This window comes from Aegilops tauschii, chromosome 5 (genome assembly GCF_002575655.3).
Source record: "Aegilops tauschii subsp. strangulata cultivar AL8/78 chromosome 5, Aet v6.0, whole genome shotgun sequence".
NCBI lineage: Eukaryota > Viridiplantae > Streptophyta > Magnoliopsida > Poales > Poaceae > Aegilops > Aegilops tauschii.
Window position 1 is genome coordinate 452,882,840 of NC_053039.3, and position 119,910 is coordinate 453,002,749.

General features: G+C 45.6%; 6 protein-coding genes and 3 pseudogenes across 6 annotated transcripts; 1 reads left to right on the forward strand and 8 right to left on the reverse strand.

Moving 5' to 3' along the window:
* Window positions 1–4,230: 4,230 nt before the first annotated feature.
* On the reverse strand, window positions 4,231–38,494 carry LOC141022995 (1-aminocyclopropane-1-carboxylate oxidase homolog 1-like; annotated as a pseudogene).
* LOC109754682 (receptor-like serine/threonine-protein kinase SD1-8) lies at window positions 5,108–8,897 on the reverse strand (annotated as a pseudogene).
* On the reverse strand, window positions 27,860–31,866 carry LOC109754676 (G-type lectin S-receptor-like serine/threonine-protein kinase At1g11300). The gene is made up of 7 exons (XM_073498564.1): window positions 30,264–31,866; window positions 30,010–30,111; window positions 29,164–29,357; window positions 28,867–29,074; window positions 28,551–28,788; window positions 28,318–28,468; window positions 27,860–28,201 (listed from the first exon to the last, which is right to left on the reverse strand). Exons 1-7 carry the CDS (start codon window positions 31,582–31,584, stop codon window positions 27,902–27,904), a joined length of 2,514 nt encoding a protein of 837 aa, XP_073354665.1. The 5' UTR covers window positions 31,585–31,866; the 3' UTR covers window positions 27,860–27,901.
* A 3,303-nt stretch (window positions 38,495–41,797) lies between the features above and the next one.
* Window positions 41,798–46,294, reverse strand: LOC109754669 (G-type lectin S-receptor-like serine/threonine-protein kinase At1g11300). The gene is made up of 7 exons (XM_073498563.1): window positions 44,965–46,294; window positions 44,736–44,837; window positions 43,060–43,253; window positions 42,757–42,964; window positions 42,443–42,680; window positions 42,213–42,363; window positions 41,798–42,094 (listed from the first exon to the last, which is right to left on the reverse strand). The coding sequence occupies exons 1-7, from the start codon at window positions 46,292–46,294 to the stop codon at window positions 41,798–41,800; spliced, it is 2,520 nt and encodes an 839-aa protein (XP_073354664.1).
* Window positions 46,295–52,673: 6,379 nt separating this feature from the next.
* On the reverse strand, window positions 52,674–56,735 carry LOC109754690 (G-type lectin S-receptor-like serine/threonine-protein kinase At1g11300; annotated as a pseudogene).
* Window positions 56,736–59,023: 2,288 nt separating this feature from the next.
* LOC123494205 (G-type lectin S-receptor-like serine/threonine-protein kinase B120) lies at window positions 59,024–63,133 on the reverse strand. Its single transcript, XM_045229125.2, has 7 exons — window positions 60,931–63,133; window positions 60,727–60,828; window positions 60,361–60,554; window positions 60,053–60,260; window positions 59,739–59,976; window positions 59,509–59,659; window positions 59,024–59,419 (listed from the first exon to the last, which is right to left on the reverse strand). The coding sequence occupies exons 1-7, from the start codon at window positions 62,357–62,359 to the stop codon at window positions 59,117–59,119; spliced, it is 2,625 nt and encodes an 874-aa protein (XP_045085060.1). The 5' UTR covers window positions 62,360–63,133; the 3' UTR covers window positions 59,024–59,116.
* Window positions 63,134–81,964: 18,831 nt separating this feature from the next.
* On the reverse strand, window positions 81,965–87,833 carry LOC109754695 (putative G-type lectin S-receptor-like serine/threonine-protein kinase At1g61610). Its single transcript, XM_073498565.1, has 8 exons — window positions 87,742–87,833; window positions 84,415–87,267; window positions 84,005–84,106; window positions 83,191–83,384; window positions 82,890–83,097; window positions 82,582–82,815; window positions 82,345–82,495; window positions 81,965–82,222 (listed from the first exon to the last, which is right to left on the reverse strand). The coding sequence occupies exons 2-6, from the start codon at window positions 85,763–85,765 to the stop codon at window positions 82,808–82,810; spliced, it is 1,863 nt and encodes a 620-aa protein (XP_073354666.1). The 5' UTR covers window positions 85,766–87,267; window positions 87,742–87,833; the 3' UTR covers window positions 81,965–82,222; window positions 82,345–82,495; window positions 82,582–82,807.
* A 599-nt stretch (window positions 87,834–88,432) lies between these two features.
* LOC109754647 (receptor-like protein EIX1) lies at window positions 88,433–90,418 on the forward strand. Its single transcript, XM_073499299.1, has one exon. It carries the CDS (start codon window positions 88,433–88,435, stop codon window positions 90,416–90,418), a length of 1,986 nt encoding a protein of 661 aa, XP_073355400.1.
* Window positions 90,419–97,322: 6,904 nt separating this feature from the next.
* Window positions 97,323–102,071, reverse strand: LOC109754658 (receptor-like serine/threonine-protein kinase SD1-8). The gene is made up of 7 exons (XM_073498110.1): window positions 99,817–102,071; window positions 99,578–99,679; window positions 98,740–98,933; window positions 98,441–98,648; window positions 98,126–98,363; window positions 97,894–98,044; window positions 97,323–97,778 (listed from the first exon to the last, which is right to left on the reverse strand). The coding sequence occupies exons 1-7, from the start codon at window positions 101,150–101,152 to the stop codon at window positions 97,491–97,493; spliced, it is 2,517 nt and encodes an 838-aa protein (XP_073354211.1). The 5' UTR covers window positions 101,153–102,071; the 3' UTR covers window positions 97,323–97,490.
* Window positions 102,072–119,910: the final 17,839 nt, after the last annotated feature.

Below are 119,910 nucleotides of genomic sequence, written 5' to 3' on the forward strand. Positions count from 1 at the left end.
CTGGAAGAAGAATCCACGCCAGGGGGCCCACACCCTGTCCACGAGGGTGGGGGCGCGCCTGCCCCCCTGCCTCGTGGGCCCCCTGTTGCTCCACCGACCTCAACTCCAACTCCATATATTTGTGTTCGGGGAGAAAAAAATCAGAGAGAAGGATTCATCGCGTTTTACGATACAGAGCCGCCGCCAAGCCCTAAAACCTCTCGGGAGGGCTGATCTAGAGTCCGTTCGGGGCTCCAGAGAGGGGAATCCATCGCTGTCGGTATCATCAACCATCCTCCATCACCAATTTCATGATGCTCACCGCCGTGCGTGAGTAATTCCATCGTAGGCTTGCTGGACGGTGATGGGTTGGATGAGATCTATCATGTAATCGAGTTAGTTTTGTTAGGGTTTGATTCCTAGTATCCACTATGTTCTGAGATTGATGTTGCTATGACTTTGCTATGCTTAATGCTTGTCACTAGGGCCCGAGTGCCATGATTTCAGATCTGAACCTATTATGTTTTCATGAATATATGTGAGTTCTTGATCCTATCTTGCAAGTCTATAGTCACCTACTATGTGTTATGATCCGACAACCCCGAAGTGACAATAATCGGGACCACTCCCGGTGATGACCGTAGTTTGAGGAGTTCATGTATTCACTATGTATTAATGCTTTGGTCCGGTACTCTATTAAAAGGAGGCCTTAATATCCCGTAGTTTTCGCTAGGACCCCGCTGCCACGGGAGGGTAGGACAAAAGATGTCATGCAAGTTCTTTTCCATAATCACGTATGACTATATTCGGAATACATGCCTACATTACATTGATGAATTGGAGCTAGTTCTATGTCACCCTATGTTATGACTGTTACATGATGAACCGCATCCGGCATAATTCTCCATCACCGATCAAATGCCTACGAGCTTTTCATATATTGTTCTCCGTTTATTTACTTTTCCGTTGCTATTGTTACAATCACTACAAAACCCAAAAATATTACTTTTGCTACCGTTACCGTTACTTCCATACTATTTTGCTACTAAATACTTTGCTGCACATACTAAGTTATCCAGGTGTGGTTGAATTGACAACTCAACTGCTAATACTTAAGAATATTCTTTAGCTCCCCTTGTGTCGAATCAATAAATTTGGGTTGAATACTCTACCCTCGAAAATTGTCGCGATCCCCTATACTTGTGGGTTATCAAGGGGCGTGCACCGGAGCGGGGGGAGGCCGAGGAAGAATAGCATCACCAACGAGACCAGAAGCAGAGGCAGGGCCCAGGCCGCCGGAGGAAGGGCGGCGACCCGACGCCCCAGAGGAGCGGCGGCGTCCATACCAGCCGGATCCACCACCAGGGGCCGCCGGGGCCTGGGCCAGAGCCCGCGTCGATGCCGCAGCACCGCGAGGAGGAGGGGGCCGCGAGATCGGGCCAGCAGAGCCAGCCTTACTCGCCGCGGCCACCACCTCCCAGGGGTCCGATGGGCCCGACGAAGAACCACCAAGGGGAGCAGAGGGGCCAGCCGCAACCGAGCCAGATCCAAGGGAAGGAGGACCGCCAGGCTCCACCGTAGCCCCCTCCGCCCGAGCTCGATCCGCCTGGAGCTTGGACCGAAGGGCAGCTTCGTACTCCAGATCCACCTCCCCCTTAGCAGAGCCCTCCCGCCGCCGCTTTTGGCTGGACAAGGCCTCGCTGGAGGAGCCACCCGAGCGGTCCATCGAGACGACCGACGCAAACGAGGGGGAGAGGGGTGGAGGAGGAGTAGATCTAGAGAAAACGCAGATGGGGAAGCGGTGGCGACGCAGGTCAGAGAAAGAGGCTGGGAACCCTAGAAATGGGGGGAGCGAGCCCCTCCGCACCCATAAATACCCGACCGCACCAGGCTGGGGTCGATGGGTTGGGCTAGAGGGGGAACGGGGGGTGGGCCTGGGCCACCCGAGGCCCAAGAGCCACAAGAGGTAGGGGAAATCTGACACACTGGAAAGGGAGGGGGCCCAGGCCCACCAGGAGGCGCGAAGGCCCGAAACCCAGGGTCTGGCACCACCACGGAGGGCACCACCAGATCTAGGGTTTCAGGCGACCCGGCCGCCGCCGGCGAGGGCACCGGCGAACCAGAGGACGGAGCATAGACGGAGGAGACAGCCAGGAAGGGGGAAGGGAAAGCAGGTCCGACGCCGGCGCACAACACCGCCCAGGACCAAGGATGCCACGGGCAGGAGACGGCGGAGGAACCCTACGGCGCCTACGCGAGACGCGAGTGCAGCCATCCACGGCCACCGGAGCGGGAACAGGGCGACCGCGCCCGCCGGGAGCGAACTTACGGCACCACGACGGAGCAGAGGCGACGGGCAGCACGCACGGAGGCGCAGGACGGGGAGGGGGAGGAGGGGAGTCGGGGTCAGAGTCCGAGGCCTCTGATCCGAGAGCCCATAACTTGTTGGCGGGGGCAGGGGCGCGGAGAACGGAACGAGGAGTGGACGGCGGGGAGCGGGGTGAGGGGGCGGCCGCGCGGAGGCTGCACGGAGACGCCGGAGGCGGGGAAGGGGGAGACGGGCCCGGCGCCGCCACCGCCTTGGAGGGGGAGGGAGAGAGGAGAGCCATCCCAAAATCACTCAATGTTCCTAATGGAACAAATTCTGCATCACCAGAAATTATTCGAACAGTCAACAATTCTGCACTGTGGCAGTCCATCTGCCGCCGCCCGCCGCCCCATTAACACCGAGTCCTAAAAAAAGCTCCTACCACGGTGGCACGTCTCCGGCTCCATCCTCCTCCTCTCCCTTACTGCTTCCATGGCCTTCCTCCTCCAGTCCCGCCTCCCCAAGAGCAGCTCGCCATGTCCGCCACCCCACGGCTGCGCTCTTCTTTGGTCCAAGACGGACCGAGCAGCAGATCAGAGGAAGAAGCAGCAACTCCCAGCCCTGTCCGCACATCAACATGCAGACAAACATCAAGATCGAGCAGGTAATGTATGGTTGGATTGCTCTGTTCGGCTGACCCTTGTAGCAGTTATGCGTACGGTGTGCTCGATGAATTGCCTTGCCGGCCCTGGGATTTTGAGATCCCGTACAACAGTAGTTACCAATTGTTTTCCTACGATTGCCGGGTGTGTACTGAATGATTCGGAGCATGCTTTATTCACTGGATATAGAAAATTGTTGACATTTTCTTTTGCCATGATATGCCGCGTCTCTGCACCTTTTGGCACTTATTCCTGCAATCTTTAAAGATACTGCTCCCCTTTCGAGCTGTGCTCACGGAAAATATCCTATGGAGCTTAGGCTCATGAACACCCCCTTATCTAGCCATCTATTTCTGCATCGCGATTCGTGCAAGTATTTTTCTCTTTTTTGTTTCTCTCATATAGTTTAACATATGAACTTCAAACTTTTCAGCACAACAAAACATTCTTACTAGAATGTGGGAAAAAACTTTCAGATTTTTTCGCGCATCATAAATACTAAAAATAAGATTATTTTTAATTAAAAAGTCTCATTTTCTATATTTTCTTGGAAAAAAAATCTGAAAGTTTTATGCCACATTGTTCTAAGAATGTTTTGTTGTCCTGGAAAGTTTCAAGTTCATTTGTTGTTTTGTTTTGAAGAAACAAAAAAGAGAAAGTTTTCATGTAGTAAGTTAGTTGTGTGCTACAGATCTCAAAGCAACATTAGATAATGAGGATAGAAGGTGTCCAGGAGCCCGTGCTCTAAAAATCCGTGTCCGTGCTCACACCAGCAGGACGAGAGCACCACGTAGTTCACTACATAGTACTCCTACTGTTCACTAGGTAGTTTACTTTGCCTATCCTGTGTTACCCATCTTGAGTGCACCCACCATTCGCTGTTATTGTCATGTGCAGAAAAAAGCTTTCATGATGGAAAAAGCTTTGCCGGCAGAATTTGAGCTTTCAGACAGGGCATCGGTGGAATGCCTCCATGACCGTTGATTTTGCACAAGTTGCGAAATGATGAGCTAACTTGATCGTGACACCTCCCTGTTTTGTCATACTTTTTGCTCAATTTTCGTTGTTCATCAGACCTTCCAATCAACGGTTTCCTGGCTTGATTGCATGTTCATTGCAGGTTAATTGGATTTCATTGCAGGTTCATTGCATCTTCCATTGCTTGGATGCATATATATTGGATTCAAAACAAACACAATCCAAACATCTTGCATTGCTTGGATGGATACGATTGCGTGGTGGCCAAGCGAGCAACTAGCTTGTACTTTTGATCGGATGGATTCAGAGCCTCGGGTGCTTGAGCAGAGAGCTGACATCGAGGCCCTTCGCCGCCCTGTAGTGCCGGACCAGCTCTGCTATTGTGGTGGTCCGGTGCCGCGCCTCACCGACGGCGACAATTGGCCGTAGCACTCTCGTGGATGTGGCCGCGCCCTGCCGTCGGAAGAAGCAGGCCACGGAGACATGAGGCTCGACGCTCTTGGCCACCACGCGGTGGGGTCAGAATGGGCGGTGGTGCCCATCGTTACGTGCGGCTCTAGCCAGGACGGGTTGTAGTGGCCGGCGAGCCCCTCCAGGCACGCAGCGTCCTCCTCCAGGTGCTCACTGCGGAGGCCCAGCCCCTCCGATAGTAGCTCGAGCAGGCTGCAGCCCAGCTGTGCACCAGCCTCATTTACTCCTACGCGATGGTCCTGCACACGGGCTGGATCTCCTCGGCGGCGACGGTTCTGGCGCCGTCGCCATGAACAAGGTGTTTGTGTCACCTGGACGGCGATCGGAACAGGTCGAAGTTGCTCTAGTACCTCACGCGCCGGCAAGAGTCCCGGCTGTAGTAGGGTGCATTGGCCTCCGCCGGCTCCTCATGAAACCCGTGCAACGCCGCGAGCATCTCTGACATGAACGCCTTGGGCTTGCCGTGGTTCACCACCTGGAAGAAGCCCACCGTCTCCACGGCCGCCTTCAGCGCGGTGACCAGCTCAGCTCACTCAGATGGTGTAGTAGTAGTACGAGCAGGAGATGATACATCACTAATTCACTATTTAGTATTGAAGTGTGGATTATGACCTCTAAATAAGTAAATATCCAGTACTTACACAGAACGCCACTTCAAAGATCGTGAGACTGCTATATTCATATTTTCTAAACTGAGACTGCTATTTTTTTTTAACTGAGACAGCTATATTTTGGCACAAACAGAATACAAAACACATTCAAAGATCGTGAGAACTGAACAACACAAGATACATCACTATTTTATCTTTTTTTAAATCTGACATCACTATTTTGTGAGCCAGACAATTTACAACAGTGTTAAGTACATAAAAAATACAGAATTATTATTTCATCGCCCCTCTATCTCGGTAAAAGTAAAACTGTTGACCGAAGGCTGAATATTTCTTATTTGATTCAGTTCAGCACTTCGTCGTGCAAAGTAGGCAGTGCGATTGGGGGTTGTAAGTGTGGTGCTTCCATTCTCCAGGACGAACACAACGGAAGACATGCATGGCATGTTATCTGGGTTCTCCTGGACGCATAGGAGTGTTACATGGACGCAAAGCAAAACTTCGTCTGGTGAAGTATCTATGATGGATGGGTCTGGTAGTTCGTTGGTCTTCTCTTCCTTCCACATATTCCATGCCTAAAATAACCAAAAATATTATATCAATATTCATTTAGTCACTCAAAGAAAAAATTCTTCAAAATTTTGATCCATCTTTAGAAAACAAACTTGAGAGAAGTTTTGTGTGCACTCACATAGACTGTGAGGCTAGGGTATCCCATCATTTGACTAATGGGGTTTCTCCTTATACCAGTTACAACCTCCAACAGTAACACGCCGAAGCTATAGACATCAGACTTAGTAGAGAAGATGCCTTCCATTGCATACTCAGGAGCCATATAGCCACTGCTTGATCATTTAAATTGTCTGAATTATCTAATGAGAACTGAAATTATAAAACCATTAATATGAGTTTTTTTTTCAACAGATACTCACTATGTGCCAACTACGCGTTGGGTATTTGCATTTTGCTGGTTGTCACCAAAGATCCTCGCCATACCAAAATCCACTATCTTGGGTTTCATATCGACATCCAATAAGATATTTCCAACTTTGAGGTCCCTATGAATTATGGTGAACCGTGAGTCTTCGTGAAGATATAGAAGCCCCCTTGCCACCCCTTTGATGATATTAAACCGTGTCGCCCAATCCAACGACAATTTTCTTGAGTCATCTAAAAAGAGACAAATGTAAGCAAAAAAAAGTTGAGCTATTTTAGGAAATCATGGCTTATTATTAGAATGTGTACCAAAAAGCCTAGAATCTAAGCTCTTGTTTGGTAGATACTCATATATCAAGAGCTTTTCATTTCCCTCATCACAACATCCAAGAAGTCGAACCAAGTTTCTGTGTTGCAGTTTTGCAATTAGAATTACTTCATTCCTGAATTCTTTTGTTCCTTGTTGACAGTCTGCACTTAGCCTCTTGACTGCGACTTGCTAACCACCTAACAGTCCCTAGAGAAAGATATATTTGAGATTTACATATGAGCAAAGACTTGTTCTAATTTAGAAGTAATAAGACGAATTGTGTGTTGAACAAATTACCTTGTAAACTTTTCCAAAGCCTCCTTGTCCGATCATGCATGCTTCAGAGAAATTGTGTGTTGCGAGGACAATTTCTTCTAGTCTTACGGATGGAAATTCCTGATCATGAGGAGGATTTTATTCCCCAAGTTCATGAGATGTACTCATGAAAACCAATCTTATAATCTTGTGCTTTCTCCAGTTTTTATTCTTTCCTGCTCCCACGCGGTTATTGTCATGTTCCCTCTAATAAGCATACTATAGGCATTAGAAAGAAAAGGTTATATTTAATCCCTTAAATTATAGGTGTTCACTTCCATTCCTTTATGAACTTGCATAGCAAGAGGAAATAACCCACAAGCCACGTCAAAATTCCAAGACCGGACAATATGGCTATCAGTTGACATAGAAAACACATACCGCATGTTTCAAAAATACACTTGGCCTCCCCTCTAATAGAACTCGCACACACGCGCACACACACACACATGCTTTCCTTGAGTCCATGGCATGGTGACTTGACCTTGCTTTTTATTTCCGAACCCGACTAAGCATGAAACCACTATGATCCACGTGTAGAGATTTTTAGCTCATGGACTACATCTTAGTTGATAGTAGATTTCCCATTATCCTTACAATCAATGGTACGATGGCTAAACCGCACACAAAACTGAATTTCTACATATTCAAGGGGCTTAGAGGGTATATTGTGGTAGTACACAACGAATTCCAAGTTTATATAGTGAAACTGACATTCACATAAGGTTGTCAAATACAACTTTTTTTTGCAAGGAGATTTAAGTAAACATACCTTGGCATTTTAACCATGCAAAAGAGATGCATATGAATATGAGAACAGCACTGCCTAAAACTGACAGCACAATCCTGACTGCATTAATCTTTCTCCTTTTATCTGCACCATACATAACATAGGATAAGTAACAGGAATATGACTCATAGAACTAGAAGTATGTTAGAACTGATAAAATTAACAGTAAAAATGACAAGCTAGAGTAAAAGGCGTGCAACTTTGAAATTTGTTACCACCTGTTGCAACTCGAAGATAGATTGTCTCGCCACCTACGCCTACTTTTCCTGTGTCAACCAACTCACCGGTCCATACCATGCACGCCATGTCTCCTCTGAACCTGCCGCTACTCACATTGCGGTACACGTACCCCAGACAGGAGCAATTGCGGTTGCACTTCACTGCGCACTCCTCAAACGTACTCATTCCCCCTCCGATGAGCTCAAGCTTGTCCGGTGACTTCATCCCCGGCAAGGCCAAGAAGCTAGCGCCACACCCGTGTAGCTGCTCCTTCCGTAGGCACCCCGCCATGAACCGCCCGCAGTCCACTCCTCCTTGTTTGCTGGCTCAAACCCGTCTAGGCATTTGCACGTTGGGATTGGTGCTGCTGTCTCGTCGCAGTAACCATACGGGCCACAATAACCGTAGCGGTTGCATTCCGTGGAAGGCATCTTCCAGAGGACAGCCCATGCCGACGAGCTGCTGCTCCAGCTCTCGAGGCGGTACTCACCAAAGTAAGTCAGCACCATCCTTGTGAGCGGGGCACCATCAGCGAGGCTATATGCGACGTAGAGCTCATCGCCATTGTCGACGAAGGCTATGTACATGATAAGATCACTGACGTTCATGGTTGCCGCTAGCTGTTGTTGGTCTACACTCATCACTTGGAACCCGGTCCATGGGATGCTGCGGGACACCAAGTTCTCTCATCCCACAGGAATACTTGGAAGGCCGAGTCTGGGTCGATACCATAGGAGAAGCGCCCCGGCGAGGGGTTGCCAGGGTCCTTCCACGACACCAGACGCTCGACAGTGTTGGGCGTGTTGGATTTGATTCGGAGCTTCATCCCGGGGAGGAACGAGTCTGTTTGCTGGTCAAAACTCTGCCACGGCGTGGTGCCGTTTGACAACCGGATAACAAGGTTGCCGGCGTTCAGAAGCACCGCCGTTGAGGTAGACGAGCCCACGATAGTGGTCACGTTCGGTGTCATCCAAAGGAAACGACCACCACTATTACCTTCGGAGATAACGAGACTGGAGTTGTTGGTGAGGGAGAGCACCGGTGCAAAGGAAGTGTTGTTGGTGATTGGGGTTTCACGGTTGACAACCCACACAACTGTGAGCTTGGGGATGTTGTTGTACCATATGCCAAGGTACAGCTTGGCTGATGTGGAGTTGGAGGGGTTGAAGAAGCCCAAGGCGAATGTGCCGCCATCGGAGATGCTGATGTTGTCGGGAGACAGCGGCTTGCTAGGGACAAGCCGATCGTCGGAAGCACTCAACGGCAGAAACAAAACGATCAGAACTACAGTGCAGCAGAGGAGGGCCTTCGAATCCATTGATCGATCAGGCCAAAATGTAGGTATGCAGCCGAGGGTGCAAGGAAGCGCCATGTAGTCAGGGGTGCGCCGAAAAGAAGATGTTATTGACGTGGCGCCACACCACGTTTGCCAAGCCCAGGAACATGACGTGGACAAAAGCACGCGGTTGTGTTACAACATCGGGCATGCGTAGATGGTAAGAAGTCAAGGTTGATGAGGCACTACGACCCAACGGAGTGATAGTGCGCGTGTTGGGACGACAGCAGGGAAGACCTCGGGACGCTTGTGGGGATAACGTACCGCGGCGCCATGGCCCAAAGGGTTAATGCCGCAACAACGTGTGTCACTGCATGTGACACCTGGATAATTAAGCTACAGTAATCCCAAGTTAATGGTGCTATGTCATCATTTTCACTGTTGCTAAATCCCCCTTTGATTCAATTCGGTTCAAATTCAAATTAAAGTCCAAGATTCAAATTTCTCAAACATGAAAACTAAAGTGTTCAAAGTGTGGAAAATATTCCTTCACTAATTGTGGTGGTGAACCAACATTTTTATAAATTGGTTTAATGCCCTAAAATAAATAAGACAGTGGCTAAAGTAATGTGTTAAATGTTTTTTTAATTATAAAAATCCAAACCATTTTAGAGGCTCACCAAATCATTAATGGCAGTGACTAAAATTTGCATTGTGATATGGCCAAGTATCATATTAACTAAAAGTCAAATGCTGGTGGTTTTAAAATATAACAGAAAGCTAAATAAATAAATAAAAGGGAAATGAAAGGTAAAGGAGAGAGCCCCCCTGTTCCCTGCCCTACTAGAGCCGGCCCAGCCCAACCCCCACACCCGCGGTCGATCCCCTCCCCTCACTGTGCCTCCGATCCCATCGCTACAGGGGCAAGACCCCGCCGGATCACCTCGCCGGCGATGCCCCGAGGGGATAAGACCGAGCCGTCGGCCTCGTCAGCTCCCTTCCCCCTGCAGATATTTCGCCTCCCCTCTCCTCCCTCGCCCGTCGCTCTCTCCCCCTCCACCAGATCCCCCTCCACCGAGCGCCTCCTGTCGCCGCCCACCGGCGTCCACCGCGGCGACCGCTGCCCCCATCCCTCTTCGGCGCGTCCCAGAGCTCTACGGCCGCCAGCACCGTCATCCACGCCCACGAGCAGGAGCCGGAAGCCCCTCCATCGCTGGGCCGGCCTTCTTTTTCCTCCTCGGATCACCGCCGCCTCGCCAACAACTCCGGCAGCCGCGCGTCTTCCCCGGGCCGTCTCAGCAATGTTGGTGAGCTCACACTCCTCCTCTTCCTCTAGACGAGCTCGCCTGCGCCCCGTAGCTAATCCCGCCGCCGTTGCCGAAGCTCATCGTCGCCATTCGAGTCACCGCCATGGCCATAGGCCGCAGAGCTCGCAACGGGGCTTTACCACGTGTTCCTAGGCTCTCCAGGGACGCAGCGCACCTAGCCTCACCCCCTGCCGTGCCTCTCATCGCCGTGGCCGCCTACGCCCGAGCCCCGCGCGTCGCGACCTCGACCGTCCGTGCGCGAGCGTCCGCGTACGCATATGTGCTGCTGCTACTGCCTCCTACCCCTACTCGTGGTTGTGCCCTGGGCTGCTCCTTGTTGCTGCTGCTTCTAACTGTACTGATGCGGCTGCTAGTACTCATGTCGCTGTCGCCGCTCGTTGCCAGGTACACTGCTGCTCCCGCCCACTAGTGCAGAACAGGCCTTTATCACCGGTTCGTAAGGGCCTTTAGTGCCGGTTCTGCAACCGGCACTATGGAGTGGAGACTAACACTAGTACAAAACAGGGCTTTCGTCACAGGGCAATATTCACATTAGTCCCGGTTCAGTCACGAACCGGGACTAATGTGAGCATTGGTCCCGGTTCGTGCGGCTAAGGCATTAGTCCCGGTTCACCTGGGCCCTTTAGTCCCGGTTGGTGCCACGAACGGGACTAAAGGGTGCGATGCCCATTAGTACCGGTTGGTGGCACCAACCGGGACTAAAGGTTAGTCCTTTAGTCCCGGTTGGAGCCACCAACCGATACTAATGGGCTTTGAGGCATTAGTACCGGTTCATGGCACGAACCGGTACTAAAGGGCCCATCAAACTCTACCCCCCCCCCCCCCCCCCGACCGCCTTTTCAGTTTTAGAAAAAACAAAAGAAAATGATGGAAATGTCAAAAAAATAAAATAAAATAAGTTTCCCACGTGATATGTGGTCTAGTTGTTGGGAAAATTAACAAATATGAATTTTGACTTTATTTGCAAAATCTCTCTGGAATTTCTTAAAATGGGCATAACTTTTGCATACGAACTCGGATGAAAAAGTTTTATATATGAAAAATCATCTACTCGAAAAGTTACATCCGAATTTAACTGGGGAACCCCGTTAAACATTTTCAAAATCCTCAAAAATCTAACAGAAAAAAAGATACGGGGCTTTTAAGATCTGGAGAGGCAAAAAAATTCAAATTGTGGTCAAACTATGGTCAAACTGTGGTCAAACAATGGTCAAACTAATTATTCTAGAATATTAGTGTTACTAAATAATTATTTCAGTTTTTTTGAATTTTGGTCAAATCTGGTCAAACTGTGGTCAAACAGTGGTCAAACTAATTATTCTAGAAATATTAGTGTTACTAAATAATTATTATTGTTTTTTAAAACAATAGTTTCAAACTCAAACAGTGAAATGTGTCACTTAATGCTCAAGCTAAATTCCTGAGGGTTAATAGAATTGACATCTTACTATTGTCAGGAAAACAACAAGTGTAGACTTGGAAACGAGGGAGAATAGAACCCGAAAGTTAAGCGTGCTCAGGCTGGAGTAGTGAGAGGATGGGTGACCGTCCGGGAAGTTAGATGATTTGGAATGATGAGGGGTGATTAGAGATTAGAGGATAAATTGAGCAGTGATGAGGGGTGGTAATTAGAGATTAGAGGTTAAAATAATTCAGAAATTTGAAAATCAAAAAAATTTAAAAAAAATTCGCAAAATTTTTTTCAAAACAAATTATCATAAAATTTCCTTTAGTTCCGGTTGGTAACACCAACCGGGACTAAAGGTGGAGCTCCAGACTGCGTCCACGTGGACGGCCTTTAGTCCCGGTTCGTGTAAGAACCGGGACTAAAGGGGGGAGGCATTAGTAACGACCCTTTAGTCCCGGTTCAAAAACCGGGACTAAAGGCCCTTACCAACCGGGACAAAAGCCCCCTTTTCTACTAGTGTAAAGCCCCCCTCCTTTAGTACCGGCGCTAAAGTGCCACCACGTGGCACGAGCCAGGGCCGGGTGCTGGTAGACCATTAGTACCGGTTGGTAGCACCAACCGGTACTAAATGTTTGGGGGGGTTTTGGTTTTAATTTTTATTTTTTCATTAATTTTGTGTTTTCCATTTAAATCTTTTTTGTTTGCTGGTATTTTACGATATTACATATTGTACACGTTATGCATATATATAAATAGATTTTCTCGTAGAACCGATCATATATATATAATCGAATGTCTCACAACCACCATTAATTATTCACACATACACATGTATATATATACAATTTCTCCTACATGTTGCCTTGGTGCCTTCGGAGCACGATGACAAGTGGTTCATGGGGGCGGTAGCGGGTAATAGTATTCTCCTTTGGGATCTATGACCTGGTCGAGCAAAAATCCCGCTATTTCCTCTTGAAGTGCTCGTATGCGCTCCTCTGATAGGAGCTTGTCCCGCACCTCTTTGAACTGTTAAGAATGAGATCAATATGCATGTGTATTAGTTGTGTGACTAGATATCGACAATCATGTAAGATTTGTGAATAGTGTTCTGGCAAACGTACCCAGTCCTGTCTATCAGATCTGCTCCTTTCGGACGCCATCATGCGAATGTTCTCGCAAACGTAGTATGCACACACTTCAGTCCCCGGCGCCTGCTTCAGGGCCTTTACGACAATAGAATTTAATCAGATAATAATTAATCAAGCATGTTAATTAATTAATGGTATTGAAACAAGAATTAAAGTGATGGTAGCTAGCTAGCTAGTACTACTTAATTACTTACCTTGGGTCGATACCAACTTAGCTTTTGTCGCCATTTTCCTGGAGTTACCTTGATGTACTTTGCCCAAGCCCTACCCGCCGGCAAAGAAAATTAATAAAGGAGTTATTAAAAATAGTTCATATCAGGAAATGACGAACTAAATAGGCCGAGATATAGTTAATAATGATTGAAATAACCTGTCGACTATCCCCTTCACGATGCTGTAGTCACTATTTTTTTAAGTAGTGAGTCCAGTACTTCAACTTTTCCTTCGTCAACTTTAATGTCTAACAAATCCAGTGGAAGCTGCATGCGCATGTATAAATTAAGAGGGCATGTGCATAACACTAATCAACTATAACCCTGAACCCTATACACTTATTAACATCTAGTTAGTAAGCAAAATCAGAATTTGTAGTACAAAGACAGTGTGACTCACTCGAAGTTGTAAGGAAGTAGTATATCTTCATTGCTATTGAGGCGCTTCAAGAACTCTAGCATGCATTTCTCTACATCTTGTCTACACCATTCCAATTTCTATGTGTATTCATTAACGGTATTTGGGTCAATGAACCCAATGCCATAGCGTCCAGCTTTTTTCATTTCATACATCTTCATCCTACATAATACCACAGAAAAGAATATATAGTGAGGATATATAATTACAGGTAATTAATGATCAATCAATGAGCACTAGAGCTAGCTTGAGACTTAAATTACAGAAAGAAATCACTTACAGACAATAGCAACTGACGATAGATCTGTCGAGTGCGTCTTGATTGAATAACTGAAATAGCTCTGAATACTCAACGGCCAGAGCTTTCTTATGGAAGTAATGATCTTCCTCGACTTGCACCATGAGGGACTCTCGATTGGAAATCTTGGTAATTTTTATGTACCAATCATGCAATTCATACATTCTCGTTGGGAGGTTCTTGACCTCCTCGGGCTCGACCAAAGGTTGGGCCCGGACATATTTCCGTTTTATTTCCTCCTCTCTAAGCGGAGACATGGTCTCGATCTCGAGGAGTTGTCCAACAGTGATCTTGAGCATTTCAGTCTGCATTATATGCTCCTCGGTTATTACCACATCGCCCAGCTCGGGAACGTAAACGGTTTGCCCACAATAATATTGGGCGCGCGTACTCTCATGTGTTGTTGGCACAACAAGCGGGGGGGTCGATTGCGCCGCCTGTTATCCCAGCCGGGGAACGGTTTTCCCGCATTTTTTGACAGCTGCTTGTTGGCTCGAGCTCGAGCTCGCTTCCTTCTATAGTCGTCCTCGGTGTGCCTTCCTGATTTGGCGCTCATAGTCTGAGTCAACAGGCTTGGGAGCTGGTGGTCTAGCCATATGAATGAAGTGGTCAATCTTTTCCTCAGGCACTTTCTCCCTCGGCGGCGTTGCCGGTTTTGGTCGAAAATGAGCGTCCACTTCGGCCCGCACTATTGCATCGTTTTGCTCCTCGGTCATGTCGTAAGGCCTCTGAGGAAGAGGAGCGAGGCTGCTTGGACCATATTTATATCGCTTGTCTCCGCCTGTACTTTCTGTACTACCTCGACTCGTACCGCTACGCACCATACCTGCGGCGTGTCTCTTCTGCGATTGCTTAGGCGGCAGAGACGGCTGACGTGGCTTAGTTGGAGCAGGAGGAGTGGCCTGACGCTGTGCCGGACTTGAAGCAGGAGGTGTGGCCTGACACGGTGTCGGACTTGAAGCCGGAGGTGTGGCCCGACGCTGTGCCGGATTTGAAGCAGGAGGTGTGGCCTGACACGGTGTCAGACTTGAAACAGGAGGAGTGGCCTGACGTTGTGCCGGACTTGAAGCAGGAGTCTGCTCACGCGTTCGTGGACTTGGAGGAGCGGGAGTCTGCTGACACGGTGGCGGACTTCGAGGAGGAGTCGGCAGACTAGCGTGTCGGTGGACTTCGAAAGATGATGTAATCCTTTTTCCATAGGATGAAACGATCTATGGCCTCTCCCAGTGTTTGCTCGTCGTCACCTCCAGGAATGTCAAGCTCTAGCCCCGAATATGGGCCCACCACCTCATCAACCAAGACACGAGCATAGCCCGCTGGAATCGGGGCGCAATGGAAGGTTGCTTCAGGGGTAATTGTAAAAGCAACGGCGTTCGCCACCTTCATGGATATGTTCTTCATTTTGAAGTGTAGCTCACAGTTAGTGTTCTCTATGATGTCATCCACAGGGTATGTATCCAGTAGTGCGTCGCCCGGGGCGGAATCAACGCTGCTTCTCGGCATGGATGGGACGGTACTATCCAATGTTGGATGATCATCCGCTTGTTGCTGCCGCTGCTGAGACCCCCTTTCCTGGCTAAGTGAGTCGATCTGCTGCTGCTGCTGGAATTTGAGTGCCAAGTCCGCGTGCCTTGCTTCTAGGCCTTGAAGGCATTCCGTGTCCTGCTTCCTCTGCTCCTCCTCCAGCTTCCTCTTCTTCTCCTCCTCCATCTTCTTTCTTGCACGGGTCCTGTAGTCGTCGTTCCATTCCGAAAAGCCCTCATACCAGGGAATAACGCCCTTGCCTCGTGTTCTTCCCGGGTGTTTAGGATTTCCTAGGGCGCGCGTAAGCTCGTCGTTCTCTCTGTTGGGCGTGAACACCCCCTTTCGAGCATCTTCTATTGCGTCAAGTGACTTTTGTTCTGCTCCTTTTAGACTTGCCTTCTTCGAAACCAGGCCTGTCTTCGGGTCCAACGCCCCCCATGCGCATAGAACATAGTTCTGCACCTGGGGGGCCAGCTCCTAGTAACCGGAGTGACCCCTGCATCCTCCATCTCTTGCTCAGACTTATCCCACTTAGGCATTGCCACCGCGTAGCCACCTGGCCCCAGCCTATGGAACTGCGTCTTTTTTGCGGCATTGGCCTTGTTTTTTCTTGATCGTTCATTAGATAACTCTGATTCCCTGAATTTCACAAAAGTGGGCCAATGTTCTCTTTGCTTCTCCAGTGTTCCCTTGAATTCTGGAGTCTTCCTTTCTGCAGCAACGTAGTTGGTCCATACATTTTTCTTGTGGGTGTTGAATGCAATTGCCATCTTCTTAAGAGCAGCATCCTTGACTTTCTGCACATCTGCATCAGTGAAATAATCTGGTAGGGTGAAATGTTCCATCAGAGATTCCCAAAGCTTTTGTTTTGCTCTGTCGTCGACCCAAGTAACATCTGGGTGTTTAGTTTTTGGCTCTTTCCATTCTTGAATGGAGATCGGGAGTTGGTCCTTCACAAGAACTCCGCACTGACGAACGAACTTGCTCGCAATGTTCTTAGGCGTGAGGGGTTCGCCACTAGCTTTGATGGAATCGATGTTGTACTTTACACCCTCCTTCAACTTTTTGCTCGGGCCGCGCTTTGTCCTGCTGTCTGTAGAAGCAGATTTGCTCGATCCGGAGGGCTGAAAGAAGAAAGATCGATTCGTTAATATATCTTCAAATAAAAAAACATGTGATGATCACTAGATGCCTGCTTATATAAATATACCTCGCCGGTAGTCTTTGTTATTTCAAGATCAACATTGTATTCGTCATCATAATCATTGTCTGTGTCATCATAATCAGAATCATAGTTCATGACTTCATCAGCTCGGTCGTCGAGATCGAATATCTTATCATCACCCTCCCCGGTATTGTTCAGATATTGGGAGCCGTCATTTGCTTCATTCAGATCATCTGGCCTGCTAGGGTTGCGTATGATCTCGAACAGGGCCTCTTCTCCCTCTCTGCTGGTATTGTCCGTCATAGCTTTTATTTAACTAATACAGAAGAAATGTAAAACAATTTAGTATTCAAATTACAATGCATGGATGCAATCAATAAGGAAAAACTGAATCATATAGTACATAATATGCATCGTCTCGAATAATATATAATCTCGAATACATCGTCTCGAATAATATATAATCTCGAATACATTGTCTCGAATAATATATAATCTCGAATACATCGTCTCAAATAATATATAATCTCGAATACATCACTGGCTAGATAGCTAATAAAGATCGAATACTATAGAAGAATCTAGGCCACTCGCGGTTCCTGGGGCGCGGGCGGTGGACACCCAAAGATAAGGAACCATCACAGGATCATATCTCCGGTCATCTGCCCAAAGAACCTGCCAGGTATTGGAGAACCTGACGTCCATAGCAGCCATGTAGCGATGGACGTGCTCGTCCTCCTCCCTGACACGACGACGCACCACCTCCGGCGGGGCCAGCTCCCTCTGCACCGAATGTGGCCCACGCGAACGCCACCAAAGGAGATCAGGGTCGACGACGGGACCCGAGGCCGGATTCCTCACCAAGTGTCGCGCCCCTCCAGGTAGCACCTCCCAGTGCCAGCCCGGCGGAGCCCAATCCCGGACATGGGTCCTCTGAAGCAGGACGTCGCCGCAAACGGGTTGACAGCGAGGATGCGGGCCGGGCATCGTCGACAACAAATACTATATGCCGCAAAAGTAAAGTAACATTTTTTAAATGATTGGATTGTGATTTCTTATATGCAAATTCTAAATTTTATAACTAAAAATATAATAAACTAAAAAAACATCGACCATATCTAAAACTAACATTTCTAACATTTCTATAACTAAAATTGTATAACTAATTTTTTTTTAACATTTCTATATAACAAACATTTCTATAACATTAATACAGAAAAAATAACATTTCTATATATAACTAACATTTCTATAACATTAATACAGAAAAAACTGAAAAAACTAAAAACTAATAACTAATAACAGAAAAACTAAAAACTAAAAACAGAAAAACTAAAAACTAAAAACAGAACAAAAATTGTGTATGTGTGTGTGTATGGTGTGTGTGTATGTGTTGTGTGTGCAGGCGACGGCGACGGCGAGCCAAGGCGACGGCGCCGGCGGCGCGAGCGGCGGCTTCGATTGGAGGGAGAGGAGAGGGGGGACAGAGGCTCACAGCGCGGGCGCGGGCGACGTGGGCCGGTGCGGGGACGGGTACGAGGGCCGGTGCGGGGATGGGGATGGGCCGGCGACGCGGACGGCGCGACGAGGACGGGGGCGGCGCGGAGTCGACAGGGACGGCGCGACGGCGGCGGCGACGGTGCGGGACGAGGCGGCGGCGATGAAGCAGAGAGAAGTGGGAGGAAACTGACGAAATTTCCGTAAGTGTTTCTTATATAGGATGGTCCTTTAGTACCGGTTGGAGCCACCAACCGGTACTAAAGGTCGATTTTGGCCAGGCCAAGCGGCGGGAAGCACCCACCTTTAGTACCTGGTGGTGGCACCAACCGGTACTAAAGGCCCACCCTTTAGTACCGGTTGGTGCCACCACCCGGTACTAAAGGGTGTGCGCTGCCAGGCGAGGGGCGCAGAAGTTTAGTCCCACCTCGCTAGTTGAGGAGCGCCAGGACCAGTTTATAAGCCCCGACGCGGGCACTGCATTGAGCTCCTCTCAATAGCAGGCCTTCTCGGCCTACCTCTCCTACTCTGCCTGTGGGCCTACTGGGCTTGCGGGCCTGCATCCTGGCCCAACTACAGGTTGGGTTTCTAGTCGTATGCAGGCCGCTCTGGCCCATAGGTGGGCTTTTTATTTTCTTTTTTTTTTTGCTTTATTTATTTTTGGTTTATTTATTTTTGAGTTGTTTTTTGCTGTATTTAGAGTTTCTTTGGGAATATTTTTGCTTTAGGTACAAAAAATTACAAACTTTCTGTTAGTGCCGGTAGTTTACAAATTTGAATAGTTTACATTTTGAATTATTTGAAATTTGTGTGAATCACTAGTTTGTGAATAACTTAACTTTGAAAATAGATTTTCAGTGATTCTTTTTTCTTATGTTTAATATTAGTGTGTTTTATCATTATATTCAATTTGGTAATGCTTAGGTTATTTAAAAAATGAAATCCCCTTGTAACGGATGAGTTTTCGTCCGAAACCCTGATACTTGGAAAGAGATTGTCCATTTTATACACGAAGTGCATCCAGTTTTTGCAGTAACCCTCTCTATTTTTTTGCACATGCTATGTGGGTGAAATTATGATACCATGCCAACTTTCAACCTTTTCTGAGTTCATTTGAAATGCTTTTCAATTTTAGGGTCATTTAGCTGAAAAAATCAGTAAATGCATGAAAGAATTTGTTTGCACATTAAATTTCTTAGCATTTCAAATGCCAAAACACATAACTACCCTAACTATTACAGAGATTCCCTCCTGGGTGTGAAACACGGAAGAAAGTGATGATAGTGAAGCTGATCACATCCCAGATCTTTGGGTGTGAAACTTTTTCTTCGCGTATGTCCCTTTGCGCTGTAGCCATGGAAAATCTTCATCATTTAAATGGATGCTCGGGTCAATATTCACTGTGAATGGAGCAATTTCATCAAACTTTTCATAATCTTCTAACATGTCTGTCTTGTCATCCACTCCCACGATGTTTCTCTTCCCAGAAAGAACTATGTGGCGCTTTGGCTCATCCTATGATGCATTTGCTTCCTTATCTTTTCTTTATCTCGGCTTGGTAGACATATCCTTCACATAGAAAACCTGTGCCACATGATTAGCTAGGACGAATGGTTCGTCTGCATACGCAAGATTGTTGAGATCCACAGTTGTCATTCCATACTGCGGGTCTTCCGTTATCCCATATCGTGTCATATTGCCCATTTGCACCGAAACAAAGGGACCTTCAAATCACGTCCATAGTCAAGTTCCCATATCTCCTCTATGTAACCATAATATGTTTCCTTTCCCGTCTTGGTTGTTGCATCAAAGCGGACACCACTGTTTTGGTTGGTGCTCTTCTTATCTTGGGCGATCGTGTAAAATGTATTACCATTTATCTCGTACCCTTTGAAAGTCATTATATTTGAAGATGGTAACTGGGACAGCGAGTACAGGTCATCTTTAATAGAGGCGTCATGCATGGTACGTGTCTGCAACCAGCCGGCGAAACTCCTGGTTTGTTCACGTGTAATCCAGTCATCAGACTGCTCCGGGTGTTTGGAGCGTAGAAAATTCTTGTGTTCGTCCATATACGGAGCCACCAAGTCGGAATTCTGTATAACTGTGTAGTGTGCTTCATTGAGAGAATGTCCGTCCATACATATTTTTTGATTCCCTCCTAGCGTGTCTTTTCCATCCAGTCTGCCCTTATGCCGCGATTCAGGAACACCAATCGGCTTAAGGTCAGGAATAAAGTCAATACAAAACTCAATGACCTCCTCATTTTCATGGCCCTTGGAGATGCTTCCTTCTGGCCTAGCATGGTTATGAACATATTTCTTTAAGACTCCCATGAACCTCTCAAAGGGGAACATATTGTGTAGAAATACAGGACCCAAAACGCTAATCTCTTCGCATAGGTGAACTAGGACGTGCATCATGATGTTGAAGAAGGATGGTGGGAACACCAACTCGAAACTGACAAGACATTGCACCAAATCATTCTCTAACCTTGGTATGATTTCTGGATCGATTACCTTCTGAGATATTGCATTGAGGAATGCACATAGCTTCACAATGGCTAATCGAACGTTATCCGGTAGAAGCCCCCTCAATGCAACCGGAAGCAGTTGTGTCATAATCACGTGGCAGTCATGAGACTTTAGGTTTTGGAACTTTTTCTCTGCCATGTTTATTATTTCCTTTATATTCGACGAGAAGCCAGACGGTACCTTAATACTGAGCAGGCATTCAAAGAAGATTTCCTTCTCTTCTTTGGTAAGAGCGTAGCTGGCATGACCCTGATGTATGCCGTCTTTTCCATGCATACGTTGCTGGTCCTCCCGTGCCTCAGGTGTATCTTTTGTCTTCCCATACACGCCCAAGAAGCCAAGCAGGGTCACGCAAAGATTCTTCGTCACGTGCATCACGTGGATTGCAGAGCGGACCTCTAGATCTTTCCAATAGGGCAGGTCCCAAAATATAGATTTCTTCTTCCACATGGGTGCGCGTCCGTCAGCATCATTCGGAACAGGTTGTCCGCCAGGACCCTTTCCAAAGACTACCTTCAAATCCTTGACGATATCATATACATCAGCACCAGTACGGTGGCGAGGCTTCGCCCGGTGATCCGCCTCACCTTTGAAATGCTTGCCTTTCTTTCTTACGGGATGCCTGCTCGGAAGAAATCAACGATGTCCCAGGTACACATTCTTCCTACAATTGTCCAAATATATACTGTCGATATCATCCAAACAGTGCGTGCATGCGCGGTATCCCTTGTTTGTCTGTCCTGAAAGGTTACTGAGAGCAGGCCAATCATTGATGGTCACGAACAACAAGGCCTTTAGGTCAAATTCTTCCCTCATGTGCTCATCCCACGCACGTACACCTGTTCCATTCCACAGCTGTAAGAGTTCTTCAACTAATGGCCTTAGGTACACATCAATGTCGTTGCCGGGTTGCTTAGGGCCTTGGATGAGCACTGGCATCATAATGAACTTCCGCTTCATGCACAACCAAAGAGGAAGGTTATACAAACATAGAGTCACAGGCCAGGTGCTATGGTTGCTGCTCTGCTCCCCAAAAGGATTAATGCCATCTGCGCTTAGACCAAACCATACGTTCCTTGCGTCATCTGCAAACTCCTTCCCGTACTTTCTCTCAATTTTTCTCAACTCCGACCCGTCAACGGGTACTCTCAACTTTCCGTCTTTCTTACGGTCTTCTCTGTGCCATCGCATCGCCTTGGCATGCTCTTTGTTTTGGAACAAACGTTTCAACCGTGGTATTATAGGAGCATACCACAGCATCTTGGCAGGAATCTTCTTCCTGGGGCGCTCACCCTCGACATCACCTGGGTCATCGCGCCTGATCTTATAGCGCAATGCACCGCATACCGGGCAAGCGTTCAAATCCTCGTACTCACCGCGGTAGAGGATGCAGTCATTAGGGCATGCATGTATCTTCTGCACCTCTAACCCTAGAGGGCAGACATCCTTCTTTGCTTCGTACGTACTCTCGGGCAATTCGTTGTCCTTTGGAAGCATATTCTTTATCATTACCAGCAACTTTCCAAATCCCTTGTCAGATACACCATTCTCTGCCTTCCATTGCAGCAATTCCAGTGTGGTGCCCAACTTTTTCTTGTCAGCTTCACAATTCAGGTACAACAATGTCTTGTGATCCTCTAACATGCGCTGCAACTTCTTCTTCTCCAAATCACTTGCGCGGTTTCTCTTTGCATCGGCAATGGCCCGACCTAGATCACCAGCGGGCTCATCTGATGCCTCTTCTTCAGCTTCTTCCCGCATTGCCGGCTCAGCTTCTTCCCCCATTGTTGTATCATCGTATTCAGGGAACCCATGGCCAGGATAGTTGTCGTCGTCCTCTTCTTCTTCATTGTCTTCCATTATAACCCCTCTTTCTCCGTGCTTGGTCCAAACATTATAGTGGGGCATGAAACCGGACTTAAACAGGTGGACGTGAATGGTTCTTGACGTAGAGTAATTGTGATCATTCTTACAGACTAAACATGGACAAGGCATAAAACCATCCGCCCGCTTGTTTGCCTCAGCCGCAAGCAGAAAAGTTTGCACGCCATTAATGAACTCGGGAGAGCATCGGTCATCGTACATCCATTGTCGGCTCATCTTCATTACACAACACCGAATAGACAAAATTAATACAAGTTCATACATAAAGTTCATACATAAAGTTCATACAAGACTTAAATGCAACAAACAAATAACTCTCTAACTAAAGAATTTAAATGCAACAACAAATGCGATCAAGATCGCAACTAAGGTAACAATTGATCCAACAGCATAATGATACCAAGCCTCGCTATCAATGGCATAGTTTCTAATCTTTCTAATCTTCAAGCGCATTTTCTCCATCTTGATCTTGTGATCATCGACGACATCGGCAACATGCAACTCCAATTCCATCTTCTCCCCCTCAATTCTTTTCAATTTTTCTTTCAAATACTCATTTTCTCTTTCAACTAAATTTAACCTCTCAACAATAGGGTCGGTTGGAATTTCCGGTTCACAAACCTCCTAGACAAAAATATCTATGTCAACTTGATGGGCATAATTTGTCATAAACACAAAATGCAACAACTAGTTTTAAAAGAGAATATACCACATCCGAATCATAACAAGGACGAGGGCCGACGGGGACGGATATCAAAACCATGGCACTATGTATAACAAACAACGTACGGGTAAGATAATTATACGAGTAACTATATATCCAAATCACACAAACATCAATTTGGTAATGTAAAACATTCATGAACAAGAGGCTCACCACAAGGTGGTGCCGGCGACGGAACGGTGCGGGCGATCGACTGTGGTTACGACGGAGATTTAGAAGGCACTAAGTAAACCACCTACATATGCAAACTAAGTGTTAGTTTTGACCACAAATTGCATATAAATCAAATACTAGCACATATATTTTCTACCAAATTACTAAACTCATAAATTAATCACTATACAAAGCATTGCAAGAGCTAATCTAGCAATGAGAGATGAAAGGACAAAGTTGCTAACCTTTGTGATCATTTGAATGGATGGGGGCCTTCAAATCTTGACAAATTTTGGGCAAAATGTGTGATGAGCTCGAGAGGAAGAGGGGAAGAACAGAGAGGAGAGGGGAAAGGGGAAGAACAGAGCGAGCTCGGGTGGACGAAGGGCTTATGTAGGACGACCTTTAGCACCGGTTCGTGCCATGAACCGGTACTAAAGGTGCTGGAGGGGCCCCGGACTGACAACATCCTGCCACCACTCACTTTAGTACCGGTCCGTGGCACGAACCGGTGCTAAAGGTCGGCCACGAACCGGTACTAATGAAAGCGGCTGGCTAGCCGTTGGAACCGGCACTAATGCACACATTAGTGCCGGCTCAAAAGCAAACCAGCACTAATGTGCTTGACATTTGACCCTTTTTCTACTAGTGGCCGCTGCTTAAGTGCTGCTACCACTGCCGCCTACGCCCGACCCCCGCAGCCACCGGCACCCGCCCTGCCGTCGCGCCTGTAGCTCCGCTCCCGCGCGCGCCCACGCCCCTGGGCCACTCGCGGCTGCCGTCGCGCGCCAGCTCCCGTCGGAGCTCCCGCCTCACCGGCCATTGCCCACACACCCCGCCACATCCTCATGCTCGCGCTCGCCGCGTAGCCCCGTGCCCTGTACCGCCGCGCCCGCGCCCGCGCCCCTCGCCGCAGCTCTGGCTAGCCGCACCGGTGCCGCCCCTTGCCGCGGCCTTGCCCGCCGTATGACCCGCTCGGGTCCGCCTCCTCGGGCACGCGCCCGTGCCCGTTATGCCCGCACACCCGACTGGCCCCATGGGCCAATGACCACTAGGCCCGCCCTGTAAAAAAGATTTAAAAATAATATATGTTTAAAAATAATAATAATAAAATTAATTAATTAATTAGTTTAATCTGGTTTAGTTAGGCTAATTACCTAGTTTAACTAATTACACTAGTTAGTTGATCAAATAGTCTATGACAGGTGGACCCCAATTTTAATTATCCACTAAAGGAAAGAAAATGTTGAATATGTGTGAATGACACCTGGGCCCCATCTGTAGTTTTGACTAGTCAACAGTTGACTGATGACTGGGTCAACTGGGACCCCCTGGACCCGCATGTCACCCTCTGGTACACCTCTATGTACACAGATCTGGGTGGACATAGCATTTTAGCTATTTACTCCCTCCATTCCTAAATATAAGTCTTTATAAAGATTTCACTATGGACCACATACGGATGTGTGTAGATGCATTTTAGAGTGCAGATTCACTCATTTTGCTCCGTATGTAGTCCATAGTGAAATATCTATAAAGACTTATATTTAGGAACACAGGGAGTAATTTCGAATTAATAACAAATTCAGAATATTGTTTAAATCTTTGAAAATAATCCGTAACTCGGATGAAAAAGTTTTCTACATGAAAGTTGCTCAGAACGACGAGACGAATCGGAATACTCTCTCCGTTCATCTGTCACATGCCCCTAGCATAGCGAACATCGAACTTTTCCCCTCTGGTTCATTTGTCCGAAAATGGCTAACTCCGGGAAAACTTTCCGGATGTTATCCCCCTTCGCCGGTATCGCGTAGTACCGTGTTAGAACACCCCTAGTCCCGCGTGTTACCTCCGTCATGCATCTGTGTTGCATCTGTTTACATTATATTTACTATTTCTTCCCCCTCTTTTCTTCAGTAGACCCCGAGACCGCTGCTGATGTCCCTGTGATCGACTACGTCGACGACGACCCTTCTTCCCTTTCAGCGGAGCTTCCAGGCAAGCCACCCCTTTGATCATCCCGATATCGCCCATTCCATTCTCTCATGCTTGCATAAGAGTTTGCTACTGTTATTGTTCGCTCCTATTCTGATGCATAGCCTGTTTTTGTAACCTGCTCATTGTACCTTACCTGCTTATCCTAAACTGCTTAGTATAGGTTGGTTAGTGATCCATCAGTGACCCCCACTTGTCCTTGTTGCCCCTGCTTCATCATCGACGCCTCGATCAATGTGATCGACGACCAGAGCCTGACACCTCACATCACATCACGCCCCTTTAGTTGCTCGACTCTGCAAAGCTACTACCGAGTGCCGAGGGTGATCCCTCATAACGCACTCCTGATGATAATTCTGTAGTGTAGCTATTCGGTCGTGGTCATCGAGGGTGATTTCCTCTTTCACCATTCCCGATATGGCTCTGTCGTGCAACACCTCAAGTGTGAACCTCGAGGGTGGTCCCTCTTACGTTCACCTTGATGATTACATTGAGTGGAATCCACCGGGGGTGATTCCTCGGGTTTTCCTCTTGATGTCTGGACACACAGTTACCTTGACTTTACTTGAGACATTGGTGAAAGTCGGGCGGGCCCGGAGAGCACCCGAGGAGTTGTTACGGTGGCGGCTGGCTGTTTAGCGGTATCACCCGGGAGGGGGTGATAGCTCCGGACTTGTCCCAACAGCCGTCACTTCTTTTAATAATGCACTAACAGGTTTGGGTATTTGTTCTGAGTTGGCCTTTTGCCTTTACGCACTAACCACCACGCGAGAATAGATATGGGCCTCGACGTCGTAGTATCAGCCGAAGCTTTGTCAGACGTCCAGTTCAGCATTGCGGCACGGTCGGATCATGCTGGCCATCCGAGGCGGTACTGGTATCCACCCTGCTCGCAACGACCTGGAGTGCAACGGGCGATGGGCCCAAGAACCCGGAGTGCTTAGGATGTAGACCGGCGGGGACCTCTCTGCTGAGCCTAGGTAGGGCTACGACGTGTTGATCTTCCGAGGCCAGGCATTGACCCCAGAAAGGTGTGTCCGGCCAGAGTGATCGAGCGTGTCGGGTAACGTGGTGCACCCCTGCAGGGAAGATATATATTCGAATACCGTGTCCACGGTAATGGACGTTCCGACTTGTATCCTGATCCTATACAACTAGAAATGGATACTTGATATGTGATGGATATGTGGCCCCGGGATGGCTTTTCTCGCAGGGCGTCAAGGAAGGATCTCTGGGTGTTAATGTTACAACATGTTTGTTAAATATAAACTGCTATTCTTTACTCTTCTACATGCTGCAAGATGCTTGGAGCTTCTTGAAGATGCTAGTCTTCGATAGGCTAGGCCTTCCCCTCTATTCTGGCATTATGCAGTTCAGTCCACAGATACAGCCCTTCCATTTGATACCAATGCATACTTAGTATAGATCTGATGCTTGCGAGTACTTTGGATGAGTACTCACGGTTGCTTTGCTCCCCCTTTTCCCCCTTCCTTCTTCTTTCTGGTTGTTGGAACCAGATGGTGGACCCCCAGGAGTCAGATGCCACCCCTGCCGACTACGACTACTACCCCGAGGGTGCCTACTCCCGCCGACGACCAGGAGTAGTTAGGAGGTCCCAGGCAGGAGGCCTTGCCTCTTTGATCGTTGATGTTTGTGCTAGCCTTCTTAAGGCAAAACTTGTTTAACTTATGTCTGTACCCAGATATTGTTGCTTCCGCTGACTCGCTTATGTATCGAGCTATGTATTCGAGCCCTCGAGGCCCCTGGCTTGTAATATGGAGCTTGTATTATTTTAATTTGTGTCTAGAGTTGTGTTGTGATATCTTCCCGTGAGTCCCTGATCTTGATCGTACACATTTGCGTGTATGATTAGTGTACGGTCGAATCGGGGGCGTCACACTGCAACCGCGGGGTTGACCTCGGCAGCGACGTGGACCATTTGCTTCGATGCCACGGCCTGAATAAGTGGCACAGCGGCAGCGCACACTGCATGGGGCGTATCGTTGGCAGTCGGGTGATGAATCCAAGTCTCACGTCATGGATGCTGCTCGGTGATATGGTCGGAATTACGGATAGTGGAGGCTGGGTGGTGGAGGAGTCCGAGCAGAACAAGGCGACGACGGTGGTGGGGAACGACGTGTGGATGACACGTGTCCAGCAGGATAGTGTCGACGCTCGAGTGGCTGACGCAACGCGTGAGGTGGTCATATGTACACGGCGGAGGCGTGAGGCGGCCAGACGCGCGGACGATGACCATTTCAGGCCGCCGCGTCACGCGAGGTCACCTAGATGGTGAAGAGGCCGAGCGGACGACGACTGTTACGGGCCGCCGCATGGAGCACGAGGTCGCGGTGTCGAAGAAGAGGCTGGGTAGTCCCGATGGTGTCAGAGTAAAGGCGAGTGATGGTCGACGGGTGGTAGAGAGAGAGAGAGAGAGAGAGAGTGAGAGACTTCCTGAGGGCGGCCCGTTGTGGAAGCAGTGGCGGCTAGGATCGGGGTAAGACTGATACCATGTAATAGTATTAGAGAAGAATTGGTGGAACTGATAATTGTATTGTAAATATAAACACTACTCTATCCTATATTTCCTAAACAACCACGATACTCGAATAGTCAGAAACGGAATATCATTCAGATCGTGACTTCTAAACAACACATGATACATAATTATAGTGTCTTTGTCACAAAATGACATCACTATTTGGTGTGCCACAGAGTTATGTTATGTACATAAAAAGCTAAATAATTAAAAAATATTTCACCGGCCATCTATCTCGCTAAGAGTCAAACTATTCACGCAAGTGTGGATATCATTTCTTAATTCATCCACTTCAACATTCCGCCGTGAAAAATAGGCAGGGCGATTGGGGGTTGCAAGTGTGGTGCTTCCATTCTCTAGGACAAACACAACTGATGACATTAGCGGCCTGTCGTCTGGGTTCTCTTGGACACACAAGAGTGCAAGATGGACACAAAGCAAAACTTCTTCTGGTGAAGTATTTTCGATAGATGAGTCTGGCAATTCCTCGGTCTTCTCTTCGTTCCACATATTCCATGACTAAAACAAAAAAGAACATCATATCAGTACTAATTTTATCTCTTAAACCAAAAATTACTTCAGACTTTGATCTATTTTTAGAAATGAAACTTGATAGAAATCTTGTGCGTACTCACATATACAGTGAGGCTAGGGAATCCCATGGTTTGACTATTGGAGTTTCTCCTTATACCAGTTACAACCTCCAGTAGTAACACGCCAAAGCTATAGACATCAGACTTGGTAGAGAAGAAACCTTCCATTGCATACTCAGGAGCCATGTAGCCACTGTTTGATCATTCTAAAATTGTTTGAATTTATCTAACATGAATAGAAGTTACTAATATGAGTTTTTTCAATGAATACTCACTATGTTCCAACTACACGTTGGGTATTTGCGTTTTGCTGGTTATCACCAATGATCCTCGCCATACCAAAATCTGCTATCTTGGGTTTCATATATGCATCTAGCAAAATATTTCCAGCTTTTAGGTCCCTATGAATTATGGTGAACCTTGAGTCTTCATGAAGATATAGAAGCCCCCTTGCAACCCCTTTGATTACACTGAACCGTGTTGCCCAATCCAACAACAATTTTCTTGAGTCATCTACAAAGAAACAAATATAACAAAACTGTAATTTTTGGGTTATTTTAGGAAATTATGGCTTGTTATTAGAATATGTACCAAAAAGGGTAGCATCTAAGCTCTTGTTAGGAAGATACTCATATATCAAGAGCTTTTCATCTCCTTCGTCACAACACCCAAGAAGTCGAACCAAGTTTCTATGTTGCAATTTTGCAATTAGAATTACTTCGTTCCTGAATTCTGTTGTTCCTTGTTGAGAATCTCTACTTAGCCTCTTGATTGCGACTTCTTGACCACCTAATAGCCCCTAGGGAAACATAGAGTTGAGTTTCACGTATGAATAAGCCAGTCTCTAATTTAGAAAGAAGAACATGCACTACATATTGAACAAGCTACCTTGTAAACTTTGCCAAATCCTCCATGTCCAATCTTACATGCTTCAGAGAAACTGTTGGTCGCAAGAACAATTTCTTCTAATCTTACGAACAGAAAATCTTCATCATGAGGAGGGCCTTTTCCGCCATGTTCTTCGGACGTACTTAGACCATCCAATATTATATTCTTGTGCTTTCTCCAATTTTTGTTCTTGCCTGCTCCCACAATGTAGTAGTCATTTCCCTTCCAATAAGCATACCGCGGGCATAAGAAACAAAAAGTTATATGTGACCCCATGAATTTTTTATATTGTTGTTATTCCCTTTATGAACTAGCATAAATTACCCATGAGGTAAGTTGCCGCCATGTTATATTCATAGACCAGAAAGTATCTCTATCACTTGACCTAGAAAATGAGGTCCAAATGTTTGAAAAAACACACTTAGGATCCCCTCTACAAGAAAACAAACATGTGTGTGTGCGCACACACACAACCCTTTATTCCATAGCACCGTGACCTAACCTCACTCGGTTTTTTCGAACTCCTCCATCGACACAAAGTATTTCTAAAGCAAACTTGCTTGAGCATGGGAAGCAACAATCACTATGATCGACATGTGGAAAATCTTGTAGTTGTTAGTAGGTTGCCAGTTACCGTTACATTGATTCCATTATGGCTAAACCGCACAAAAAAAAACACCTTCAAATATTATTTGCTCTAGTTCACTATTCAAGTGGCTTAGAGGATACTTGAAACTGAGGGCATATTGTGGTAGTAGACAACGAATTCCATGTCTATGAAGTTAAACTGGCATTCTCATAAGGACGTCAAATAAAACATGTTTAAGTAGATTCAACTAAACATACCTTTGCATTTTAAACATGCAAGAGAGATGCATACGAGTATGAGAACACTACTGCTTAGAACTGGCAGCATAATCCTAACTGCATTGATTTTTCGCCTTTTACCTGTGCCATACATACATATACCATAACAGAAAAGGAGAATGATTGATACAACTAGGAGTATATTAGCAAAGATAAAAACAGCAGTAAAAATGGCAAAACTAGTAGTAGAAAGAGACAAAATGAAAGTTTTTTGCCACCTGCTGCATCTGTACCTGCAAGTCGGAGATAGAGCGTCTCTCCACCGGGCTCACGTAATTTTCCAGTGTCAATCAAATCCCCAGCCCATAGCAAGCACATTGTCGTGGCTCCTCCGAAACTGCCACTACTGACGTTGCGATGCACATACCCCACACAGGAGCAGTTGCGGTTGCACTCCGCCACACACTCCTCAGGCTTACTTTTGCCCCCTCTGACGAGCGCAAATTTATCTGGTGACTTCATCCCCAACATGGCCACGTAACTACTTGTGCACCCGTGCAACAGCTCCTTCCGCCGGCACCCCGCCAAGAACTTGCCTCTAGTCCACTCCTCCTTGTTTGCTGGCTCGAAGCCATCTAGGCACTTGCAAGTTGGGATAGGCACGACTGTCTCGTCGCAGTAGCCATATGGGCCACAGTAAGCATAGCGGTTGCAATCAGCAGACCACATCGAAACGACAACCCACACCGACAACCTGCTACTCCAGATCTCAATGTGAACCTGACCAGAATAGCTCAACACTGACCTTGTGGGCGGGGCGCCATCAGAGAGGCTATATGTGGAATAGATCTCATCACCGTTGTCGACGATGGCCATGTAGATGATAACATCACTGACGTTCGTTGCCCCTACTAGCTGTTGTTGGCTAAAGCTAACCACTTGGATCCCTGTCCATGGGTTGCTACGAGTCACCAAGCTCTCCCCGTCTCGCAGGAATACTTGGAGGGGTGTGTCTGGGTCGCCACCGAAGGAGAAGCGCCCCGGCGAAGGGTCGCCGGGGCCCTTCCAGGATACTAGATGATCGCGAGTGTCGGGCGAGCTGTATTTGATCCGCATTTTCATCCCAGGGAGGAGCGTGTCCGTGGGGTGGTCGAAGCTCTGCCACACCGTGGTACCGTTTGCCGACCGGATGACGAGGTTGCCGGTGTTCAGAAGCACCGCTGTTGGGGTAGATGAGCCAATGGTAGTGGTCATGTTGGCCGTCGTCCAAAGGACACGGCCACCACTATTACCTTCGGAGATGATGAAATTTGAGGTGTTGGTGAGGGAGAGCATCGGTGCAGAGGAAGTGTTGTTGGTGCCTGGGGTTTCACGGTTAGCAACCCACACAACCGTGAACTCAGGGATGTCGTTGTACCATATGCCAAGGTAAACCTTGGATGGAGTGGAGTTGGAGGGGATGAAGAAGCCCAACGCGAAGGTGCCGCCATCGGAGACGATGATGTTGCCGGGAGACAGCGGCTTGCCAGGGACAAGCCGGTCGTCGGAAGCACTCAACGGCAGAAACAAAACGATCAGAGCTACAGTGCAGCAGAGGAGAGCCTTCGAATCCATTGATCGATCAGGCCAAAATCTTAGTAGTTACTAAGCTGTAACTAGCTATAGGCTATATATAGATGCTGTCAAATGCGAGAAAGCAGTTGCATTGAAACTTGGTCTACAAGTAGAAACTGTTTCCACGAGGGAAGCACCCACGAATGTTCAATCACGGAAGCGGATAATTGAATAATGCAAGATTTTGAAATTCTAGAAGTGTTGGTGTCGGAGTCAAGAGTCAGTTGGAGTTAACATTTCAGTTGTCCATGTCAGAGTTGGGATGCCACCATCACTGCAAGAACGTCACCTCCCACCGAAAAAAAAAAAACTCTAGATTAGTGAGACATGGGTGAGCATCAAACCTAGATTTCGAGCCAGTTATGCATCTTTTGTTATCCGAGCGTTCCTTTCACAGAAAGCCTTTTCTTGTACGGAATCAGTCTGATCCTTGAGCTATTGAGTTTTGACCATTAGATGTTTTATTACTACCCTATATTTTACCTGCTTATTTTCATCTCAGCCAACAACTACAGTTGATTTCTGCTCTAGGCACGACAATTTCTCGTTCACACATGTGATTGCTGTGTGAACTTGCAGAGGAACGCATGCTCTTCGGTCTTCACATCGGTCAACGTGCTTATGGAAACTCAAAACGTTGAATGTCACACCCTAATTTTGTCTGACTGTCATTCTGTCCTAAAGCTTTTTCTTCAAGTGAGCAAAAATTTCCATTCTGAGAGCGAGAATGAAGATTCAGTTCATTGGAATGTAATGATGGTTTTGTGATGTTTTATTTTTACTTTTTGAAAAGGGAATAAACCTCGCCTCTACATATTGCGATGCACACAACCATTTTATTAACATAATAAGTCAAAGTCACTGAGTACCAAAAGGTTTACATAAAGTGAAAACTACACCGGACGGTTATGTTATATTCTTGGTTCCAGTGTTTATAGTTGTTGTTATATGGCCCTACAGATCTAGATGTAATTTTTATTATTTTTAGTGTTTACTATATTATTATGATTAATGATGAATAGATAAAAAATAATCATAAATGAAACTTTGTTTTGCAAAGTCACGTGGCTAGCAGCCTATCACTGCCTACCACGAAAGAGAATAAAAATATTGAAATATAACGACTTCCAACCAACTGATAAATGCCGTTATGTTTCTCCAAGAGCACGATGATCTCACAAGTGACAGCTATTAGGCAGTTATTAAAGGCATCTTTAATACTGGTCCGCAAATTTGCTACAGCATCCGTCCGCGGATCGACGGACCAGTCCACAGACTTGAATGCGGGAGGCGGCCATTCAACGTTGTCCGCATACATTTCGAACCAAGTTTAAATTAATCGGACGAACTTCATGCAAATACAACGAATTTTCATATAAACCGGAGCACATTCATTATAGTTTGGACATTTTTCATATAAACCGGACAAAAAGCATTACATTTTGGTTAATTTTATACTAAACCCTACTCCAAACACAATCTAAATGATCGCCGCCGCCCGTTCCTCATGTCTGGCCGTGAGCCCCGAGAACTGAAGCTCCGGCTCTTGCCTTTGCCCTCTCCAGTTCCGCCTCGGTGCTCTCCAGCTCTGACTCCGCGGCATGGGTGGCTAATAGGCCGTTGATTTTCAGCCCACCAAGCTTGGCTTCAACGGGAGGGGAAGAGCGGTGGCCTTCCTAGGTCCCGAGCGGCCGCAACCTACCATGCACTACTCTTTCCTCGGTGCCGGCAGCACCCTTCGACGTGTCGGCTTCATGGTTGTGGCGGCGGGGCGCGGCCTTGGCGGAGCCGGCGATGTCCTCCTCCTCGTCACTCTTGCCGAACAACTCGTCCGACGCTTCGTCAATCTCCTTGTAGGCGGCCTATAATTCCGTCTGATATTTGCGGTGCTGCCAGCGGTCACGCGGATGTCACAAGTAGAGTGGTAGGAGTCGAGCAGTCCCGCCTACTCTGCCATGTGCACATCCGGCGCAATGGTCATGCCAGCGGCGAGTTGCTCCTTCCGCCTGCCGGTGCTCGTCGAGGAGATGGAGGTAGTAGGTTTGGTCGGCCTGCGCATCCTGGAACTTGCCCTCTCGCAACATGTTGATATAGTGGGCACAGGCCTCGCCGAGGATGATGCTGCCGGCATGCACCAGCGTGGAGGGTGTGGCACTGGCTCATCTTCAGCATCGTCCTCCGTTGGGACGTCACTGACATGGCAGCACTGCCTTCCCGGCCAACAGCGGCTGCTGCAGCTACGACGACATCACCATTTCCATCAGCCCGCCCTCTGAAGACGATCATCCGTCTGTCTTCGAACCCGAAACCATCCCTCGTTTCCGCCAATGGTGCGCAGCTCACCATAAGAGCCTTCAGACCTTTACACATGTGCTCATACGCCGCTGCACTAGTGTAACCCATCCTGAAAACCTCCATTGCCTGCTTGTACCGCGTCGAGTCCCTGCAAGTGAACGACTGATTGATCCTTTTGGTAATGGGAGGGATGCCCTGGCAGTATGTCCCTGGCATCTCTAGTCCACCTTGTCATAACATGTGCTGCCGGTATCTCTTCCACGTCGAGGACATCCATTACCTGAAGGAAATCATCGGACATGGGTCAGGCATATTTCTTTCCAATTCAGAACACAAAGACCATCCCCAGAGTTCCTCCGTTAAAGACATTACGAATTAAAACACACTTGACCAACAGCATACCCTGAGAACGTGGCGGCAAAGCATGCCCATGTGCACATATGTGTTTGTGGGATGACCAGTGTACCTTCCCCATTTTTAACTACATAGAGTGGTTATGGTTTTCACCATGCACTGTTATGTACCAACTATAATCTGCTGCCTGAAGCAGTCTAATCAACGATGGGCACTCGCAGTGGCACGATCGACTGTTCTCTGCGGCTCTGCCTCAGGTTACCCTACACCATGATATTCAAGTGTTTCAATGCATCAGTTCATATAATGACGGGTGCATGAATAGCTCAGAACTGCACTAAATAAGGGGGAAATTATACTCACTGAACAGTCGCAGACGATCTCCTGCATCGACTTCGTCTGACTTTGTCCGTTCAGCATTCATTCTACTCTTATCATACCTAGTGCCAAATCCTACATCCCGGCAATATAGGTTGTAAAATTCATAGGCTTCAGATAACGAGTCAGAGCTTAATCTTAGCTCAGGCTTAATCACACTCTTACTTGGCTGTTCTGTGAACTTCCTGATTGATTGCGATAACGCACTTATTCGCAATGGGCAGGGGATTCTGTCAGGTGGAGCACTGCCCAGCCGTAGCCTGAAATAATTTGAATCATGCAAGTCTACGTCCAAATTTCTGGCTAAACTGTACCTACATTTCAAACGTTCAAAACAAACAAATGAATTCAGATAATTTTTCTCCTCTGCCCATTACAACCAGGAAAGCTAATTTGACATCCAAAACCATTTTTCCAACGACCACACATCCGAGAATTATCAACTTCAGAATACTCAAGGGATACTGAAGCATTACATCAATTAAATTTATAAGCATGCACCCCAAATTAATTCGCTGTGACAACTAGCCCTTTGAATCAAGAAGCCATAATTAACAACAAGCCCTAACCTTTTCGTCCACCCCGGAGCCTCCAGGTTTACTTTCCCGGTTATGGGCGGACTGTGTTGGCGAGCTGTTCTTCCGTCACCTGGCCTGGCACCCACTTCTTTGCGGGCTGCGGTCACCGACCTACCGGGCATAGCCGCATGCACACTTCGAGCCACTTTTCATGCCCGGAATCGCTCCTCCGCGCGGCAAGCACGGCAAGGGGCACCGTATCTGGATGCTCCAGATTGTCCGCAAACTCGCAGTGGAAATCTAGTATCAAAGCATCTTCAAATCAGTTTACCATGACCAAAACATAACACAAATGAGGACCAACCTGAGCTTTTTTGAGCACCTGTCGACTGGATCCAACAGGAATTCCAAGCCGTCAGCCTCCATGGTTTCGCCGTGGTTGGTCCAATCGCCGCCGCCTGCATGGATCTAAAGAGCCTGGTACGACTTGGTCGTCAATGAGACAGCCTAGACTGGAACGCACTGTGCCATGGCTCATATCAGCGGGGGACGACCTGTGCTATGCTCAGGTCTCCGCCGTCACGGACTAAGACCCCGCCGTCCATGGCCGCCCCTACGACCCGCACTGTACCACACCGTATTGCATCCGTATTTTATTTTTCCATCGAACTATCTCCGATTCTCCGTTCCGTCTGACACACTGCTCCAGATCCCAACGCACTTTCCAACGCCCGAGATATCAGGTGCAGCTGAGCTCGAGCACCAAATCGCCCCTCTCAATTACGTGCTGCTAGCTACATACTACTACTACTCACAGCCGGCTGGGAACTAAAAATCGGTGGAGTCACATACATAGGCACAAGAATCCAGAGAGCTGTCGTCAAGGCCCTAGGCCCTGTAGCGCCGGACCAGCTCCCCTGTGGTGGTGCTCCTGTAACGCGCCTCCCGACTGTTGAAACAAACGCGAGGCTACACAGGCAAACATGGTCGAGAAGGAGCGAGAGAGGAAGATGAACACAGTGACACCAGTAGTTTTGTGAGGCGCAATTGCTTACCTCTTTTCATGCTTTCTTCTCTTCTTATTCTTTTTCATACGTAACAAGCTAACGGCCGGACGGCTCGGCCGACTACAGCTCCACGATCCATCAATATCGTGCCATCCCACGACGTGCTGATCATTGCCTAACAACGCACGCGCTTATCCGCACCAACTCTCTGCGCGATTTGTGCAAGGCAATTGACGAAGACCTCTTTCACGCTCTGGTTCATTGCACACACGCGCAAGCTTTCTGGTCTGCAGCTAAGGAAGTCCTTGGTCTGAAACTTCCCTGGCTGCAGCATGATACTTGGGCGCAAGACTTAGTGGTTGACATTAGATTCTCAGACTCGGACAGATGCAAGATCATTACAATCATGCATTCAATCTGGTCCTCGAGGAATCGCTGGACGCACGATGAGGAAGGCTATGACCCCGCCCAGGCAATCAAATGGGCCCGAGATGACCTAGCTATACTTGATCTGCCTCCGATCCAGCGACACAGCACGGGGATTCAAAAGTGGAGTCCACCGCAACCCGGGTGGATCAAAATCAACACGGATGGCGCACTTGACACACAACTCCAGGTAGGAGGCGCGGGAGGAGTTGCCCGCTCGCATCTCTCCTTCATGGGTGCATGGAGCAAGCCAATCCCAGGTGTTACCGATCCTTTCATTGTCGAAACCCTAGCATTGCGAGAGGGAGTGATATTTGCCCAGCCGAGGGGTTTCTCGCACGTGGCAATGGAGTTGGATTGCTTGGAGGTAGCAAACCTCTGGAACTCGCATCACGTCCCAGATCGATTGTGAAGCCTATCTTCGATGAAATCAAGGAAAGAGCTGCAAACTTCATTTCCTTTTCGATACAGCATGTCGCAAGAGAAGCCAATTTTTCGGCTCATCTTTGCACGAAGCATGCGACTACCCTTTCAGTTTCAGATGTCTGGTTGGACTCTTGTCCATCCTTCTTAGTTAGTAGCTTCTTAGCTGAATGTAACCGGATCTCGATCATGCAATAAAACTCCTTAATTTCGCGTTGAAAAAAAAAACGCATGCACTTACTGCCGCAACATGATGAAGCACGTCTCTGGCTACTACTTCTACGTACATGTAATGACTCAAATCACGTGCATACACCTATGCCACACGTACACGCAGCGACTCAGTCTGATAACTAACAAGCTACTAACATGCATGTATGACACGACTAATGACCTGTAACAAGATTAGAACTAACACCGACACTCTTGGCCACCACGCAGTGCTCCATGCTCTTGAACTTGCCATTGGAGACGAGCTGCAGGAAGTCGCCGACGTTCACCACCAGCGTGCCCGCCACTGCCGGCACATCCACCCACAAGGCAACCGAATTCTTCTTGTCTTCTTCCTAGAGTCCCTCGACAAGCACCCGGAGACCGCTTACAGCGTCCTCGAGGACCACGGTGATGAAGGAGGGGTTGGAGTGGGCGGTGGTGCCCATCGTGAGGTGCGGCTCTGGGCAGGACGGGTGATAGCTTAGTGGCCAGTGAGCCCTTCCAGGCACGCGGTGTCCTCCTCCAGGTGCCGGCGGCGGAGGCCCAGCGCCTCCGACAGTAGCTCAAGTAGGGTGTGCCCAGCTACTGCACCAGCCTCACATACTCCGATGCGATGGTCCTGCATGCGGGCGGGATCTCCTCAGGCGGCGACAGCTTCGGCGCCATCGCCATGAACAGGGTGTTGTGGCAGTTGGCCGTAGTCGACCAGAACAGGTCAAAGTTGCTCTAGTACCTCATGCGCCGGTGAGAGCCCCAGTTGTAGTAGGGTGCCTTGGCCTTTGTCGGCTCCTCGTGGAAGCCCGGCAATGCCGTGAGAATCTCTGACATGACGACCTTGGGGTGGAAGATGAAGGGGATAGTGGTGACACCCGCAGCGACGAGGCCTTTGACGCCGACCTTGGTGTCATCAAAGGCCTTGAGGGTAGCACAGCAATCGGAGTCGGAGGCATCAATATTTGTACTTCTCCACTATATTATTATTGGTGCTCCTTTAAATGAACTCTTGGCCGTGCAAATCATGTGAGAAAAGCTCGGTTCACATGTATTTTTCAGATTATCTTTTTTCGACAAAGGGTGGTTTTTATTGGCTCAAAATGACACATCAAGAGGATACAAAACACGATGAGCACACGCCCGGCCTCTGCATAGCTAGGATGCACACAACCAACTCTAACACACACAAAAAAACACGCCAGCAAATTGCAAAGTCATATAAGACCAAAGCTGTGCATAGGCGAGAGAGAAAAAAAACCAAAGCGATCAGATCCGTGTTTGGCAAACTGCAACAATGACCATATTCGCATCAACCATCTCATGACATCACAGGTAGACGAGGTTCTTCAACAGCAACGCCTTCAGGAATGGAGCGGCCCTCAAGCGCCTCCGTCACCGGATTCCCAACTGGTATATATGCAAGAGACGACCTAACTTGTAGTTCCTTATGTAATCATGGCGGGAGTTGATCCAGCATTGTTTCCCTATTAAAGACCTGGCTCTAATGGTAATTTCACTAGTCCGAGTTAGCCAAATAAGAAGAACTAGCATGGCGGAGCCAAGGCATCACGCCGCGCCCGTGTGTTAGCCCATTGTTAGCCAAATTGTGACTTAACTTGTTGGTGTACACATTTGCATTTTGTTATTCCTGGTGTTCTATTAAATAGCGTGAAAACTGCATAGTAGATGATGCTACATAGGAAGATGAATGGAAGGATACATTAGGGTCAAAACTGGACTAAGAGGGTACACTTCATAGATAGACGGTGTAGATCTAGACAAGGAGCTTGATCCACATATATTTTCTGCATGACATATTTCTTCCCAACTACTATGCAAGAGAGAACCTAACTTTGAGTTCTTTATGTAATGTGGTTGATTCATCATTGTTTCCCTATCATTTAAAGAAAATAGATAATTATTTCCCTATTAAAGATTAGGATCAAATGGTAATGTCACTAGTTCGAGTTAGCCAAATAAGAAGAATAATAGCCAAGCCATAAGAAGATCGGGCTTTTATAGTATTTTGTTGTAATGGTGTGGCCAGATGTTTAGTCGACTTAGACTTGGTTAAGCCTAATTCAACTGAATGATGTCGTCAGCATGATTTTCCTTTTTTTTTCCTAGCTTTTCCTTTTCTTTTTGCCCTTGATTTATGTGTTCTAGTACATGAATATAATTATTGATTTTCATGTCGAAGCTAAAAACAAATAAAATACGTACATGTGATACGTCATGCACATCTGACTTTTGATTGATGGATGCCATCCATGCTTCTAATGTCCAGTTCAAAGCCGAGAAATCAAGTATTGACATCCGGCAGCAGCAGTAGAAATCTGAAAAACAACAGTGCATATATATTATATATACTGATCAAGCAAATAAGTGTTGCATATATGAGAATGCAGCAACTACAGTTTTTGGCTCCTATTCCAGATTGATTCTTCAACCGTACATACATGAAGCAGTTGTCACTTCGGATAACATAATTTTCTAGTTACAATTGAAATTGGGGCAATGAGTTTCCGAGTTACAAAGATGTTCCCAAAAGATAAAAACTGATTATTATCAAATCCGCTGTCCAAATTTAATACTGAAGTGTGGATTATGACCTCTAAATATCTAGTACTTACACATGAGGATCATCCGTAATGGTATTGCCGGCGACCCAATTAAGCATGGACAAGGCCTTCGGCAAGGGGACCCCGTATCCCCATTGCTTTTTGTCATCGCCATTGATCCGCAACAAAGAATTCTTGAGGTTGCTACGAGAAAGGGGCTCCTCCATAAAGTGAGGGGAAGGGGTGCCACGATGAGGACCTCTCTATTTGCGGATGATGCGGATGTCTTCTTGGCTCCTATCAAAAGAGACATTGATAACCTTGCAGGCATCTTGAGGGGCTTCGGTGAGGTCACAGGACTGTGCACCAATCTGCACAAGAGCTCTTTTGTGGCCATCCGTTGCAACCACCTTGATTTGGGTCGCCTAACCCAAAGGTTCCCGGCAACTAGGACCTCCTCCCCCTGCGATACTTGGGGCTCCCTCTCTCAGTTTGGCAATTAAAGTTGGTGGATCTTCAGTTTTTAGTGGACAAGGTTGCGAGCAAGCTAACAACTTATGAGGGCAAAAACATCACCACCATCGGTCGAACGACTCTTGTCAAGTCTGTGATCACCTCTCTGGTGGTCTACCCCGCCACACCGTTGGTCATCCCGCCAACCATCCTTCTCAAGGTCAACAAGCCTGAGAGAGCTTTCTTTTGGTTTGGTTCAGACAAGACGACGGGAGCAAAATGTAAGGTGAATTGGGAGATTGTTTGCTGGCCACTTCAATATGGGAGACTCGGGGTTCTCAACACCAACAAGTTTACGCGTGCCCTACGGTTGCGATGTCTGTGGTATGAATGGAAGGCGCCCACCAAGATGTGGGTGGGGATGGGAAACCAATGTGACGAGGAGGACCTTGAGTTTTTCTATGCATCCACCACTATAATCGTTGGTAACGGTGCAAAAAACCCCTTCTCGGACTCACCTTGGCTCCTTGGGCGCAAACCGAAAGACATTGCCTTGCTCATTCACGAAGCGTCCACGAGAAAGAATTGGAAGGTTCAAGAGGCCCTCAAACACAATGCATGGAATCTTAAGATCAAACTTTCCGCCAACGTCTCCGCGGAGCACATCACACAATTCTTCACACTTCGGGCGCTTTTGCATGAGGTCCAACTCGATGAGCTCACCGAGGACGACATCCTATGGAAGCATACGGCTAGTGGGCTCTACTCGGCGGCATCCGCATACAAGGCGCAATTTTTAAGGATGGTTCTCTCACCCATGGATAAAATGTTATGGAAGGCTTGGGCTCCTCCAAAGGTCAAGTTCTTTGCTTGGTTTTGGCTCTACAAGATAGAGTTTGGACCGCCGATAGATTGGCGAAGCGTGGGTGGCCCAACTATGGTCTTTGCCCTCTCTGTAAGAGAGTGCAAGAATGTGGGTCTCATCTCTTCTTCAAATGCCGCTACACTCGAAGGCTTTGGTCTTTGATCATTGACAAAAACCACATTCTCGGCCTTGACGCCTCCGGTTGGCCCTTGTTCGACTCGGTTGAGGCTTGGTGGGCAAGTACCTGTGACAAAGACACGCCAAACCGCCAAGCTAAGGCGTCCCTAATCATGCTTCTTTCATGGACTATCTGGAACGAGCGAAATTCAAGAGTCTTCAAGCACAAGAGCGCACCACCGACTATATTGCTTGCCTCCATCGAGACCAAGGCCAACCTTTGGGTCATCGCCGGTGCAAAGAAATTAGGGTCCATCATTTTGCGAGAGTAATCTCATGTCGTGTATTCGGGTTACTTGTAACAAACTCTATTCTCGCTTATTTAATAGATGAGGCAAAGCTTTTGCCTCCGTTTCAAAAAAAGTATTATTTTTAACTGAGACTGCTATTGAGCCAGAAACAGAATAGAAAACACATTCAAAGATCATGACATCTGAACAACACATGATACATCACTATTTTGTCTTCTTTAAAAACTGACATCACTATTTTGTGAGCCAGACAATTTACAACAGTGTTAAGTACATCAAAAAATACAAAATTATTATTTCATCGCCCCTCTATCTCGGTAAAAGTATAACTGTTGACAGAAGTCTGAATATTTCTTATTTGATCCAGTTCAGCACTTCGTCGCGCAAAGTAGGCAGGACGATTGGGGGTTGTAAGTGTGGTGCTTCCATTCTCTAGCACGAACACAACAGATGACATGCATGGCCTATCATTTGGGTTCTCCTGGACGCATAGGAGTGCAACATGGACGCAAAGCAAAACTTCGTCTGGTGAAGTATCTATTATAGATGAGTCTGGCAGTTCCTCAGTCTTCTCTTCATTCCACTTATTCCATGACTAAAACAAGCAAGAACATCAGATCAGCATTCGTTTTATATCTCAACTAAAAAAATAGCTTTGCAAATTTGATGCATTTTTAGAAATGAAACTTGATAGAAGTCTTGTGTGTACTCACATAGACTGTGAGGCTAGGAAATCCCATGGTTTCACAATCAGAATTTCTCCTTATACCAGTTACAACCTCTAGTAGTAACACCCCAAAGCTGTAGACATCAGATTTGGTAGAGAAGACACCTTCCATTGCATACTCAGGAGCCATGTAGCCACTGCTTGATCATACCAAAAACATTGCATTATCTAACGTGATATCAACTTATTAATATGCCTTTTTCAATGAATACTCACTATGTTCCAACTACGCGTTGAGTATTTGCATTTTGCTGGTTATCACCAAAGATCTTCGCCATACCAAAATCAGCTATCTTGGGTTTCATATGTGCATCCAACAAAATATTCCCAGCTTTCAGGTCCCTATGAATTATTGTGAACCTTGAGTCTTCATGAAGATACAATAGCCCCCTTGCTACCCCTTTGATTATATTAAACCGTGTTGTCCAATCTAACAACAATTTTCTTGAGTCATCTAAAAAAGAAACAAATGTAAGAAACAAATTGTTGAGTTGTATGAGAAAAATATGGTTTGCTACTCCAATATGTACCAAAAAGGGTAGCATCTAAGCTTTTATTAGGCAGATACTCATATATCAAGAGCTTTTCATCTCCTTCACCACAACAACCAAGAAGTCGAACCAAGTTTCGATGTTGCAATTTTGCAATTAAAATTACTTCGTTCTTGAATTCTTTTGTTCCTTGTTGAGAATCTTTACTTAGCCTCTTGACTGCGACTTCTTGACCACCTAATAGTCCCTAGAGAAAAATAGACTCGAGATTTACATATGAAAAAAAAAAACAATTGTCCTAATTTCAAAAGAATAACTTGAACTGGATATTGAACAAGATACCTTGTAGACTTTGCCAAATCCTCCTTGTCCAATCTTACATGCTTCAGAGAAATTGTGGGTTGCGAGGACAATTTCTTCTAATCTTACGAATGGAAAATCTTGATCATGAGGAGGGTTGTCTTCCCTGGTTTCATTAGAGGCACTCATACCACCCAACCTTATATTCTTGTGCATTCTCCATTTTTTGTTCTTGCCTGCTCTGACAATGTAATAGTCATTACCCTTCCAATAAGAAAACCATAGGCATAAGAAAGAAACCTTTATTGTTGATCATTTGAATTGTTGATACTATTGTGTAGACTCTAGCACACATGGAATCCATATTAGTTGTTAGTAGATTGCCCATTATCGTTATACTATTGTGTAGACTCTAGGACAACAGTTTGGGACACCTAGGTGCCCAGGCTCCTTGCCTAGATGTCGTTGGATCATACTAGTTTTCGTCGATAAGATGTGTTTAAATTTTGCATGCATACCTGCATTACTACTTTCCTATTTGTTTGCATGGCGTTGCAACTATGGAAAGTTATAACGGTTGTCTAATTAATACGTGTCATTATTTGTCCCTTCTTGATAGGAAATTGTAATGAATTATTTATCATACTTTTTGGCATGTATGGTAGATGCAAGATAATTAATTAGAAAAATACTACGCACCATTTTTAGCACGTACACCAACACGTACATATTTTTATTGGGTATAACACCAACGCGTACATATTTTCAATTGGAATAACATCAACACTTGCATTTTTTATTAGGTATAATACTCACAACTGGTATCACGGTCTAATAAAATATACATGTGGGTATCTCAGATACATGTACCACTTATTAACAGATGTGAAATTTATGGGTATATACAAATAAAATTTGCATCGAGTTATATATATTGATATGAATATTTTCACTGGGTAGAACACCAACGCGTACATATTCATGAGTATACTAACATCGAGGTATGTATATTCATGTGTATATTCACATCGAGGTATGTATATGTATGTGTATATTTCTATTGAATATAACACCAGCACGTACTTATTAAAAACTATGACATTTATGTGTATATTTTTGACACTTATGTATATATTTTCATTGTGTATAAAACAACGCATATATATTTTCGTTAGGTATAATACCCACTAACTGGTATCATGGTCAAATAACATGTACACGTGGATATATCTTGGGTACATGTACGTATATACACACCCAAGTACGAGTGTTCAGATTATTTTTGTTTTCGAAAGAAATCATTGACCATTTAGGATACTAGTGCATGCAAACAAAATATGGAAAGCCATTATTTTGTCAATTGTATGGCATGCACTAATTAATGAATATGACTTACCATAACAGCCCTAGGTGCCCAGGCACCTAGGTGTCCCAAACTATATATATATATATATATATATATATATATATATATATATATATATATATATATATATATATATATATATATAACACATCTAAAAAATGTATCTGCTCTAGTTTACATATTCAAGCGGATTAGGGATATTTGAAACCAGGGGTATATATTGTGATAGTGGATGATGAATTCCCAGTTTATGTAGTTCAACGCACTTTCTCATAAGGCCATCAACGACTATAGCATTTTTGTAAGGATATTTAACTAAACATTTGCCCGCAAAAAAAGAAAGTAAACATACCTTTGCATTTTAACCAGACAACCGATATGCAGACGAGTACGAGAAAACCACTGCTTAGAACTGGGAGCACAATCCTGATTGCATACCTCTTTCTTCTTTTAGCTGCGTCAGAAGTACATAGACCATAAGAAATATGGAAGATACAAGTTACACCTAGAAGTATGTTAGCAAAGACAAAATTAACAGTAGAAATTAACAGTAGTTTGTTACCACCCTGCTGCATTTATACCTGCAAGTCGGAAATAGAGTGTCTCTCCACCGATTTCTGTGCCTATCTTTCCGGTGTCAATCAAATCCCCAGCCCACACCAAGCACATCGTCGCGTCTCTTCTGAACCCACCGCTACTGACATTGCGATACACGTACCCCACACAGGAGCAGTTGCGTCTGCACTCTGCCGCACACTCCTCAGATGTACTTCTGCCCCCTCCGACGAGCATAAATTTGTCTGGTGACTTCATCCTCGACAAGGCCAAGAAGCTATCGCTGCACCCTTGCAACAGATCCTTCTGCCGGCACCCCGCCAAGAACTTGCCACGGGTCCACTCCTCCTTGTTTGATGGCTCGAAGCCGTCTAGGCACTTGCAAGTTGGGATTGGTGCCACTGTCTCGTCGCAGTAGCCATATGGGCCACAATAACCATAGAGATTGCATTCAGCAGATGGCCACTTCATTAGAACTACCCACACCGACAAGTTGCTACTCCAGATCTCAGTTTGATACTGACCAGAATATTTCAACACTGACCTTACGGGCGGGGCGCCGTTAGAGAGGCTATATGTGGCATAGATCTCATCGCCGTTGTCGACGAACGATACATACATGATAACATCACTCCCGTTCATGGCCACCTCTAGTTGTTGTTGCTTAAAGCTCTTCACGTGGTACCCCGTCCATGGGGAACTACGGGATACCACGATCCCCCCATCCCATAGGAATGCTTCGAGGGGCGTGTCCGAGTCAACACCATAGGAGAAGCGCCCCGGCGAGGGGTCTCCGGGGCCCTTCCACGATGCCAGACGATCGCCAGTACCGCCCGTGTTGTATTTGATCCGGATCTTCATCCCTGGGAGGAGCGTGTCTGTCTGGTGATCGAAGCTCTGCCACACTGTGGAGCCATTTGACGACCGGATGACGAGGTTGCCGCTGTTCAGAAGCACTGCCGTCGGGGTAGACGATCCTGCCGGGGAAGTGGTCACGTTGGCCGTCGTCCAAAGGACACGACCACCATTATTACCTTCCAAGATAATGAGATTGAGGGCGTTGGTGAGAGAGAGCATAAGTGCATAGGAAGAGCTGTTGGTGATTGGGGTTTCACGGTTGGCAACCCACACAACTGTGAGCTCAGGGATATTGTTGTACCATATGCCAAGGTACAGCTTGGCTGGAGTGGAGTTGGAGGGGTTGAAGAAGCCCAAGGCGAACACGCCGTCGTCAGAAACGATGGTGTTGCCGAGGGCCAACGGCTTGCCAGGGACAAGCCGATCATCGGAAGCGCTCAAAGGCAGGAACAGAATGATGAAGGCCGCGGTGCAGCAGCCCAAAGCCAGCGAATCCATCGACCCGTCAGGCTAAAATCTTAGTTACTAAGCTGTACCTAAGCTACAAGCTATATATCAATGCTGCTCAATGGACAAAAGCACTTGCGTCGAACCTTCGTCTACAAAGTAACAAAATGGTTTGACGAACGATCCGTGAATGTTCCATCACGGAAGCAGATGATTGAATAATACAAAGTTGCACAATTAATTCTGGAGGAGTTGGTCCCATATTATGTGTTGGAGTTTATATTTCAGCTGTCCACCTCGGAGTTGGGATGCATGCAACCATCACTGCTGACTAGATAGCTAGATTTTTTTTTTCCGTCACTACCCTCATTGCCTCGCACTAATGGAAAATCCGTAATGGAAAGACACACCGAATGCGCGTCAAATCTAGTGTTGGATCCCCGGTGGGTGAGATACTAACATTAAGATACTATACTGACCTGGCCCAGCTCTGGCGCGGTTGGATCGCAGGATTTCAAAGTCACTGGTCAAACCTATAGTGTATTAGTACGTACCAACGGAAAGGTGCTTCCATTCTCAGACTGAGTTTCGTACCGTCTTAATGTGCAAACTAAATATTCTCTTACTAGTCTCATGGATGAAAACATTAAACACTCCAGATAGTTTCAGAAGAAAAACTTAGCAGCATGAACGATCGATGGCTACAAATGGAGTGTAACTAACACAGACGTATGCATTTTTTTTGTTGAGCTAATCGATGTGTTGTTTGTTATAAAGTGTTGTTTTACCGAATATATTTTCTTGCATGCAAGATTGATATAACTGACCTGTCTTCCCTATAGAACTGTAAGGATCAAGTCTGTCCGTTGAGTTTTGAGTTTGACTGTTACATGTTCTGCTTCCCAATCTTTTACCTGCTTTTTTTATTACGGCCAACAACCGCAGTTGATTTCTTCTCTGGGCATGATGGTTTCTCGTTCGGACATGCACTTGCTGCTGGGAAGCGTGTCATGGTGTTTATGCTTAATTTACTAGCATCTTAGACTAGCAGCTAGCTGCAGAAGAACGCGTGCTCTTCAGTGTTCAGACAAGTCAGCGTGCTTATCTGAACTCAATACGTCGAATGTCACGCCCTAATTTTGTCCGACACTGTGCCATAATATCATAAAGCCTTCGATGCTCAGACCTTTTAAGGCGCTTCTCAAAAATGCCTCCAAAGGTGCACTGGCAGGAAATTGTGAAAACAAGGCCAACAAAGGTCCATTTCCTGCCAATCGCACTTGCTGGCCACGCAGACTTGGCCCGTCAGGCCCGCATGAACGAACCTTTGGTTAACCACGAATGAGACTACCTTCAAAAAAAAACCACGAATGAGACAGACTAATTCCTCTACACGCAGATCTTTCTGATTTCTGTGATAATTTAAACGGGACAAATTTCAGCTCAGGCAAAAAAATTAACACGCCATGGACGAGATTCGAACCTGAAAGTTGATACTTGTGCGACCACCAAACACCAAGCCAACCAATCCACCACTCTGTTCCGTTGATTCCATAAGCTGGCTGTGTGTATTTTTATATTTATCTAAGTGGGTTGCAACTTGCAAGTGCGGAAAGCCTCCGTGTTGCGATTTTGACTGAGATTACGAGGCGTTTTGCTGCAGAACGCCTTCAAATCGTGGCGGCAGTTTTTAGAAACGCCCTCTATATGTTTCAACATTTACAGCGTTTTAGAAAAATGCCTTTAAATATGTATTAGCGTTTTGCAGAACGCCTCAGATTCCACTGTTTGGAGGCATTCTTCGTAAGTGCCCTGCTAGCATGGGACTTTTGAAGGCATTTTTCAAGAACGCCTCTAAGTAAGCTAATCTAAGGCGTTTTAGAAAATGCCCTTAAAAAAACGCCTCCAATTACTATTTGTGTTGTAGTGATACGTGTGATGTTACCACGTATGTTACTCTTACTGTGTGTAGTCTAAGAGTGAGGAAAGTACATCACCACTTACTCAACTCATTGGGATCTGTCGATGGTTATATTCTTGGTTAAAGATCATACTTACTACTAAATTGACATAGTAAGCAACGCCAACCATAAAAGGAATAAAAAGATTGGAAGATAAAGACCTCGAACCAAATGATGCATGGCCTTTTTGTTTCTTAAAGAAAAAAGGTTTTAATTATATATATGACTTACCACAATTTTTTATTGCCCTAGTATCTACGTAAGAGTAAGACTGTTGACGGAGTTTTGAATATCGACTCCAATTTCTCTATTTATGTGATTCGTTGTATAAAGTTGGCAGGGCGGTTGGGAGGTGGAAGTGTGGTGCTTTTTCCACTCTCCCAGACAAACATGACCATTCACATGGCTGGTATGTCATCTGGGTTTTCTTGGACACACATGAATGCAAAGCAAAACTTCGACTGGTGAACAAGTATCCATGATAGATGAGTCGGCCAATTCTTCTGCCTTTTCTTCCTTCCACATATACCTTGTATGGGACAATCAAAAACATGGTAGGTATGGTTTTTTGATTAAGTTGCCAAAAGGAAAATTTCGTGGAAATCTTGATATTATTATAAATTGACAGTTCAGAGAAACCTTGAGTGAACTCACATAAATTGAGAGGCTATGAACACTCAAGGTTTGATTGTTGGAGTTTCTCCTTATACCAGTTACGATCTCTAGTAGTAACACGCCAAAGATGTAGACGTCAGACTTAGTAGAGAAGACGCCTTCCTTTCCATTCTCAGGGGCCATATAGACACTAGTTGAAAATTCATATATAAAGAGTTAGAGAATAGAGTTAAATTTGGTCACAGGTTAGAATGAGCTAGTTGTTCACGAGGTTACTCATTATGTTCCACAACGCGTTGGGTATTTGCATTTTGTAGGTTTCACCAAAGGTTCTCGCCATATCGAAATCAGCTATCTTGGGTTTCATATTTGCGTCTAACAAAATATTTCTGGCTTTGAGATCCTTATCGGTTATGGCCAACCTTGAATCTTTGTGAAGATACAAAAGTCACCTTGCGACCACTTTAATTATACTAATCCATTTTAGCCAATCCAATAATATATTTTTGATATACAAAAACGAATATAAGCAAAAATGTTTTTGAGTTTCTTCAAAAACCATGGTGCGTTCTAAGAATATGTACCCCAAAAACATAGCATACAAGCTCTTTTTAGGCATATACTTCATATATCAAGAGTTTCCTCCCCACAACACCCAACAAGTCGAACCAGGTTTCTATGTTGCAATTTGGCAAGTACAATTACTTCATTCTATTGTGCCTTGTTGTGATTCTGCACTTAGTCTCTTCCCGACAACTTCTTGACCACCTAGTATTCCGTATAAGAACATAATGGTACTAATATTTGAGTTTATTAAATGAACAAATTATTTCGCCCTATTTAGAAGAAACTAAATGTGTTTACATTGGATGATTTCAAGCCTACCAATCATGCATGTTTCGGAGAAATTGCGGGTTACAAAGGCTGAAAGGCAATTTCTTCTAATATAACAAACATGAATTCTTGACCAGGGGATGGTTTTTATCCAACATACACATGTCATCCAATCTAACCTTTTTGTGCTTTCTCCATTTTATGTTCTTGCCTGCTCCCACATTGTTATTAATTTCCCGTCAAATTAGTATACAGTAGACCATTTTTTTATAAAGGGTGGATTTTAATGACACAAAATGAATTATCAAGGGGATACAAATACAATGAGAACACACCCAACCTCTTCATAATTAAGATGCACACAATCAACACTAACATAAACACACAAAATCACGCCGGAAAAGAGCAAAGTCATAAGAGACCGAAGCTCTGCCGACGCAGAGGAAAAAGAGTAGGGAAAAAACTCTGAAGCGGTCAAAACAACGATCGACGAATTAGAACAACGACCGTCCTTACCAACCCTCTTTTGAAATCATAAAGACAACGAGAAAGGTTCTCAGGTAGCAATGCCTCTAGGAAGGAAATAACTATCAAGCGTTATTGTCGCCGGATCCAACCACCAAAGGTCAAATCATGGGTTTTCACCCTGAAGATAAGGTTTGAGCAAATCCAACCGATGCCTTCAACAAGGAAATGACGAAAAAACTACGCCATTGCCATGTTTAACCAGTCAGGGTCAGACCTTGGGTTTTCCCCCGAGAGCTCTAGACCGGTTACTCGAGAAGCACCACGAAAACCAAAGTCATCATGTGTTATTGCCACCTCTTTCTGCGGTACCGGTAGCTACATGCGTAGCATGGTCCTAACATGAGGTGCCACGCAAGTGAAGACCATGCCCGCATAAGAAGGCAATCAAACTGCAACAAGTTCCAGTTGCCACCAAAGCTCCGAAACGACGAAGGTCGTCGTCGCACATGCGACAAAAGATGGCGACAGAGGAAGGTCATCAGCACCATCAAAATTCCAACTGGGGACACTCGGACAGTCCCACACTATCCTACTACCCCGTCTGTGGTGGCATCGGAAAAGCATACTTGTCATTGGAGTCGAATCTGAAGGTCGAAGACTCCAGCCTGTTGCGACAACCGCCTAGCAGCATAGGACAATGACACCATCCTGCGCCCAAGCGGAGGACCGCCTTATTGGGATGCAGATGGTTGTCGTTGCCGCCCGCGTACCTGCAGATGGGATTGCGGCCACTGGTGCCTCACCACTGAATATCATCGGCTCGGTCAAAAACAGCACCGCCACCGCTGCGCAGCCATACCCTCTACCTCAAGTCATTGCTTATAGATAGCATCTCGCTGCCGAAGGCTACCGGAGTAGAGATCCCTCCACCGTTGCCTTCGTCAACTAGTGTCGGGATTTAGCAGCGAGGGGAAGGGAGGACGGAGAGGTAGGAGATTGTGGTTGCGGGGAAGACAAGAAAGAAAAAGTTCCATTTGAACCCTATAAATGTTGCACGTCTGCCACCATGGCAATAATTGGCAATTGATTGAGGATGGGAAGTTGCAACTACTACGATTGACGAAACATACCTTTGAGCTCCAAGGAATATGCATATGAGTACCAGAAAACTGCCTCCTAAAATTGGCAACATAATCCTCGTTGCATTGCTCTTTGTCCTTTTACCTTTTTAAATTGGGAGCACTTGCATCAAGCCTCGGTGGTTTACATTCAAAAAATGCTTTGGCGAATGAGGCCTACTCGTATTTGGAATAATGGAAAATTGCTTCAGAGTATAGTTGAGTCTTGAGACAACTTGAGAGTGTATCGGAGTTGACATTGTGGCTTTCCGCGTCAGAGTTGGGATGCCACAGTAACTGTTGACTAGGCTGGCTAGTGACTGAAACATTAAACTATACATGGAGTAGTCAGACCTAGATACAATTTACGAGTAAACGGCAATGCGTGCTTCCGCTGTAAATGTCACGATGCGTAGTTTGGTACTCCCTCCGTCCTAAAAACAGTGACGCTGACTTAGTACTAAAGTTATACCGAATCAGCAACACTTATATTGGACACAGGGAGTATTTATCTTCCTCATCTAACCACCTAATCACTTGTATCCAATATAAAGGTCACCTTCATTGAAGTGTTTTTCTTCAAAGTCCCTCCTCATTTAAGCAGTATTTTAATATATATTTTTTGTAAATGAGACTGTCGAGGTCTCTTCGGTTGGGGTAGTGGCGGATCTCGGGTGACTTGGTGTCAAGGTCTTGGATACCGGGGGCGGCGGCCCTGGTGGTGGTGGCGCGATGCTCATGGGCAGAGCCCCTGCCTCGGTGCTGCCCAGTTGCCACGGCCATGTGGGCGGCGTGGTAGCCGGGGTGTGGCGTTCGGTGGCAGTGACTATTGGCCGGGGTGAAAATCTGCTCTATCTTCGGACGGACCTTCTTAAAGGCGTCATCGCGGCTCTCATTGCCCGTCGTGTTGCTCCACGGGAAACTCTTATCCTCGGACCGGGCGGTGGCGGCGCTCCGGTGTCGTATCCTTCCTGAAGGCGCCGCCTTGGAGCCCACGGTTCGTCATATGCGGTTTCACATCTTCGCGGTGGCGTGTTCACGGTGGAAGCCCCGGCTGCTCTTGTGGTGCTAGGGATTGTGTTGCTGTGCTCAGCGCCTATGTATCCTGCCTTGGGTGTGTGCGCGCGCGCGCGTGTGTGTTGTGAAAGTGTGTGTTTGTATCGGGTACTATTGATCATTGCTTTACATACAAAGCGGGGCGAAAGCCTTTTTCGATAAATGAGACTGTCATGCAGACAAAAAACGGAAGAGAAAACATATTAAAAGATAACGACTACTAGGCAACACATGAAACATCACTATTTTCTGTTCTTTTTTACAGAATGGCATCACTATTTTGTTGAGCCATACATTTTACACTAGTGCTAAATTCATATATTTTTCCTTCGAGAGCAGTTTGATGAGTCTAAAAATAGGATTTATTTCATCTGCCCTCTATCTCAGTAAGAGTAAAACTGTTCAAGGAAGTTTGAATATCATTTCTGATTTGATCCATTTCAGCACTTCGTCGCGCAAAGCAGGCAGGGCGATTGGGGGCTGTAAGTGTGGTGCTTCCGTTCTCTAGGACAAACACCACAGATGACATGAGCGGCCTATCGTCAGGGTTCTCTTGGACGCACAATAGCGCTACATGGACGCAAAGCAAAACTTCATCAGGTGAAGTATCTATGATGGATGAGTCAGGCAGCTCCTCAGTCTTGTCTTCCTTCCACATATTCCATGACTGAAATAACCAAGAATATCGATCATATCAATTTAAAATGTCTGTGTCAAAAGGTGCTTCAGATATTTGATGCACTTCTGGAAATGAAAGTTAAAGGAAGTCGTGTGTACTCATGTAAACTGTGAGGCTAGGGAATCCCATGGTTTGACTAATGGAGTTTCTCCTTATACCAGTTACAACCTCCAGTAGTAACACGCCGAAACTGTGCACGTCGGACTTGGTAGAGAAGACTCCTTCCATTGCATACTCAGGAGCCATGTAGCCACTATTTTGATCATTTCAAGTGTAAGATTGAATTTATTGAAAAATTAATATGAGTTTTTTAGTGGGTACTCACTATGTTCCAACAATGCGTTGGGTATTTGCATTTTCCTCATTATCGCCAAAGATCCTCGCCATACCAAAATCAGCTATCTTGGGTTTCAAATTTGCATCGAGCAGAACATTTCCAGCTTTCAGATCTCTATGAATTATGGTGAACCTCGAGTCTTCGTGAAGATATAGAAGTCCCCTTGCAATCCCTTTGATTATACGGAATCTTGTCGCCCAGTCCAACATCAGTTTTCTTGACTCATCTAAGAGAAGAAACAAATGTAATAAAAATGTTTTGAGTTGAATTAGAAATGACGGTTTGTTATTAGAATATGTACCAAAAAGGGTAGCATCTAAGCTCTTATTAGGTAGATACTCGTATATCAGGAGTTTTTCATCTCCCTCGCTGCAACATCCAAGAAGTCGAACCAAGTTTCTATGTTGCAATTTGGCAATTAGAATCACTTCATTCATAAATTCTGTTGTTCCTTGTCGAGAATCTCTACTTAGTCTCTTGATTGCAACTTCTTGACCACCTAACACTCCCTAGAGAAATGTAATGGAATCTTAGATTTCAATTTGCTATATGAAAAAATTAGCTCTCGTGACTAGAATGAATATTAGGAAAGAGCATAGAGTTACCTTGTAAACTTTACCAAAACCTCCCTTTCCAATCATGCAGGTTTCAGAGAAATCTTGGGTTGTGAGGGAAATTTCTTCTAGTTTTACGAATGGAAATGCTTGATCATAGGGAGGGTTTTCTTCTTCACATTCGTCAGAGATACCCATACCATCCAATCTTATCTTATTTGGATTTCTCCAATTTTTGTTCTTTCCTGCTCCCATAATGTTAAAAGTCACTTCCCCTCTAATTAGCACAACACGATAATAAGAAATAATATAGTTATATTTTACCTCATATAACTATTGAGGTATGCATAGTTTTCCCTAATTTGCAAACTCATGGAATTAGAGGAAATAATCCAGGAGGCGCGTCTACATAGTCCCCCCACCCACCCACCCACTCCCTTGGAACAAAAACCAGACACAGCCATAGTGTCAACACAGCTGTGTGACAAGATGTTTCTCTTGTTTTTAACCTCTTTAACAAGCAGTATCACCCTTTATTAGAAAAGGAGGTTGAAACCCCCAGCCTGAATATGGAAAGCGGCAAGACGACAATGTGATTTATCTAACATGTGGAATCCATATTATCTACTACTAGATTACATTTTATCATTAGATCACTCCAAACAGTAGCTGAACCGTGCTCTAAACTATCTAAAATTTATTTGATCTCGTTTTATATATTCGACAGATTTTGAAGATTTTATAATCTAAGGATATATTGTGGTAGTAGATGACATAGTCCAAGTTCGGCCGGGAAAATGTACTCTCTCATAATCTGGTCAAATATAACATTTTGCTAAGCAGAGTATACTAAACATACCTCTGAATTTTAACCATGCTAGGGAGATGCATACGAGTACCAGAACACTACAGCCTAAAATTGGCAGCACAATCCTCGCTGCATTGCTCTTTATTCTTTTACCTGTCCAACAAATACATATACAAGAAAATATGATTTAACTATTTCTTAGTTGACTAAGAAATAACTTGTTCTAAGTCATCGCTAACAGCCATTGAATTTTAACATCATATGAAGTACGAAAGGGACAAGAAGATCTTCATCGGAAGGATATTAGTATGGACCGAGAAATGACTATTTCTAGCGACAAAGCAATGGTCACAGTGAATGAAGCAATGGTCACAGTGAATGATAGAGCTAGAAGCTTGTTATTGAAAACTAAACAAGTCATAGAAAGAGAGAAATGAAAAAACCAATAGGAATAAGAGGGAGAAATTGAGAACTGGTACCAGTTGTTGTATCCATGCTTGCACGCCGGAGATAGAGAGTCTCACCGCCGAGCTCCCCCACCTTTCCTGTGTCAACTAACTCCTCCTCCCACACCAAGCACCTCGTCACATCTCCTCCAGACCTGCTGCTGCTTAGGTTGGCAAACGCGTATGCCACACAGGAGCAATTGCGGCTGCACTCCTCCACGCACTCCTCAAACTTAACCCTAAACCCTAAACCTATAAACAGAAACCTGTCAGGTGACTTCATCCCCGACAAGGCCACGAAACCGTCACCACACCCTTGCAGTGCCTCCTTCCGCCGGCACCCTGCCGAGAAGTTGCCGCTGGTCCACTCCTTTGTATTAGTCGGCTCAAAGCCATCGAGGCATTTGCATGTTGGCACGGTGAGTGCCGCAACCATCTCGTCACAGTAGCCATACGGACCGCAGTAACTGTAACGGTTGCACTCAGCAGATGGAAACTTCCAAAGGATAACCCATGTTGACGACCTGTTGCTCCAGCTTTGGAGCTCATACTCACCATAGTAGGTTAGCACAAACCTGGTGCGCGGTGTGCCTTCGGAGAGACTGTAAGTGACATATGTTTCATCGTCATTGTCGACGAAGGCCAGGTAGATGATAAGATCGCTGACGTTCGTGACACCCCCTAGCTGTTGTTGGCGTAGGCTCATCACTAGGTACCCTGCCCAGGGGGCGCTGCGAGAAACTGGTTGTTCCCCATCCCACAGGAATATTTGGAGCGACCTGTTCGGGTCGCTGCCATAGGAGAAGCGCCCCTGTGAGGGGTCGTTTGGGCCTTTCCATGATACCAGACGCTCGGTGGTGCTACGCGTCCTATAGTGTGTCCCAAGCCGTGTCTGTGTGGTGGTCGAAGCTCTGCCAAAGCATGGTGCCATTTGACGACCGAATGACGAGATTGCCAGTGTTCAGAAGCACTGCCATCGAGGTAGATGATCCCAAGGCAGTGGCCACGTTGGTCGTCCAAAGGACACGACGGCCACCATTACCATCGGAGAGAACCAGATTAGAGGTGTTGGTGAGGGAGAACGTTGGTGGAGAGGAAGAGGTGTCGGTGGCCGGGGTTTCTCGGTTGGCGACCCACACGACGTAAGCTCAGGGATGCCGTTGTACCATATGCCTAGGTACAGACTGACCGGAGTAGAATTGGAGGGGTTGAAGAAGCCAAAGGCAAATCCACCATCATTGGAGACGACGGTGGCTTCCGGGGAGAGCGGCTTGCCGGGGACAAGCCGGTCCTCGGAAGCAATCAACTGCAGGAAGAGAAGGATCATGACCATGGTGCAGCTGGTGAGAGCCGGCCAATCCATGATCGGTCAGGCTAAAATCTTAGTGCTAATTAAGGTCCAGCTAACTTGCTAGGCTAAGTGGGAATAAGTAAGTACATAATTGTACTAGTCCTTGGTCTACAAGCAAGCGATGCTTAATTTGACTAAGCAGCATCCACGAGTGTTGGACTGCGGAAGGACATGATTGAATAATGCAAAGTGATCGACTGCAAGCGAGAAACTAGGACCACAATGACTTGTGTGCTGGTTGCGATCAAGTGCTGGAATCCACACATCACTTGATTCTTGACTGCCCTTTTGCCAAAGAAATATGGTTCAAGACCAGCTCCTTCTTCCCGCTTGCATCCCAGGCTGCTCGGCATGCTTCATCTATCTCAGCTTGGTGGAACAGAGTGGCAAAGCTAAAGAAAAAAGGACGCCAACTGGACGAATGCACGGCGGCAGTTTACATCGCTTATTTGGCTCGAGAGAAACAGAAGGATCTTTAAGGATTCAGCGCAACCGTCAACAGATGTTCTTGTTAGAGCTAGAGATGACATTAGCCTCCTTTCGGAGGCATGGGAGGAGTAGGTCATTTTGAGTAGTGGGGCTGTTTAGCAGCCCAGGCTAATTTTACCCTCTGCTTCCCCCCCCCCCCCCCCCCCCCCCCTCATCCTGTTTCTATTGCTTAGAAACTTTGTACAGTTTTCCCTCTCCTATAATGAAAAAGGCAGAGCTCCTGCCAGTTCCGGTCAAAAAAAAGAATAATGCAAAGTTCTTGTAATTCTGGTAGCTGAGAGTTGACATCTCAGCTCTCCACGTTGGGAGTTGGGATGCCACCGTCACTGCTGACTGGTCAGACTGGTGACTGAAACTTTAAGCTACACGGATAGCTTTTGTCTATCAACACTTCAACACTTCAACACTGGGAGTTGGGATGCAAATGGAGCAGTGACAGTATATATACACAAAGTGATCTTTGCGATATTTTAATATTTTATACAGGCAACGTGTCAGCCTGTACTATGTCATGCACCTAATTATTTAACAATCTATTTTGAAAAATACTCGCAGATGTTATCATGCTGAGATCAGTCGTGAAACATTACAAAAACAAATAGACAGCTAATCTTTTTTTAGGGGAACAGGCAGCTAATCATAATGCTCTTCAGGTAAATAAAAACGTCCCGCGCCGGTGAAATCCCCAAATCCCACAGAAATCTTTCTCCCTCCTCCGTTCATTCCTCTTCCATCTATCATGCTGTGGATACCTGGCTGGGTGGCTAGTTCACTTCTGCATATTCGATCTGTCCCACTGCTGACTAGGATGGAAATGTGGGCTCCTTTCTGCCTAATGCTTACTTCGTCAAATCAGCCCAGAAACTGCAGATTCACATCACTAAAATGCTTGTCATACACTAAATATCACGCTCTAACTTTGTCCAACCCCGTCGTTCTAGCATGCTTACGGAAGATTAGAGTCATGAAAAGTGAATGTTAACAGAATCACCAAAGACGTATTATGCCACCTCCCGATGAAACAATAATCTACAAAAAGAAGACACATGGACCACCAGACCGGTGGTTCAGGGGCGGAGCCACGATTTAGACATTGGAGGGTGGGGTGGGGGTGGGGCGAAGAGACGACATGGAGAAAAAAAAAGACAGAACAAATATATTGTTGTCCTAAACTTCTTTTTTTTGCTGAGGAGTGCTCATTTGTTGAATTAGGATTGGTGCTATTTCGTCCATAGTTGTTCATTGATTTAGCTTAAACAACTCGGTCGTCAAAAGTACAAACTATATTTTGCTTCATCATCACACACACAAAATTTATGATAAAATAAATCTGAATTCAAGCACCAGTGCATCATGCTACATACAAATTAGCGAGGATTAAATAAAATTGCCGCTCATGTGGTAATTCCATATAAATCAAGTTAGTTTGTAGTATGTATTATACTCCCTCCGTCTCATAATATAAGAGCGTTTTTTACACTAGTGTAGTGTCAAAAATGCTCTTATATTATAGGACGGAGGGAGTAGAAAAGAAATTTAGTAGTATAGAGATCGACCTAAAAAAATATGCAGATCAATATTGTACAATAAACATCAGTGAAGGCACTAACCGCACAACCCCTTGTGCTCATGCGCATAGTCGTGCGTTGCAGCCTGAAAATGCCGACATTAATCAATTTCGATTGCGATGTTGCTCCTTTATGAACTTCCCCAGTGCAGCAATGGCGCCCTCGTGCGGAAAAGATGGATAGAAGATTAGAAACCACATCCAACTTCCAGGATTTGACGAGCAGACCTGTCACCAGTGGGCCGAATGAACAAGTACGTGGGTTTCTCTCTTCAAGGTAAACACAAATGTGCATTCTAATGTTATGTTGTCAGTTTGAAAGTTCATGATATTATGTTGTCAGTGAAAGCAACTCCCTACCTAATTAATCCATTGAGTCCTTTTGCTGTTATGTTGTCAGTTTGAAAGTTCATGATATTATCTAAGTATTTTTATTTTCTTTCCATATAAACAAGGCAACAAAATGAAATACAATATTTTTTTGAAGATGATGACTTCCAAACAGCTGAAGCTTGACCATCCGGAAAACAATTGGAAGATGTTTTTCTTGGAAAGGCGCTGCAACATGTCTAAATAAAATTATAGTTATTTCATCTCCCCTCAATCTCAGTGAGAGTAAAACTGGTCCCGGAGTTCTGGATATCATCTCTAATTTGCTCCATTTCTGCATGTCGACGTGTAAAGTAGGCAGGGCAAGTGGGGAATGGAAGTGTGTTGCTTCCGTTCTCTAGGATGAACACAACGGACGACATGAGTGGCCTGTCATCTGGATTATCCTGGACACACAGGAGTGCTACATGGATGCAAATCAAAACTTCATCCAGTGAACAAGTATCCATGGCATATGAGTCGACCAGTTCCTCCGTCTTTCCTTCCATCCACATATTCCATGACTGAAACAAGGAAAAGTATCCAAAAATATCTTCAAAAACTTGATCTATTTCTAAATTTGGAACTTCATAGAACTCTTGTCGGCACTTACGTACACAATGAGGCTAGGGAAGCCCATGATGTGACTATTGGAGCTTCTTTTTATACCAGTCACGACCTCAAGTACTAGCACACCAAAGCTGTAGACATCAGACTTGGTGGAGAAGACACCTTCCATTGCATATTCTGGGGCCATGTATCCACTGTGTGACCATTGCATTCACATTATTAGAACTTGATTGCAAGTTTACATGGTCTATAGAAGCTGAAAAGGTTACTCACTATGTTCCCACAACACGTTGGGTGCTTGCATCTTGTTGGTTATTGCCAAAGATCCTCGCCATACCGAAGTCTGCTATCTTCGGTTTCATCTCCACATCTAGCAAAACATTTCCGGCTTTGAGATCCCTATGAATTATAGTTAGTCTTGAATCTTGGTGGAGATACAAAAGTCCCCTAGCGACCCCTTTGATTATATTAAACCGTGATGTCCAATCCAACATCATTCTCCTTGAATCATCTGTACATCAAATAAACGTGAATTAATTTGCTTTGGGTTGTTTTGTGAAATTGTGCGTTGTTACTAAAATATGTACCAAAAAGGGTAGCATCTAAGCTTTTGTTAGGAAGATACTCATAGATCAGCAACTTTTCATCTCCCTCCCCACAACATCCGAGAAGTCGAACCAAGTTTCTGTGTTGCAATTTGGCAATTAAAATTACTTCATTCCTGAATTCCTTTGTTCCTTGTTGAGAATCACTACTTAGCCTCTTGACAGCAACTTCTTGCCCACCTAATAATCCCTAAAGAGTTTAATGGGAAACTTAGACCCTGCTTTGTTTTCATATGAACAACTTCTGATTTTAGAATAAACTATGGGAATTTACCAAAGGATCAAGTTACCTTGTAGACCTTGCCAAATCCTCCCTGTCCAATCATACATGTCTCGGAGAAATTGTTTGTTGCTAGAGAAATTTCCTCGAAACTTACAAATGGAAATTCATGATCATGCGGAAGGCCTCCTTCCCCTGGTTCATAAGAGGTACTTATACCATCAAATGTAGGCTTCTTGTGTTTTCTCCATTTTCTGTTCTTGCCTGCATGCAAAAATTGCCATATTGGCTAAGTCACACTCGAAACCACCTAAGGGGTTATTTGGTATTGTTTTCTGTACTGAGTGACTTTATAAGATTCTGTAGTCCGATATTACAATATCATAGTATACAAACTTATATGGTTCTTCCACATCAGAAAAAACTGTATACGTACCTTTGAATTTTAGCCATGCCACGAAAATGCATAGGAATACCACAACTCCGGTTCCCAAAATTGCCAGTATAATCATTGATGCAGTACTCTTTCTCCTTTTACCTGGGCAATGCGCACATACCATCAGAAAGGCAATTGACTGATGTAATCATGAAAGTGTATTAGTAAAGACAAGATAACAAGAAAGAGGGGGAAATTTGGTACCAGCTGCTACATCTAAGCCTGCAAGCCGGAGATATAGCGTGACGCTGCCAAGCCCTTGGCCAAACTTTGCTGTGTCAATCAACTCCCCCGCCCACAATAAGCATCGCGTCACATCTCCTCCGGACCTGCCATTGCCTAGGTTGACGAATGCATATGCCACGCAGGAGCAGTTGCGACTGCACTCCGATGCACACTCCTCCAATGTGCTCATGTTCCTGCCCGAAATTGTGAACCTATCTGGTGCCTTCATCTCTTCCAAGGCCAAGAAGCCGTCACCGCATCCGTGCAGTGCCTTCTTTCGCCGGCACCCTGCCGAGAACCTACCAGCTGCCCACTCATCTGTGCTTGCTGGCTCAAAGCCATCAAGGCATTTGCACAATGGCATGGGCGTCGCTGTCTGGTCACAGTAGCCGTACGGACCACAAAATCCATACCGGTTGCATTCAGTGGACGGCCATTTGTCGAGGATAATCCATGAGGAGGAGCTGCTACTCCAGCTCTGGAGCTGATAATCTCCAGTGTATGTCACCACATACCTGGTGCGTGGGGCGCCAGCAGATACGGTGTAAGTGGTGTAGATCTCCTCCTCGTTGTCGACGATGGCCATGTAGATGATGACGGCCAAGCTGCCGTTAACCTGCTGGTATCGGTGCTCGCCTTTCACCAGGTACCCCGTCCATGGCCCTCTGCGGGCCACCGGGCGCGCCCCATCCCAGAGGAATAACTGGAGGAGCGTGTCCGGGTCGCCTCCGTAGGAGAAGCTCCCCGATGATGGGTCGTCGGGCCCCTTCCAGGACACCAGGCGGATGCCGGTGCCGCGCGTGGCATAGCTGATCCGTATCTTCATTTCAGGAAGGAACGTGTCGGTGAGGTGGTCGAAGCTCTGCCACAGCATGGTGCCATTCAGTGACCGGACGACGAGGTTGCCGGTGTTCTCAAGCACCGCTGCTGCTGCAACGGAGCTCGAGGCATCGGCCACATCAGTCGTCCAAACGACACGGCCGCTGCTACCATCAGAGAGAACGAGGTTGGAGGTGTTGGTGAGGGAGAGTGTCGGCACAGAGGAAGTGCTGTTGGTGACCGACGTCTCCCTGTTGGCGACCCACACAAAAGTGAGCTCCGGTATGCCGTTGTACCATATGCCCAAGTACAGGCTGGCCGGAGTTGAGTTGGAGGGGCTGAAGAAGCCCAAGGCAAAGGTACCGTCATCGGAGATGATGGTGGTGCCAGGGAAGAGCCGCTCGCCTGGGACAAGCCGATCGTCGGACGCCCGCAACGGCAGGAAGAGAATGATCAGGGCCGCAGTGTAGCAGGTGAGAGCTGGCCAATCCATGGATCGATCAGGCCGCAGTCTTCTGCAGTACGTGCTCTGGCAAGGAGAATGTACTAATCGTAGCTTGTTCAGTACTTCTGGTGCTGATGCTGACATGCTGTTAGTTAAAGTGCAAAGTCTGGATCGATGCTTGGTCTTCACAAGCAACAAAGGGTTAGTGTTAATTTCTTAACAAATTGGTGACCGGATCCAGCACTCACGTCAGATTGATAATGAAAGGGGCGACTGAAAAATGCAAAGCTTTGAATTCTGGTTCGAGTTGACAGTACCTTGGAGTTGACATTTCAGCTGTCCACGTAAGAGCGGCGTCGTTGGTGTGAACTCAGCTGGTCAAACCACGGCGCGCGGTATGAATCCAAACGTCATTTTTCAAAAGGGTTTTACTATTCCTAAGGCGACTGAACACTCACAATGTTCGGTCAAAACGTCCGATTCGTGCAATTGGAAAAGAAAAGGAAAATTTTGATCCAAGGGCTACTAACAGTTGACTGAGGATTAACTGTTTCCAGGTCGACTTGGACACTCATAAAGGAAATTAGTTTTACCTCCACGTGCTTCAGAAGACCATGGTGAAGGCACCAATTATCATCTGACAAAATCGTTGGTGGTTGGTCGAGCACACACAACGACAGCACGACTAGGAGGATGAATAACAGGGTGACAGTGACAAAGATGTCATGACAACCTCATGGGACCATTTTAGACATGGTAGAGTTAACATTATACCCGAGGGTTTCCCGCATCATTTGTTAGGAAGTAGGGTGGTGTTGAAGAGCATATAGAAAGATTTAATGTTAGAAATGTATGACACAACTTCCGGAAGAACTTGAATGTTCAAGAGTACATGGAAAAAGAATTGCATCCATCTACAGAATAATTCGCGTCAGTCATGTGCATTCGAATGTCTTGTTCCAGTCCATGTAATATTTATGAATATCTTGACTGAGTATTCTACGTTGCACAATTAACCAAATACCATAATAAGAGTATGACGTCGATCATTGAACCAATCAATCATCAGGGCATCCTAGAAGTTACTTGCCCTAAGAAGTCTACATAACCACTTTGTACCATTAACGTTGGGTACACGCCCAATCTTTGAAGGAGATCACCAACTAATCACGAGAGCATTGCCAAAAACTGGCCTTAAACGCGAGAATGTGTTGATCCACATGATGTGATGGTTCCCAAGGGCAAGTGTGTTCCATCCGAGACAACAGTTGTGCGGTTGGCACCCAAAGACAACCAACTGCCACGTCTCAGCGTAATATATAAACCTGGCCTACATGTTCCTTTTAAAGAAGGGGGGAACCAGCGAACGAGGAAGGCATCGCCACACGTGACAACACCGATCCTGACCTTTATGATCGGGATGAATGCGTCGGTCCGGTGGTTAAAGTTTTTCCACAACGTGGTGTCATTTGGCCATCAGGCAATAAGGTTCTCTGTGTTTCTGAGGACAGTCGCCGCACCAATCAGTCCAAGGAGTGAACAACGTTTCGGTGAACTGTCATGACAACTTCACCAGACTATTCCAGACATTCGGGCAGACGAGTTGGATGGAAGTCTGGTCCAATTACCCATTTTCCATGTGTTTGTGGGTGTCATCTTATGCCTGGGTAAATGGGCAAGGGTGTCCAGTGAGCCCTAAATTAGCACGGTCATTTGGCCCCAGGAACACTTCCCATGTATTTCTTTTGTACAATATAATTATACTGCTATGTCAGTTTATCTTTTTAAAATTGACTATGTGGATATTCTTGATTAATCTCGGGGATTTTCTCAATTTTGCTTGATTGGAATGGAAACTACAGTTGTTCCACTGTTACTAAGTTGTTGTGCAAAGTGTTACGATGCTGGTGATGTGGGCATGCCCACTAGCAACGGGTATGGGTGACATTTTTGTGCCTGTCATGGGCCAGGGCCAGGGCTATGGGCATGTCTTACCTGTGTGGGCCACAAGCATAAGACCCGATGCATTATTGCTGATCCACGTGTAAACTGTGGCTGATAAATTGTTTTTAGAGAGTTGAAAGAGACTGAAAGGGTTAAAATGCTAGAAATATAGCTTGTTCCAACTGCATATCAAGAGTGTTAGCAAAAGTAGATGAAAAATTAAGACAAGATGGAGATTGTGGGGTGAATGAAAAAAATATTCTGAAACAAAGGGAAAATTCATCGCAACTCCTAAAATACGGGTGTTTGTGTAAAAAAAAAGGCAGAAACTGCATGTAGCACTACACTAGCTTGAAGTAAAATTGACCCTATGATTTACATTTTTTACCCAGAAACTGTTTCAGAAATAATGTTAATTTTAGCTCTAGCTGTTCTATTTTGTAGCTGTGAGGCAAGTAACAATTCTGGAGTACACAAACTTGAGAACCCCTGCATAGTATTCAAATTTCCCCATACTAGAAAGCCATAACTGATTAATCAGAACAAGAATAATAAGAAATACCATGTTGACAAGAAAAGTCGAGTGACTGTACAGATGCATGTACAAGTATATATTATTATGCAACTAAGTATAAGCTTCTCATGTTCAACCGATCATGCTATAAGAGAAAAAGCAGGAGTGAGAAAACAAATTATGGAACTAAACAAGCAAGAATGAAATTACCCTACAACTCATGAAAAGGAAACAAATATAATTCATCAAACGTTGCCATGAAAATAGAAGAAACTAGTATTCTCAAATGATTTGTAGTGTGGTGCAGGAGCATTACAGTAGGATGAGCATGGCCGTGTCATCATGTACCAGGCACAAGGGACAAAACAGTATTTGTCCAGCCCCTTTCCTTCAATTTACTGAGGCATTTATCTTGCATTCTCTGGCACTAGAACATATAGAGTATGCCGACTTCACCGAATCAAAAGTATATGGATAGGGGCGGAAGAGGTGGGATTCACCGCGTTTCTAGGGTTGTCACTAAACATTATAGGGATAAGGTGTCATATAGAGAATCTGCTAGAGTGGGTTTTCCTCCCATTTTGACAGTTTTTAGGCATAGGGATCCATATAGGGATTATGCTAGAGATGTTCTGATCCTCGTAGTTAATTTATAAGTACAGTCAGTACTCCCATTGAGTGACCGTTTGCCGGGTAGGTACATGCATAATCCCTCCCTCCACACAATTACACATGTTGGAAACATTACCAGTTTTTGAGAACTCACCTAACATCTGAAGCTTAGTTTGTACCACGAACCTGAGGAAAAACAGACGTAAGTGAGATGACCCTTCCTCTGGAACTGTAAAATGCCAGAAAAAAAGTGTGAGATGGGAGTGGGGAATAATGGCATACCTTCATGTACGAAAAGGCCGGGATGATCCTCCTTTTCTAAAAAAAATGAAAGAAAACCTTGTAAATGTACTTACAGTCTTGTATGGACAGCAGGCGTGGATTGAACATGAATGGTTCCACTGAAAATCACGATAGAAAATCCGAATCTGGGAAAAGCAAAGCCTTTCTCGGTCATTACAAGGCAGAGCAGCCCAAGTGGGTGAATGACCACTAAAGATGAGCTGACCACAGAGCCTGCATTCCTTTATAAGACGGAAAGTTTGCGAAACAGCGAGAGATCCATTGGTAAGCATAGTGACATATTCCCGGTCAGGTCAAGTCATCGTTCCGCACACCGGCGAACCGCAGAACCGTCGGTGCTATAGTATCTCCGCCAGGAAGCCTCGGCATTTTGTCGAACAGCTTCTGGGCAATACCACAAGCCTGCCGCTGCTGCTGGTCAGAACTGATACGAGGCTGCTCCTCCCCCAAGGATAGTGACATATTCTCAGTTGGATCAAGTTACCCTTCCGCAGACTACCAAACCGCAGAACTCTTGGTGCTATAGATAACTCCACCATGAGGCCTCGGCATTTCGTCGAACTGCTGGCGGGCAATACCACCAGCCCGCTGCTGCTGGTCAGAGATGACACGAGGCTGCTCCTCCCACAGTCTCCGTGCCGCTGGACGACCCGCGAGGGCTGCCGCCTCATTTGCTGATGCCGTCGAGTGGGAGGAAGCACGGGAGGGAGTGGAGTGGAGGTAGGGGGCGACGGAGCAGGCAAGGAACGGCTGCGAAGCCGTCGGAGGAGAGCGTGGGCGAGGAGCGAGCCTTTTCTTTTTTTTTCATGAGCCACGGGCCGGCATGAACTGTTACATTTTTTTTTTTAGGATAAAGGCATTTTTATTGCTCAAAGTCCACAGAATGTGGGATAGAAACTTGGTCATGCGGCTGGCCTAACCACACGTGACGCCCTGGAAGTAAAGACAATGCAAATTTAGCTAACTTGTGAGCTTCTATATTAGCCTCACGTCTTTAAAAAGTAAATTTACAAGTGGATTGTGGTGTTCTTGATCTAATCTCTCTGATAATGACTATGTATTCTCCCTGACTCCCTTTAGCGATGTCCTCGATCACCTGCTTGCAGTCGGAGGCAACAATATAGTGTTGTTGGTTAAGATCCTCCGCCAATGCAATGGCCTCCCGGCAAGCTATGGCTTTCAATGTGGGTGCATCACAAACTCCAGCAATGACTAGAGCTAAGCTTCCCATAAATACTCCTTGACTATCTCTGCAAATGGCTACTGTCGAGCCTCCTCTCTGTGATCTGACTCCCGCATCTACATGTATCTTTGCAAAATTTGTCGGGGGGGCCTACGGTCGAGGGACCAAAGCTCGCCGCTGCTTGACGCGGTTTCCTGGGTTTCCGAACTGCCTCCAGTTCTGGGATAAAGCGGGTTATGAAGGACTTTATTGCATATGTGGAGTCTGGAATATGGCCTCATGGATGGCCTTCCTCCGAGATGTCCACACAGCCCATAGTGTCACCGCCGTCTGGATACACTGCTCTTGCGATAACGACCCCATCAAGTTGAAGAGCCAACTCTTAGCTCGATTCTCTGTTGTAGCCATCAAGTTGCTGCCCAGCTCGTCATCAACTAAAGCCCATGTGCATCTGGAGACGGTGCATTCAAGGAGGGAGTGACGCCAGGAATCAGGAGCTCCACAAAAGCCGCAGGAGCTTGTCGTAGACATTTTTTGATGTGCCCTCGCATCTTCTGTTGGCAACGACTGCATCTGTGTGTGTCGTTGAGGAACCCGCAGATCCTTCCAACCAAGCTTCTCTCCTTTGCCTCGTCGCCACTAGCATGTTGTAGGCCGATCGAACTGTGAACTGGTCGGTCCTTTCATGAGCCCAACTCCAGTAATCCTGCATGGGTGTCGTACAGAGTGGGATACTGAGTACGACTTTCGTATCAAAAGCCAGAAACGTGGAGTCGATCTTTTGCTTATTCCACGTCGCATCAAAATCCTTGCGCCGACCCTCCACCTCCCCTCCTCCCACCTCACAGCTCCGGAGGCTGCAGGATCCGCCACATCCCCACCCAACCGTCCCTCTCGTGTTCCATCCCGGTCTCTTCACGCGGCTCCTCGCCGCGCTACCTGCGGCGGCTGCATCAGGTGATGTCCGGCGAATCCCGCCAGCGCCAAGCACAGCCTGAGGTCCCTTCGCTCCGTGGAGCCCTCCCATCCAGCTAGATCGAGCGCTCGCTGCCACCAAAGCCCACCTGCGACCCATCCCCCATGGCTAGGGTTTCGGGCTTCGGATCCGGTGCCGGTGACCATGTCGTCCTCGTCTCATCCGGTGAGTGCATCCCCTCCCCTGGCTTCATCCTCTCTCTCTCTCTCTCTCTCTCTCTCCCTTCTCTAACCTCTGCTCTTCACTTCTCATGTAGACATGCGGGGAGGAACAGGCAGTGGACAACCTTGCTGCGGCTCGGGATGAAGCAGCCACGAGCTTCCTCCTCCTCCGGCTTCAGGTGAGTTGGTCCACTCCTCCCTCTGCTCTGGTTCGTGGCACATCAGGAGACATTGTTGTTCTGGTGTTGTTAGGATTTTCTACTGTTTGGGATCAAGTGTCTGCTGGTTGAGGTCAATTTGATTTTGTTTTGCTGCTAAAGTGTCAAAGCAGAGGATGGCCACATGCTTGACTGAGTCACGATGTGTTGAGGCTGGGAAGGTCGGCATGGCCTCCAACCATGGCAAATACACCTACTATGCTGCTGCCTTGCAAGCAGTAGTGGCTAAAAATCAACCCCTAGCTGCATATTATTTCTAGGGTAACATCATTGTAGGGAGGGATTCTGAAGCCCATCTACGCAGTAACCAGTGTGTTTGAGGCAATTAGTACAAAAAACACCTAGGTATGGTTAAAATTCAGGTTAGGGTCTACAAGTAATTAATACAGTATAAATCTCCAAGGCCCTGATTATTTTCTTTTCCAATCTTTAGTATTCTCCTGTTTCAGGTTTTGACCATGGCCAACATATATTCTTGTAGGCTAATTACTAAATCAATCTAACAATGGTTCATGTGGCAGTGGAGGTGTACCAAAGGTAGTTTGAAGCAGATTAGGCGGCCGCGGGCGTCTTTGGCGGTGAGGCCGTCCAGTGAAGGAAATGGCGGTGTGGCGATTTGTGTTCTATTCTCCATCCTTTAAGCTCATAACAGAAGAAAGAACTATACAATCACTATTGTTTTATTAAGAAAAGACCTGTCTTGTATGCATGTATTGATGAGTACTCCTCTTGACTCGATTGTGTTGTAGGGAGTGAAAGCATCCAGTTGCGGTGGTCTCCAACTCTGGTCGCCTCCAGCAGCACCACATAATCAAAGTTCCAAACAGTAGTGTTGGACTGCTGCCTCCAGCCAACCATAACATAATCATTGGATGTGTTTCTTATGTAGAAGATTTGAGTGATGTACGTGTTTATTTCAGAAAACATTTTCTTAATGAAGATTTATATTATACAGATATTCCCGTACATTAGCTTTAGTTTTTTTGCTAACTAGAAAGTGTGGTTTTCTTTTTTTACACCAACTCACTAAAGCATGGGGTTCATTTGGGGTTCCTAGATAGCTAATTTTAGGAGCACACAAGATTTAGACTCCTGCTATGTAATTAAAGGAAATCACAATATTGCATAATATCCTCTGTATATTTACTAACCCTGGATCCCAGACTTTTAAATATAAATTATAATTTGGAAAGTTTATTTATAGGAATGATAAATAGTATGTATAAATGCATTTATTAAATAAATTTATTTCAGCCACATGTAAGCCAACACAGTATCACATGTGATATTTCTCAATTAGTTAAAAGTATGCTTCTTTTAAAATTTATGGTTTTATTTTTTATTACATAAAAATGTTATAGTTATACATGGCAAACTAAAATTGTCGAGATGCACTGGTTGATGACTAGTCTAACTAACTCATGGATAAATTCATTGAGTAAGATGTAAAGTTGCCAAGATAGTAACTAGGACACATAGAACGAGACGAATATAGATTCTCTTCTTTTATTAAGTAGAATGGAACTTGGTGAAGCTTTACTTGTGTTGCGCTGTTCCAGAGATGCATGAGACACCTGTAACCTTTTTCGCTTGGCATTGCAGCTGCACGCACCAACTTGATGTAGGGGGACACCATGGAAGGTATACTCTCCCTCTCCCTACTGTACTACTGCTCGTTGTGTCCATGACCATTGAGCCATGCTAGGTTCTATCTGTCCATATAATGTTATTGAGCCATATTGTTCTGCAGGCTATGTCGTATATTGTGGCGTCTGGATTAGTCATCAATGATCACTAACAGTCATGCCGGTATATTTCCAGAATCATAACAAGGACGTAGTTCTTGCTACAGTTCTAAGTTATGATCCTAAATTGAAAATTGATGGTGCTGAAATTAAAATGCATTTTGGGCAGTGTAATACAACACTTGCGAAAACTGAAGATTTGGTACAGAGTCGCAAAAACTACAATACTAATGGTAATGCAAAAAAAAATATTGCATGGCCTTCAATGTTTGTACGTGTCTATTATCCTGCCTTTATCAATACTTGCATCATGTCAATGCATTATGAGTTAATAGTTCATTTTGTTATTTTCTTTGTAGATTGAAAAGATATATGGATGATTATATGGGTGCGTAACAAGTATACTGGAATGATGATGACGACGACGACGATATTCTGGTTCATGATGTTGATGATGATGGATGCTTTCAATTTTAGTTAAGTTGTGGGATGTTCCTATTGGACGATGTTCCTCAGTTAGTTTTAGTCAAGTTGTAGGGATATTGATGGATGATTTTAGTTTAGATTTTGCTGTCAAGAAAATTTTAGATTATGCACACATTTGGATGATGTTCCTCCTGTAATATCCATTATTGTAATCCAACATTTTTATATGATATATGATTTCTTCCTCTTGTGAGTATATTCTCTTTTTTTTCCTCACTTGATACACATAATTATCATCATTATGTGGAGCATTAATTTAATTGTTGACATTATACAATATTATTCATATTATATATGCACCAACATCCGAAGCCTTTCAAATTCTCTATTGCCTAGCAATCAGATTTGGGATTCATGTACATTAAGCACCAACGTATATAAGTGCTGTAAAAATAGGTTTTATGTGTTGTACTCTTGCAACGGTCCCTTTTACCAACGGTAGTATAAGCGTTGCATTATGCGCTAGCAACACCGGATAAGGCTACGCATCCCAATCCGTTGGTAAAGACCCTAGCAACGCATATATGGACTTTTAGATACGAAAGAAAGCGTTGCTATATGTGGGGTCATGTTGTAGTGTTGGTGCTCTCTCCATTGCCAATGTGCTTGATAAGCCCCAACTTCAACGTGTCTCGTCCTTCAACAAGAGCTCTCCATATCTGACTTGGATGACTTCCAAGGTTAGCATCCAGGATAGTGGTGTTTGGGAAATAAACGCTCTTCAATATGCGCGCGCTGAGGGAGTTAGGATCCTGTAACATGCGCCAGACCTGCCTAGCTAACATAGCTAGATTGAATAGCTCCAAGTCTTTGAACCCCAATCCTCCCATGCTTTTTGGTTGAGTCATTGCCTTCCATGATACCCAATGTGGTTTGCGATGACCGTTCTTGCTCCCCCACCAAAACTTCCTTACCAACATGTTCAGGTGCTCACAAAGGCCCCTTGGCAGTTTAAAGCAAGACATGGAATAGACTGGTATGGCTTGGGCCACCGCTTTGACTAGCACTTCCTTGCCCGCAGAAGACATCGTCCTTTCAACCCATCCTTGGATTTTGCTCCACAATCTATCCTTTGAGTATTTGAATGCACCATTTTTAGGCCCCTACATCTGTTGGCATTCCCAGATATTTCTCATTCAAGGTTTCATTAGGGACGTTCAAAGTGTTTTTTATATCATTGCGAACAGCCTCAGGGACACCTTTGCTGAAAAATATAGATGATTTGTCAAAATTTATCCGCTGACCTGTTGCATTGCAATATATATCCAACAGTTGGTTCACCTCGGTAGCACCCACACTGTTTGCCTTGAAGAACAGCAGGCTGTCATCAGCGAATAGGAGGTGGCTTACTGGTGGCGCCGAAGGTGCCACTTGAATCCCACCTAGGTTGGATGATCTCTTTGTGATTTTAACAGGCACGACAGGCCCTCTGCTGCTAACAAGAACAAGTATGGAGATATCGGGTCCCCTTGTCGAATCCCTCATGATGGACAGAACTCCTCAAGTTTCTTTCCATTAAACAGAACTGAAAATTTGATTGTGGTTACCATGCTAATAACAATGCCAACCCACCTTCTGGTGAACCCCAACTTAAGCATTATTGCCCGGAGATAGGCCCACTCGACTCTGTCATAGGCCTTCATCATGTCCAACTTAAGCGCGCAGGATAGATGTTTTTTACCCTTATTCCTCTTCATAAAATGCAAACACTCATAAGCTGTTATGATGTTATGAGTAATTAATCTACCAGGAACAAAGGCTGACTGCTCTGCTGAAATAATATCTGGGAGTATCTGTTTGAGTCTGTTGGATATCACCTTAGACGCAATTTTATAGAGCACATTGCAAAGACTGATTGGTTTGAACTGTTTAAGGAGGGTGGGTTTTTTTACCTTTGGGATGAGAACCAGGATCGTATCATTGATGCAGGCTGCAGACTCAGATCCCTCGACGATTTTGAGGACCACACTTGTGACCTCTCCCCCACACACACCTCCCAATGCCGTTGGAAAAAATGAGCTGGATATCCATCCGGGCCGGGTGCTTTAATTGGAAACATCTGAAACAAGGCACACTTGACTTCCTCTTGAGTATATGGGGCATTCACGAGGTCATTCATATCGGATGTTACCTTAGTTGGTACAGTCCTTAACATTTCATCCATGTTATGCACCCTCTTGGACGTATACAGGTTTTTGTAATATTCCGTTGTCATCTCTTCCATCTCAGCCCTGTCCTCAGTAACTTGACCTTGCTCATCATGCAACGATTTGATTTGATTTTTACGGCGTCGTCTACTTGCTCTCAGATGGAAGAAGTAGGTATTTTTATCACCATGGACTAACCACTCCACTCGCGCTCTCTAGCGCCAAAGCATCTCCTCTCGATGAAAGAGTTCAACCAGCCGATCTGTCACTTTTGTCTCTTCTCGTGTAGGTCCGGATCGACTTGGGGTAGCGCGCATAATTTGTAGCTGAATTTTCAATTGGCCAATCTCTTTCCGTACTGAACCGAACTTGTCCCGATCCCAAGAGGATAAGTCTCCTACGAGATCTCCTAGTTTTGCGCACAAGGATTCCACTGTCTCCCCCTCTTGCATGCACCACCGGCTGTTTACTGTTGTGAAGAGGGACTTGTCCCTTTCCCACATGGTTTCCTACTTAAATGCCCTGGGACCCGCCCTGCATGCATGTTGATCACGTAGCGTGAGGAGGATTGGGATATGATCAGAGCTCGTAGCACTCTTATGGAGTAAAGCTGATGATGGTAAAGCTATCAACCATTCTAGATTAACCAGACATCTGTCCAGCCTCACACGAGTAAAGGTGCCTCCCGCAACCTTTTTTTCAAACGTCCAGTCTATGCTGGTGTAACCTATATCTGACAGCCCGCAAGTATCAACTGCCTCTCGGGATCCATCTATCTGAGCTTGGCTCCGGCTTCCAACACCTTCATGTTCACTGAGATTTAGTACCTCATTGAAATCACCCATGATCGCCCATGGCCTGTTCTGTGTCTCAGCTATGCTTTTCAAAGTGTTCCAAGTGTTATGCCTTTCCGGTACTTGAGCCTCTCCATAGACAAAGGTAATTCTGACCAGCACATCCACCATATCTTTCACTAAAACGTCAATGTGATACCTCGAGTAACCAATAACTTCCACTTTTATTACATCATTCCAGAAAATACAAAGACCACCACTCCTGCCTGAACTACTAACTGCATAACTTTTATTGAAACCTAAACCATCTGCCAAATTCTCCACCCTCGAACCCTCTATTTGTGTTTCAAGAATACAAAGAATAGAGGGGGCAAACTGCCTCGCTAGATCGCGTAGCTCCCGAACTGTCGCGACTTTGCCAATTCCGCGGCAGTTCCAGCAAAGAAGACTCACTGCGGTAGGCGAACCCCCCCCCCCCCCCCTTGGGAGCTCGCCAAATGTGCATAAGAGGTCTTGTTGAGTATCACATTCTTCGATGGGTTTGTCTCAACAGTTGATGGGCTCGGTTTGTTTCTCTTCGTCTCCTGCTTCGATGTGGGGCTTGGGGGAACCGCCGGTGGCAGCATGAGTAGGGCTTTGCTTGATTGCACCAGAAGGGGTGGATGTGTAGCCTTTGGGTCAACTAGAGCGCTTCTCTTTCTATTGTGTTCTGATTCTTCCATCGTGATATCGTTGAGTGATTGATCAGCGTCCTCATGAGCCTAGTTGCCCGTAGAGCCATGGTGTGTTGCTGAACGACCTCCTCCTCGTCCCATCCGGCCTTGGCCGCGACCGCCCCTATGGCTGTCATTTTCACCCGGTCCCCTTCCAGGACCCTGAAACCAGCTAGCTTTTATGTCCTTGAAAACCAATGCCTTTGGTGGATGAACCCCGTCTCCACACTCTTTATACAGATGGCCTAAGTATCCACAGACAGCACACCAATCCGGCAATCTCTCTTACTTGATTCTGAAGATGACACGCTCAACCGTATCCTTCTTTTTAACAACTAGCGAGACAACAGTTTTCAGAGGTTTAGTAACATCGATTCTCACTCGAACCCTTGCAAAGTTGCCCTCAAAATCATGTGACTTTGGCTCGGCAAATATGAACTCGCCCACCGTGGATGACAGTGCCTTTATCTTGGAGAAATAGCCATCTGGGAGATCATGGATCTGCGGCCATATGTCTATCATGTTGAGTTCAATCGTCGACGGCTTCGTGAAACCATCGTAGTGTGACAAAACTACCGCCTTCCCCTTGAAATTCCAGGGGCCTTCCTCCATTACCCTCTCCCAGTCGCCGAGGGAAGAGAATTGGAGAGAGTAGAGGTTTTCCTCGAGCGGTCTGATCTTTACTTCCTGCACCAGATTCCATGCCACCCTCATGTTTCTGTAGAACCAATATTGGTTGTAGGTTTTGTCGGTGTGAACCCTAGCGATCGCCATCCAGCGTGTCGCCTCTTGTGGCAATTCGCCATCCTCCACCATGACGTCCTGCAGATCTGCAGATCGTCCTCCTTGAGTCCAAGTTCCTCCATCAGCGCTAGCTTCGAGATCGGAAGTGGCGGAGCCCGAAGCCAATGCGGTCACATCCATGATCCTCTCGCTCGGGGTTTTGGGTCCGCGAGCGGTACTATCCCAAGGTTCGTCCTCTCTGCGCAGCCGCCGCGCCACAAGGGACGCAGCGAGCACCGCCTGAGGGAATCGGCAAGGGAGATCGATCTCTACGGTGATGGTGTCGCCGTCGCCGAGAGGAGAGGGGAGCCTCCAAGGCGAGATTCCTATGCGCACCCGGCATGAACTGTTACGGGAAGATTCTTTCCGGCTATTCGATCTGCTTGGCCATTTCAGTCATTTATGGGCCGCTTCGCCTCTCGTCCTCGAACCGCTTCGTTCCCAGCCCATCACAAAAGCAAAGCAAGTGACCAGACCAGCAGTGATTCTCACCGCCGGTGGCCCGGCACCCCTCTCTTCTAACCCTGGAGTACAAGCTTGTTTTACTCCTCTAAAAAAATCAAGTACAAGCTTTTAAATAGCAACCACTCCCACGACCTCCCATATGGAAAAGCTAATCTAGGATTAAGCTTTTAAATAGCGTCCGCTCTCCATATTGTGGCCACCATATCAGTTATCATGATGCGGGCATAATATCAGTTGCCAGACCGCTATATCATCCTACATCTGCAATATTGCCTGCTATATAAATGATATTATTGGTTTGTGTAAATGTGCCTTGCTTATATGTTTCAAGGACCAAATAATGCTTCAGTTATAGTTTATATTCCTATGTAAATGATGATTGCTCAAAGTAAATGTCATATTTTTGTCAACGGTCTAGAAATATACACAATAATCTCTAATTTGCGAGTGTTCATATATGCGGACATAGCGCCACAATCCGCATTCCACTACGCCGTATACCCCAATCTACAACCAATCCACTATCCAGTATCCACTATTTAAAATTTTATGTCCATGACAATGAAACTCATGAACTCTCAACAATGAAATGCATGAAGTTGTAATACTTTGACGCACTTTTTTTTTGCTTCTTATGCTTGGTGCTACTTTGAAGCACTTTAATTAATTTTTCTATTATGAACACTTAGTGCTACTTTGAAGCACTTCACATGTGTACTCTAAAAAGATTAATGATCGAACTCTAGTGTACATCAAGTGTGCCTGTGCGAAGGTAATATTAGTTACCTTGTGTTGTAATTCTAGCACATATATTTACAACATGGGTAGCTGAGAGAGGGGGGGGGGGGGCTTAGCAATATGGATCACTAAGGCCGCCGCCGAGGCAACGAAGTTCAAGGCATTCAGGTTTCACCGATAGGTCAAACTTTATATAAGCTAAAATTATAAGCAGCTGAGTGGAAACAAAAGGGACTTCCTACCAGGCCTAGATGTGCCACGTGAAGTCAGTTCATGTTTATAACCGTTATGGAAATGAAGTTTAAAAGATGTTTCCTTGAGATATAAATTGGTTGTTGTCAAATTCGTCGTCCTAATTTAGTATGAAAGCATGGATTCTGGACTGTGCACCTTTTTTACAAGTAAACACAAAAACATTGCAGGAAGCATAGACAAGAACACCACTACCTAATCACTTGTATCCAATGTAAGGGTCACCTTAATCGAAGTTTTTTTTTCCTCAGAGTCCTTTTTGTCAAGTAGTGTCTTAATCTCCACACACACACGCACACAAAGTAGTGTCTTAATATCTTTCTTTTCCATTTTGTAACTGAGACTGCTATCTGGAGTTCAAATACAAACACGTTCCAACATAATGACTCCTGGGCAACAGGTGATACATCGCTTATTTTTGGAATATTACATCACTATTTTGCTGAGCCATACATTTTACCAAAGTGTTTGATTCATCAACTTGTTTTTCCTTTGAGACCATTTTATACTGTTAGAGTTATAATATAGGTCATGTACCCCTTTGTATTTATCCCGTTGTATAAGGGGTTTCCTGCATATGTTACACACCTGTACATGTATATATATCGGCCTATGGCCTCATGGGAATACAAGTTGCTTATTCCTAACATGGTATTAGAGCTTTAGGGTTTTTTTTCGCACGCGCAACTCGTGCTTCGATCCACTCCCGCCGTCGCCACGTTCTCCCTTCGCTCGGCGTCGCTGCTATCTCCCCTCCTCGATCGCCGCAGGGAGGCTCCTCCTCGATCTCCAGGCGCCCCGCTGGTCCCTCTCGGCGCCGATCCCAGCCGGCCTGCTCCCGCCTCGCCGATCTCCAGGCGTCCCGCTGGTCCCGCTCGGCCCCTGCTCCCGCCTCGCTCGGCCCCTGCTCCCGCCTCGCTCGGCCTGCTCCCGCCTCGCCGATCTCCAGGCGCCCAGCCCGTCCCGCTCGGCGCAGCTCCCAGCTGGCCCTGATCGACGCAGCTCCCGCCTAGCCGGCCCCAATCGAGATCCCCTGCCGGATCCCGCTCCCAGCCGCCGTTCTCGTCCGGCTTCTGCTGCTTTCGATCTTTGCCACACACAAAAAATGTCTGCTGCATCGGGCTATGTCGCTGTTCCTCGCTGTCCGGTGATCTTCGATGGTACTAACTACACCGAGTTCGCTGGCTTCATGCGTATTCACATGCGTGGCATCCGTCTCTGGGGTGTTCTTTCTGGCGAGGTCTGCTGTCCGCCACGTCCGGTTCCTCCGGTGGCCCCTACTCCGCCGACTCCACTGGTTCTTCCTACGGATGCTAATCAGGCCGCCAAGGATGCGGCTAAGATTGCTGATGGGGCTGCTGATCGTGCCTATGATGAGAGGGTTTTGGCTTATGAGGAGGCTCTTCAGACATATCATGGTGCTTTGTCTGTTTACACCCAGTGGCTTGATGATGATGCTCGTGCTGCAGCTGTTCTCACTGCTAGTGTTCTGCCTCAGTTTGCTTCTGAGTTTCTGGGTCTTCCTACTGTCTTCCAGATGTGGACCTGTCTTCGTCAGCGCTATGAGCCCTCTGGTGATGCCTTATACCTTTCTGTGGTTCGTCGGGAGCATGCTCTTCAGCAGGGTGACTCTACTGTTGATGACTTTTATGCACAGAGTTCTGCTATCTGGCGCCAGCTTGATTCTCTCCGCAGTGCTGGTTGTCGTACTTGCCCCTGCTGCCAGGCTGTCCAGGCCGATTTGGAGTTTCATCGCGTCTACGAGTTCCTGTCTCGGCTCCGTAAGGAGTTTGAGCCCCGGCGTGCTTAGTTGCTTGCTCGTGGCCGTATTTCTCTCATGGAGGCGCTTTCAGAGATTCGTGCTGAGGAGACTCGCCTACGTGGTGCTGGTTTGCTAGAGGTTCCCTCTGTGCTCGCTACTCGGGTTTCTTCCACTCCACCTGCTGCACCGCCCCATTCTCGCTCGAGTGCTCCGCCGCTCTTGCCCACTCCTTCTGGAGGCTCAGGTCGCCCCCGTTCACATTGTGACTACTGCAACAATGATGGTCATATTGAGTCCCAGTGCTACACAAAGCGGAAACACCTGCGCAAGGCGCGATCCTCCTCCTCAGGGACTTCGTCATCTCCCTCGCCAGCTTCAGCCATTGCTTTGACTGAGCAGGATATTCTGAGACTTAAGCGTCTGCTCGCGGCTTCAGGTTCTTCCTCGACGGGTACTGCTGGTTCTGTGACTGATGCTTCCCGCACTGAGCACCCGCCCTCTACACAGTCAGGTACATTCCCATGGGTTCTGGACTCTGGAGCTTCTTTTCATATGTCTTCTCATTCTTCCGCTTTGTCCTCTCTTCGCTCGCTGGATTCTCCTGTTCATGTCTTCACTGCTGATGGTACTCCATTTTCTGTTGCTAGTAGAGGCCATCTTTCCACTCCTTATTTTGTTCCTGATGTTGCTCATGTTCCTCGACTTACCATGAATCTGTTTTCTGCCGGTCAACTTACTGATTCTGGTTGTCGTGTCATCCTTGATGTTGACTCTTGTTCTGTCCAGGATCGTCGCACGCACACTCTGGTTGGGGCTGGCCCTCGCCGCCGTGATTCTCAGGGTCTTTGGGAGTTGGAGTGGCTTCATGTTCCTTCCGCTGCCACCACCATCGCCAGTCCCTCCGCTGCTGTCGCCTCTGTTACTGGTTCCTTCAAGCAGTGGCATCATCGACTTGGTCATCTGTGTGGTTCTTGATTATCGTCTTTAGTTCGTCGAGGTCTTCTGGGGTCTGTCTCAGGAGATGTCTCTTTAGAGTGTCAGGGTTGTCGTCTTGGCAAGCAGATTCAGTTACCATATTCCCATAGTGAGTCAGTGTCTACGCGTCCTTTTGATTTAGTCCATTCTGATGTATGGGGTCCGGCTCCTTTCGCTTCGAAAGGTGGTCATAAATACTATATTATTTTCATCGATGATTTTTCTCGTTACACATGGCTTTATTTCATGACTTCACGTAGTGAGGTGTTGTCTATTTATAAGCGTTTTGCTTCCATGGTTCATACTCAGTTCTCTTCACCAATTCGTGTTTTTCGTGCTGACTCCGCTGGTGAGTATATCTCTAAGATGTTGCGTGGTGTCCTTGCTGAGCAGGGTACTCTTGCCCAGTTCTCTTGTCCTGGTGCTCATGCTCAGAATGGCGTGTCTGAGCGCAAGCATCGTCACCTTCTTGAGACGGCTCGTGCTATGATGATCGCCGCCTCTCTTCCGCCTCATTTTTGGGCCGAGGCTATCTCCACTTCTGTCTATCTCATCAACCTTCAGCCATCTGCTGCTTTGCAGGGTGGTGTTCCTTTTGAGCGTCTGTTTGATCGTTCTCCCGATTATTCGATGTTTCGCTTGTTTGGTTGTGTTTGCTATGTTCTTCTTGCCCCTCGCGAACGCACCAAACTGACCGCTCAGTCTGTTGAGTGTGTCTTCTTAGGCTACAGTGATGAGCATAAGGGCTATCGTTGTTGGGATCCTGTCGGTCGTCGGATGCGAATCTCTCGAGACGTGACTTTTGATGAGTCTCGTCCTTTTTACCCACGCCCATCTTCCTCGTTTTTTTCAGTGGAGGATATCTCTTTCCTCACTTTTCCTGACTCCCCTATCACTCCTGTCGCGCCTGTGCCTATTCGTTCCACTCCCTCTGCTTCTCCACCCCTCGTCGATTCACCGCCACCATCTTTCCCGGTCTCCTCACCTAGCATGTCACCGGATTCTACACCTTCATCTCCGGTGACTTCTTCGTCGCCACCCCCTGATTCTACCTTGGCGATTCCTCCTTCTCTTGTTCCATCTCTTCCTCAGCATTACACTCGTCGTTCACGACCTGTGGATGCTTCCTTGGATGAGTCGTCCTCTTCCTCTCAGCCTACTTATGGCTTGCATTCTCGTCCTCGTCCGCCTATTGATCGCTTTGGATTTCCCACCGCTGGTGCTGCTGTTCTTGAGCCGAGTTCTTACCGTCAGGCTGTTGTTCATCCTGAATGGCAGTTTGCGATGGCAGAGGAGATTGCTGCTCTTGAACGCACTGGTACCTGGGATCTTGTTTCTCTTCCTCCCGGAGTCCGTCCCATCACTTGTAAGTGGGTCTACAAGGTTAAGACTCGCTCCGATGGTTCTCTTGAGCGTCACAAAGCTCGTCTCGTGGCTCGTGGTTTTCAGCAGGAGCATGGTCGTGATTATGATGAGACTTTTGCTCCTGTGGCCCATATGACCACTATTCGTACACTTCTTGCTGTTGCCTCTGCACGCCACTGGTCTATATCTCAGCTTGATGTTAAGAATGCCTTTCTTAATGGTGAGCTGCGTGAGGAGGTGTACATGCAGCCACCACCTGGGTATTCTGTTCCTGATGGCATGGTGTGTCGTCTTCGTCGCTCTCTCTATGGCCTTAAGCAAGCCCCTCGTGCCTGGTTTGAGCGTTTTGCTTCTGTGGTCACTACTGCTGGTTTTTCAGCAAGTGCTCATGATCCCGCATTGTTTATTCACCTTTCTCCTCGTGGCCGGACTCTTCTTCTTCTCTATGTTGATGATATGGTCATTACTGGGGATGACCCCGAGTATATTGCCTTTGTAAAGGCCCGTCTTAGTGAGCAGTTTCTTATGTCTGATCTTGGACCTCTTCGCTACTTTCTTGGGATTGAAGTCTCTTCTACCTCTGATGGCTTTTTTATATCCCAGGAAAAGTATATCCAGGATCTTCTTGCTCGTGCTGCTCTTTCTGACGAGCGCACTGTTGAGACTCCTATGGAGCTCAATGTTCACCTCCGTGCTACTGATGGTGACCCTCTCCCTGACCCGACGCGTTATCGTCATCTCGTTGGCAGTCTTGTCTATCTAGCTGTCACTCGTCCAGACATCTCTTATCCGGTTCATATTCTGAGTCAGTTTGTCTCTGCTCCCACATCGGTCCATTATAGTCATCTCCTTCGTGTTCTCCGATATCTTCGGGGCACGATCTCTCACCGTCTCTTCTTTTCTAGCTCCAGTTCTTTACAGCTTCAGGCCTATGCGGATGCTACGTGGGCTAGTGATCCTTCTGATCGCCGTTCACTTTCTGCTTACTGTGTTTTTCTTGGCGGTTCTCTCATTGCCTGGAAGACGAAGAAACAGATTGCAGTTTTCCGTTCGAGTGCTGAGGCTGAGTTGCGAGCTATGGCTCTTTTGACGGCAGAGGTGACTTGGTTACGGTGGTTACTTCAGGATTTTGGTGTTTCTGTCACTACACCGACTATGCTCTTATCTGACAGTACAGGTGCTCTTAGCATTGCGCGCGATCCTGTGAAGCATGAGCTCACCAAGCATATTGGTGTTGATGCTTTCTATGTGCGCACTGCTGTGCAGGATCAGGTTATTGCTCTTCAGTATGTGCCTTCCGAGTTACAGTTGGCGGATTTCCTGATGAAGGCCCAGACTAGAGCGCAACATGGCTTTTATCTCTCCAAACTCAGTGTTGTTCCTCCACCATGAGTTTGAGGGGGGGTGTTAGAGTTATAATATAGGTCATGTACCCCTTTGTATTTATCCCGTTGTATAAGGGGTTTCCTGCATATGTTACACACCTGTACATGTATATATATCGGCCTATGGCCTCATGGGAATACAAGTTGCTTATTCCTAACATATACATCTAAACCTGAAAATTATTACTTCATCGCCCCGCTATCTCGGTAAGAGTAAAACTGTTCACGGAAGTCCGAATGTCATTTTTTATATTAGCAATTTCAGCACTTTGTCGTGCGAAGTAGGCGGGGCGACTGGGGCTGTAAGTGTGGTGATTCTATTCTCTAGGATGAACACAACAGATGACATAAGCGGCCTATCATCTGGGTTCTCCTGGACACACAAGAGTGCCACATGGACGCAAAGCAAAACTTCGACCGGTGAAGTATTTACGATACATGAGTCTAGCAGTTCCTCGGTCTTCGCTTCCTTCCACATATTCCTGACTGAAAAACCAAGAACATCATATTAGTATTCCTATTCATATTGTGTTTAAAACTCAAAACTCTTTGGAAATTTAATCCATGTTTAGAAGTAAAACTTGACTTTAAGTCTTGCATGTACTCACATAAACTGTGAGGCTAGGGAATCCCATGGTTTGACTAATGGAGTTTCTTCTTATGCCAGTTACAACCTCCAGTAGTAACACGCCAAAACTATAGACATCAGACTTGGTAGAGAAGACGCCTTCCATTGCATACTCAGGAGCCATGTAGCCACTATTTGAGCAATTCAATTGTAAGCGACGTCCAATAAAAGTTCAATCTAAAAGATCAATATGATTTTTCTTCCAATGGATACTCACTATGTTCCAACAACACGTTGGGTATTTGCATTTTGCTGGTTATCACCAAAGATTCTAGCCATACCAAAATCTGCTATCTTGGGTTTCAAATCGGCATCTAGCAAAATATTTCCAACTTTGAGATCTCTATGAATTATGGTGAACCTTGAATCTTCGTGAAGATACATTAGTCCCCTTGCAACCCCTTTGATTATAATAAATCGTGTCTCCCAGTCCAACAACAATTTTAGTCATCTAAGAAAACAAATGTAAGCAAATAAGTGTTTGACTTGTCTTAGGAAATCATAGTTTGTTATTAGAATACGTACCAAAAAGAGTAGCATCTAAGCTCTTATTAGGCAGATACTCGTAAATTAGGAGCTTTTCATCTCCCTCACTGCAACATCCAAGAAGTCGAACCAAGTTTCTGTGTTGCAATTTGGCAATCAGAATTACTTCGTTTCTGAATTCATTTGTTCCTTGTTGAGAATCTCTACTTAGCCTCTTGATTGCAACTTCTTGACCACCTACCATTCCCTAGAGAATAATGTGAATATTAGACTGCGATGTGAAATAGGTAGCTCTTCTTATTAGAATGAATATTAGGAAACTACCTATTCAATGAGTTACCTTGTATACTTTACCAAAGCCTCCTCGTCCAATCATGCATGTTTCAGAGAAATTGTGGGTTGTCAGCACAATTTCTTCTAATCTTACAAATGGAAATTCCCGATCATGGGGAGGATTTCCTTCTCCAAATTCATTAGAGGTATTCATACCAACCAAACTTATCTTATTTTGATTTCTCCATTTTTTGTTCTTGCCTGCTCCCACAATGTTAATAGTCACTTCCCTTCTAATAAGCACATCACATACATAACAAAGAAAAAAGTTATATTTGAAACCTAACTATTAATGTTGGTATAATATTCCCCAATTAATGAACTCATGGAAGCAATTTAAATAACCCACGAGGTGTCTCTACCACCATGTGGCAGAGTGTACATTCAGCTAAGCTAACCCCTTCAACACCTAGTATCTCCGAGCAGTGATTGTAATGATATGGGAAGCAGCAAGACAGCAACCCCTATGATCGACGTGACCCATTCTGTGTGTATGCGGACTACACAGCTGTTTGTGCAAGGGTTCTGACGGACATAGTGTACGAACGAACGATTGAAATGGGGAGAGATAAAGATGTGGTTTCACTAACATGTGGACTCCATCTTATTTGGTAGTAAAAGATTGTACGTAAGCACCGGATCACTCCCCAGGGTAGTTAAACTGTGCCATAAACCATCTAAAATGTTACTTGGTCTCGGTTTATGCTTAGGGGGTTTATAAGATTCTGTAGTCTAAGGGTATATTATGGTAAAATATAACGTTTTACTTTGCCCGCAAAAAAATATATAACATTTTACTTAGCAGGGTCAAGGAAACATACCTTTGAATTTTAACCATGCAAGAAAGATGCAGATGATTACCAAAACACTAGAACTTAAAACTGGCAACACAATCCTCATTGCTTTTCTCTTTGTTCTTCTACCTATGCAAGAAATACATACACAGTAAAAAAACATTTTTGTTGCTTTATGTATAAAGCAGGACAAAAGCCTATTTTGAGAGCAATAAGTATTTCTAAGTCATGTAACAACCATCCAACTTAAAGATCAGATTATGGAACTACAAAAGGGACGAGAAGATCATGATCATACAACTACTAATTAATATATTGACTGTCACAAAAATGGATGATGAAACTAGAAGCATGTTATTGAAAAGAAAGAAAGTTGTAGAACGATCGACAAATAACAAAGCTAGTCGGACAACGATGGAGAAGTTGAGATCTGATACCAGTTGTTGCATCCATGCGTGCATGCCGGAGATAAAGTGTCTCACCGCCAAGCTCCCCTATCTTTCCTATGTCAACCAACTCCCCATTCCACACCAAGCATCTCGTCACGTCTCCTCCAGACCTGCCGGTGCTCAGGTTGCTGAACGTGTATGCCACGCACGAGCAATTGCGGCTGCACGCTGATGTGCACTCCTCGAACGTACTCCTGTCCCCGCCCACGGAAGAAAACATGTCAGGTGACTTCATCCCCGGCAAGGCTAAGAAGTCGTCACTGCATCGCGGCGCCTTCTTCCTTTGGCACCCCGCCGAGAATCTGCCTACACTCCATTCCTGTGTGTTAGTCGGCTCAAAGCCGTCGAGACACTTGCATGCTGGCACGGCAGGCGTGGTGGATGTCTCATCGCAGTATCCATTTGGGCCACAATAATTGTAGCGGTTGCATTCAGCAGACGGCCACTTCCAAAGGACAGCCCACGCTGACGACTTATTGCTCCAACTCTGGAGCTGATACTCGCCATAGTAGGTTAGCACTAACCTGGTGCGTGGGGCGCCGTCCGAGAGGCTATAGGTGATGTACATCTCATCGTCCTTGTCGACGAAGGCCACATAGATGATAAAATCACTGACGTTAGTTGCCCTTGTCCCCCCAAGTTGTTGTTGGCTTTGGCTCATCACTAGGTACCCTGTCCATGGGGCGCTGCGAGACACCGAGTGCTCCCCATCCCATAGGAATACTTGGAGGGATCTGTTCGGGTTGCTGCCATAGGAGAAGCGCCCCAACGAAGGGTCGTTAGGGCCTTTCCAGGATACTAGATGCTCGGCGGTGCCCTGTGTGCTATTGTTTATCCGTAGCTTCATGCCAGGGAGGAATGTGTCAGTGCGGTGGTCGAAGCTCTGCCACAACATGGTGCCATTTGACAACCGAATAACGAGGTTGCCAGTGTTCAGAAGCACTACCGTTGAGGTAGATGAGCCCACGGCGGTGGCCACGTTGGTCGTTGTCCAAAGGACACGGTGGCCACCATTACCATCGGAGAGAACCAGATTAGAGGTGTTGGTGAGGGAGACCGTTGGTGGAGAGGAAGTGGTGTTGGTGGCCGGGGTTTCTCGATTGGCGACCCACACGACTGTGAGCTCGGGGATGCCGGTGTACCATATGCCTAGGTACAGGCTAGCAGGAGTGGAGTTGGAGGGGCTGAAGAAGCCCAAGGCGAATCCACCATCATCGGAGAGGATGAAGTTACCTGGGGACAGCGCCCTGTCAGGGACAAGCCGATCGTCAGAAGCGCTCAACGGTAGGAAAATAAGGATTGTGACCGCCGTGAAGCTGGTGAGAGCCGGCCAATCCATTGATCGATCAGGCTAAGATCTTCGTACTAATGAAGGTGGCTAACTGGGAGTAAGTAGATAGTTGTACCAGTCCTTGGTCTACAAGCAAGCGATGCTTTGACGAACCGAGCATCCACAAATGTTTGATCGTGGAAGCAGATGGTTGTATAATGCAGTGTTCTTGGAATTCTGGTAGATTGACTTCCAACTTTCCAAGTGGTCAAGAGTTGACATATCAGCTGTCCACCTCTGAGTTGGGATGCGACCTTGACTGCTGACTAGTCAGAAACTCAGAATAGTGACTGAAACATTAAGCTATAAACGGACGGATAGCTATTGTGTATCAACACTTCAACAGTCACCTTCACTCCTGACTGTTCTTTGCAATTGTAGCAGTGACAGTAATACATATACAAAGTGATCTTTGCGATATTTTGTACAGGTAACGTGTCAGCCTACACTGCGTCATGCCCCTAATATTTGTATAACAATCTCTTTTGAAAAATCCTCGTAGATGTTATCACGGTGAGATCAGTCGTGAAGCATTACAAAAACGAACGAACGTTGTGGAATGTCTGATTTACAAACAAATCCTAGAGAAATCCTTCTCCCTCCTCCGCATGCATTCCTCTTCCATCTCTATCCCAAGCGGCCGGTCTCTTTTCTGCCTAACGCTTGCTTCATCGAATCAGCCCAGAAGCTGCAGATTCACATCAGTAAAATGCTTGTCTTGCACTAAATGACACGCTCTAATTTTGTCCAACCGCGTCATTCTAGCATGCTTATGTATTTTTTCACGACTGGGGGGATTCATACCTGCTTGGCTCGATGTCTCCCGTCGATGTGCTGTCAGCTGGGAGGATTCAAATCTGGGTAAGGCAAAGCCTTCCCGGTCATCACAAGGCAGAGCAGCCCAGAAGTCCTGGTTACTGATGGCTCCAACAATAGACAGCCCACATTTCTCCTCTTGTTGATTGATTACTGAAACTGATTGATGACCACAGGCACTACCATTTCTGAATGTCCGTTCTGCAGATTCCTTCGTTTCTCTTCTCCACTAAATCGTCCCCTGCTGACTGCTGTGTGGTACTACTCTGCTTGACCGTTCATCTGCGGATACTGAGTGTACACATTCACCGTGATGCAACCGAAGGGGCGGAATTCCCAACCTCTCACGTCAAGTGATGCACCATATATATTATCCCGGCTTCCTCGCCAGCCTTGCAGGGAAGATGACACAATGGCCGCAACAAAAAGATCTGCCCCGGATGCAGCCAGCTGCCTTTTGATCATCCTAGCAATCACGTCCACATCCATGGCCACCTCATCTTCCTATGCCGGAGAAACATCCAACGGGAGCTGTGCCGCGCCTGACAGGGCGGCGCTCCTCTCCTTCAAACTGGCATGACAAGTGATCCTGCTAAACGCCTGGGCTTCTGGAGAGGCCATGACTGCTGCCAGTGGAGCGGTGCTACGTGTGACAACCAGTCATGCCACGTAGTCAAGCTCAATCTCCGCAATGCCTTCATCAAAGACAATGAGAATTTTATTTGGTGCGTGCCTCTTGGAGAATCCGCACACTTTGATTATTGAATAAAGGGGTACATCCACTAAAAAAAAGGCCCATCTTCAGGCAAAAAAAAAGGTTTACAATTGCTACCGTGAAAACATTCAGTCTGATTTTCCATCCTCTCTTGAGCCAGACACTGTAGCAAACGATGTTTTTGGTTTTCAGCCGGGTTTTAAAAGTACAGATGAGTTTTACAAATTTGAGATGCCAACAATTTTTTACAGTTTCGATTTTTTGTATGAAAAACACAAACATTTTTTGAAATTCTGAACATTTTTAAAATTCCAAAATATTTTTAGAAATTGAACATTCTTAACAAAAAATCAAACAAATTTGAAATTTCTGAACAAATTTTTAAAAATAAAACAAGGAAAAATGTAAAAAGCCGGACAGAAACCTTTCAGAAGGTTCCCGAAGCCCAACTCACCTTGGCTTGATGCCTCTTCTGCGAATCGCCAGCAATTTGATGTAGTGAGCATCAAATAGGGTTCGCCCCTCCCCCCCTCCACACAATCAACAGAAAGACGATTACACATGTTGGAAACTTGAGCAGATTTAGAGAACTCACTTAGCACTAAAGCTTAGTTTGTAGCACGAACCTGAGGGAAAACAGGCCATTTGTCCAGCCTCAAACGTACATGAGATGCCTCTTCCTCTGCGACTGTAAAATGCAAGAAAAAATGAGTGTGACAGAGGGAAAACAATTGCATTCCTTCATGGAAGAAAAAGCTAGACTGGTTCAACTGAAAATCAAGATAGAAGATTCAAGTCTGGGTCCCGGTCATTACAAGGCAGCGCAGCCCAAGTCCTGATTGCTGATGGTTCCGACAATAAACAACACAAATTTCTTCCTCTTGTTAATTGATCACTGAAACTGATTGATAGCTACAGGCACAACTATTTCTGAATGTCCGTTGTGCAGATTCCTTCTTTCCTTTTCGCGACATAATCGTCCCCTTCGTGTTACTACTCTTACTTGACCCTTCGTTCGGCGGATACTGTGAGGACGCATTCACTGCGATCCGACTGAAGGAGAGGAATTTTCAACCTCTCGCATCAAGCAATTCACCGTATACATTCCCTGGGCTTCCTTTCTAGCCTTGCACAGAAATAACACAATGGCCACAGCAACACTATCTGCCTCGGGTGCAGCCAGCTGTATTTTCATCATCCTAGCAGCAACCACCATGTCCATGGCCACCTCCTATTCCTATGCTAGAGAAACATCCAGCAGGAGCTGCATCGCGGCTGAGAGGGCGGCGCTGCTCTCCTTCAAAACCAGCATGACAAGTGACCTTGCAAAACGACTGGACTCCTGGAGAGGCCATCACTGCTGCCAGTGGAGCGGGGTCACTTGCAACAACCGGACAGGCCAAGTCGTCAAGCTCAGCCTCCGCAATGCCTTCATCAAAGAAGATAAAAAAATTGTTTGGTGCATGCCTCATGGGGAATCCGGCGGATTGGAGGGAAAGATAAGTTCTTCTTTGCTTGCTTTGCAACACTTGAAGCATCTTGATCTAAGTGGAAACAACCTCGGGGGGGTAGGTGTGACCATACCAAAATTCTTAGGCTCCATCAAGAGCTTGACATATCTGAACCTTGCTTGCATGAATTTCGATGGGGGGGTGCCACCTCAACTTGGTAACCTCTCTAGGTTGCTCCACCTTAACCTTGAGGCCAGTGTTTTCTCTGATACTCTTTTGCATTCTGATGACATATCATGGTTATCTCGCCTTGGTTTACTAAGATCCCTTGACATGAGTGGAGTGAACCTCAGCACTATTCCTGATTGGGTTAGGGTGGTCACCATTGTTCCTTCTCTGGAAGTCCTTCAACTCAGTCAATGTGGACTCAGTTTACAACATGAACCCATAGTGCATTCAAATCTTAGTTCACTTCAGGTGCTTGATCTATATAGCAACAGAATTGACACGTTGAATCCAACCTACTGGTTCTGGGATGTTCTCATCATCAAGGAACTTGACCTTTCAAGTAACAAAATAGTTGGCCAACTTCCAGATGCAATCGGAAACATGACATCTCTTCAGACACTGAGGCTAGGTGGCAATTACCTCTCAGGTGTAAAATCTGAACTGTTCAAAAACTTGTGCAACCTCAGCTGGCTAGAGCTATGGTCAAATGAGATCAACCAGGATATGTCAGATTTTATGGAGGGGTTTCCGGCGTGTACAAAGAGTAAATTGTGGTCCTTAGATCTGTCTGCTACCAACCTTACTGGCAGGATTCCAAGCAGTATTAAGCAGTGGAAAAATTTAAGTGATCTTCAACTTTCTGATAATAGGCTTGTGGGGTCAATACCTTTGGGACTTGGCAAGATGACTAATCTACGGTCATTGATTCTAAACAACAACCAGTTGAATGGTTCTGTATCAGAGGAACATTTTGCAAGTCTAGTGTACTTGATGGAACTGAGTTTATCTCACAACCCTGTACACATCACTATCAGCTCAAACTGGATCCCCGCATTTAATCTGGAAGTGGCTCATTTTGCAAGTACCAAAATGGGACCTCATTTTCCATTGTGGCTTAAAGGACAGAAGGATATTTGGGACCTTGACATTTCAGATACAGGCATAGTTGATCTTGTCCCTGTTTGGTTTTGGACTGTATTCTCCAATGTCAGCTATGTAAATATCTCTTGTAATCAAATAAGTGGTCGGCTGCCAGCAACACTGGAATTTATGACTTCTGCACAAATGCTTGACCTCAACTCAAATGACTTCACAGGTTTGCTGCCACTGCTACCAGAATCGTTATTGTTCTTAGATATCTCCAGGAATTCTTTATCGGGGCCACTTCCCCAGGACTTTGGAGCAACAATGCTTAGAGAGCGTGTATTGTTCGCAAACCATATCAATGGAACAATTCCAATATATGTATGTCAACTGCAGTATATGGAAGTGTTGGATCTTTCAGAAAACCTTCTAGTAGGACAACTTCCCCAATGTTCAAAAGGTAGAGATGATAAGGAAGAACTGAACACAACAGTAGATCCCGGAAACAGGCTATTGTCGGCTCTGATCTTGCACAACAACAACCTGTCTGGCAAATTCCCTGAATTTTGCAATACAGTCCACTTTTGACACTACTTGATCTTTCCCACAACAAGTTCGAAGGAGAGCTACCAACGTGGACATCAGGGAAATTGCCATATTTGTCATTTCTGTTGTTACGGCATAATATGTTCTCTGGTTCTATTCCACTTGAGCTAACAGAGCAAGTACATCTCCAGTTCTTGGACCTTGCAAATAATAGAATATCAGGAGCTATACCTCGTGGTTTGGCCAACTTAAAAGCAATGACTCAATATAGCAAAATAAGATCTGATAACCCCTTGGAGAGCAAGTTCGGAGGTACAGGAGTAGACAACCACATTGAAGCAATAAAATATGATGACAGCCAACAAATAGTAATGAAAGGTCAACAACTTTATTACACCAGTGCAATTGTATATATGGTTGGCCTTGATTTCTCCTGCAATAATCTACTTGGAGAGATTCCAGAAGAAATAGCATCCCTTTTTGGGCTGAAGCTTCTGAATATTTCCCACAATCAGTTCAGTGGAAAGATTCCAGACAAGATTGGCCTGCTGCGAGGATTGGAATCTCTTGATCTCTCATTCAACGAGCTTCACGGTGAAATTCCGTGGAGTCTGACAGAGATAACAACACTGAGCCACTTAAATCTGTCCTATAACAATCTTTCTGGAAGAATACCCTCGGGAAGTCAGCTACAGACACTTTCTGATTCAGAATCCATGTATATCGGCAACAACTATCTATGTGGGCCTCCTCTATCCATGAGCTGCTCACGACCCGAGCTGACTGAAGATCACCATGAAGGTAACAATAGAAAGAAGAGAGATTTGTATCTCAGGCTTGCTGCAGGGTTTGTCACGGGACTTTGGATGGTCTTTGTCATTTTGTTATTCGTGAAGACCTGGAGGGTTGCCTACTTCCAACTGTTAGATAATCTCTACAGGGCAAGATGCAAATGTCCGTGGCCAAAAAATGCACAATCTGCTGGTGCTTCACTGAAGACTGAAGACTAAAGACTAGCTTGGGCTTTCTGATCCACCTCTTATCTTCTGCTCTTGATCCATGCTTGTATTTGGTGAGTTTTCCAGCATTTCGCTTGTACTCAAGGGTTAAGTATTTGATGGACTGTTGCTGCTTGCTGCTTGTCGTCATAAAGCAAGACAAAATATGATAACCGAGACAAGATCCAGAGTATAGATATCAAATGACTTGCCTTTGTAACAGAACGAACTTGCGTTCATGTAAGAGAGCAGAGCGATCCATTGGTATGGTATAAGCATAGCGATGCATTGTCTGTTGATTTGATCAGTTATCCTTCCGCACACGACCGAATCGCAGAACCCTCGGTGCTATAGATAGATAGTTCTGCTTCTGCACGAAGCCTGGGCATTTCGTCGAACAGCTGTCGGGCATATATACCAGTACCACCAGCCGACCGCTGCTGGTCAGAGCTGACAACCTCCCCCAATCTCTGTGTCGCTGGAGGCCGCGCCAGGACTAGTGCAGCGTCCGGAGGAAGCACGGGAGGGGAAGTGGAGGTAGGGGGGCGACGGTGCGGAGTGCGGAGCCGCCGGAGGAGGGGATGTCGACGAGGAGCGAGGCTTCCCAGCGTTTCCTGAGCCTGCCATGGCGATGTGATAACGGCGACCCATGAAGTGTTTACATGGGCCCGCTAGAAGGAACCTCGCTGAAGAGGTGTCGCGGGTTGGACCGGCCCAGGCGCACGGAAACAATAGCCTCATTTTTTTTTCCTTTTTTCACGTTTTTTGTTTTCTTTACTTTTTTTACTTTTGTTTATTTATACTTCTAAATGTTCTAAATAAATATATTGCAAAAATTACTCTACAGATAACATTTGAAAAATATTGACCAAGCATTTGAAAAATGTTAAATATGTATAGATAAAAAAAGTTATCATCTATACGAAAAATGTATACAAAAAAATAAAATGAGTATGCAAAATTGTGGGGGAATATATGATATTTACTCCATAATCACAGGATTACAATCGAAAGCAACAAGTTCCGCCCCACTGGTAGAGGGCTGATTAAGCCAGCACGCAGTGCTATCTCCGCTACGCCCAAAGTTCGCTAAACAATCTGCAACCCTATTTTGTTCACGAGTAATCTTAACAAGGAGCAAACACCCTATCTTCCATCGGGAGATTGATCTCAGAAATCAAATGTCCGTACGCAGACTTGTCCAAAGATCTGTCCATAATCGCTGATAAAGTGTTGGAGCAGTCAGACTGATTAAAACTGGCATGTGAGTCTGATGTATCGCCAAGTCAATGCCTTCCTTGGTTGCATGTAACTCAGACTCCAGAGTGTCGTTACAGTAGAAGAGACATCTGTATGCCGCAAAGATAACAAAACCCTTATCGTCTCCCATAATCGTGCCAGAGCCCGCCGAACCGTCCTCTTGACAAAAGGAGCCGTCCACTGACACAGTGTCGTCCAGCCAGGCGGTGGGAGTGAAACAAATTGAGCATGTATTTTTTTTAACTTAATCAAGCATTTGAAAAAATGTTAAACAAGTGTTTCAAAAATGTTAAGCAAACATTTGAAAAATAATAAATGTGTATACAAAAGTGTGGACTTTGTATTAAAAAAATGATGAAACAAATGTGATCATGTATATAAAAATGTTAATCAAACATTTGAAAAAAAATGTTGGAAAGGTATTTGAGAAATGTTAAAGTGTATAGAAAAAATGTTGACCATGTATTTAAAAATTGTAAATATTTGATCATGTATATAAAACTGTTAATCAAGCATTTCAAAAAACGTTGAACAATTATTTGAAAAATGTTAATCAAGAATTTGAAAAATGTAAATGTGTTTAGAAAAAATGTTGACCATGTGTTAAAAAATGCTAATATTGCATTTAAAAAAATTAATCAAACATTTGAAAAAAATTAAATGTAAGACATGTTTTTAACTGGCGTTTGAACCACAGGCTCTCACTAGCGCTGCAAGTGCCTAGGTAGCTATGGACTCCGCGAAAAGCAAGAAGAGTTGGGGGAGGTTGCATCTCCGGAGCTTAAATGGCATATTCTTGGATGGTCTCCTACCCTGGTGGACTGGTGGTCGTACAAATCTGTATCTCCCTGTCATTAGTGTTAGAAGGGAGAGAGGGATTGATGGAATAGTTGTTGTATTGCTTGAGCCTCGTGGGCATATATATAAGAGTACATGATCATCTTGGAGTACAAGGCAAGGTAGAATAATATCCTACGCTATCCTAGCTTTCCTAATAATCACGATACTCAACATCCCCCCGCAGTCACAACGGTAGCGATGCAGACGGTGAGGCTGGAGAAGAATCCGTAGGTAAGCCGACGGACACCCCCCCCCCCCACACACACACACACAGTCGTAACGATCGATGCATCGCGGAAGTCGTGGCTGGAGTGGAAACCGACGAGGTTGCTCAAGCAAGACCTTTGTGCCGTTTGTCGAGGTAGCCGAGAGCGTAGGTGGTGTAGCCGTAGTCGAGGTAGCCGTGCGAAGGACGCCGTGGTCGGTGTCGAGTCGGGGGTCGCCGGTGTCGAGGTAGTCGCCGTGGAGCCGCGGAAGAAGAGCAGCGGCGGCTAGAGAAGGGGCGCGATGGCGGTGCTCGAAGTAGGCGATAATGAACCCGACAGCGTGATGAAGACCGGCGCGGACGGTGACGTTCCCGCGCCAAGGGAGACGGCGCGGCACATATCACGTGGAAGTCAACGCGCGTGGACGGCGGTGGACCGGGCGCCATAGCGTTACGACCCGAAGGGGCGACGCAACGGCTGCGAGCAGGTCGGGGCGACGGCGGGGAAGACCTCAGGGCGGTTGCAGGGATCGCATGCCACGCTCGCTACGGCCCGACGGGGCGACGCAGCGGCAGCGCGAGGGTCGGTGCCTGGAGCGGACGGCCTTGGTGCGGCGGTTGACCGCGGGCCGCGGCACTACGGCCCGAAGGGGCGACGCATCGGCAGTGCGCGAGGTGGTGCAACCACGGGAACAGCCTCGGGGCGGTGGCGGGGATCACGTGCCGCGGCACTACGGCTCGAAGGGGCGGCGCAGCGGCGGCACGGATCAGTGCAGCCGCGGGGAGAGCCACGGGGCGGCGGCGCTGCGGCCCGACGGGCCGACGCAGGTGCAGCCTGTTGCTCGATCGGCGGAGGGGCGCGCTGAACTCGGGGGACAGGGCGGTCATGGCTGGCGTAGATCGACGAGCGGACCGACGCGTGGACGACGGCCGTGAGAGGCCACCTATCGCGCGAGGCCGCCGGGTCGATGAAGAGGTCGGCCGATCGTGCTGGTGTTGGAGTAGAGGCGCACGGGGGTCGGCGTCGGCGGTGGCGACGCAAACGAATCAAGCATAGATCGGAAAACCAAAAGGAAAAACACCGATCAAAATGACCGGCGAGATAGCGAAAAAACCCGGAGCAAGGACTCGGGAAAAGACTCTTTAGGGCAGCCGGCCAACACGACCGGCGGACGAACCCTAGGTACGGTTGGCGCGGCCCCGGCGGCGGTCATGGAGGCCGACCGCCCCAGGGACGGCGCGCAGAAACTGATACCATGTTAGAAAGGAGAGAGAGATTGATGAAATAGTTGTTGTATTGCTTGAGCCTCTTGGGCATATATATAAAAGTACATAATCATCTTGAAGTACAAGGTAAAGTAGAATAATATCTACGCTATCCTAGCTTTCCTAGTAATCACGATACTCAACAATTAGGCATGCCGAGCTTTCTTTTTTCTTTGAATATTGGGTCTGTCGAGCTTGACGGGGACAAGCTACAAGCACTCCGTCTGGTTCGTGTACACCTCTTTCTGTCTATTCCGTTCTACTCAGGAAGTTGTTTGCTAGCCTTAAGTATTTTCTGAATACCAACTAAATAATTGCTCCCTCCATTCAAAAATAAATGTCATGGTTTTGGTATTGTTGAACTAAAAGCATACATTTATTATGGAACAGAGGCAGTATGGGAGTGACACTGAAACATACACCCATCTACTAAATGCAAAATAGATGAACCCTAATGTTTGATTAGTGCAGAAAGTTTCTTTTTACATACACATAAGCCTTCCAGTAGCACTGAAATTGGAATATCAGTCATTGTTCATTATATGTGAATGGAACGGAGTTCAGAAGAAGTTATTCATTGTCATCTTCTCATATTTTCTACAAAGCAGAAAGCGCTAAAAAAGCAATCTCGTCAGACAGAAAAACTGCACATGTTTTCTGCTGTTATGTTTTTATGTTTATGCAGAATTGGACACATAAATATCCGTCACTCTAGGCAAAGTTTGGTTGCAATGGCAGCATTTGGTACTAATGTTTGCTCTATCAAAGCATATCTTCTCTATGACATCTATTTAATTTTGATCAATCCGAGCTTATACATTAACTAGATCTTTATATATGTTACTATAGAATTTAATCTTTCAGATGCCCATTGAACTGGAATTGAGAACAACCAGTCCGAGGTTTTATCTAGAAATACAGCAGGCAACTTGCCTTAGGTTTCATTTACAGCCCACCACGCAAACTCCAGTTACCTACATGCTTCACCAACTTGTTGACAATTTTTTCATAATCCCTCCACTCTGTGGGCATTCTTGCTATGAGAAATATTATGTTGCCAATGCATTTGTTCTAGGATTCTATGGCATCGACCCTTACATTCCAATATTACACTGACGGTCCGATGGATGATTCTTGCATGCCATAAATCTAATTATTTAGATGATTCTTGAAGTTGCTTGCTAATAATTTGGTTGCAAAATATTCATGAATTTTGCTTAAGTTTTACACCTTTAGTGTTTCTCTAAGGATTGTATTATGTGATGAATCTTCAACAAAAAGAAAGATTGGTATCATCAATCTTTCTATCTATCAGCAATAATAATATGTTGAGCTCCATATAAGACATAATAGTGAGAACAATCTTTTATGTTTTATGGACCTTGATAATGTGAGTACAGGATACAAGTCGGTGCTCACGAAAACGGCGTGCTATGTTGTAATGATTAAGCACATCACCTTGAGATCGATCACATTCTTCATGAATATTGGGGCAACATGACCACCATCGGCGATCGTGGTGAAGAGAAGTGGCAACAACGATGATTACTAGGATGTGTTTTTGTCCTGCTGCGATGCACGGGCATTTTTACTAATACAAACAAAAATAAACAAACAAACTGTCTGCAGCCAAGCGGGAAAAGGGGACTTCCTATGGGGCCATGTTATCTGGAAATACAGTAGGCAACTTGCCTTAGGTTACAAATTTCAGAAATAATACCGTGAGAAGTAAATTGATTATTGTCAAATTCATCGTTCTAATTTTTCTTTTTTGTGAGAAAAATCCAATCTATTCATCTTCAATGAGTGCGTACACGGATGGTGCAATGTATCCTATTTTTCTCCGGCCATCCTGCCATTATCTTACAAGTACACACACAGAACGAATGTAAGAACGGCATACAAGACCAACACAAAACCTAAAGTTCTTAAAAGAAACACCACAACCTAATCACTTGTGTCCAGGTCACCTTCGTAGATTTCAAACTCCTACTTTTTGACAAAGGGTGGACTTTATTGGCTCAAAATGGAGCATCAAGAGGATACATAACACAATGAGCACACCCGGCCTCTGCATAACTAGGATGCACACAGCCAACCCAACACACTCACGTGGAAACATACCCGCAACTAGCAAAGTCATAAGACCAAAAGCTATGTGCGGGCGAGAAAAAAGGAGGAAAAAAACGATCTGATCAGTGATCGACAAACTACAACTGAGACCATATTCGCACCAACCATTGACACCACATGATGACGAGGAACTTCAACAGTAACGCCTTCACGAAGGAAGCGACACTTTTGTGCATGTAACTTAGTATTGTTTGTTTTATAAAAAAAACTTATTTTTCTTAAATGAGGCTGTTATATTGAGGCCAGAAACGAAATACAAAACACAATCAAAAGAAAAATTATGACCTCTAAATTATACATGTTACATCACTATTTGGTCCTTTTAAGAAAATGGCATCACTATTTTGTGAGCCACACAGTTAACGATACTGTTCGATACAAAAGAGTAAATAGTTATCATTTCATCGCCCCTCTATCTGAGAAAGACTAAAACTGTTGACAGAAGTCTGGATATTATTTCTGATTTGATCGATTTCAGCACCTCGTCGCGCAAAGTAGGCGGGGCGGCTGGGGCTGCAAGTGTGGTGCTTCCATTCTCTAGGACGAACACAACAGATGACATGAGAGGTCTATCATCTGGGTTCTCCTGGATACACAAGAGTCCTATCTTGACACAAAGCAGAACTTCTTCTGTCGAAATATCTATGATAGATGAGTCTGGTAGTTCCTCAGTCTTCTCTTCCTTCCACATATTCCATGCCTAAAAAGCCAAGAGCATCATACCAGTATTAATTTTTAACTCTGAATAAAAATTTGCTTCAAGTTTTGATTCGATTCTAGAAATGAAACTCTAGAGAAGTTGTGTGTGTACTCACATAGACTGTGAGGCTAGGGAAGCCCATGGTTTCACTATTAGAATTCATCCTTATACCAGTTACAACCTCTAGTAGCAACACACCAAAGCTATAGACGTCAGACTTGGTAGAGAAGGTGCCTTCCATTGCATACTCAGGAGCCATGTAGCCACTGCTTGACCATTGCATTTCAAATTATTTATTGTGAATTGAAATTATTAAAACATTAATATGTTTTCCAGTGGATACTCACTATGTTCCAACTACGCGTTGCGTATTTGCATCTTGCTGGTGATCACCAAAGATCCTCGCCATACCAAAATCTGCTATCTTGGGTTTCATTTCTGCATCCAGCAAAATATTTCCAGGTTTGAGGTCCCTATGTATTATGGTGAACCTTGAGTCTTCGTGAAGATATAGAAGCCCCCTTGCAACCCCTTTGATTATACTAAATCGTGTCACCCAATTCAACGAGAGCTTTCTTGAGTCATCTAAAAAGAAAGAAATGTAAGCAAAAAATATTTTTTAGTTGCCTTAGGAAATCATGGTTTGTTCTTAGTATATGTACCAAAAAGGATAGCATCTAAGCTCTTGTTAGGAAGATACTCATATATCAAGAGCTTTTCATCTCCGTCACCACAACATCCAAGAAGTCGAACCAAGTTTCTATGTTGCAATTTTGCAATTAGAATTACTTCATTCCTGAATTCTTTTGTTCCTTGTTGAGAATCTCTACTTAGCCTTTTGATTGCAACTTCTTTTCCACCTAACAGTCCCTAGAGAAATATAGATGTGAGATTTACATGTTAGCAAAGCAATTCTCCTAATTTAGTAGGCATAAAAGGAACTACATATTGAACAAACTACCTTGTAAACTTTTCCAAAGCCTCCTTGTCCAATCATGTATGCTTCAGAGAAATTGTGGGTTGCGAGGGAAATTTCTTCTAATCTTATAAATGTAAATTCCTGATCACGAGGAGGGTTTTCTTCTCCAAGCTCATCAGACGTACGCATACCATCTAATCTTATATTCCTGTGCTTTCTCCATTTTTTGCTCTTGCCTGCTCGCACAATGTTATATTCATTTCCCCTCTAATAAGCATACAATAGGAATATAAAATATAAATATTTAATTTGCTCCCTTGATTTGTTGCTGTTGAATGTTATTCAATTTATGAACTCACAAATCAAGGGGAAATAATCCACGAGGCAAGTTACCACCATGTCAAGATCATAGACCGGACAATCAGAACACAGTCATCAATTGAATAATCCATGAGGCTACCACTTGACATGAAAACACGCGCCCACATTTTTTCAAAGCACACTCTGCATCCCCTCTAATTGAACACATGCACAACCCTCAAGTCCATAACACCATGACCTCACCTCGCTTTGTTTTTCAAAACCCCATCGACACAAAAAAAATTCGAAGGCAATGATTGCTTGACTGTGCAACCTCTATGATGAACATGTAGAGACTCTAGCATGTGGACTCCATCTTAGTTGCTAGTAGCTATAGGCTGCCCGTTACCATTACATCAATCCCACAATGGCTAAACCGCACACAGAAATACATAAAACAATTATTTGCTCTAGTTTTACATGTTGGGCTTAGAGGATGTAGAATTTTGTATAGTCAAACTAGCATCATCATAAGGTCGTCAAATATAACTTTTCTACAATGAGATTCAACTAAACATACCTTTGCATTTTAACCATGCAAGAGAGATGCATATAAGTACTAGAACACCACCGCCTAAAATTGGTAGCACAATCTTGCCTGCATTAATCTTTCTCCTTTTACCTACGCATACATAAATATGGCATAAAAAGGAACATGAATTATAGAACTAGAAGTATGTTAGCAAAGACAAAAACAACAATAGAAAGGACGAAACTACTATATCGTAGAAAGAGGGGGCAAAGGTGGAAATTGGTTACCACCTCCTCCTGCATCCAAGCCTGCAAGTCGGAGATAGAGTGTCTCGCCGCCAAGCTCTACCCCTACCTTCCCGGTGTCAATCAATTCCCCAGACCACACCAAGCACATCGTCACATCTCCATCACTACTAACATTACGATACACGTAACCCTTACAAGAGCAGTTGTGGTTGCACTCCGCGGCGCACTCCTCAAACGTACTTCTGCCCCGTCCAACGAGCTCAATTTTGTCAGGTGACTTCATCCCTGGCAAGGCCAAGAAGCTACCGCCGCAACTGTGCAGCTGCTCCTTCCTCTGACACCCCGCCAAGAACCTGCCACTGGTCCACTCCTCCATGTTTCTTGGTTCGAAGCCATCTAGGCACTTACAGGATGGGATTGGTGCTGATGTCTCATCGCAATAGCCATATGGACCACAGTAACCATAGCGGTTACAATCAGCAGATGGCCACTTCCAAAGGACATCCCACATTGACGATCTGCTGCTCCAGCTCTGGAGCTGGTACTCGCCTGAGTAGGTAATCACTGACCTTGTGAGTGGAGCGCCGTCCGAGAGGCTATATGTGGCATAAATCTCATCGCCATTTTCCACGAAGGCTAGGTACATGATAAGATCACTGACATTGGTCCCTGCTTCACGTCGTTGGATTGCGCTCTTCACTTGGTACCCTGTCCATGGGGTGTCGCGGAACACCAAGCTCTGCCCATCCCACATGAATGTTTGGAGAGGCGTGTCCGGGTCGCTACCGTAGGAGAAGCGCCCTGGGGAGGGATCGCCAGGGCCCTTCCAGGATACTAGACGCTCGCCAGTGTGGCGTGTCCTATATTTGATCCAGAGCTTCATCCCAGGGAGGAGCGTGTCGGTGCGGTGGTCGAAGCTTTGCCACAACATGGTGCCATTTGACGACCGGATGACGAGGTTTCCAGTGTTCAGAAGCACCGCCGTCTGGGCAGACAACCCCATGGCAGTGGTCATGTTGGCTGTTGTCCAAAGGACACGGCCGCTGCTATTACCGTAGGAGAGAATGAGATTGGAAGTGTTGGTGAGGGATAGCATCGGCGCAGAGGAGGTGTCGTTGGTGATTGGGGTTTCACGGTTGGCAACCCACACAACTGTGAGCTCGGGGATATCATTGTACCATATGCCAAGGTACAACTTGGCTGGTGTGGAGTTGGCGGGGTTGAAGAAGCCCAAGGCGAATACGCCGCCGTCGGAGACGATGGTGTTGCCAGGAGACAGCGGCTTGCCAGGGACAAGCCGGTCGACGGAAGCACTAAAAGGCAGGAATAGAATGATTAGGGCTGCGGTGCAGCAGGCCAGAGCCAGCGAATCCATCAGTTGATCGAGCCAAATCTTAGTACTAAGTTTGTACCAGCTTTCTTTACTTTGATGGTGCTAAATGGGATGAAGTACTTGCATCCAACCTTGGTCTACAAGGAGAAAAGAAACTGCGTCCACGAGCGCGTATACATGAGTGTTCAATCACGGAACCAGATGATTGAATAATGTAAAATCTCGGACTTCTAGAAGTGTTTAGCCCCGGGGTCACGCGTGCCCAGGTTAACATTTCAGCTGTCCATGTCGGAGTTGGGATGCCACCATCATTGCTGACTACTAGATAGCTAAAAGAAAATTCTTCAAAAAGTACATGTACAATAGACATAGACATATAGGCACACGGAACACGAGCATATTAATAACTCGAGCTATTTATTCTTAAGATTACTAGTCACCGCCCAAGAAAAACAAAATCCACATCTGCAAGACACAGATCGAGCGTCAAACTTATCTACTCCCTCCATTCTTAAATATAAATCTTTTTAGAGATTTCAATATGGACTACATACGGAGCAAAATGAGTGAATCTACACTCTAAACTATGTCTATATACATCGGTATGTGTTCATATTGAAATATGCACTATAAAAATATTATCATACGCTAATATCGTATGCTTAATACTAGTAATATTATACTTCCGCCACGAGCAGCAAGTACATAATTGTGTAGGAGTGCTTTGTCCCGAAGCAAGCGATGCTTAATTTGACGAAACGCAGCATTCAGGGGTGTTCGACGGCAGAAGCGGATGGAATTCTGGTGGTTGGGAGTTGACAAATCAGCTGTCCACGTCGGAGTTGGGATGTCACCGTCACTGCTAACTGGTCAGACTAGTGACTGAAATATTAAGCACACGGATAGCTTTTGAGTATCAACACTTGAACAGCCACCTTGGTCGGTCCACCGTAATCATGGAATGCATGGTGTTCCATCTCAAAAGAAAAAAAAGAGTATCAACACTTGAACAGCCACCTTCATTCCTGACTGTTTTTATACAAAGTGATCATTGCGACATTTTATACAGATAATGTGTCGAGTAGGGCCTTTTGGTGACCGAGATCCATGGAGCCCTTTATTTTTTGAAAAAATCCAAATCCAAACTTTTTGGTTTTAGAAAAATCTGAAAAAAAAAAACCAAAGTGCAAGTATACAAGGATGAATGTATATGTGTGTAAAAATTTAGGATGAAATATCTTGAAATGCAACCTGTGCAAAAAATATAATTTTTTGGACTTTGAGGATGAATAGTATCATGTGTTAAAAAGCCCCATATTTATTTATTTATTGCACAGCCCTTATTTCAACGTTTTGTTCTGAAAATTAACACACATGCACATTATGCCTTCATGTATATCTGCATTTTTTCCAGAAATTTTTGAAATGTAAAAATAAAAATTCTAATGAATTTTGAATTTTGCAAAAAGAGGCCTCTATGGAGCTCGGCCTCCGAAAGCAATTTTCGTAACGTCTCAGCCTATACTATGTCATGCACCCAATTGTATAGCAATCTCTTCTGAAAATATCCTCGCAGATGTTATCACGCTGAGATCAGTCGTGAAACACTACAACAACAAAAATAAACGCTATGGAATGTCTGATTTACAAACAAATTGGCGGCTAATCTTCATCAGGTAAATAAAAACGTGCATCTCCGCAGCACACGGGTGAAATCCCCAAATCCCAGAGAAATCCTTGTCCCTCCTCCGCGTTCATTCCTCTTCCATCTCTATCTGGTCTGCCGCCGTCGCGCTACCATGGCGCGGCTGGGTGACTAGTTCACATCTGCATATTCGCCGACCGGGCCAGACATGTGGGCTCTTTACTGCCTAACGCTTGCTTCATAAAATAAGCCCAAAAGCTGTAGATTCACATTAGTAAAATGCTTGTATCTTACATTCTTAAAAAGTTGGACCCAATTCTTTCAACATGCAAGATGTCCACCTCATTGTCCCACTAAGCAATGGATTTAAGTCATACATACATGCCAACTCAGCTATCATGCAAAATCAGCATCAATCCACGTCATCAATTATCCACCATTCATTCCGTTTGCAGCAGTCAATCCACGACACCTTTCTTCATCTTCTTCAGTTTCGCTTCTTTATGCATGGTTTTCATCGAGAGAGGTGGGAAAGTCCATCCAGTTCCATACCGCTTCAGTTTTCCTTCCTCCACCGATGAAGGTGTGGACATCGATCCAGTTCCCTGCCCACGAGTTAAATGATGGACCGAAGCCCAATAATGCTCTCGATTCACAAAGAAGCCCGATCGTCTTGGTAAAAAAAGCCCAACCGTCTCTCTCTCTCTCCATATAAAGGACCAATCTTTCCCTTTGGCAACGATACAGTGCGGCGGCTAGAAAAGAAAGAGGCGATCTTGCCATGTGGTCTGGTCCTCTGGCACGACCTCCCGTCTTCGACGCATCTGGGGCTCTCTCTGACTGTCTTTCAGTTCCCGGTGTGAAGCAATGTGGTGCCCTTGAGAGTCGTCGATATGGCGGCGGTGGTGTTGCTTTCCCTCTCTTTCTGACCGCAGTTCCATTCCCAGTAGGAATCGGTACTGGGAATCGGTGTGGCACACTGTAGCGTCATTCAGATGGCGGCGGTCCACTAGTAGAAAATTGGCCATCTGTCCCGGTTGGTAAGGGCCTTTTGTCCCGGTTTTTGAACCGGGACTAAAGAGTCGTTACTAATGCCCTAGCCCTTTAGTCCCGGTTCTTACACGAACCGGGACAGATGGGCCTCCACGTGGCCGGTGCGGCGAGCCCAGGCAAAAGGGCCTTTGGTCTCGGTTGGTGGCACTAACCGGGACCAATAGGCATCCACGCGTCAGCATTTCAGAGGCTGGGGTTTTTGTTTTTTTTTTCTTTGAAAGGGGGGTTGTGGGTTTTGGGGGGTTAATTTAGGTGTTTCATATATTGTGTTAGCTATCTAATTAATAGAGAGAAGTGTTATTTCTTATCTCCGTGCTTGATCGACGCTATGTACTATATACGTATAGAGAGGACTAGACACGCTAGCTAGTAAGCAAATGAAGGAAACAGAAGATCGTCATGAACATATATATGCATACAGAGAGAAGTGATATCGACCACCTCTCCTTCTCCGAGAGATTGGTCGAATAACAAGTTCTCGTATATCTATCCGACACTACCGGCTACATATATACAATAATTATCTCTTACAATATAATCTCCTAATTATATATGAACACAGGGTCCACATAGTATTCTCCGTTTTCAGCGATCACGTGGTCAAGGAAGAATACCGCCAATTCCTCTTGAATTGCTCGCATACGATCTTCTGGTAGGAGTTCATCCCGCATCCGAAATATCTAATTTGAAGAAGGGGTCAATACATATATATATGAATAAATGAAACTCAACACAAATGATGGTAGTAAAATAAAATTGTGAATAGTATTGCTTACGCACTTCATATTGTTCGTCAGAGTAGCCCTGCTCACAGGTCGTGTAGCGGATGGACTCGCAAACGTAGTATCCACAGTAATTATTCCCGGATTCCTGCCACAACCACTTTACAAAAAATAGAGGTCAATCAAACTGATAAGAAAGCATGCTAAATGGTATTGATGAAACTAGCGCTTGAATCACTAGGAGATGCGCGGAACATGCTACTATAGTACTTACTTTCGGGTGTCTAAATTGCGGCTTCTTCGGCAGTCCCGAAGCTTTTTTGGTGAATTTTCTCCAAACCTTGCCAGACAAAGAAAACAATTACTTGATATCAGGAAATGAACAAAGTTGCTGATATGGTGGATAATGATCGATTTAACTTACTTCTCGAGCATTTGAGTCATGTCCGCATAGTCCTGTGGATCTTTTCGTCTCGAGTCTAAGACGGTTACTAGTCCCTACTCAAACTTAATCTCTAGGAGAATATAGTGGAAGCTGCGCATGCATGCATAAGTCATCAATTACATTACTATAACCTGGACTAATAAGGGAAACCGAATATGCACAAGACAGTAACACTCACTTAAAGTTGTAAGGAAAGAGTATTATATCTTTGTTTTGATTTAATACCAACGATCGTAGCAAGTTGGCCTTGGTATTTTCGGCATGATATTTAACCTCAGTTGCAGCTATGAGATTTGTGTTAATGAATCCAATATTACCGATTTGTCTTTTCTTCAATTCGGCAATCTTCAATCTGCATAATATAGTGAAAATAATTACAAATACATGCAATGAAAGAGCTGACCTATATAGAGAGACTTAATGACAGAAGTAGTACTACTTACAGACAGTAGCAAGTGATCGTTGATTTATCGAGGGCATTTTGATTGAAAAACTGGAAGAACTCCTCAAATGGAACATTCAACAATTCAATTCCAACGAGGTCATGCTCCTCTTTAACTCTCAGCGTCAAAGTATTCCTCCCCCCAGACTCTCTACAGGTTTTCATGTACCAATCATGTAATCTTCGCATCATCGTTGTTAGAAATCTTTCATCTTTGACGAGAGGCTTCCCGTAATGGTATTTGTGTTCGTCCACCTCCAAGAAATCATAATGTACATCGTCGGGCAGGTAATCTCCAAGATTGTTATAATCGGGCACCATCCTCGGAGCATTAGCGATGATGTTGCTAGACACCTTGAGCGGGGGGGCACGATTGGTTCGCTTGTTCGCCGAGCTGGGCAATTTTTTCCCCAGCTCGTCGTTCTTTTAACCTTTGATCACTGACAGTACTTCCCGACCGCTCCGCTTCGACAAATGTCTTTGCAATAATGCGCTCATAGTTGCCTTTCGGCGTAGACTTTGGTGGTTTTGTCAGGGCAGCCAGAGTGCGCTTCGCTTTCACCGGATCTACCTTCTCCTCCGGAGGTGGATGTTTCTTTGCTTTCACCCCTTCAAAGAAGTTCGTCACTTCGGTCACCGTAGTCTGCTTCTTCACCCTGTTCTTCCAGACCATCACTGTCGTTAAGATACGACAAGACATCACCTCCGGGCTAAGATTATGTCCCCCAACACCTCTTCTGCTTCCTCGTCTCGTCCGTGCTCCATTGTTTCTGCAAATATTACACATGGCAATTATTACACAAAAAATACAGCAGGTGGATATATTAGTGCAAACGTAGACCTAGCTTATTCCGGGTTTGGGGTGGCCTCGGCAACGCTTCAAGGGTAGGGGCGCGGTGGGAGGGGGTAGGAGACCGACATCGTTTTTTTCTAGGGTTTGGGTGTCCACGAGAGTTTTGGTCGAGCGAGAGGGCCGGGGGTGCTCCCGTGGTATAAGTTATCACGGTCGAAGTTATCCGGGACGGGGTTATATCGACAAAGACGACATACATACATGGGAAAATAATGTTATCGGGGAGGGGGTAGGTCGAACCCCCCCCCCCCTTGTGTTGAAGATATCGGGACACGGGGTATATCGACAACGACATATTCAATAAAAAATAAGAAGACGAAGAAGAAATAAAAAGAAGAGAAGAAGATATTAATAGAGGAGAAGATTGAAGAATATTCTATTTTCTCTTCTTCTCCTCTATTCCTTTCTTCTTCTCCTCTTCTTTTTTTTCTTTTTTCTTCTTCTTATTTATTTCTCCTCTTTTCCTCTCCTTTCTTCCTCTTCTTATTTTCCTTTTTCTCTCATTCTTTTTCTTCTTCTTCCTTTCCTAGCTAGATATATAAAACTTTTCTAAAAATGTAACTTTTGCATATATATACATGGAAGAAAATGTTATCGGGGAGGGGGTATATCGACCCCCCACCCCTCGACCCTCTTTTCCTTCTTCTTCCTTCTTCCTTCTTCCTCTTTTCTTCTCCAACACAAAACACATCTCATCTCATCTCATTTCATCCAAAAATAATTCTTTGCATATGAACATACATACATTTACTTTTTTTCTTAAATGTTACATATGAACATTTTCATAAATGAGCATATACAGAGCATTATACAATGAACATACATACATACATACATCGTAACAAAAAAATGAAAAATAGGCCGGTGGTCGGCGACGGCGACGATGGTTGGCGGTGGCGCGCGCTTACGGATGGCGTGCGGGGACGGCAATGAGAAGGAAAGGGGAGGAGGCAGGGGCTCACAGCGCGGGGAGGGGTCGAGGTCGCCGGCCGGAATCGGTGCGGCGGCGAACGAACGGCCTCGGGGATGAACGGGTCGCGGGAGCCGGCGTGGTGCTTCCCCGCAGCGACGGCGACGGCGACGACGATGGCGTCAGTGGGGGCGGCGGGCGGCGTCGGGGCAGCCTGGCGGCGACGGGGTAGGGGCGACGACGGGGGCGCGCGGATGGCGTCGGGGCGGCGCGCGGACGGCGTCGGGGCGGCGCGCGGACGGCGTCTGGGCGTCCCAGTTGGTGGCACCAACCGGGACTAAAGGGGGGCATTGGTACCGGTTAGTGCACCAACCGGTACCAATGCACCCCTTTAGTCCCGGTTGGTGCCATCAACCGGGACCAAAGGCCTTGTGCTGCTGCGCCCGCGTCAAATGTTTAGTCCCACCTCGCTAGTTGAGAGGGGCGCGCAGTGGTTTATAAGCCCCACTGTCGCTCCCCTCTCGAGCTCCTCTCCATTGCAGGCTTACGGGCCTAATTGTCACTGCTATGCATGATGGGCCTACTGGGCCTTCTGCGGGCCTGAATCCTGGCCCATTAATGGGTTTCTAGTCGTATTCAGGCCGTGGTGGCCGAGTAGGTGGCATATTTTTTATTTTTTGCCTGTTTTTTTATTTTCTTTTTTGCTTTATTTATTTTGTTTTGTTTCTACTTACAACAAAAAACTTATTTATTTTATTTTATTTTGTTTCTAATTACTTATTTATTTTACTTTATGATAATTCTTTTTGCTATTAAAGTTCTTTATGAAAAAAAATTTGCTTTCAATGATTTTGAACAGAAAATACTTCGATAATTTTAGTTGCATCAATTTTACATAATTTTAGTTTCAATAATACTAGAGGTTGCTTATAATGTTTTGAACAGAAAATACTTTGATAATTTTAGTTTCATAAATTTTATTTATGTTATTAAAGTTTATTTTATTTAGTTTGTACTTATATATTTTATTAAAGTTTATATTATTTTGTTTCTAATTACTTATTTATTTTATTTGTTATTTTTCATGCACCATTTTTCATGCATTTACTGATTATTTTGAGCTATAAGACCCTGAAATTGAAAAGCATTTCAAATGAACTCTGAAAAGGTTGAAAGTTGGCATGGTATCATCATTTCATCCACATAGCATGTGCAAGAAAGTTGAGAGGGTTACGGCAAAAAACTGGATGCACTTCGTGTACAAAACGGACAATGTTATCATACTCGTCTGTTACAAAGTTGGCATGATATCATCATAATAGTTGCGGGAGAAAGTCTTCACTTTTTCTTCGCTTGTGTCATTTGCTTACTGCGCCGTAACCATGGATAATCTTCATCGTTTATCAGGATGCTTGGGTCAGCCTTGACTTTGAAGGGAGGAATTTCGTGAAACTTTTCATAATCTTCAGACATGTCTTTCTTGCCCTCCACTCTCACGATGCCCCTTTTTCCTGAAAGAACTATGTGGCGCTTTGGATCATCGTATGATGTATTCGCTTCCTTATCTTTTCTTTTTCTCGGTTTGGTAGACATGTCCTTCACATAGATAACCTGTGCCACATCATTGGCTAGGACGAACAGTTCGTCAGTGTACCCAAGATTTTTCAGATCCACTGTTGTCATTCCGTACTGTGGGTCTACCTGTACCTCGCCTCCTGACAGATTGACCCATTTGCACTTAAACAAAGGGATCTTAAAATCATGTCCGTAGTCAAGTTCCCATATGTCCACTATGTAACCATAATATGTGTCCTTTCCCCTCTCGGTTGCTGCATCAAAGCGGACACCGTTGTTTTGGTTGGTCCTCTTTTGATCTTGGGCGATCGTGTAAAATGTATTCCCATTTATCTCGTATCCTTTGTAAGTCAATACAGTCAAAGATGGTCCCCTGGACAACGAGTACAACTCATCACAAACAGTGTTGTCACCTCTGAGACATGTTTCCAACCAACTGCTGAAAGTCCTGATGTGTTCACATGTAATCCAGTCATCGCACTGCTCCGGGTGTTTGGAGCGCAGACTGTTCTTGTGTTCATCGACATACGGGGTCACCAAGGTAGAGTTCTGTAGACCTGTGTAGTGTGCTTGAGACCAAGAATGCACGTCCCTGCATATTATTGAGTCCGCTCCTAGCGTGCCTTTTCCAGTCAGTCTCCCCTCATACCGCGATTTAGGGAGACCTGTCTTCTTAAGGCCAGGAATGAAGTCAACACAAAACCCAATGACATCCTCTGTTTGATGGCCCATGAAGATTCTTCCTTCTGGCCTAGCGCGGTTACGGACATATTTCTTTAGGATTCCCATGAACCTCTCAAAGGGGCACATATTGTGTAGAAATACAGGCCCCAGAATGACAATCTCGTCGACTAGATGAACTAGGACGTGCGTCATGATATTGAAGAAGGATGGTGGCAACACCAGCTCGAAACTGACAAGACATTGCGCCACATCACTCCTTAGCCTTGGTATGATTTCTGGATCGATCACCTTCTGAGAGATTGCATTGAGGAATGCACATAGCTTCACAATGGCTAATCGGACGTTTTCCGGTAGAAGCCCCCTCAATGCAACCGGAAGCAGTTGCGTCATAATCACGTGGCAGTCATGAGACTTTAGGTTCTGGAACTTTTTCTCTGGCATATTTGTTATTCCCTTTATATTCGACGAGAAGCCAGTCGGGACCTTCATACTGAGCAGGCATTCAAAGACGATTTCTTTCTCTTCTTTCGTAAGAGCGTAGCTGGCAGGACCTTCATACTGCTTCGGAGGCATGCCGTCTTTTTCGTGCCAACGTTGCAGGTCCTCCCGTGCCTCAGGTGTATCTTTTGTCTTCCCATACACGCCAAGAAGCCTAGCAGGTTCACGCAAAGGTTCTTCGTCACGTGCATCACGTCGATTGAAGAGCGGACCTCTAGGTCTTTCCAGTAGGGTAGGTCCCAAAATATAGATTTCTTCTTCCACATGGGTGCGTGTCCCTCAGCGTCATTCGGAACAGCTAGTCCGCCGGGACCCTTTCCAAAGATTACGTGTAAATCATTGACCATAGCAAGTACGTGATCACCAGTACGCATGGCGGGCTTCTTCCGGTGATCTGCCTCGCCTTTGAAATGCTTGCCTTTCTTTCGACATTGATGGTTTGTCGGAAGAAACCGACGATGGCCCAGGTACACATTCTTCCTGCATTTGTCCAGGTATATACTTTCAGTGTCATCTAAATAGTGCGTGCATGCGTGGTATCCCTTGTTTGTCTGTCCTGAAAGGCTACTGAGAGCGGGCCAATCGTTGATGGTTACAAACAAAAACGCGTGCAGGTTAAATTCCTCATGTTTGTGCTCATCCGACGTACGTACACCGTTTCCATTCCACAGCTGTAAAAGTTCTTCAACTAATGGCCTTAGGTACACATCAATGTCGTTGCCGGGTTGCTTAGGGCCTTGGATGAGAACTGGCATCATAATGAACTTCCGCTTCATGCACATCCAAGAAGGAAAGTTATACATACATAGAGTCACGGGCCAGGTGCTGTGATTGCTGCTCTGCTCCCCGAAAGGATTAATGCCATCCGCGCTTAAACCAAACCATACGTTCCTTAGGTCAGCTGCAAACTCAGCCCAGTACTTTCTCTCGATTTTTCTCCATTGCGACCTGTCAGCGGGTGCTCTCAACTTCCCATCTTTCTTACGGTCCTCACTGTGCCATCGCATCAACTTGGCATGCTCTTCGTTTCTGAACGGACGTTTCAACCGTGGTATTATAGGAGCATACCACATCACCTTCGCAGGAACCCTCTTCCTGGGGGGCTCGCCGTCAACATCACCAGGGTCATCTCGTCTGATCTTATACCGCAATGCACCGCATACCGGGCATGCGTTCAGATCCTTGTACGCACCGCGGTAGAGGATGCAGTCATTAGGGCATGCATGTATCTTCTGCACCTCCAATCCTAGAGGGCATACGACCTTCTTTGCTGCGTATGTACTGTCGGGCAATTCGTTATCCTTTGGAAGCTTCTTCTTCAATATTTTCAATAGCTTCTCAAATCCTTTGTCAGGCACAGCATTCTCTGCCTTCCACTGCAGCAATTCCAGTACGGTACCGAGCTTTGTGTTGCCATCTTCGCAATTGGGGTACAACCCTTTTTTGTGATCCTCTAACATGCGATCAAACTTCAGCTTCTCCTTTTGACTTTCGCATTGCGTCCTTCCATCGACTATGACCCGGCGGAGATCATCATCATCGGGCACTGGTTCCTCTTGATCTTCAGCAGCTTCCCCCCTTGCAGCATCATTGGGCACATCGTCTGGTTCCTCTTGATTTTCAGCAGCTTCCCCCGTTGCAGCATCACCGTATTCAGGGGGCACATAGTTGTCATCGTCCTCTTCTTCTTCGCCGTCTTCCATCATAACCCCTATTTCTCCGTGCCTCGTCCAAACATTATAGTGTGGCATGAAACCCTTGTAAAGCAGGTGGGTGTGAAGGATTTTCCGGTCAGAGTAAGACTTCGTATTCCCACATATAGGGCATGGACAACACATAAAACCATTTTGCTTGTTTGCCTCAGCCACTTCAAGAAAATCATGCACGCCCTTAATGTACTCGGAGGTGTGTCTGTCACTGCACATCCATTGTCGGTTCATCTGCGTGCATTATATATAATTAAGTGTGTCAAAAACCATTACAGAACATCGTGAATAGATAATTAAGTGACCAAATTAATAGAAGTTCATCATCACATTAAAACCAAAGTACATACATAGTTCTCATCTAACAACATATAACTCTCCAGAGCATCTAATTAATTAAACCATACATTGAAACTATATAAAACATTTCAATGCGAAAACAAATGCGATCATAATCGCAACCAAGGTAACAATTGATCCAACGGCATAATGATATCAAGTCTCGGTATGAATGGCATATTTTCTAATCTTTCTAATCTTCAAGCGCATTGCATCCATCTTGATCTTGTGATCATCGACGACATCCGCAACATGCAACTCCAATATCATCTTCTCCTTCTCAATTTTTTTTATTTTTTCCTTCAAGAAATTGTTTTCTTCTTCAACTAAATTTAACCTCTCGACAATAGGGTCGGTTGGAATTTCCGGTTCACATACCTTCTAGATAAATAAAATCTATGTCACGTTGGTCGGCATAATTTTCATAAACAATAAATGAACCAATAGTTATAAAGATAATATATACCACATCCGAATCATAGACAGGACGAGGGCCGACGGGGGCGGATACCAAAACCATCGCACTATATAATAACAAGCAATACAATAGTAAGAAAATTACACAAGTATCTATCTAAAGTAAGAATTTTTTTCTTTCAGAAAGAATATAAGAACAAGAGGCTCACCACGGTGGTGCCGGCGATGAGATCGGCGCGCGCGATCGACGGCGGTGAATACAGGAATGGGACGTGACGGGCCGCTAAACCTAGACAAATCTCGAGGAAAATGAAGCTTTGAGGTCGAGCTTCGAGAGGAGAAAGCTTAACTAGTGTGGCTCGGGCATTTCATCGAACACCTCATATGCATAGGAGGTGAGCTAGAGCACCACAAAGCCCTCCCCTCGCTGGCCAGAGAAAACAAAGCACTGGAGTGCTCTGCTCGCGGGCGAGGGGTATATATAGGCACCTTATTGGTCCCGGTTCATGGCATGAACCGGGACTAAAGGGCAGCCTGTGGTCCCAATTCAAGCCACCAACCGGGACCAATGGTGATGGGTCAGGAGCGAGGCCCATTAGTTCCGGTTCATCCCACCAACCGGGACCAAAGGGGCCAGACGAACCGGGACCAATGCCCCCACGAGGCCCGGCAGGCTCCTGGCCTCACGAACCGGGACCAGTGCCCCCATTGGTCCCGGTTCTGGACTGAATCGGGACTAATGGGCTGACCCGGGCTGAACCAAAGCCCTCTTTTCTACTAGTGGTCGTCTTCCACTCTCTGTGATCCGGCGAAGCTAACTCCAATGTTGGCTGGGAATTGATGGAGGTTGGTTCCTGTTGTATCCAGTATGATTAGGTGTACAACAATCCCGTGTTGTCTTCCTTTCAGACTAGGAGAGGAACATGTGGGTGAAGATGCCCACGCCTCTGCTACCGATCCTTCTGCCTTTGGATTTTGCACTTTTGCTTAACCCGCCAGCTAATTTGATATGACTCATATGATTTAATAGTGGTTTAGGTATGCTGAATTGATCTGGTAACTTCAGCAGGGAGCCACAGGTGGGATCGGGTAAGGTATGCTGATTCACCGTCAACGCAGATCAATCCGTCCATGGTGGATTTGATAGTTGTAGCACATCCGCATTGCCGAGCATCAGCGAACTCCAGTGTAGATCGATTGCTAAAACACCGTCGCAGGCAACCAGAAGGTGCCGCTCTTTCTTATGCCGTTCTGCGAGACTACTTCCCTTAATTATTTGTTGCGCCTCCTCCACCAAATTATCTCTACTTAGAGAATTTATGTGATTTACTTCCAAATCTTGGTACCTATTGTGCTATTCTTATTACCTAAATTTTGGGGAGAAGAATTGATTTCATTTCCTGATGCTGCCGAGTACTATTTATTAGTGGTAACTTTTCTTAGTGTATTTCTGGATCTGGTCGTTCATGCCTTTCTGTTGCCCTTCAAATATTTTGTTAGCTAATTTTTGAACCAGGCTCTATTAGTTCATGCTCTTTATTTTTATTTATTTGCATGCCCCCATGTGTCCTTGGTACTACATGCTGAAGCGAGAAGGAAAAGAAGCGGATGAAGGCGAACAGCCCAGTGAATGGCACCTCACCTCTTTCTCTCCACCATCTTCTTCCCATCTCCATCCCTCTCTCTCTCTTTACAGGGGCTGTACCATGGATTGTCACCGTTTTGGGTCCAGTAAAGATTGACATTAATTAGGTGGGTATTAGAAATGCTATTTTTTTTATTTTCATGTTCATCAAGGCACTTAGATGTATCTTGATTTGTCCTTGAAATCCTGCCTCCATGTTGTGTTACTGCAGAGCGCGTTTGAGTTTTCCTCTATTTCAATCCGTCGCCATCAAATTCGCAGGCAATTCTGCTTTGATTGCCCCTACCATTCCATGCTAATGTGATCAACAGTGTTGCTATTTTGTCTCAATACATATTATATTGGCACCTTTTCCCTACCATAGTAATACGAGTAGTACAATTATTTGACTGTTTGCGTGTATAGTTTGTAACATTTTCCTTTCAACTTCTGTCCTATTGTATATGATACATATATTCTTATGGCCTGTGTACTTATGCTGTCAAATTTATTTATGTATAATCACCAAAGTCTTATCTTTACCATGTATTTATTCTTCCCTTTTGTCTGATAATGCAGGGAAAAATAGGAATCAAGAATAGAAGGTTGTTATGCTAAATGGTGTTTTTCCCATCCCTTTTTGTGTTACTAAGGAGGTGTTAAATTAATCATAGTTTGTGTTTTGTGTGGAGCCACGTTTGATCTATGTATAGTATGTCCATTTGTTGGTACCATATTTTTCCTGGCAAATTATTGTTTTATCCATATATTTAATACAAAGCGTAACCGGTCGTGATATCTGTGGCAGTTTACCTTTTGTGTTGTCATTTGATACCCGTATTTTACTACTAAACATGATTTTAAGGCATATCAATACTTGTGCTTCATGCTTCATTTTTTCCCCAAACATAGATTTCCTCAAGAATATTTTGTTATTTGAACCTCTATTTGAAGAAATGTTCATTTGTGATTATTACCACTTTTATTTTTAGCATGTATTCCCGCAGCAACACGCGGGGTGTCATCTAGTTTCACTAAATGCCACGCTCTAATTTTGTCCAGCCGCGGCATTCTAGCATGCTTATGTACTACTAAATCACCGACACTTATTCTGAGACAGAAGGAGTATTTTCTTTCCGCCACTGTGGGGATTCATTCCCTGCTCGGCTCGATGTCTTCCGTCATGGCCCTTTGTGCTTTCAGCTTGGTGATTCAAATCTGGGTCGTGGCCCTTTGTCCTTTCAGCTCGGGGATTCACAACTCTCCTCTTGTTGATTGATCAACTGATTGATAACTACAGGCACTACCATCTCTGAATGTCCGTTCTGCAGATTCCTTCTTTTCTCTTTGCGGCTAAATAGTCCCCTGCTGCTGTGTGGTACTACTCTCCTTCGGCAGATACTGAGAGGACGCAATCACCGCCGATGAGACTGAAGGAGAGTAATTTCCAACCTCACGCGTCAAGCGGTTCACCATATACATTCCCTTGGCCTCCTTTCTAGGCTGCTCCTCCCCCGATCTCCGTGTCGCTGGAGGCCCCGCAAGGACTGCCGTGCCCTCTACTGATGCCCGCGACCGCGAGGTGAGGAAGTTGTGGGACGGCAGCACGGCTGTGACTGACTGTGAAGCCGCCGGAGGAGACGGCGTGTGGGGTGCGGAGCGAGGTGTTTTTTCTTGTCTTCTGTTTCTTGAGCTGCGGGCGTGCGGGGCGAAAGCTGCCCATGATGAAGCCGATTTTTTTCCGGACATTTTGATCGATCTGCTTGTCCATTTCAGCCGTTCATGGGCCACTCCGTCTCTCGTTACCTTGGAACCTCTTCGTTGAATGAAACATGCACGCCCCAGATCTACCGGCCGACGCTGCGCCGTGCGCTAGCGTACTACTATGTTGTTGATCTTACTAATGTTTTTCATATATATTCATCGGAAAAACTGCTGATTTATCCAACAGTGAGAAGTGTGGACTATGTACAGCTTCACCATTTTGTTGCATTCTCGTTTTGAAATCATCTGAACCTGACTGAACCATTCTTATGACTTGCAGTTTAGAGTTTAGACTTTAGACTACAAATCTGCCTAAGATTTCATGCTATTCAAATCAGTCAACGTGCTTGTCTTGCTTACACAGGATGATACACCTTGAGTCTGTCCGTCCATGGTGCCCTTTTTCTTACAAGTGCCTTTCTCTTACAAAGTAAACACAAAACCATTGCAAGAAGAGCGGACAAGAACACTACTACCTAATAACTTGTATCCAATGTAAAGGTCCCTTCATCTTAGTGTTTTTCTTTCAGAGTCCTTCCTTTTTCATGTACTCCCTCCGTCCTATAATATAAGAGCGTTTTTAACGGTATACCAATGACAGAAACGCTCTTATGTTATGGGACAGAGTGAGCAGTATATTATGCAGACAAAAAACTGCACAGAGAACTACTCAAAGATAATGACTACTAGGCAACACACGTTACATCCCTATTTTCTTTCTTAGAGAATGTCATCTCTAACTTTTTGAGCCATACATCTTACAATAGTGTTCGATTCATCTAATGTATAGTTTCCTTCGAGAGCATTTCGATACAGCTAAAGCTAAAGATTGATTTCATCGTCCTTCTATCTCAGTAAGAGTAAAACTGTTCACGGATGTCTGAGTATCAGTTCTAATTTGATTCACTGCAGCACTTTGCCTCGCAAAGTAGGCGGGGCGATTGGGGGAAGTAAGTGTGCTGCTCCCGTTCTCTAGGACAAACACAACAGACGACATGAGCGGCCTATCCTCAGGGTTCTCCTGGACACACAAGAGTGCTACATGGACGCAAAGTAGAACTTCATCGGATGAAGTATCTAAGATAGATGAGTCCGGCAGCTCACTGGTCCTAGCTTCCTTCCACATATTCCATGACTGAAACAACCAAAAACATCATATCAGCATTAATTTTATGTATCCAGCAAAAAATGCTTGGGTATTTAATCCACTGTTCGAAAGAAACTTGAAAGAAGTCATGTGTACTCACATAAACTGTGAGGCTAGGGAATCCCATGGTTTCACTAATGGAGTTTCTCCTTATACCAGTTACAACCTCCAGTAGTAACACGCCGAAACTGTAGACATCAGACTTGGTAGAGAACACACACTACCAGAATAACTGGCGATGCCGACAGCCGAACCTATGCCGACGGCATTGTCCTATCCCGACGGCCCAGCCCAAGCCGTCGGCATAGAGAAGCCGTCGGCGTATATCCATCTATGCCGACGGCCCCCGTCGGCAAAGCTCAGCCGTCGGCGTCGCTAGAAATATGCCTACGGCGGCCGTCGGCATAGATAAGCCCGTCGGCATAGAACGTGGGCCCGGCTACCCGGACGGAAACGGCCTTTTGACGGCGTCAGTCTACGCCGACGGGCTAACGGCGGCCGTCGGCATAGCCCTGAAGGAAATATGCCCTAGAGGCAATAATAAAGTTATTATTTATTTCCTTATATCATGATAAATGTTTATTATTCATGCTAGAATTGTATTAACCGGAAACATAATACATGTGTGAATACATAAACAAACAGAGTGTCACTAGTATGCCTCTACTTGACTAGCTCGTTAATCAAAGATGGTTATGTTTCCTAGCCATAGACATAAGTTGTCATTTGATTAACGAGATCACCTCATTAGGAGAATGACGTGATTCCATTTGACCCATTCCGTTAGCTTAGCACCCGATCGTTTAGTATGTTGCTATTGCTTTCTTCATGACTTATACATGTTCCTCTGACTATGAGATTATGCAACTCCCGTTTACCGGAGGAACACTTTGTGTGCTACCAAACGTCACAACGTAAATGGGTGATTATAAAGGTGCTCTACAGGTGTCTCCAAAGGTACTTGTTGGGTTGGCGTATTTCGAGATTAAGATTTGTCACTCCGATTGTCGGAGAGGTATCTCTGGGCCCACTCGGTAATGCACATCACTATAAGCCTTGCAAGCATTGTGACTAATAAGTTAGTTGCGGGATGATGTGTTACGGAACGAGTAAAGAGACTTGCCGGTAACGAGATTGAACTAGGTATCGAGATACCGACGATCGAATCTCGGGCAAGTAACATACTGATGACAAAGGGAACAACGTATGTTGTTATGCGGTCTGACCGATAAAGATCTTCTTAGAATATGTGGGAGCCAATATGGGCATCCAGGTCCCGCTATTGGTTATTGACCGGGGACGTGTCTCGGTCATGTCTACATAGTTCTCGAACCCGTAGGGTCCGCACGCTTAAAGTTACGATGACAGTTTTATTATGAGTTTATGTATGTTGATGTACCGAAGGAGTTCGGAGTCCCGGATGAGATCGGGGACATGACGAGGAGTCTCGAAATGGTCGAGACGTAAAGATCGATATATTGGACGACTATATTCGGACTTCGGAAAGGTTCCGAGTGATTCGGATATTTTTCGGAGTACCGGAGAGTTACGGGAATACGTATTGGGCCTTATTGGGCCATACGGGAAAGAAGAAAAAGGGCCTCAAGGGTGGCCGCACCCCTCCCCTTGGTCTGGTCCGAATTGGACTAGGGAAGGGGGGCGCCCCCTTCCTTCCTTCTCTTTTTCCCTTCCTTCTTTTCCTATTCCATACGGGAGGTGGAATCCTACTAGGACTAGGGAGTCCTAGTAGGACTCCACACTTGGTGCGCCCCCTCCTAGGGCCGGCCTCCTCCTCCCTTGCTCCTTTATATACGGGGGCGGGGGGCACCCCAGAGACACAACAATTGATCCTTGAGATCTTTTAGCCGTGTGCGGTGCCCCCCTCCACCAAATTACACCTCGATAATATCATTGCGGAGCTTAGGCGAAGCCCTGCGTCGGTAGAACATCATCATCGTCACCACGCCGTCGTGCTGACGAAACTCTCCCTCAACACTCGGCTGGATCGGAGTTCGAGGGACGTCATCGAGCTGAACGTGTGTAGAACTCGGAGGTGCCGTGCGTTCGGTACTTGATCGGTCGGATCGTGAAGATGTACGACTACATCAACCGCGTTGTGATAACGCTTCCGCTGTCGGTCTACGAGGGTACGTGGACAACACTCTCCCCTCTAGTTGCTATGCATCACCATGATCTTGCGTGTGCGTAGGAAATTTTTTGAAATTACTACGTTCCCCAACAGTGGCATCCGAGCCTGGTTTTATGCGTTGATGCTATGCACGAGTAGAACACAAGTGAGTTGTGGGCGATATAAGTCATATTGCTTACCAGCATGTCATACTTTGGTTCAGCGGTATTGTGAGATGAAGCGCCCCGGACCGACATTACGCGTACGCTTACGCGAGACTGGTTTCACCGTTCGGAGCACTCGTTGCTTAAAGGTGACTGGCGGGTGTCTGTCTCTCTCACTTTAGTTGAACCGAGTGTGGCTACGCCCGGTCCTTGCGAAGGTTAAAACAGCACCAACTTGACAAACTATCGTTGTGGTTTTGATGCGTAGGTAAGAACGGTTCTTGCTAAGCCCGTAGCAGCCACGTAAAACTTGCAACAACAAAGTAGAGGACGTCTAACTTGTTTTTGCAGGGCATGTTGTGATGGATATGGTCAAGACATGATGTGATATAATGTGTTGTATGAGATGATCATGTTTTGTAACCGAGTTATCGGCAACTGGCAGGAGCCATATGGTTGTCGCTTTATTGTATGAGATGCAATTGCCATGTAATAGTTTTACTTTATCACTAGGCGGTAGCGATAGTCGTAAAAGCAATAAGTTGGCGAGACGACAACGATGCTACGATGGAGATCAAGGTGTCGCGCCGGTGACGATGGTGATCATGACGGTGCTTCGGAGATGGAGATCACAAGCACGGTGCTTCGGAGATGGAGATCACAAGCACAAGATGATGATGGCCA

Coding starts and splice junctions, on each gene's coding strand:
- LOC109754658 (XM_073498110.1), bottom strand. CDS start 101,152: ATGGATTCGCTGGCTCTGGCCTGCTGCACCGCAGCCCTAATCATTCTA. Junction 99,680..99,816: donor CTTGGATGCAGGAGGAGGTG/GTAACCAATTTC, acceptor ATGTATGCGTAG/GTAAAAGGAGAAAGATTAAT. Junction 98,649..98,739: donor GCTTTGGAAAAGTTTACAAG/GTAGTTTGTTCA, acceptor ATATTTCTCTAG/GGACTGTTAGGTGGAAAAGA.
- LOC109754669 (XM_073498563.1), bottom strand. CDS start 46,294: ATGGATTCGCTGGCTTTGGGCTGCTGCACCGCGGCCTTCATCATTCTG. Junction 42,965..43,059: donor GATTTGGCAAAGTCTACAAG/GTATCTTGTTCA, acceptor ATTTTTCTCTAG/GGACTATTAGGTGGTCAAGA. Junction 42,681..42,756: donor CTTAGATGCTACCCTTTTTG/GTACATATTGGA, acceptor TTTCTTTTTTAG/ATGACTCAAGAAAATTGTTG.
- LOC109754676 (XM_073498564.1), bottom strand. CDS start 31,584: ATGGATTCGAAGGCTCTCCTCTGCTGCACTGTAGCTCTGATCGTTTTG. Junction 29,358..30,009: donor TGCATGTTTAAAATGCAAAG/GTATGTTTAGTT, acceptor TTGTGGGAGCAG/GCAAGAACAAAAATTGGAGA. Junction 28,469..28,550: donor CAACGTGTAGTTGGAACATA/GTGAGTATTCAT, acceptor ATGATCAAACAG/TGGCTACATGGCTCCTGAGT.
- LOC123494205 (XM_045229125.2), bottom strand. CDS start 62,359: ATGTCAGCATCAGCACCAGAAGTACTGAACAAGCTACGATTAGTACAT. Junction 60,555..60,726: donor GGCATGGCTAAAATTCAAAG/GTACGTATACAG, acceptor TTTTGCATGCAG/GCAAGAACAGAAAATGGAGA. Junction 60,261..60,360: donor GATTTGGCAAGGTCTACAAG/GTAACTTGATCC, acceptor TAAACTCTTTAG/GGATTATTAGGTGGGCAAGA.
- LOC109754647 (XM_073499299.1), top strand. CDS start 88,433: ATGGCCACAGCAACACTATCTGCCTCGGGTGCAGCCAGCTGTATTTTC.
- LOC109754695 (XM_073498565.1), bottom strand. CDS start 85,765: ATGGATTGGCCGGCTCTCACCAGCTTCACGGCGGTCACAATCCTTATT. Junction 83,385..84,004: donor TGCATGGTTAAAATTCAAAG/GTATGTTTCCTT, acceptor TTGTGGGAGCAG/GCAAGAACAAAAAATGGAGA. Junction 83,098..83,190: donor GCTTTGGTAAAGTATACAAG/GTAACTCATTGA, acceptor ATTATTCTCTAG/GGAATGGTAGGTGGTCAAGA.